Source organism: Actinia tenebrosa, unplaced genomic scaffold, assembly GCF_029948245.1.
Source record: "Actinia tenebrosa isolate PJP-AT-01 unplaced genomic scaffold, QUT_ActTen_1.0 PGA_scaffold3__52_contigs__length_22856419, whole genome shotgun sequence".
Taxonomy (NCBI): Eukaryota; Metazoa; Cnidaria; class Anthozoa; order Actiniaria; family Actiniidae; genus Actinia; species Actinia tenebrosa.
The window spans coordinates 428,063-566,059 of NW_028292580.1; the positions used below are offsets into that span (position 1 = coordinate 428,063).

A 137,997-nucleotide genomic window follows, 5' to 3' on the forward strand; every position below is an offset into this window, starting at 1 on the left:
TCGTCTTTGGATTGATCGAGCGACCGCCAACAGAGTAACTTTTGCATCGTATCTATCACCACCAGCAATATAAAGCCAGGCTCCCGTGTGGCTGCCCTCAATGCGCGCAAGGTGATGACATAAAACTTTCCAGGTATACGATTCTTAAAGCATTGTAAACTGGTCTTAAATGATGTCAGTTGCTCTCAAAATTATATTGCAAAGTATTTGTACACTCTTGTTTCGTTTTGGTACTGTTTCGGTTTTTCGGGGTTTAGCAACACCCGGCAAACTGTTGGGTGGATCTCTAGTGGAGGAATTTCCAGTCACCCTTGGCAATACCCTGTCTCTTGCTCTTTTAGTCAGAATTTAAAATCAATCAAACTCAATCAACCGCAATTGCAAGCATTATACACATGTAATATAACAGTGTCACGTGAGTTGAGTTTAATATCTTCAATAACTGATCATTTCCAAGTGCAATGGTCACCTCCGTTGTCATGAACGACCTCAGTCGTCACCCTTTCCAAAACAGTTTTATTTTTGTCAGAATCGACACTGAAAATTAAAGTATTGATTATAAATAAGGAAAACATCTTTAAGTAACTGAAATATAATAATTGTTACTCACCTCTCATCAATGTGAAAGCCAGGAACATTGTCTTTTTTCTGGAGTGCTTTGTACACTTTTCTTACTGCTTGCTACAAAGCCTATAGTAATCAAAATAACTTTTTAGTCGGTCACTGTTAATATTTGACTAAGTAGTTAATGATTATATATAGATTTGATAACAAATTTCCGTTCATTTGCGTGCCAAAGCCGCAGCAAAGCATCATATTTTCGCCTAGGAAAAGGATAAAACTAAAATAACTTAGAATTGAAGGATAAGATTCCAAAACACTAAACACAGATATGTTGGTGGTCCCACAATAGAGCCTTGAGGAACCCCGGAACCGACAAGCAGGGGATCTGACGTAGCTCTGGCCACAGTAACACGCTGGTGGCGGTCCATTAAGTACGAATTGAACGGGTCTGTCTAAGACCCCAGGCAATGACAGTTTAACTAAGGAATTTTATATGTTCATGTGGGCGGATTTGAGGGATGATTTGGTAAAGTATTTGAATTATAATTTTGAAGTGGGTTCCTTGTCAACATCACAAAAGCAAATTAATTCGCCTTTTCCATATCGAGCAGGGTACTGGGCTCGAGTTCGGACCGCAAAGCATGCATGGATTGTTTGGAAGGACAGAAATTTTAGTAATGGCGTCCATCGCGACTGAAAATTGCATGTGATTGTGTGGATTATGCCGCATAAATCCAACTGTTGTGTTCCTGGATGCCTAAACAGCTTCAGAAATGCTCCAGAATTACATTATTACAGGATTCCGAAGGATGAAGAGCAAAGAAAAGCTTACGAGCGTATTTTGAGAAACGAAACACTAAAGATCGAATCTCAAGCTACTAGGGTTTGTTCTGCACATTTCGAAGGAGGGGAAAAGTTGAGTCGCAATCATTTCCCAACCATCTTTCCGTGGACGAAACAAACACATAAAAGAAGAGAGATATCCCGACATCCTGTTGTAGACAAATCACAGAAAAAGAAAAAATAACGAGTTGAGTCAGAGACAAACGAACAAACCATCGAAAACCCAGATTTTCATCATGGCGTCGAAGTAAACAACCAAGATATTCAACAAGCAACTGAAACTTTGCTTTCTGGTCAAGACATTGATAGACTACTTGAAATTGAAAAGCAATATCTAGCTATCAAGGAAGAAAACGAAAAACTAAGGTCGGAAAACAAAGACATTGATAGACTACTTGAGATAGAAAAACAATTTTCAGCTGTAAAGGAAGAAAACAAAGATTTAAAGAAACAACTTGCTGAACTAAAGCTGGAATTGTAAAGCAACAGCATATTTGAGATAAACAAATACAAGGACAGCGACGAGGACATAACATTCTATACTGGTTTTCCAGATTATGATGCTATGATTTTAGTCTATAACCTTATTTAGTACTCTGCAAAAAATCTTAGTTATGAACATGAAAAGGTTTACGTCGACACAAGCAACACTAAACAGCTGGGAAGACCTCGTTCTCTCAATACCTTTCAGGAGTTTACCCTGGTTTTGATGCGTTTAAGACTTGGGTTGTTTGAGAAGGACCTTGCTCATCGATTTGGCATATCTTTGGCAACAGTTTGCAGAATCCTTAGAACTTGGCTGCGATTTCTGAGATGTGAATTTGAGCCACTGATTAATATCCCACCACCTGAGGTTACAAAACATTACATGCCTGAAGTGTTCCAAATCTTCTACCCAAACCTCACAACCATAGTTGATTGCACTGAAGTTGAAATGGGGAAGCCATCAGCATTAGATAATCAATCAATGTGTTTTTCTCACTACAAGTCAAGAAACACCATGAAATCACTAATAGGTATTAGTCCCAGTGGTGTAATCAATTTTGTCAGCGAATTCTTCCCTGGGAGTGCCTCCGATAAAGAAATTGTGGTACAGAGCAACTTTTTAGCTAAGTTAAAGCCAGGAGATCAAGTCTTGGCTGACAAGGGCTTTGACTGTAAGGAAGAACTGCTCTCAGTAGGTGCAGAAATTATCCTCCCTCATTTCAAGCTTAAGAACATGAAACAGTTTTCGAAAGAACAGACAGAGCACAACAAAAAAGTGGCTAGTTTAAGGATCCATGTAGAAAGAACAATGGAAAGGATAAAAAACTGGCATATTTTTGACCGTAGAATTCCAGTTGTTTCTGCACAGCTTGCATCTGATATGTTGATTATAGTATGTGCATTGAGTAATTTTCATCCTCCTTTGATTAACTAAATCTTTAGAGTGATAGTTTTTGTAATGTACAAAACAAAACAGGTTACTACTAAATAACTAGCAAAATAAACTTGATTCATTGATTGAAATATATAAGAAGTAAAATAGATATTCAATTATTATCTTTGAATAGAGTGAAGTTACAAAACCCATGAAATGCATATTAGGCTTAAAGCCACTTATTCCATTGTTTGCTTTTGTGTCTATTTCAGATTTTGTTTCATGAATTTTGTGTCTCCACTCTAAATGTATGGATTGTATAATGACAACTATAAACAATAAAAAGATATGTATTGTTAATGAATTGTTATTGTTATTAAAATAAATATCATAGTTATTAATAACTTGTTTGGTTTTTATAGTTTATGTGACTTCACTTGGACAATAAACATTTATAACGATCTTAAATCTAATTTAGGTAGTCCATGTTTAATTCTGGGATATGCAATTTCAGGTGCAACCCACCTCTGAAAAAATGAAAGAAGTTTAGGAAAAGTTGCATTCCAAAACTCATCAGAGTAAAACACTCGTTGACAAAAAAGAGAATCATCACATCTTGAACCACTAACTACAAAATCAGTCCATTTTCTTTGAGTAACATGCATTTGTTGTTGTACTTGGTAAAAGTACTGATGGCTGGTATTCAGTTCAATGTCATTGTTCTTTCTCAAACAGATTTTTTGAGTAGTGCATCATTTAAACTTTCGTCTTCATTCATTTGGACATATTTTATTACAAGTCCTTTTGCATCCTCGAATGACGGGTCATCAACTAGAGCATCTGGAGATGCACCAATAATTCCATGGTCTTTGCTGACAAAGAAACCACACTGAGTGACTTTCAGATCATTGTGTCCCTTTTCATGCATCAATGACATGTACTTTTCTAAGACAGTACTTTCTTGCTGAAGTCCTTCTTTCATACTTTGGGATTGATAAGAAACATTATAGTGCAAGATCTCTTGGACAGCTTTAGTTGGTGATGTTGACGCCTTCATGGCAGCAACTCTTTTACACTTTGATGCAGTAATTCTGACTCTTCTTTGACAATACCATGTATTGTTGTTTGACTGGCCCCTTGTCATTTTTTCAATATTGTTTATTTCTGACTCAGACAAATCCAGTTTCCTTTGAACCTGTTGACATCTTTCCTTGATAGTGGATGCAGAGACTGGGTGTTCCTTTATCGGTGATAGCAAATCATGATTTTGTTCCTCTGTAGACTCTGTAGTGCTTGATTGCTTGACAGGAACCTCTTGAGGAAGAATATGCAACCATCCTACTGCCTTCTTTGACTTTTCTTGGTATTCTTTAATAAGATTAAACATATTTTTCACCTTGTCCTCAGGCCATGTGCTCTGACTTAGAGCCCGTACATCATGTCTTGGAGTTGTAAAGGACATTCTCTTTTTCTTTGGCTTTGAATAGTCATGTTTTGCAAATTCAATATTTCCAATAGGCACAACAGTACCTTTTCGCTTACGTGGAACGTTCCATTTACATGGCTTTGATGTGCAGGACAAATCTGATGAATCTGGCTCAGCTTTTGCTCTCTCTTTACAGTATTCATCTAGAGCAAACATGGTAGCTGTGACATGATTACATCGGCCATCAACCCCTGCTGGACAGCCACATTGGGCTCTTAAGATATTTCCAAATGAGGTTATGACAATATAACATGTGTATACTTGTTTCTTTTTCATAGATGGCAGTACTTGGCTTTTAATGTAATGTTTTCCCTTTTCAGCTAAGTGACTAACGAAAAGAACATGGCCAGATTTATAGAAGTTATAGCCTTTGACCATTGGTTTGGCCGTGGATAGCTGCTTCTTGACCTCGACATAGTCAATCATATATCTCCATATTGTGCCAAAAGTTATCTTTGGCATTCCAGTCAAGTTACAGCTAAAACCTTCCTTCGGGAATGTCGGAGAAAGTTCTGGTTCTGCGTTGTCAAGAACGCCAAGTTGAGCTTTTTTCTTTAAAACGTTGATGCCTCCATCAGGATCGCGTAGATATTTGGTTGCCAATCCACTCTTTACATAATCGTGCACTCTAAAATAACAATAATGATTTAACATGATTTTTTAACATGAAAGCAATAATTAACGGATACAAAAAAAATTATAGAAAAGAGGGCAAAACATAAACAATCACAACATCGTCTTACCTACTAATCAAAGCAGCTTTATTTCCAGAGGTTTTTGCTCCCCTACACAAAAGCCATCTTCGTAGTTGAACTACGGTACATTGCTCTATCGAATCACGTGAAATTTTAGCGCCGGGAATATCTTCTTCAGTCAAAATAACCTTTTCTTTTGACATGCAATTTTCAGTCGCGATGGACGCCATTACTAAAATTTCTGTCCTTCCAAACAATCCATGCATGCTTTGCGGTCCGAACTCGAGCCCAGTATCCTGCTCGATATGGAAAAGGCGAATTACCTTACTAGAAAAACCTGGCAAAGATAACTTGGACGCTTGGCGACCTATCAGCCTTATCAATGTGGACGTTAAAATATGTAGTAGAGTGCTAAGTAATAGAATGGCTAAAGTTTTGCCTGCTCTTGTCAGTTGTGGCCAAGCAGCTTTTGTTAAAGGAAGGAATATAGATGAACCCATCAGAATAATTCGAGATATTATGGATTATTTAAAACATAAAGACGAATATTCGTTGCTATTCGCAGCGGACTTTGAAAAGGCATTCGACTCGATTGAGCATCATTTTATCTTTGCAGTCCTACATAAATTTGGCTTTGACGAGCATTTTATCAAATTGTTGACAATTCTTTTGCATGACAATCAAAGCTGTATCATTAATAATGGTAAAGTAACTGATTTTTTCAAGGTACATAGAGGAACGAAACAAGGACACTATCTCCCCTTATCTTTTTATCTTAATCTTATAAATAATGGCGATCATGATTCGGAGTTGTAATGACATAAAAGAGTCGGACTGCACTGTTTGCAACCCTGTGTGCGATTGGCCAAAAGGAACTTAATGCAATTAAATTGTCGAATTTACATATCAGTTTTTTATCAGCTGACTTCATTGCAAATATATTTTCCAAACACACTTTTTGCCCTCTTTTTCCGTAAAACATACATTTTCATATTTTGAATTGGCTAGTGTATCACAGTAGGTCTTAATCGAATATTTAATGGAGGTCTAATAGATTTATTTATTTATTTATAATAACTTTATTTGCAAACAAATTATAATATTTAAAAAATTGCAAAAAGGGTGGCGCCAGGTAAGAACTGAATCCTCATATACGGCAGCCCCCACTAAATAATAACAATGAAATCACTGGTAGAAAAGAAGAAAAAAATTACAAATTATAAAAAGGATTAAAAAACTATAAAATATAAATATATTATAAAATCGTTAAAAGTTATTGGAACTAAAAATATGGAAATAATGTAATACTAGTTACGAAGAAAGAAAATGAATAGGATAAAAATTTAGTAGCTCTGTTTGAACAAATAATCTCTAAGACCTTTCTTGAATTTAACAAGAGAATTACAATGAACTAAATGTTCTAGGGCAAGATCTAGTGCAAGCTGGCTCCCAGCATAAGTAGTCTCAGTGTAGACTGGGGTACTAGTAGTCTCGTGACACTGGGACACTAGCAGTCTCAGTGTAGACTGGGGTACTAGTAGTTTCAGTTGCCGAGTGGTCTCAGATGTCCAAGTGGTCTCGGTGGTCCCAATGGTTCCAGTGGTCTCGGTGGTCTCGGCGGTCCCAGTGGTTTCGGTGGTCGTAATCTTAGTATCGTAAAAAATCGAAATTCTTGCCGTAACCGTATCGCATCGAAACCGTGAAGTTTTCCCACTCATACGAAAACGACTATATGTGGCATTTCGTTGTCTGATCAGTCTTTCTGGCAGCTTTGGAAAAACCAACTTCCTTTGGGGGCTGCTTTCAGTTTCAAGCACAATCTGTGATGTGTAAAAAAACAAAATCATTTCTGGAAGCTAAATGCATTTAGGAACACATGCAACAATTGCGCTCAAATCTGTGATGTGTAAAAAAACAAAATCATTTCTGGAAGCTAAATGCATTTAGGAACACATGCAACAATTGCGCTCAAAGATGACATTTATGTGTCATCCTCTTGTTGATGATAAAAATTACCCAATCTCTGAGCGCGCAAGATAAATTCTCAATTTATAATTTTTTTCTCAGTAATTTAAAATACTTATAAGTGAGATCAAATCTTGATACGGCACCTGTTTAGCGAGCAGAAACGATAGGGAACAGTTTGTAAACTTGCATCCTTTTTTTAGTGAAAAATAGTTCGTCCAGTCAAGTTTATGGAAATATACACTCACTTTTCTTGCTTCGTGGCCGTAAGCCAATACTGCCATCTACAAAAAGCTTTCTCTTAGTTGTTCTATCTGCAATTACATCAAAAAGAGAATTAACGTATCATCTACAGTGGTAAATGAGATAATTATAGAATATATTGTTTCATGATATTTAAAATAGTATATATAGAGAAGTACACTTTATTCGTCATCGAATTTTGACTGCTCGGGCTAATACATAAGGGGAAGCCGAATTTAAAGTCTTGTCTCTCGTTGGTGTATCCTCTCGAAGCCCACATTCCACAAACACAAAAAAAATGTGGTTGCAATAGCAGTAAATTGGAAATAAGTGTTTAGTTACCATATTCAATAAGATGAAGTAGTGCGTCTCCCAAAAGGCTTTTGGGTATTTTATACCTCTTCGCTTTTTTGACCACACCGCTTGTCTTCTTCCTTACTTCGTGGATTGTTGCTGCTTCGCCAATGACAAAAGTCATGGTCGACGTGTTCGCGTTGTCGGTGGCGGCAGCTAAGTTATCTTTCGTTTCCTTCAAGCAAACATTTATCATAGGGCACTTACATGTAGTTTAGAAATTAAACAGGGGGAGGGGGTTAAAAATGGGGGAGGGTCATGACTTTTTGAAAAGGGTTATGAAAAACAGACAGTGAAAAGGGGGAAATTTGCTATTTTAGGGTCACATCATTTCAACGCTCAATTCAAAATCACCACCTCCCCTGCACCTGCTAATGTCTGACAAGTCCCTTCAGCAATAAATTACTTGATTGCTATTATTTTCTTGCAAAGGCCTGTCCTTTGTTGTAACCGAGTAAGAACACATTCTTAAACTCTTCACTTGTTTTCATGTGTTTTAACGGCAAAGTGATTTGCGTTGCACAAGCTGAGACAACAGGAAAACAGATTGTGTGCGTCGGATCGCGGATCAGACAATCATGGTTAAATTTTACCATGATCTTTGTTTCTTGACCATTAGCATCCCTGTGCCTCTTCCACGTAATCCAGCCCATGACTCCTGCTAGACTGATTTCAGGTGTCACAAACTACTTAGCAGCTGCTCCAAGGTCTTCATCATCTTCTCTTGAATCATTCCAATTGATAGCACATGGTTCTGGTGTCTGTTCCTCATCTTCTATGCTGATGAGCAGATCTTGAAAATGATCCATTGCCTGTTCTTCCAGAGCTCTTCTGGTGGAACATTCTTGTCGTGACAGATCACACACAATATTTTGTTGTTTTCTCGATTTATTTGAGACACAGTTTGATCACATACTCTCCTCTCTCCTCTCTCCGCGTTGCATCTGACTCTCTCACAACACTCACACACCCCTCAAATCTCCTCTCAAGTTTCAATACTCTCAGATTACATAATGATTACATAACTCGCTACTGACACTCACGACACTCTCCCCATATTTGATCCTGAAAGGAACAAATATAACGTTAATTAACAATATCTTGTAAAATTAATATAAATGGTCAAATGCCAAATGTTCAAGAGAATTATAAGTTCAATGTCCAAGTTCGATTATAAGTTTTGTTCTTCTGCTTGCACGATTTCCTTGACTCGTTGTCTTGCTGCTTGAGCTGCCGTTCTTGGGCGAAACTCTCTAGCTATACGGTTCAACCGCAATGGAGTGCTTGGTTGTCTATCACAAGACAACTCCATGGGGCACAGCTGCTGAGGCGCTCGCTCGAGGTACGATTTTCCCGCTCTCAGCCTCACCGCTCTTACTACTCCATCTCTACCCTTGATCAGCTTCTCAACGATACCTATGCTCCACCTGCCCCGATTCCGCTCGTCACCTTGGATTAACACCACGTCTCCTATCTTTAGTCGTAGCTCCTTGGAATTGTGCTTGAGATTATGTCGTTCCCTCAAACATCGTACGTACTCCTTGGTCCAGCGTGAGCACAGAACATCCTTGCATCGGCGTAGGTACTTTGCTCGTTTTCTTAAATCTATGCTTTCGACTGACTCAGCTTCCACCTCTGGGATGAAGTTGGGCTGCCCACATATCATCAAGTTTGGTGTTAATACAGGCAGCTGCACGTCATCTTCGACGTACGCAAGGGGCCGGTTGTTGATCGCTATCTCTACATTTAACATCACTTCTTCCAGCTCTTTCCACTTAAGGACTGCTCTTCCCACTGCCTTATACAATGCTTGTTTAACGATGCCCACTAACCTCTCAAACTGCCCACCCCACCATGGGGCTCTACTTAGGTTGAACTGCCACACTATGGATTGATGTGCTAGGTAGTTTTGGGCCTTCTCATCTTCCATGATCTTTCGCAGCCACCGCTCCGCTCCGACAAAACTCCTCCCATTATCTGAGTATATCTTGCAGGGTCTTCCTCGACGAGCTATGAACCGCTTCAAAGCTGTGATGAATCCCTCTGTACTCTGGTCGGACAGCAACTCGATATGTACGGCTCTTGTTAGACTGCAGGTGAAAAGAAGGATATACGCCCTACCCTCCCTCTTAGTTGTCATCTTGTACATTATGGGTCCAGCGTAGTCCACGCCCACCGTTTGGAATGGAACTGATCCCTCTGTTCGGTCTGTTGGTAGGTTTCCAGGTGGGGGCCTCTGGAATGCTGTTGTGTGGAACCTTTTACAACCATAGCACTTGTTTACTACTCCTTTTGTCAGGTACCTCAGCTGTGGAATCCAGTAAGTTTGTCTAACAAATGACATAGTTAGACCCACTCCCCCGTGCAGGGTCAGGAGATGGGCATCTTGGACCATCCTTTCTGCCAACAGTGTCCTTGGGGGAATGTAGGTTGGATAGCTTCCCTGGATTCTTCCTCGGCATTCGTAGACCCCGTCCGGGTTCTTTTGTAGGTTGAGCCGAAGTTGGTCTTCCTTGAACCTTTCCGTTTGGCTGTACCTTTCTTGTTCTCTCCTTATCCACCATTTGACTTGAAACTGTGTTTCTTTAGCTTTCAGAGGCCCAGACACTCGCTCGGTTCTTTTCAGACGACTGTTCTTCGCGAACCGCCGAATCCAAGTGGTTATACGGACGGCCTTCCAATAGGAATGTTTCTTTAACATTTCGTCCATCTCGTCCTCGGTGACGACAGCTGCTCCAAACACTTCTCTCGTCTGCTTTGACTCAGTCTCAGTCTCCTCGCTTGGTTCTAGAGTTTTGTCCTCAGGCCACTGATCTTTCTGAGTTAACCAGTCTGGTCCCTTCTTCCACGTTGGGTCAAGTCTTTCAGGACTGCATCCACGGCTTCCAATATCGGCTGGGTTGTCTTCGGTACCAACATGTCTCCAAGTGATGTAGCACTTAGCGTTTATCTTGTTGACTCTGTTAGTGACAAACTGCTTGTAGGAACCTTTGCCCTTGATCCAGTATAGAGCGACTGTACTGTCAAGCCATCCGTAGACTGACTTTACTGGAAGATCTTCTAGAGCTGTTCTCACATTGTCCACCAGGTTGGCTGCCATGTGTGCAGAAACAAGTTCCAACCTCGGGATTGTAAGACTCTTCTTTGCTAGACGGGCTTTCCCGCATACCAATCCACTGAAGGTACCAGAGTTCTGAGAAACAACTGCATACACCACCGCTGATGTACCTTGTCCACTTGTGTCTCCAAAAACGTGGAGGTCAATCGACTGGATAGGCTCTTGAAAGACTGCTAAGCTGCGAGGTGTCTCAGCTCTCTCTGGCAGGTTGCTAGCGAATTTGAGCCATCGCTTCACCATTTCACCGGATAGTTTCTCGTCCCATGCCTTCCGTTGATCACACACCTCTCGGTAGATAAGTTTGCCCACAAGGGTTACTGGTGCTACCACACCCAAGGGGTCATAGATCGAGGCAGGGAACCTCAACATCTCTCTTTTAGTCGTGTCTTGAGGTCTCTCTGGGAACGTCACTGCGATGGTGTCCTTTTCCTTGTTCCAAGTCAATCCTAAGACCTTGATCTCTCCTGGTTTTACTCCCAGCTGCTGCTTTGCAAAGCTCTGACTTTCGCCTTTCTGATGGCCATCTTCCTCTTCCAGCATTGGATCGTTAGAGTGCCACTTGTGCAGCTCAAAACCCGCTTCGCCAAAGATGGATTTCGTGGTCTCTTTCAACTCTGCGACTTCGTGCGAGGTTTCTCCCCCTGTAATTATGTCGTCTACATAAAGACTTCTCTTGATTTCTTGTACTTCCCTGGGATACTTGTCTTCGAGGCTATCAAGATGCCGCTGTAGTGTACCTGCAAGAAGAAAGGGAGACTGCACAAGACCAAACATTGCTCTCGTAAATCTCAGAACGGTGACGGCGTCAGGATTTCCGTCTTTGATCCAGTGGAATCGCAGAACGTCTCTGTCTTCGTGGCGTATGCGAACTTGCAGAAAGGCTTGCTTGATGTCCCCGGCTAATGCAACGGGCTTGAACCGACTTCTCACGAGGACGTTCCACAGTAGATTCTGGAGAGGGGGACTGGTCTCTAAGCACTCGTTTAACGAGGGACTGCTTTCGGTTTCTTTGGCTGATGCGTCATAGACTACCCTCACTTTCGTAGTCTCGGCTGTTTCTCTCACTACCGGCTTATGTGGAATATAGAACTCCTTTGCAGCTGGAGTTTCAGGAACCGCTTCTACAATTCCTTGACGTAGCTGATCTTGGATCACGTCATCATACTTCTCCATCAGATCTGGATTCTTCTGAAGTTTCTTTAGCAGGTTTTGAAGACGCTTTATGCTTCCTTTCTCGTTGCTTGGAAGGGTGTCGTGGTTCTGTTTCCATAGCAACCCTGTTTCATACCACCCTTCTTGGTTGCGGCTCAGTTGCTCCTTGAACTCTTCGTAAACTAAGCTCTGATCACCTTCTGGTCTGTCTTCAAGTCCCAAGACGTCGATATTACAAAGCTGCTCGTAGTCTGCTAGAGATGAACGTGCAAAAAGCATGTTTCCGAGGGCCATTTCTTTACCCGGTGACATAATTGTCCATCCTAGAGCAGTACGCTCAGCAACTGGCTCTCCGGAACGTCCCAGCCTTGGCTTTTCTTCGGTTTTAATGCGTGAGTACTCGCTTGCACCAAGAATCAGGTGTACAGGCAACTCGCTCTTTGTGTCGTCATCCTCCATGATGACCCCTTTCAGGTGGCTGTAGCTTTTGATAATCTCAGCGTACCTTGGGTTTGGTAGCATAAGAAGGGCTCCCTTGTCAACTTTACTCACAAGTGTTGACATCTCGAACTTTCCATTGATGCCTTGCACCTTCACGTTGTAAACATCTATAGGTTGAGTTGTTGAGTGCATCATCATATCAATTCTCTTGTATTCACTACGCAAAGGCCGTTTGTTAAGGCGCTCGAGCAGTGCAGCTGACGCGTACGAGCTGCCTGCCCCAGTGTCTAGTAGTGCTCTGCATTTTATGCCATCTACAAGGACCACGACTACAGGATAAGTCACGCTACCCTCCCCAGCCGCTATCATCATGTTCGATCCGGGCTGTTTGTCGCAGATAGACGTGTGATACTTGCCCTCACACCTTTGGCACTTGTGCTTGCTGCGACAATCTGCCGCTCTATGCTTTGCGCCAGTACAATTGAAGCACAGCTTCTTTGCAGCTAAGGATTTCTTTCTCTCTTGGACACCTTTCACCTGATCACAATCTACAGACTTGTGTTGACCCGACTCACAATAGACACATGTGATAATCTTGCTCGTTTCTTCCTTAGTTTGAAATACCCTTTCTCGCTTTTGAGGTGACTTCCGTAAACCGTGCTCAGGTGTAGGGATAGGCGCCTTACGGTCGAGGGTTATAGGGTTGCGCTCACACCACTTGTGCAAGGATTCTACTAGTTGAGGAAAACCCCACTCTTGCCAGTTATCATCTAATCTTACTAAATCTGCTCTAATGCCTGGAAGTTTACCCAGTGTAAGCCTCACATATCCGTTTATCTCCTTAAGTTTACCCATAGTCTCCAGTACTTGAACATGAGCAACCAAATTCTCATAGAACTCATGGATTTTGGAGGGCCCATTCCCTGGAATAACCGGCAATGAAATGATACACTGCATGTGCGCATTTGATACCTCACTTGGTTTCCCATATTTGGATTTCAGCACGCTCTTGGCCCGTTCATACCCCTCTGTTGTGTAAGGGAGACCGTCTATCAAGCCCCTGACCTTGGGAATAATTAACTCTTTGAGATATGAAAACTTAGTGACTTGGCTAACCTCTGACTTGTCGATTTCTGTTTCAAATTGACTCCAAAACCGCATCCAGTCGAGATGAGTTCCCTGGAAAGGCGTTATGACCAGCTTAGGTAGCTTGGCACGGCTAAAACTCCCTGGCTTAGACGAGGAATCTGTAACCTCTTTGTATTGTTTCTCCATCTCGAACTGACGCTGTAATTTGACCTCCTGTAGCTTCAATTCGTCTTCGAAAACACGCTGGCGTTTTTCTTGCTCAATTTTCTCCTTTTCTTTGCTCTCTACTTCGGTCACTTCGTTCTTGATAGTTTTAAATTCCTTCTCATACTTACTAAGCTTAGCTTCGAGCTCCTCCGACCACTTTCTAACCTCGTTTGGCTCCCAATCACCTTCGATCTTTATATCTTGTATTTGGAGTTTAATTTCGTGAATTTTGTCTATACTCCTCTCCAATGCTTTCGCCTGCCTATCCATCGCTTTCACATCCCCTTCTTGAACAATTCTTGCTGTATCTTCGGAGGTGAAAGCTAACAGCTTTAATTTGCCTTCTATGAATTTATCCAACTTCGCCAATGTCTCCATGTTTGTTTACTCCCGGGGTTTACTTGATTAATCCTTGGCTTGATTCGGCTCAAAACTCACGATCTCTGACATCCGTTGGCTTGATAAACTCGCAGTCACCTAAGTCCGTGTCCTGGCAGGGTCGCCACTTTGTGTCGTGACAGATCACACACAATATTTTGTTGTTTTCTCGATTTATTTGAGACACAGTTTGATCACATACTCTCCTCTCTCCGCGTTGCATCTGACCCCCTCACAACACTCACACACCCCTCAAATCTCCTCTCAAGTTTCAATACTCTCAGATTACATAATGATTACATAACTCGCTACTGACACTCACGACATTCTGGTGAGTAATCAGGATTCAAGTGTGCAAGGAAATAATTGGCATCAACTTCCTTCACTTTGCCTATCACGAACAGCTCTCTACATAGTTCTGGTTGGCTTGAAATAATATTTGATAGGCTAAACAATTTCAAGCCTTCCTTAAATTCTTTGAGGTAAAGAATTCTCTTGGATAACATGTTAACTGCAACAGAGCGTGTTATATCCTTAATGTTGGCCTGAGAGATATTCCCAGTATAACCATTATCTATAATAACTTCAGGGTTATTATTGACATCTTTCTTAATATTGTTCAAAATTTCCTTTTGATTGGCTGTTAGATGGCTTTCTGGAGACAGGAGATCAATTTCTGTATTGACTAATGAGTCAAAAACACAGTCCTGCAAAAATATTGGAGGTGGTCCACCATTGGCGATGCTGACAGCTGAGAGCTCTCCAGCAGCCATGTAAGTACCATTTTGCACAGTGTGTTGACTCTATAGGAATCCCATCTTTAAAGAATTTGGTGCCAATTTCTACTATTGCTGAAGCAAGAAATTCTTGTGCAAGGGCTCCACTATCATTGCCATCTTCACCAAGATAAGATACTTAAGAGCAGATTCTGGAGAGTGTCTGCCTGCTGCACGACACCGAAGGAAAATAAAGCGTTCAAATGAGATTCCTCTTCGTGCTACAACATGGAGATCACTAGACTGATCCATTCTCTTTAACTCCATCACTACTTCTTTGGTATCTTTAAACGTTTTCCTACTTCTCAGCATCACTCTTTTCATTTCCGTCTATCTCTTCTAGATTTACTTCATCATCAACTCTGGGTTTCTTAATTGGTATAACCTCTGGTTCTGATTCACTTTCATTAGATTTTTCTGAATCTGTTTCTTGTCCAGAACCTGTGTGGAGCTTGAAATCACTTTCAGTGCAAAGATACAACACTATTCGCGTAAAGTCTTTACCTACTTCTTCTTGATAATTTTTCAAATTGAAAAATACTTTACTTGACCCTGGCATAAAAAGAACTTCCTTGCAGTCATCCAACAATATCACAGACTCCTCATCTTCACTGTACAGGTTACTTTGGAAATTCTTCCACTTCTCTGTTGCCTTTTCTAATATCATGGTATAAGTAGCTGTTTTTGGGACTCTAAGTGCTAACCGCTTCCCATACTTGGGTTTTAATGATGAATCAATCTGAATCATTACATCAACATATTTGTCCTTTTCTTCTTTGTCACCAGAACCAGCTTTATTCTTGCCGCCTTTTTTTGGTACCCTCTCCTTCCATTCCTTTCCTTTCATCTTTTTATACTCCAAAAATGATTTGGCTCTACCTAAAAAGGCACTTCCAGGTTTTGATGCATTCTCCTTTGGATTCTCACTAGCTGTTCCAAATTCTGATTAAAGAAATACAATTATTTTGTCAAAATACAGCTTACACCTGTTCTTGTTTACCTACACTCTGGATTTTCTTATTTATCTTATTATTTAAGCTTATCTTATTTTGATAGGTGTATTAAGCTTATAGAAAGACAGGTAATAATAATTATAACAGTAATCATCGATAAAAAAACGAACAGTAGGAGAATTGATTTAACTTAATACACCGTATGGTTTATGATGTTTAGAAACTAACGTTTCGGACGTTAGTCCTTCGTCGGAGTAAATGGATTTCAACTCGTACGATAAAAAAACCATACTCGTTTTTTATTACTTTCGAGATGTTTGAAGTTACAGAGAACTGAGAAATAATCATAATTGTACATAAGGAATATATAGGTAATGTGGTCTTATGTTAATTCAGTTCACTGTAAATCTCCTGATACGAGTTGAAGTCCACGTGTTGTATCAACCAACACAACAAAACATGCATATTTACAATAAAACATATGAATATATTATGTACAGTTTTACTAGTACTAACCTTTACCACATTGAGAGCAGAATTTTGCACCTCCTGCGCCTTCTGTTCCACAGTTTGCGCAAAACATTTCCACACTATTAATGCCAAAACTGGACGTGGTTGAACAAGCGACAAGACAATATGTTCGCACGAGGTTCGCACCTAGTCCTTCTCTTCTCATTCGTTGCCACAGGGTTTCCTTTCAGCAATCTCGAGTTTGCTGTGAGAAGTTAGAGTTTGCCGTGACAAGTTTGAGTCTGCCGTGACACCTGTGGCCACCGTAAAACCATGTATTGTCTCAGTTAACTGTAGTTTTATGACCAAAAATACCATGAAATGAGTTTAACTAATGTGCACTGTAGGTTTGAGAGGTTTCAGTGGTAGTGAGTAAAAAAATGGTATAGAAGCTAAATCATGTGACCACTCACTGGTTTCCAAAGAAATCTTACTCTTTTAGTAGTAAATAACTATGCTTGGTATTTATTAGACTTATTTATGATATATTAATGGCACATATATTAATACTATTTGCACCTGGAAATTTTTTTTGTTTTTGCTGTGAAACTTCGTTGCGTTATATATTCCAAAGGTCATTGCGTCACACTACTCAAAGGTCAAATCTCATATTATACCCCTCGTAAGACATATCAGCACTTTCATTATGAAATGATGAATGAATATTAATGAATGACCCAGAAGTTAGGCCCTTAATTATTAAGGGCTCATTTAGTTTTATCTGCCAACTGGTTACAGGCGGCTTTGCTTATAGTAAGCTTAGAGAGCTTCCCAGAGTAGTGCAGACTGCACAGATTATACGTGTCATAAACTATAGGATGCACCAGTTGCACTTCCCTCAAAATTAATTGGCGTGTCTTCTCATATTCCTGCTGATCCTCAACTGCCACAAGGCCAGCTTCGATGACAGCATTCGGCTCTTCAACTCCTCCACGTCGGATCTTTCCGGAATGTCGAGAAAAGAAGGACTTGATTTGCTTTGCCGTTAGAAACTCACTCATTTCAAACAGTCTGTTCCCCTCGCAATCACGGGCATAACGCATATCTTTGGCAACGATTTCAGGATCCACCTTGTGTCCACTTTCTTGGCCGATTCTGAATTTATCTTCCAAGTACTCCTTTTGCTTTTCATTAAAACGCGAAGACTTTTTTCCTACTTTCAAAGCCCAGCCAGCAGGAAGAGGGTCACATTCACTGGAATCCGTCACTGACGTAGAGCCTTGAATACTGGGGTAGACACCTGCAACTCCGGTTAGCTTGGTATTGTAGGCCACTTTGGCTTTATCCATAAGGGTTAGCTTCTCTGGAGTTAAATCACATTTTCCGTAAAAAATATGGTTTTCCAAGTTGGTATACCGCTGGTACACTTTCGTACACCCTCAATGGGACAGCAGAAAAGGGAACCATGGCTCTCGCTGCTGGAATTGGGACTTTCTTTTTCATCCTTTTTTATTGGATTCTTCTGCTTTTCTTTCTGGTCAGCCTTCGTTACGACTGTAAAATCTCCGTTAGAAAAAGGGCTCTCAAACTCGTAGGTCTTTAGGCTTGGTACTGAAAACAACAATTATGATGCCATGAATACTAACTAACTTAATAAGCATATCTGTAGCTTTATATTCACGAGAATTTCTTTCAGCTGGAATATTTCATTAGCTGTCATTAAAAGGCAATATATAACGGCAAAACAGGGTGAGAAAAGGGATGAGAAAATAAAATGAATTATATACAACATGATTATAAAATATGACAGAACTATGGATCTAGTTCTGCAAAAGTATTTGTTCGCTTGATGAAATAAAAATTCTTTTATTGTGACATTATTTACCTTTCAAGTATTTTTCTTCTATCACCTTTCCTTTACCAATACCGTAGGCTCGCCAAGCAGTTATTGAACCTTTGGCGTACTGGAAATTATTAAGCAAACTGATACCGGCCCACTTTTCAAACAGACTTTCGACATCTTGTGTAACATTTGAATCTACGATAGCGACACGTACGCCTTTAATACCACCATTAGAAAGGATTGCGTCCTTGAGCTGATGAGCTGTTTTAACATCATTGCCTTCATTGACGTATCTCCTTACGTGCGCTTTGATGCTTGCTGCTTTCCTATCGCAGGGACCTTTCCCGCCTTGTGGGTCACTGAAGTCAACCCTTTCTACACTAATACCGGTCTCAGACTTCATTCCAAGGCAGCCTGTTACCATCATATGATAACAGCCAGCATTATCTTGTCGCAGGAAGGCTTTCGTTAACTCGGGGTGTTCTTGTTTCAGTGTGCAGAGGATATGCTGGATGATTCGTAGAATGTCAAAGCTTTCTTGGGAGCAGTTTTGAGCAATGTGTACAAAGGCCTGTTGTTCAAATGTGTCTTGTACCTTTCTAACGACCACACTGATGTGCCAAGATATGCCTCTTTTTCCAAACCAGTCGGACTGAGATTCTCTGTAAGCAAGGGGCAAGAATTTCATAGCCCAGTCCTGTGTAATCAAGATGGTATGGTCATCCAGGCTTTCAATGACATTTGTTCGACCCACGTCTTGCCTAATGCACCTCAGCTGATGAGACTTCCACGCTTCAATAGCTTGAATAGCCTGGCTACAAGAATATACTAAATCATCATGCTGATCTTCAGGAAAACTAGCAAGCTTTACAGCATTTTGTATGGACTGTAATGTCTTTTTTAATGCTTCACATTCCTGACAATACATATCGTGGTTGTGTGGGCAAGGCAATGCAAAGGCTTCATCTTTACTGTCTTTCAAAGCGTAGACAGGACAATGATCTCCGATGCTCGAAGATTCTGAAACATGGACCTAAAGAGCGACGTGTCTGTTAGTATGATTAATGTTCAGAGTAAGAATAAACTAATATAACATTTTTCGCAGGTAGCGCAAATCTAGTCCCATGTAAATGTGCATAAGTATCTGAAGGAGAGGGAGTGACTTTTTCATTTATTTAGTGAGACAGCTCTCCTTATGAGCTTACTAAATAATTAAGAGCACTAAATTTGTTTTTTGATATTACCTTGTAATCTGTTTTCAAATATTGTTTTCCTTCCTTTAGCGCTTTCTTATAATCTCTGATCATGAGGACGCCATTTTCAATTGGAACATCCGAAGTTTCGAGTCGATCCAATATGCTGGCAAGATCGTCGAATGCTTTTGCACCTTCAGCCGCAATGTAGTCAAGTCCCTGGAGAGATTTTCTGACAGTAGCGCTACAGCAAGACAGGATGCGAAGCATCGTTGAATTTCCAAATGGAGTAAATCCAGACTCTGAGCAAAACTGCTGGTACTGTTGTACTATCCGTTGAGGAATAATTGCTCGGATAACATTTGGGGTCTCAAGGATATCACCAGATGATAATTTTAGGTATTTCTGTCCAAATGGAAGATCTTGCACGACGTGCGGGCTGGTAATGAATGACAAGAAATGATCCAGCTGGTTCTCCTCGACACGCATCCGTGGACTTTTACGCAAAGGCAGAGGTACCCCACGACCATACTGTAACTTATGGACACGCGCAATCTTAAACCTGTACTGAGTTAGACCTGGTATGTAAGACTGAATCTCTTCAAATGTTGTTAGATCAGCCATTATCGAAAGCACTTGCCTTCGAGTGTCCCAGCTTGCAGCATTATTGTAGGTCTCCGCCAGAGCTTTCAGGTACTTGCTGTCTGTGTTTTGTATATTGAGAGATTTTTCTACTTGTTGGGAAGCCTTCAACGCATTCCAAAGGGGAGCGGCGTCCTCTGCTGCAATTACCTTTAAAGCTGCTACCACTGTGTCCTTTGCTTTAGATATTCGATTGGTCTTGGTTTTGATACTGGCATTTACCCATCGTTTCTTAGGCTCAGAAACTGTTGACACGCTGCATGCTGAAAGAAATTCATTTAGCTTTAATCTTCGAATAGACAGTGTACTGAGGCTGGAGATTTCGCATGAAGAACCAGTGGAAGAAGAATCTTGATCGCTAGGCGGCACGTACTCAGCGTCCTCTATGGAAAGATTCATCATTGCGCTACATAGATCATCTTCGAAGCTGCTACCACTTTGTTTTTCTTCCTATATTAGAAATTAAATTCAATTTGTCAGATTATTGAATAGCAGTGTGGTAAGCAATGATAGCGTTGCTAAAAGATCTTCAGTGAATAAGTTTCAACTTTCCGCAAAGCAAGACCTTTCGTCGATTCTGAAGATATAGAAAACGTGCGCCCAGATTTTGCAGTTATGAGCGTTGGGCAAACGCAGCGGGAAAGTTTAGAAAAGTTTTTCTTGACTCGGTTAGGCATCATTTTATTTTCCATCCGCCTTTTTTTTTCGCGAAGCCTTTTTTCCTTTTTTTTTTTTTTTTTTTTTTTTTTTGGGGGGGGGGTGGTTCGGCCGTACAGTACGAAGAGTTTTCCCAAGGGTTCGCCTTGGATCACTTGCAGACAGAGCGCATTCCGCTTTCTTCTTCCCCTTTTTTTTTTCTTTCTTTTTTTTGTCCTATCACCTACCTCCTGTTGGGGATTCGCAAAACAGTAGAGAAGTAATGTGTACTTTTATAAAACAACAACAACGCGGTTCTTTATTTTATATACCTGTGACTCTGGTTCTTTCTTGCTGGGTAACTCTTTCAGGTGTTCTTTATCAGGTGTCTCCTGTTGACATTCGAGGTCAAAGCTAGGCTCATCATGAGGTTTGCAAGATTCTTGCACTTCCAACTACGAAAGCTTCGATCTGCACCTTCTGCATATTGCTGAATCAGTAAATAAACAGCGTATAAACAAAACTAAATCAAGTCACAAACAAACTTTAACTTGGTGACTGAAATGAAAATTTATTTTATCCCTATAATGCTATTTCATGTTATTCTATTTCCAATTCATTCAATTTTCTGATACACCTTTTCGTTCTACTTACGAGAGCCAACAGGAACAACAATGTTGGTTTCACTGAATATTTGTATGGAGTGTAACAATGTCACCCCACGATCTCCACTAGGTCGTTTAGAGCTATGGCAAGCCCATTCAGGTGGACACGAGCAAGTCTTCTTGTTGGAACGCCACCTAACACCACACTGTTCTCGATGTCTTGGACATATGGTTATCTCACCATACAGCTGATCATTACCTTTAAAAAGCCCTTGAAGAAAGAGAATGATTTGAAGATCAATAATAAAACACTAGTGGCCTTGCAGCTTTAACAAAGAAATGATTTTACTTACCAGCTCGTGCAAGAAGGAGATTTGACTCTGTTTCCAGGTTCGCGTCATACACGTTACACAATCGCAGGTGATTCTTAGTGTTTCGATTACATTTATTAATGAGAACACACTCTGTGTTTGCTGGATTAACTGAACTAGCGCCACAAATCCCTCCTACATACTTAGAATATCCACAAACGACGGCCATGGCAAGGAACTTTGGACTGTATAGCTGCTTAGAATTAGAATTCCTGTGTTGTTGCGTCAATAATTACACGAGTACGATTGACTAATTGTGTACTTGAGTGGCAGTCGGCGGTACAGCACAAAAAAGAAAAAAAGAAAAAAGAAAAGAAAAGAAAAAAAGAAAAAAAAAGAATAAAGAAAAATGCACAGGACTATTCAGAACCAAGATTGCTTGGCCTGCTGTGTGAGGTTTTTTAAAGTATGCAAGCTGACATTTTTTTACCACTTCAACATTATTTTTTCAAGAAGTGCTTGTCGCGGTTTCGGCCTTATATAATGATATGCATACTTTATGTTTATTATCAGTCGATCTTGTAAGCCGTAAAAATGTAACCGTATGTTTCTCTACCACAAAGCTTTCGTTTTCTTTCTTCCTTTTTATTCCAAAAGGGATTCTTTTCTATATAATTTGTTTCAGTTTATCTTATCAGGTATCTTAAGTGTGTACATAATTTTTTTTTCTGAAGTAATGTAATTTCCTGGTATAGCTTGTCAGGTCAAAAGGTCACTATTGTTGTGAAAGTACTATGTACATAAAAAGCTCTCAAAAGTTCCCATTTAAAGTGCCCGAGATTTGGATTTCGGTAATAAACTCTTGAAACGATCGTTTATCCACAGCATATAATATCATGAGGCTAATCGATGTACCAGTTGACTTTTAATGCTTTCGAAAATGGTCAATATTTGACTTTGTCAAAACTGAATAAATTAGGCCCTTCTTCAAAAATCAAAAAAAAAATTTCGTTGCATGCCAATTTTAAATAATCAAGCGAAGAAGGTTAGGCGAACTTCAAATCACCTGTAGAAAACAAAATGTTAAAAATTTTGAAGAAATTTGGGGCAAGGTACATCGTTAAAACTCGGCCTTATTCGCCACTCAAAATCGCCGTTTTAGGCGTGAATTACAAAACATTTAAAAAATCGCTATTTAAAAAGCGGAATATCCTAAAAGTATTTTTCTGGTAATAAGAACCACAAAGGCTTTCTTCTGGAATATTTTAGGAATTTTCGAATTTTTTCGATTTTCCCGCGGTAGTTGGCATTTAGGGACATCCGCTCTTAAAATCTTCGAATGTTACATAAATGATTGTATACAAATGTTCAATCCAGGATTTTTCGGGATTTTCGTAAGTCGGGATTTTTGTTAGTCGGATTTTTGTAACTCGAGATTTTCACACTAGTAACTCGGGATTTTTCAAAAATAGTTTATGAGTGGCTCTTAACGGGCTCCGTAGGTTTATGCTTTTGAGATATTATTTGTTCAGCAGGTGGAGCAGTTGTCTTGATTGACGTTGAATACTCTGAGGCAGCGACCTCACTTGGGTTTTTAATTCGAAGTCCCCCCATCCACACTGGCAATGCCAGGATATCTTGCTCGATCGGTGTGCAATTGTGTTCTGTAATTATAATAATAATGACGACGACGACGACGAGGGGTCCCCACTAAAAAGTCAGTTAATATGTAACATGTCACTCTCTACCGTTAACAAATGACGTTCTACCAGGATATACATACATATATGGACGACGACGATGCTTACGCTGACATTCTGACATTTTTGCTGACATCTATGCAAGTTTGCTGTCGTTTTGACATGGAGTGAGAAAAAGGTGCTAGCTTGGTCCTTTCTCACTATAAATTTGCACGATGGCAGGTCTATGTCATAGGTGTTAGTGTGCCCTGTTTCATTCCAGGGTAATGAATTTCAAGGTAACTAGGAATGAAGACATTTCGCTCTTTTTAAAAAAAAAGATGATGATGATGGTGATATAATAATAGATCTAATATCATAATTACATCTTCGGCAAAACTGATTATTTTCAATATTTGAGCGCGTTCTTCTCAAAAGTGCGGCAGTTTATTTTTTACTTTAAGCCATATTTTGATAGTTCATTGGTATGTGAATCAAAATAAAAAGAGAATTGATTGGGGGGAAAAATAACATGATCTGTGGCTACATACAAAGTTCGGTTTGTCATCGTCTGGCAAAATTTCCTGCCAAAACTTTGTTTTCGTATTCTTGCTTATAACTTAACCAAAACTTCACAATACAAACCAAACAAGATCGGGAAACGCAAGAATGTTATATTTAGTAACTGTATGAATTTTTGAAGTAAAATTCTAAGTATTGATCATGTTACCGCGATATCAAAACATTTACTATTAAATTTACAAAGCGATGCCTAATTACCATATTCCCATACTGTTTTAATTGTAACCAATAACCAAAATAAAGATAAATTTCATTAATTCCACAATCCAAAATGGTTTTCAAACGTGACAATCATATTTACTAGCTTATAGCCATAGAATATGGAAAAAAGTTTTGTAGATAGTTTGATCTCACGGCGGTGACTTCCCAGTCTTGCATATTTATCAGTACAAAGTATTGAAATTTAATTGGAACACTGAATACTTTCAGGAGCGTGTTGCGTTTTACTTTGCATAACTACAATATTGATAAAAGACGTGAAAATGGTTAGGTTGATAGAGCAAGATTTAATAAAAAAAGTTGGAAAAAGTGATTTTGAAAAATTGGTATTTGAAAAACTATATGTTTTTCATGACAATCGTGAACAACATGAACATCGCACTCGCTTTAATATTATAATGATCGTTATGCATTTATTCACAGCAAGAGCATTTCTTCGCGTATTCCAATAAAGGATTAATGAATGTGTTTTTCCTCTTCTGCGAACCGGGTGTTGCTATCTGTAATTCTATGCTAATATCACGCAACTGAGAAACTTTGAGTGTGTTCAGCTTGCCAGCGCGGGATAACTCGCAAACTTTATAGTTGGTTACCATGATAGGATGAATTGGACTTTCCATGTCTACAAAAACAGCTTCATTTAACGATCGTATTGTTTCCTCGCTCTCTAACGCGAGCAGTTCTTCTTCATCGAGTTGCTCGTCAACAATTGCACCCTCTCCTTCAGTTTGTCGTTGAAGCGCAGAAAAACGCGAGAAGAAACTGCTGATTTGTGTAGCACTCCTCCACTCCTCAGGTTGAAAAATTAAGTTGTCATCACTATTTCGAAGAACCTTCATTTCCCTTGCTACCTGATTGGCATCTGCCTTTTGTCCTTCTGATGCTCCTTCGTTGAACTTTTTAATGAGAAAAGCTTTGGCTTCTTCTCCCATCCTGACTCCTCTTTTGTTGGTTTTGAGTGCCCATCCTTTAGGTGCAGTCCTCTTGTAACACGTGGAAGGGCCTTGGTCTACTGTTATAGCTACTCCTTTACCTGTGACCGCCACATTCATCTCAGTGACTCTCTCTGCCCACATCTTCCTTACAGTGTCGTAAACTGACTCGCAATCTTCAGCCTGAAGATGCTTCCCTGTATCCATATGCGCCTCTGCCTCCTCCATTGTCTTGAACGTACACAGGTGCTTTCATTACAGGAAAATAGCTCTGGTCTTTCCGCTTGTGAAATGCTGACGGACCCATGTCGTTCTAAAGGACCAAAACCATGAAGTACCGCTAGCCTGGTATCTTGTGGTACTACATTTAGATCACGGTAGAGAAGCAATTCTCCAAGGCTAACATTGTACGCACGCCAGACGCGGATGCCATATTTAGTGAAGGCAAGTTTATTCAGCAAACTAATTCCTGGAAAATCTGGAGATTTTTTTCTACTATGGTGTCAATCTTGACGACAGCAGCACGACAACCTTTTAAACCACCGTGGGATTCTAAGGCATTCTTCATGTCAAAAGCTGTAAGAACATCATACCTTTCATTGACCCACCGCCTGATATGAGATTTCATGGGTGCAGTTTTTCTGTCGCATATTCTTGGCTTTCACCCACGTGACACCAGTCTTGACAACGGTTGCTATCTGCCATCTTTTTGCCCCTCAATAGTAAACAAACAGACGCTAACAGAGAGATATGTGTGAACTTTTCACTGAACATGGTGCATTGTATCGTAATTGGTTGCGGTTCAAAGAGCGGTAAAAAAAAAGTTTCCTTTTCTTTGATACCTAAAGTGATATCAAATCAAGGCGAATAGCACGAAGAGTTTGTGAAGAGGTTGTGTCTTGCTCAACCGCTTTTATTTCCTCGTCTGAAATGTTCAGCTTGACATCTAAGCACTTTCGCAACAGTTCTAGATAATCTAGATCTAAATTACAAGGCTTGTAAAGATCACATAAAACTGGAACATTCCAACTTTTCGAAATGAAATGGTCAGCGAAGGGGTCGATTAAACTTAACAAAGCAGCTTTTGTTTAGCAGTTGTAGGGTTTTGTGTAAAATTCCTCCTTTTCCGCTGCTTAAACTTGGGCTGAAGGGTTCGGGTCTCGTCCAGATCCAGCTTGATTTTTACGAGACTGTCCTAAATTTTCATCATTCAATTTATCAATGGTACTGTCTAGAATTTCTGAGTTTTTTCGCAGAAGAGAAATCTATGTCCTTGGCCCTTGCGTTGACATACGTGGGAAGAAGCCGCGTGCACTTAACTGGGGTACAGGCTAATTTCCTGTTGATTCTTGTCCAACATTCGATGTAAAATAAGACGCTGGCAACATGCGAACAAGATTCAGCTAGGCCTGCTTTACAACCCAAACAATGAGCAGAAAAAACCGTACCATCCTTGCCGGCAATGATCCAAATATCGGCCAGAGGGTCATTCATGCGTTGGGAATGGCGAACTTTTGCCACGACCAAATGCTTGCTTGAGATAATTTGTCCTCTTACTGAAGCCACAAATCCAGACACCACTTGATTACGTGCTTCCAAACTCTTGTAATTTTTAAACTGATAGTTCGTATAATAGCTCGTCTGCAAAACCAAGTAACTAAACAAATCTGACTGCTCTATTGGAGTCAAACATTCAGGATCAAACTGCTCACTTGGTATGGCGACTGGATCAACGCCTACTGCCTCGATCTTCTTCAAATAACGTTCCTTTACATGACTTTCAAGACTTGATCCATATTTCGAGAGCACTGGCACAGCCATTTTCCAAAGTTTTGAGACATCATTTGGCTCTGAAGCGAGCTAAAACTCTAAACACTATAAAAATGGCCTACTATTATCATAACATTTCACACTCGGAGGGGCACATAAATGGCGGACGCCCATATTTGGATAGGTCACGTGAAAGCCAAGAATATCCTTTCCTGACTGTGGGTGGAGCTATACCAGTGCGCTTGCCAATATGTGGGAGACTGAGCAGCAAGGAGCCACTGTGATAGCAACCAGCGTTGTCTGATAGAAAGAAGGCGCTGGTAATGTGAGGATACTCTTCTTTGATGGTGCTCAGCAAATTCTCTATTACAGAAGCTACTGCAAAACTGTTCTGTGTGCACGAGTCGAAGATATGTACAAAACACTCCACTTCTAGCTTTTCGCCCTTCCTTGTAATCAGTGCACTAACGTGTCAGCTCCTCCCTCTTTTACCAAAGAACTCGCTCATTCGTTCTCGGTAACGAAGAGGCAAGAATTTCATTACCCAGTCCATTACTATAAGTCCTTCCAAAGCGTCCTGCTTAACTTCCTCTGGGTTTATTGTACGTAGTAAATGTGCTTTCCAGGCATTTATTGCTTCTATATACTGTTTGCATTCATGTCTCATTCTTGATTCTTGATCTTCATCCATGACGACATTATTTATCTCAGCTGTAACATCTTCCATAACTTTTACAAGAGACGTACAGGAATTGCAGTTGACGTCGTGTTTCTGTTTGCATGATCTTTGAAGCCTTTTCTGACTTGGGTCACTTAGGGCATGGGTCGTACAATTGTCAGCACAGCTTTTCTCTCGGCCAACATGGCTCTTGAATTCTGTCTTGAGATACCTCTTGGCCTCTTTAATTTGACCCACTGATCGTTTGAGCCATGTTGTATTATCGAGACCTTGTAATGACTTCTGTAGTGAAGCAGCACACACTTCTATCATTCTATAAAGTGAGCGCTTGCCTGCAGGCTCAAAGTTATCATACGTACAGTAGCTTTGGTATTGCTCTATTATTCTGGACGGGGTCACGGTTCGTACTACGGCTGGTATGATAATGGAAACACCTGAGTCAAGTTTTAGGGTTTTCGTTCCAAAGGCAACATCTTGTAGCATTTCTGATCTGGAAATAAAATCGACAAAATGCTGTACTTGGGATGCTAAGATACGGGTGAGGTATATTGGTTCTGATGGTACTGTCTGTCCCTTACCGATGTCGTTAGCATGCTGGCGAGCTTGGTCTATTCGCAATTTGGACTACGGTGGTATCAAAGTCGTTAACTCTGAACGGCTAAAGTCATTAGCAAAAATGGAAAGAATTTGACGCTTTGTTTGCCAAGGTCCAGCTTGTTCATAGGCCTTGACAAGAGAATCTATAATAGCAGATGATGGATCAAAGCTTTTGCGTGTACTCGTAGTTATGGCTCCTGAATCCACGCTAGATCCCTTTCGGAGAGCATCCCAAAGCTCTTGTTCTTGACCAGGACTTATGACACTCAATGTTGCCAAAATACTTTCCTTGGCCTTTCGCTGATAATATTTTTGTTGCGTAGACGAGATATCTTTCGAAGATGTGTTCAGAGTTGACAAGATGGGGCTAGTACGGCCGTCAGTAAGATTACTTATAGTGGTATTCAATGCTTATAGTGGTATTCAATGTTTTTCATGTTATGCATGTACTTCGTCAGACCTGATGCTTATCTCTTGTTCTGGGATGCTCTGTGAAGACACCTGCGATGAAACTGTTGAAGTCTCGTCTGTATCGCTTGACAGTATCTGCTCCCCTATATCTAAGGGCCCAACATCATCTTCTAAAGGTGGTACATCCTCGGTGATGTCTTCATCAATAATCTAATATTAATATAGCGTAGGTGAGGTCATATATTTCTACTAAGTAAGCGTATTAGCATGAATAACATAAATCATGGGCGTGGAAGAAGTTGGGGAGCCAAGGGGGCCAGCCTTCCTTTTATTTTTGAGAGGAGAAAAAGTAATCCCGGTTCTTTAATGGCTTTCTTTTTTTCTCTTTGGTTTTGCGTTTCGGGGCCTCAACCGAAATGGCGGAATACTGGCTACGCCCATGTCAATAAATTATAACAGTAATACTTGTGTCGGGTAGAGTCATGGACTGTTGAGCTCGCGCTTGATGCGTTTTTGTGTGATTCTTCCGATAGTCGTCGCAAAATGCTGCAAAAATAATTAAAATAACATGAGCATAATATTCATTATATTTGAAAAAAATGAAAAAGCTTAAATTTAAAGCCGGATTTAATTTATAGCGATAATATATCTTCGTATTGCTTTGCAATCGAGCTACCTTATTCATTCTCAATTTTGCGACTTCGACAAATCAGTATCAAAGTATCGCAAAAAGTACTGAAGAAGGGCGGCCAAAAATACGATGTATAAAGTATTTCTAAATTTAAAAAATAATTAAATCAATTATAGCTACTGACCACTCAAAGGTGAATCCGTAAGTGGTGAGGGGTTGTTCTAAACGTGTTTCATTGAAAAATATATTGTTCCCAGATAAAATTTCATTCGATTTGAAGCTCTCATCATACCCTACAAAAGTCGACCCTCCCTGGAGTGTTTTTTGTTAAATAAATAAAGTAAATAAATGTCTTTATTTGAGAGTCTAGCCGCGCACTTCCATTCCATTCAATATTCTGTGCACACAACGCTCAACTCACATGTTGAATTTCACGGGAGGCTAGGAAACTGGAGAACCCAGAGAAAACCCTCGTAGCATAGGCGAGAACAACACGTCAAACACACTCAATTCAACATGTGACGACCGCAGGGCTCGAACCAGCGACCGATATAACCGATATTGAGTTGGAAAAAGTTTTGAAGGTGGTCTCATAAGAATGATACCACTAAGCTAAAGTATCTTTGGCTCTTGAGAACACATTCATGTCTCATTTTGTGCCGATTGTTCTTTTGCGTAAATATGGATATTGACTCACCAGTTACTGCTGGAACCACGACGCCGTGTTGGTTGAATATCTCTTTAGATACTGCCATATTGACTCTCCGAGGGTTTCGGATTTGCTTGTTCTCCCCTTTGTGAGTAGGATAACCACAAGTCATTCGTTTTCTGCCTGGCCAATTTACTGTCATTTCTCGCCTATGTTTAGGGCAGATAGTCATAGCAGCAACCTTTTCCTCGGGCAAGTGGAAGTACCCAGCTTCAGTATCAGGTCTTTCTCACTAGTAGTGTAGAGTACAGTTTTACCGCACCGCCATCCTCGCTTACTGCTTATCCCCAAGGAAACCAAATGCGATGTAAGATCGAGCTTACAGGCATTTATAGGAAGGATGGAGTCTTCTTCAACTGCTTCACAACGGGAGTTTTGTTGAGCGAAAGAGCATTCCATATTACTCGTCCTTTATGTTGTTTATACTCGTGTTTTAACTGAGAAGTCTGATTCATTGATCATTAGTTTGTCTTCAATCATCCAACATCTCAGGTCCTTTATGCAGGCTTCCATGGTGCTGATAGCCAGATATTGAGGTGTGTTATTATCTGGTTTAAATGCAAGGTAGATTTGAGTGTCGTCTGCATAGCAATGCACTTGCAGTAAGTGATGGATAACAATCTCGAAGAGATGACTGGTATAAATACAGAAAAATAGTAGACCCAGGCAAGAGCCTGCTGCACACCATACTTGAGGTCGAATCTGTTTGAACGCACATCCTCAACCATAACTTGTTGGAAACGATCAGAAAGGTATGAACGAAACCAAGTTAATGCATTACCAGAGAGACCAAGGGAGAACTGAAGGCGTTGAAGAAGCGATGGTGTCGAAAGCAGCGCTTAGATCTAAAAGCACTAACATGGTGACATGTTTGTTCATATTCATTAGTATATCATTACGAACTTTTAAAAGAACAGTTTCGGTGCTATGACCATGTCTGTATGCAGATTGGAACTCGGGGATGAGGGAATGACTTGGCATGTGATTTGTCATCTGCTGTGCGGCAGCCTTCTCAGTCAATTTAGACAGGAAGGGAAGATAACATAATCTATACGACCCACCTTGGATTTAAAAACAAAAGTTGATTAACCTAAAGACTTAATAATGAACACTCCGTTAGAGCTGGGAAATGGGATTTTACACATTGGAACTGGGATTCAAAAGCAAGAGAGCAATGGGAATGGATTTAGACTTGTTCTTTTGGAGTGGGCTGTGATTAGGACGCCCTTCAGGATCGTCGCTTAATGAGGCAAGACATATCTCTAGAAACAGCATTTATTTCGGCTTGTAATATTTGTGTTTTATTTTGGCAAAACACTCAACAGTTACAACATGGCTTTAATCGTAAAGCTATTATGATCAATAATACAAACTTTTGATGAACCGAACTTCGCTAAATACTTCACTTAATATTTGTAAATAAGTACTTCTGTAAATATAACGTTTGAGACTATTCAAATAACTGGTAATGACGGTTATTTAAAGAGACTGTGTTTGTAATGGTAGGGTTGTAGTGATTTTTCACTGTGAAATGAGGATGCTTTTTGGGTTCCCTATGTAAGCTTAATGAGTTTGACTTACATGCATTCATAGTCATTTGTTTACTGATTGTTAAATAGTTTTGATTGTGTAATAGTCTTGCTTTTGTGTTGCATGCAATTTTTTGACTCTAGCATGCTAGAAAATGTATTTTCCAATACTAGTAACACCCTTCCATCATCAAAAGATAAATAGTTTTCCCTACAGCTCTGTATATTTTTGATTCAATTTTGAGGAAAAAAGATATACTCTCTAGAATAAAGTGATTGTATATTGACAGTTTGAAATGCGTACTGATCTTTCATTATATTAAACGAACGATTTGCTACGATATACAAATAACAAGAAAATAAGTCAATAAAGTTAAACTAAGAAAGCAAGAAATGGTACGGAAAAACTAAAGGAAAAGATGAAAACGATAAACTTACAATATCTGTGTTCACAACTTAACTTAAATGGAGGTGAAAAAATAAACTTGAATACTAACGTACGGACTATATATACTGACGCTTATGCAAAGAAAGAAAAAAAAAATTAATTTTATCATTTTAATTTTAATTTATGTCTTATTTTATTTTTGTATATATTTTTAACAATTATTTCTGTTGCAGGACCCTACTGAAAATCGCTTTTGCGAGTAGGTCTCCTGGATAAATTTATTATTATTATTATTATTATTATTATTATTATTATTATAGCAGTTAGAAAACAAAAAACAAAAACCAATAACTTGCTTATTCATGACTACAGTGATGAATAATACTATAGTAATTAATTTATGAATTAATACTATATAATACTAATTTATATAATAACTTTGAACTGAATTTCCTCATTTTAATCTTTCTTTACCTTATCTACGGTTGCAGTAATATCTGCAACCATAGATGTCGAGGTGCCATATTCAGTTTGATCTTCTTGGCTAGTCAGCTTAGGTTGTTTTGGGCCTTTATTGATGTCGTGTTCATCAACAACTTCTACAAATCTGTATAATTGTCTGCGTCTGTGTCTAAAACGGCTAGAGACACACCTATATATCTTTAAGTCGCCTATTCGATGTTGTGTTCTCACTCTGTGAACAGACAACAAGCTATTAAAGAATTGCATGTTGGCTGTTGGACGTCTTCTGCCGCGACGTGAGAATGGTGCAAATAGCAGATATCCTGTTGGCTATCCACTGTCTGCCAATATATAGCTGCCTACTGGAAGTGGAAGAGCACAGTTATGACCAATTCTTGGAATCATGGCATAGCTTGCTGCTGTGGAGAACGGAAAATTGGCCCTGTAAAAGTTCCCTGTGACACTGAAGTACTCGCAGTGTTGTCTTCTAGCAATCTTTATTCACCGCTTGAATTGAAAAACATCTGAAGATTCACCGGTTACAACTTCTCTTATATATACTCTTTTCAAGGCTATTTTTAGAACGTTACATCATCTTCTAGAAAGTACTAACATGCATATTCGCACGAACGGTCTACATAGAACGTTCTAGAACTCGCTATTACGTGCTAGGTTACGATAAAGAATGATCTAGAACAACCGATAGGTATTAAAGGAACCTTCTAGAATATAAGCTAGTGTGATCAGGAAATATAACAAACAATCCTATAATTAACTCAAAGTTTCTAGTATTTTCTGGCACATTTTCTGAGGGTTTTCCACACTGCGTTAGGTTGGTGACCTAGATATCCTGCCTGGCTATAGACAAAGAAGCCATCACAGTCAACTATTACTTGACAGTTTAGGAAATGATAGCCCCGATCGCCGCGATAATACAGCCTTTGCACGTTGCCTTGGGGTCTGTTGATGCGGATTGGCGTGGCGTCAATGATGCCAACTACATCAGGGAAATCCGCAATACTTCCTCGTAAGCTGTTCCAAACCCGTAAACTAGGCCATCTAATGTAGAGGGGCTCATAATGAAAAAGTGTTATTAAAAGAATATGGATATTTTCTGCTGCAGTTGTAGCACCCACTCCAAACATACTTCCAAGTTCTGAAAAGGTCGGATACGTGCGTAACCAAACAAAAAGCATCAATATCCGGTCACGAGTTGTCAAAGCAAACGGCCTTGTTTGAATCTCTCTGTATCTTGGGTTTCGGGAATTGCGGATAAATCTTTCAGCATCAACTGAGATTCTCTGAACAACTCTTGTAAGGCTTAATGGTGTTTCGCCTGTCAACTCCCACATCTGAACTGGGTTTCGGGTCAAACGAGGCCTTAATTAATCTCTTTGTCCGGGTAAGGTTGGAAACAGTAGTCTAATGGTAGCTCGAAGAGAAACACCCTGAACAGCTGAGAAAACTTGCAGTAACATAAATATAGAAATGGGCAGACATCCTCTTCATCTTCGTGTAATTCTATAATTACTGAAAGGAGATTTAAAGTAGCCATGCTAACTGTACCAATAAATGCCGGGAAATGACATAAGACGGCTCATTTTTGCAATATAAGTTTCTAACAAAGATGTTTTGAGTTTCATGGGTCAGCCATAGAATCTGAGTTATGATTCCTTTGCAATTTTGCAAAGAAAAAGAAAAGAGATAGCAAAATAGACAAGTTAATGAAAGAAGCATCTAAAATGATGGACATTGCTGCGAAGGCTGCTAAAACTCATCATCAATACAAAAAGGCAATTGCAGCCAATAAAGATATTAATGTCAGCAGTTCTGATGACAGCAGCTAATGTAGGTGTAACCAAATAAATCATTTGAGTTTATGTTTTATTGCCATTGCGAGATGTATTAAATTACGTGTATCGTCTGCAAATACAAGATATAAAGATAATCACACAATGTTCCCGCTTTGAAAACATTTTGTTTATTACTTGAGTAAGTGTCATTTATATTGTAATAAGTTGAAATAACAAAACTAAACATAATTTTGAATAACATTCTTTCACACATTTGCTGTGAGACAAAAATGTTTCTTGTCCCCAATGTAAATCTGAAAACATTAATACGAGCCACTGGAGTAAGTAAGGGAGTCTGATGAGAATGGTGAACGCTATTCAAGGGTGAATGGCCTAGTGTCATAAAGATTTTCAGATTAGTCATCATCGGTGAGATATTTATAGACGGCCACATTTTTAGAGATTTTGACATGAGAGTGAGGGTGAAATTTGCAGAAAGATAAAAAGTATGAGAAAATTCTAATAATGTTTAAACGCAGAAATCTGCTGTGCATTGTTAATCTAAGGGGTTAATCATTATTAGAATATTCAACTACGTCCAAAAACAAAAAACAGAATATGCTCAGTTTTTGGTAAAAGCGAATAAATGTGCTTGCCTAATTTGCATGAAAAATTTCACCCTTTGAAATTCACCCTTGAAATTCAAGGGATACGGAAAAACTCTATTATAATTTAATTGATGGAGGGCAAATATGGAGACCAAATTTATTGCGTTGTAGAAAAAGAAAGCGTCGAAACTGTCGTCGGCAGACTTTGGAAAATGATCAACCCATTCTTTTGGGTCACAATAGCCTCAATTAAATGAGAATCTAGTGCGCCATTGAAAAGAGACTCCCAAGATTCCAACATATGATCAATGTCGTCAAGCATTAACGAAGTATCCAATGGGACTTGGTTCAAGGTGGTGATGAAATTATAAGCATTAAATTTTTTTATATCGCAATATTTGATAGATGGCGCATTCTCGTTTTTGTTTCGTCGAACATTGGCACTCTAGTACATAAACATCGAGTACAATGGCATCTTTGCGTCTATTATTTGAACTAATTATAAAGAACAAAGCTTATTTTTGTTTTGTTTTGTTTGACGCAAAAGAAAATTAATTAGTTACGAGACAAAAGCTGCGTTTTTCCTCAATTTAGTATACTTAATATATTAAACATACATAATTTAACATGAATAACATGTAATTTTTTTAAGTTCCAATATTCTGAAGTAGGAAAAAAAGGCAAATATCATGTGTTATCTGAAATTATCTACCATTGTTTCCAATAGTAGCACAAAAATAATGTTGAAGGAGAATTTTTTACCAGAATTAATATTCTTCTTTATTTAATAACCAGATGAAATGGTAAGAATTCAGCTGACTGGGTCACTAGAAATCCAAAGAAATTTCCAAGGACATTCTACCTATGTCCATGGTAAGAATTCACATGAACAACTGACTGGGTCTGAAAGCGTCCACATTTGATGGTCACACGCTAACCATATTGCATTACATGCATTCCCTGCATACCTTCCCTTCCTGGATATGATCAATTCTTCTTGAATACGGCAGTATAAACACTACTTTGTAAGCCATAAAGCAAGCTTCACAAACCACTCCAGCCCACTCCAAGTAAGTCCTTAACCTTTCTCAATTTGATATCGCCCGTCCTATCATCACTAACGTTAGTTTAATTTCTGACACACGCTACTTATGTTTATTCTTTCTACACATAATACACACACACAGGCCAACGTGCTGTGTCCCAGTCGTCTCGTTTCACGTAGGGTTAAACTTCTAGCGCTAGAAGTTTTGAAACGTGTAGGTCGAATACTGACCTCTACCTTTTGTCTTAACCCCTGATGATAAATACTTGGTAGATCGAACAACTATCCCAGAGCTTCCGTAGTTTTATATTGTATTCCCTACCACACTGCCGCGACGCATGAACTCATGTTTTGTAACGTTGCCTTCACTCGAAACACTTTTATTCTTAACTCAATATACATTGTACGATGTACTTTATCGTTTACTGTATCATTGCTACCTATCTACGATACATATCCATAATACTCTCATTTACGTCTCGTATGCTCATCTGTTGCAATCACCCACTGCCTTAATATTTATTTATTTTATGCTATTTATTTATATCTTTTTCATCATTTTTCTTCAATCATTTTTCACATACGTACCCCCCCCTCCCCACCATTTCTACTTTTGCTTGAGTCCGAATACCTTTGTCAAACATAGTGTTTGTCGGGTTTTTAATACCTCATGAATCTATGTTTTTAAATTTATAAAGCCTGAAACCATTTGGTTATATGCCTCAAGGCTCATGAAAGCTTTAAATTGCTTCTGAGTATAGAAACTAGTTTCTAAAACTAGATAGCAAAGTAAATCAGTTGATTCGACTGGTGGTTGGCAGTCCGGCTCGACACGTTTCCCCTCCATCAAGTTAGGATCGATTCCAATCTTCGCAATTTTCTCCATGTAGTGCTGTTTTACCTTTCCTTCTAATTTTTTAGCGTATTGTGAAAGAGGAACAAATAATTCTTCATCATTATTAGCCGAAGAAATTGAGGAATCTCGAAAAGAAGTCATTTTAAATTTAGCTGTCAGAGTTTTGTTTACATAATTTGCATATGATACACGTGGGTAGATGTGCTCCAAAATGGCGGCCGATTATGCCGTGACGTCACATGAATACGATCTAATACCATAACCTACTTCCAGGTGTATTTCTCATTTTGGTCTCAGCTTCTTCCTTGTTTTTTTTTTTTTTTGTTTTTTTTTTTTGTTGTTGTCTGTGTTGATGTTTGTGTTTTTTAATAAATAAATGAATTAAAAAAGGGTCCAACTATTAATGTAAAATCGATTAGCTTTCATCCTCTTCACGAATGATACTAATTTCTGCTCCATCATTTCTATTCTTGGAATTTTCGGCCATTAATCTCCTTGTCTCTGCCATAAATACATTTCTCTGGGCTTCCTCTGTGTATATGCTGGCATCACACTTGAATGCTGCTCTCAACAGGTCCACAGATCCAAGCAAAATAAAGACCACTTTTTTTATTTAGTGATTTTGAGGATAACAATATTCTACATCGTGCCAAAAATTACACTTCAGTTGTTTCTCTTCATCCATTGTTTAACTCCAATAATAATAACAAAGGTTCAGTCCTAAACTTCAGTAGAGTTCTATATTGGCACAACAAGACTGACCTTGGTTAATGTTAAATTACACTTCAGTTGTTTCGCTTCATCCATTGTTTAACTCCAATAATAATAACAAAGGTTCAGTCCTAAACTTCAGTAGAGTTCTATATTGGCACAACAAGACTGACCTTGGTTAATGTTAGTCTTTGACCATTTTAGTAGCTGTGTCAGACAGTGCATTTACCTTTATTGCATCCAATTTCCAGCACAGTACCATTGGCTGGGAGAAAATTCTCTAGAAGCTTTTCCATCAGCATTTCTTCACTCTCAGTAATTAAAAAAAATTCTGCAATTCACTTCGACATTGCCAACAAAGAGGATCTTCAAACTTTCAGTTGCACTACAATGATAACAGAATAATACATCATTACTTTTCCTTTATGCATGCAGATCACCAGATAGAGACTGAAAGAAACTGCTGCACAATTAGTACTGTTCTAAGGTTTTCTTATTCTAGGTAAACTACCTCTAAGACAGACTCCTTCAGGACTGGCTGCAGCTGTCCATCTTAGAAAGGTGTCCATCTTATAGGGAGGAGAGGTAAAATAACAATAATGATTATGCCACTCCAAAATATCAGGAACTTGACTTCACAACACAGGGGGCCTTATGCATTTACCTCTTTGAAGCGTCTTGTTAGGACTAACTGCACTTAACTATCTTCTTTACCATCAGGAGTGCAATCCTCCATATTTTCTAGGCCAGCTTTCCTCATGACTATAATGTAATGGTTACATATTTGCCTAGTGGTTATACAAACACTACGGATGATTCCTTTGACCACATTATTATTCCAATCCTGTAGAAAAAATCACTTTATGAAAATTTTGTTCATTTTCAGTGTATCAGTGAGCCTGACTTGTGTAATATATAGGATAACCACAATCACCTTTTCCTCCTGCATAAATATGAAATTTGCTCCACCAAATTGCAGATTTTGAAAGACAGAAGATGTTATCTTCCATTCAGCTGAAATTTTTGGGTCAGCAAACCAGAGAGAATCTTCTCTAGTTAAAACAGCGTCTTCTGTTGCTGCAGTACCTACAAAGATATTTGTAATAATTCTAGTAACTTCAATTATAATCTACTTTTAATGTGCATGATTGGTTGATTGGCCAATAATTGGTTTATTGTATGACATGTTATAAAGACAATTATTTTTATAATCACACATGCCTTTTTAATTACTTCACAATAATACTTTAGACAATAGATACGAATGCCACAAACTATATTTTTCTCTTTTGCTATCATAGAGTGATTTCCTGTCGACCGTGGAAAAAAATGACTAACTCACGAGTCTACTACTAACTGTTAGACTGACTATTCTTTCAGGGTCGACGGAAAATCACTATAGTGATTATGAAGTATGGTAACTAATATCAACACCCTCCGCCAGTAGAAACAACTACTCAAGTTCCAATTACTTACCATTAAAATTCTCAGAGGTTAGACATTGTTGCACAAATGCTTTAAAACTCTCAGGTGTCTTTCCATGTTTAACGTCCTTGGTGAATTGCTTTAGTCTTTCCATTCAACTCCATAAGGGGAACCTATTAAATATAGGAATCATATCAGTTTTATTTCCTCACTAGGTTTTACTATTATTCACACATTACTAAATGTAGACAGGAAAGTAATGTTTTGTTGTAGGTGAAAAAATTGCCAGAAGATAACACATTTTACCAGGGCTGACCATAGATGTGTAAGTGGTTTTGTGAGAGCAGAATTTTCTCCATTATTCATATTTTGAGACTGAAGCAAGATTTATTTCCAAAGAAAGATTTATTTTGCCAATACACGCATGCCTAATACAAAGTGAATACAAACTATTATGAGTATCAATACCTTTTCTTAAGATATTCTCATGGAGACTTTGAGGGATAAATTTCTCGTCCGCCATAGTCACTTCTTCGTTTAATGTTGTCTGGGCTAAACGTCACAGAAAGTCACAAACTGGAAAAACAGAATAATCTTATTAGCCAATCAAAACCCTCTATCACACGTTAACCAATCAGAAGGCTAGGGTCAGATTTTGACTCGGAAACACAATATAGGTCTCTGATTGGATTTATTTCTCCTCGCAACTACTCAACATAGTAAATCCCGGAGCGAGAATGCAGAATCAAATAACCTCTGAGCCTCAGGGTAGAAGAGCGTTTGTTATTGCATTAATTGTAATTCACATCATGTCAGACTACCGCGACTGAAAAATCAAAGCCATGTGTTTTACTAGACTTTTAGGCGAAATTACTGTTGTTTTTGCAAAATATGCATGTCTTTGCTTCCTTTATCAACAGTCTTTTTTTGTGTGTTAGATCAGAGGTTGTTGTCTATAAAAGCACGCGACCTCAGTTTGCCAGCTTTAAACAATTATTACTTCTGCACAGTCAGGTGTTTATTAGAAATACTCGATACTTATTAGGATGATCATAATTTCTAATAATAGCTATAAATGCATGGCAAAAGTATTCTAGGTAAAAAAATTAAAAAAATGAGTGATCATTAACAATAAACTCGATCACTGACAATATCTGCCGTGGCTTCATGACTTTCTTCGTATTCCCAGATTGATGGAATCCTGCAGCAACCTGCACTAACCGTCTTTGCTGTCCTTTAATATAAATAGCTCGAGTAAAGCAGTCTTCTTTAAAGTGTTTTGAGCAAATTCCAAACTTTCCTTTCGGATCGAAATTTGCTCGACGTAACCGAGCAAATCGCTTCCATTTGTCTGATTCCGATTTTTTTAAAGGTGAAATGTGTACTGAAATACCAGCGTCAGTGTTAGCGATATTATTGAAGCCTCAAACGACGCACCGCCAAGACATTTTGTCGATCCGCTAGCTTTTCTCTCTAGTTTTACACGTATATTAGAAAAGAGTGTTTGTTTTGTTTTGAGTGTATGACGTCACACACCAAACTCGACCCATACAGCTGAACTTATTAAGGCGGAGAGGCGAGACAAGTAAATAATGACGTTCAAATGCCAAATTGCTCATTTTTCATATTTCCTTTTGGACTATCTAAACCAAACTTTGGAGAGTCATTTATTTATTCGACTTTATTTCTGGAAATTTTTAGCTTCTTAAACCCAATATTATAGATTTTTTTAAAATCCTCTAATATACGTCCAAGTAAAACTTTAATATCTTCTTGATTGTTGTAAGCTAGCCTTGGAACACATCAGAGTTTTCACAAATATAATAGGCTAGCAATTCAAAATCAATACCTATTTAAACCGATTTAATTTAATAGAGTTGTTCTGCACAAGAATGTTACGTATGCAAATCTACAACTACTTGCGTTGAACAAGCAGAATAGACCCAAGAGCTGTGAAATCTACACGCCGCCTCATTAGCAACTTCTCGTACTTAATTTTTTCTAATTTATTGACGACAAATGCGAATCTTCGTAGCTTCATATGAGCGGGCTATTTCTAGACATTTTTTCGAGGTTAGGCCTTTCTCTGATAAAAGCTTTTGCCAGATGTTAACATCTTGCATTCCAACTGATCCTGTCCTTTATTAGTGATGATGTTAGCTCCCCATACGAGCAGTTCTTTGATAACGCTAGTAAAGCTGCATAAAATTCATCGATGATTTCGTTGCCCCCTTGTGTGCGAGTATTGAATAAGTATCGTTCGTATGTTTCATTAGCTACACCTCTGCAAATCTATGTCATCTTTTCAAGCACGATATCAATGTCATGCCTCTCTTCCTCGCTGTTGAACGACAAGCTGTTGTATACTTTTAAACAAGTCAGAAGAGTGGCTGTCCTTCTTTTTGGATGATCGATGAGTTGAGACGATATTTCGTAATTTCCCCAGACTTGCTTGAACATTTCCCAGTCTTTCTTTCGACTAGCGTCATCCTTCAGGGTTAGCTTTTCAGGGAACGGAACGTGTTGAAGAATTTTTGGCGGTTCTTCTTCTGTATCTGACATTTTATACTCCTTGATGGAAAATCTAAGGTTCTGAAACCAATTCTGACACCATGCTCTGTTACGATGTAAAACACAAGGGAATGATGGAGACGGATTGTAAACACCACGAGTATTTTTATTCTCTGGACGGCATGTTGGCCATCTCCCAGTACACAGGAAACCCATATCCCTAAGAATCTAAATACAGGAAACCCATCCAATATTATATGCTAATACTACATTTTGTACTGGTAACTGTACTTCATTTTCATCAACTTCATTGATCTATAAAAATTATAATGATAAACAAGATTCAATAAAAATACCTTGACGAGATTTCATCAATTTCCTTCTCTCTTTCACTAACTTTCTCCATTACCCCTCTCACTTCTTCATGTAGTTTCGTTAGAGTAGATTGAAAGCTAAATGATAGCGCTATCGAAGGTATATGCTTACCTTTTCGAAATGAGTATTATCGTTGAACCAGTTCGGTTTTTGTACCAGTTGTCGGTAGTCCATAAGCTTCCAATTTAATTCTAATATGTGTGGCTGTCATCGATGAAATAACTTCTTTGTTCGCAGCCATGACCTCTTCTGAACTTATTATTATGCTTCGCTGAATTTCATGAACAAAACCCAATATATCTTGGAATTACTTGAAACTTGTAAAAATTCTTGTACTTGATAAGTCTTGCTTTAATTCTGGTTAGACTTCACCAGTTAACCTTGGTCTGATACTAAATGATCGGGCCCATAAGGAGATAACTTCAAGCTTAATCTTCGAGTCAGGTACTGGTGAAGTAAACAAGTGAAAGCAATAAAAATATAACTGACTCGAAGATTAAGCTTGAAGTGTCTCCTTGTGGGCCCTAACATAGGTGGTGTGGATGCTTGGCTACCAGCATCATTGCCACTTTCATCAGGCAAAACAGTATCATCAGTATCATACGAGCAGTCATCTGCTTGATTTGGATCTTGCGATTGAACTTTTTTCACAGCCTATTGAACACATATTGAACACATATTAGTATACTGGTGTTATAAACGAAAATAAAAGAGACAAAATGAGCCTAGATTTTTTTTTGAATTTTGAAGTTCATGCTCATAGGTATTTGTTTGGCACTCACTTCAAAATTATATAAAAAATGAATAAAAAATGCCAAAACACTTTGACATTAAAACTTTTTCATGTTAACATCCTGAGTCAAGAAGCCATGCTTTTATTTTGAATAAAAGATATTTGTTGTATATATGAGCTGTCAGAATATACATATACTTTACTTGGGGTTTAAATTGAACTCAATCATGAAAGAAACCTGTCCAATTTTCCTCAGTACGTGTATCATTAAACTTTGCACATCATACGATACACTTCTGTTTCAAAGTTTGTCATTCAGTCATCACCTTAGGTGTATGATCTTCACCAAAATAATCAGCGTAATGATAATAACACACAAAACAGTTATGAATGACAACCGACCTTTATGGGGCGACGATCCAGTCAATGTTTTCATCATTTATTTTATGGCTTGTTGTATTTTTATTGTGGTCTTTGAATTTGCTTTTATAATGATTATATTAATTTTTGGTGGGACGGAAATTGCTTTTGAAGCACTCAAATTTACTTTTATGGTCATTTGTTTAATCTTTGGCAATCGAATTAATATATTCTAATGCAGGATTTGTTTATTCTAATCTGAATTTTTTTATGGTTTTTGGATTTTTAACATGCTAATTATTATGCATATCACTTAATAAAGACAATAATTCTTCACTTAATTCATTGTAAGATTGGAATGTTGATAGTAACTCTAGGGTTGGTCCACAGGTTCTGGCTATGGGTCTGCGACAGCTTCCATTTAAAGTACTTAAATAGATAGTTATTTTAATGGAAGTGATATGATGGAAAAGCATAGCAAAATTTGGCTGATCAACTCCAGCTATCCAACATGTTCAACTATCTGACGTCATCACAACCCAGCCATCCCAAGCCATCAAATCCGTGATATTCCACAAGGAGTCCAGCTTAAGTCATTTTGCAACTTTCACGGACAATATCACCCCAAAAAACGCATTTCATGGAATTTTCATTTCGATTTTCAAAATAAAATCAACAAGGTTTGATGTACATTTTAAGCTATGATGTGTCTGGCACCTCAGAGTCCCTTTAACGAATCGTGAAGGTCTCCATCATTGGGATCAAATTGAGACAGAGCTCTATCAATTATCTCCTTGTCATCTCCTGAAATATATACTTTAAATGAATCCATTAAAGACTCCTCAGAAACACTTTCTTCACCAAACAAAACACAGCAACATTGCTGCTTGTGCTTCAAGAGACGCTTTTCTTGCTGCCGCGGACGATCTAGAGCTTGACCTTGACGAACTACTTTTTGTAGAGCTAACTAATTGTAATCCACGATTACGTGGGATAGATAGTCGAGAATGAAGATCATAAGACAGGCACGGTTCGAACGCACGTATTTTAATGATAGTTGAATAGGTTGTGTAATTGTAGCGTGGTTCGAACTAGAATAGATACAAAAAAATTCTAGGTTACAATATAATTTGTCTAAGTTACAATACGTGGCGTTACAACGCTATTATCGGAAGTCAAGATTACAAACACGAATAAATAATCAAAAATTATTACACGATAGTGTCGAATAATCTATAGAAATTTGAATTGAATATTAAATTGCATAAATTTCTTTTGTTTTGCCTGATTCTGTTGGAAGCCTAGCTCTGACTTCCGCCCAGCCGATGAATGGAAGATTTGTTCTGTTAACTGCAGTCAAGTCTAGTTCTCTGCTTATCAATTCTGATACACTCCTTACTTTAAATTGTTATTTACTCCTTTAAACCTTATTTACTCTGAAATGCTTTTTCAGAGTACTTTTTGTTAAAATAGACACCTGAGCGCCAGTGTCCCATAACACCATAAACTCAGTATTATTAAGAAAACACTTACATTCCTTACCTATAACGCCAATTATTTGATCATGGTGTTCGGGATGTAGGTGGCTAGCAAACACAGTCTCCTTAATGGTTTCTGGTGTTGACAACTGTTTTATTGCCTTACAGACATCTTTATGCTGACTCCAATCTCTTTTCTGACAATCCTTAGAACAACATCCAACAGTTCTGCATTGTGTACATAGGTTTTATTACAGTACTACTGGTTACTGACTTGCCACAGAAATTACATCAGTGGGACACAGTTGTAGGCCCGACTTCTCCCGGTCCGGAGGAAGCAGCCGCTGGTTGTTTAACGGTCTCTGGGTACCTTGTGACTGGCGACATCCTACTGCATAATGGCCATCACTCCCACGTTTAAAACAATGTTTGCACCATACTTGATTACTCTCTTTACATGCTGAGCATTTTGAAACCCGGGTACTGGTACCTACCCCTCTCCCACTGCTATTGTTGGTAGGTGTGGCTGGGGTTTCCTGGCTTTGGGAGGGGGTGGCCAGTGCACGTGACTTGACTTCCGTCCGCAGCGCTGCTAACTCTGCCTTGAGACCCTCTATCCCAATGGGCATGTCTGGACTGGTGGGTGGGGCTTGGTCCCCCCCCCCCTGGGTTTATTAGACCCCTGACTTCCCCTCTCAGTTCCGAGGGTAGAAACTTGGGCAGGTTTACTTTTAGGTTGGGACTTGAACTTTCTATTTCTCTCTCCCTCAGCTGTGACAGCTATATTGAATTGATGAATCAGGTCTTCATCTTGTATATTATGGTCACATAGGAAGGACCTTATCCTTACACGAATATTCTCATCAAGCAAACCCGTTTCAACAGTTCTTAAAAAGAGCTGTTGAATATGCTCTGTCTCATACTTTAGGGCATCCTCACTCTCATCACTTGCAAATAGGATTTTCTGCCTGATATCGAGGGCACGCATCAAAATTGCATGGGGTGTTTCCTTAGGGTTTTGACAAAGGAATACTAAACTCTGGTAGAGCTCTGAACTGCTCTTTACCCCATGACTGCGTAGAATTTTCTTTAGTCGGTGAAGGGGAAGATCTTCAAATTACTCTAAATAACTTCTCAAGACTAACCCTGGCACAATGGCACGAACTACAGCATCTACTATTTCAACATCTTTGTAGCCCTGTCCCATCCCCGTTTTTATCTGTCTTACTAGTGAATTCTAAGTCAACTTATCCTTTTGTTAGGCTTTTTCCAATTTGACCAAGAATCTTGAACTGTCTGCTGAGAACACTCGTTGTATCTACCAGTTTCTGAAAGGAATCCTCCTCCACGTCTTCCTGCTTCGACTTACCTTCGACCCTACTTATTTTTAGCTTTTCGCTGACTTTCTTTACGGTGTGTATGTCCGCCTTGTACAATTCGGTCATCAGTTGTATGTGTGATTCTTCAGCCATTTTTTTCGCTTTAAACTCGATTAAACAGTCACAAGACGATCCATAAATCCTCTAATAATTTTTCCCGTCTGAGCCCCCAAGTTTGTTGCGCCACGTTAGGCGATTTAAGTGATAAAATAAAATAAATACACACATTCAGAGCCATGAACACGTTTAATCATCGAAGCACATGGATTACAACAGCCGCAAAGGCTCTTGGGACTTTTCCGTAGGGGCTTGGGTGCGTCCATCACAGAACTCTTTGATTCTATATCGTGCAGCAGAGGAGAAACTTCTTTCAAAAGATAACTGCCTATGCATTTTTGATAAGATTTGTAACACAATCGAGTATGTTCACCACAAAGGTTTTTTGCATAACGACATTAAATCGAACAATGTTGTTTTATTTTAAGATAAAATTCAACGATAAAACTTTACTAACAAACATAATATTACACGACGTTTCGACGTTAACTGAACGTCATTATCAAGTGATAAAAAATTAAAAAACGTTAATTTATATACATGAATAATAAAAAACGAAAAACTATGTAATTTAAATATTGTACAATAAAATGATGAACAAAGAAAGAAAAATTTTATTTTTTATTTTTCTTTCCTTGTTCGTCATTTTATTATAATATTATGATATATACATGTTAATACATGTTATTATACATTTTACTAAGTACCTCAATTCTGTTTGGTCGAGAGCCCTCAGCCAATCCCTGATATCGTGTGAACTCGACATGATAAATGTATTAACATTTATCATGTCAAGTTCATTCAAGGTCACGCTGTGGTAGCTTTGCCAAGGGCATTGAGATCTATCCATCGAGATGGCATCCTCACGCTTTTGCTTCGCTTTCCGAAGAAGAAATAAATAATCTCTTAGAAGAAAAAGATTCAAAAAATACGAAAAGGTCGACAAAAGGGAGCGTAAAAGTCTTCAGCGAATACCTAAAGGAGAAAAAACTTCAAGAACCAAAGGAGAAGAAATCGTTAGCCGAAATGTTGAAGTCATTTTACGCAGAAGCAAGAAAAAGCAATGGCGATTTATATTCCAAAAGCTCTCTCCACAGCTTAAGGTTTGGACTCAATAGACACTTCAAAAATACCCAAGGAACTGACATCATAAACGATCCAGAATTTGGTGAGGCAAATAAAGTTTTTCTAGCACAGTGTGTTGATCTTAAAAAACAAGGACTCGGCAAAATTCAACACAAACCTCCAATCCTCGAAAATGATCTTAAAAAACTCTATGAGTGTGGAGTTTTTGGCTTACAAGACCCAAGAACACTGCAAAACAAAGTATTTTTTGAGATAATGCTGTTTTTCTGCCGCCGTGGTCGTCAAAACCTCAGAGAGTTAAAAATTTCAGACTTCTCATTCAGCGTAGACGACAAAGGATCTCGATATGTGTATAAAGCTGGCGACGAGCTGACAAAAAACAGGAGAGAGGACGACGACGGTTTAGAAGGAGGAATTATGTATGAAAAACCCGGACCGAACTGTCCTGTTGCCTCGTTAGAACTTTATATTAAACACTTAAATCCAAAGAACCAGTTTTTGTTCCAAAGACCGAAGAAAAACGCAAGAATTGGTGTTGACGAGATTTGTTATGACAACATGGTAGTTGGTGAACGGATGCTTGGAGAGAAAATGAAGGTTATCTCTCAAGAAGCAAAACTTTCAAAGCTGTATACCAATCACTCTATTAGAGCTACATCTCTAACCATCCTGGATAGGGCTGGTTTTGAAGCACGCCACATCATGTCGGTAAGTGGTCATAAAAGCGAGAGCAGCCTGAGGAGCTACTGTCAAACAGACATAAACACAAAAAGAAGAATGTCAGAAACCATCACTGCTGCATCACTTGGAACTGACTCTACGAGTGTAGATACTAGCATAGCTGTAAGTAGCGAAACTCTTAACTTATCGCCTACATTTACTCTTTCACAAGAAGAATTTTTGATGGGAGAATTTAGTGTTAGCAACTCCCACTCAGAAATTTCAAAAAACTATAATTTTGTGAATTGTAACGTCACTTTCAATAGCTAGAGCTAAAGTTGTTTTTTCCTTAGCTTCCTTTTTACGAGAATGTCATTTCTTGTTTACTTCTGATACTTTAATAAGATTTTTAAGGCCATTCACTTTGGCATCTGAATTATTATAGGTTTCATTCACTCCGGCGACATTTTTGTTGTTGTTGTCGTATCCTTTAGGCTTACATAACTTATAAATTTCTCAGTTTACATAACGTTTTTATTCAGAATTTGTATTTATCTTCAGTATTATGTACAAAAACAATTATTTAAGAAATCTTTATTAACTTATTTTCATATATTTTGTGAAGAATTATTGAAATATTTTCAAATAAAAATTTTGCGTTTTTCACGCGACATCATGGCGTTCATATTTCATGTCTCTATAATTTAATGTTTATGTTAATGTTTTTCCAGTATACAAAATGTATAACAAAGCAATTATTGAATTCGGTTATCGCATGATATCGTAAATTATCAAAACCTCGGCTGTGTTATCTGCCTCAGCCTTCGGCTTCGGCAGATAACACAGACTCGGTCTTGATAATTTACGATATCATGCTCAACCTCATCCAATAATTGCTTATTATGCCTCTTGGGAATATGGGGTAACACACTCAAGAAGGCCATTGCACAGATTCTTGAATTCCGAGTCTTCGTCATTTAGCCTCCTTGCCATTCTGTTCCGGTGTTCTTTAAAGTGGAACTCACATGATTTTATACTCCTTTGTGCCCCTTCGCCAAAAACTTTCGTGATACCAGCCAAATTGGCACCAGCCATGTCAGTAGAAAAACCAATCGGATTGAACAAGACTTTTTCATTAGACGAAACTTTGGCTAGCACTTAGTTAAATAGAGTCCAGAAGAGCGCTACACTTTTTGTGTTTTCTGATTCAGTTTCCATTATTGCTAATGGTATTTGTTTTCGCAAAAGTGGGTGATATACACTGGCTTTTAGTGTTACAAGTCCTTTACATCTTTTCCGTTTTCCATCAAAATAGCAAAATTCCTCGTTTAAGGAGGCTCTGGTTAGTTTTGGTCTGGCACACCTAGCCGCATTGAAACGGCTACAACTTCGTCATGAATAACTCGATCTTCAAGCACTTTTCACACAATGTCAAGAAAGGATTAAGAGCGACTGTCTGTAAGGATCGACCAAAATCGAATTTTCATGGCACAAGTCAAAAAATCGATTTCGTTCATATTTTGTTTTTAGATAGCCCTTAGTGTAAAATAAATCGAGGTGTTGTTAGTTTTGAAAAAAAAAAAAATTTCCCCACGAAATTTACGAAAATAGATTTCGCCCAAATGCAGGTGGAAAATGACCGACGAGGTCAAGGAATTTAGTACAAAAATAAGCGTATCCTACAACTAAACTACTTAACAATTTTTTCGGTTGGTACTTTTTACCGAAGGAATAGGTATTCCTCTTGCTTTTCGTTGTATTTATTCTAGAATATTTGGCGATTTAAAATTCGAAAAATTTTTTCTACCGTGTACACTTTTTCCAAAGTTTAAAAATGCAAATTAAGGCCTTAAAATACTACTTATAAAAACTATGTGCGGAGATACCAAATTATTCAAAACCTACACCCAGAGGATTATCTAATGTATTTCTATCAGATTCAAAAGAAAAATCTCTGGACAAATCATTTTTAGCTTTCCGTTGAAGTCTTTTTACGATCTCTATTTCGCGATATTTCAACCGTAAACAGCTTGTTGCGTTACCTCCACCGACGTGACTATAATTTTAATTGCAATCATTCCATCGCTAAATTTTGCTAAAACTAGGGGATCAAACCAAGAAAAAGACATCATAGTAATATCCAACACATTTCAATTGCGATATATTGGCATATTTTATCACATACTTTTCTAACTCATTCTATTGCGTGACACAAAGCATGCTTTGTCAGTAAAATGAACACGCAGATGAAAATCGAACAACAATAACTTTCAAACTAAATATATCAGTGAACTAACTTTATTTTATTTAGCTGCTCTTTCATTGGATTTTCAAAATACGGTTTTACTAATCCAGTAGCATTTAATAATAGCAATTTCCTTCAATAAACATTGTTTTGATAATGCATGAAACTAACACTGAGTTGACTGCCGCAATGATTAAAATCACGTGCCATCTTTCCATGGGAAAGTTCAGCAAGCACTGTATAAACATGGAAGTGGTTTGTTCTTTTTAATAGTTCTATAGTTGGAGGTCCGTGTAGCTATGATCGAAGAGACAGAAATAAGTCAGTCGAGTCGTTACCCGTCAAACGCAAGAAGGTATATCAGACAAGCTCAAACAACTAGGCAAGTCCTGTTCCTGCTCTTGAGAAAGCTGGTATAGATGAAATTGCTTCTCGGCTTCTAGTGAAGAAGATATATGAAAATTGCATTCTGACGAAAATACGCACATTGTGGTAGTTAGTCCTCCTTCGTACTACTTTTGACATTTGGTAAATAACGCTAACTTGATAAAAGTATCCTATATTCTATAGGAAAATTCATTGGCTGACGAGGGAATTCCAAGTTGAGTTCACGAGAAAAGGCGATATCGCCTTTTCGAGTGAATTCAACTTGGAATTCCCGAGTCAAGCCAATGAATTTTCCTTGAATCCCATGACACTATTCAATCTAAGCGAATATAAAGAAGAAAAAAGAAAAAAATCGTGCGAGTTCAAGAAAACCTTGGCCCACGAAGGAAACCATTCTGATGCCATCCTCCCAACCAATAGGAATTCCGCTCAAAGGTGAGCGTTTGATCTTTTGGTTTGAACCTCGTGGCGAGCAGAATAATATTTACTACTGTGGGAAAAACTAACTGTTTATTCTCAAAAATCTCCTTCGCTGAAATACTTCCTTTAATCTGTTACAACAATAATGACTTTTTCTCGTCTTGATCGAAATCTAAGGCAGTTCAGCAGTCTAAATGTGCGAAAATGTCATGCAAAACAAAGAAGCTAACTGGTGAGTACACAAAACTTTTAAGACTTTTCTCTGAATTACACAATCAATTACTAAATAGACTAAATAGACTAAATGAAATCAAAATAAGCAAATTCCTTTTTCTTCTTCTTTTTCTTTTTTTACTGTTGTGTAGCTCAGTTAGTGTTGGATGAAGAAAGAGCTAGCGATGGACACCAGCCTGTAGATTGATGGAAATATTCACCGGTGAGTTGTTAAATGTGACTCCGGTAAACAGTCCACTTACGGCTCCACTCAACTCAAGACCATTATAAGGGGCTTCGGCAGCTTTACTTGTTTGGTTCGCCTGACGACCTTCTACATTGGCAGATATTTCATTCAAAGTATTTCTTGCTGGTGATCTTGAACTTTCAACTACTGACGTACTGACCGTACTACTACTTTGACTGCAAGGAGAAAATCCAGCCAGCTTGTGGGACATTTTGCGTTGTTTTTCCAATGGGTTATGGCTGTAACTCGATATCGATTCTGGATTAGCATGGCCAGTCAATTCTGAAATTTCAAGCGGGTCGAAATCTTCTCGCAAGGCTTGGATTGCTGTTTTACGGCCACACGAATTCGTACATTTGCCTTCTAGGGAAGCTATGTCGGCAATCTTCTTCATCATCTTAGACAAGGTGTTTATTCCAACCGGTGACATTTTATACCACACTTCAGATGTTGGCTTGTCAATTGGACTTAAGAACAGATTTTTTGGGACTTGTTCACCTTTTGGTCGATGCTCGAAGTACTCAACGAAAGCACGGTATGGATCGCGTTCGCCGCCATTGGTCCTCCATATTTTATTGTTGTACTTTCTTGTTCTTTTCCTGCTATTCTCGTCTCCTTGGCGGTTCTTGGTTTGGCGCTCTTTGTACTCTATGAAGTACTCTGTGATGGTAAAATCATCAATCGTACAGTCGTACTGCTCTTGGAAAGCCCTCATTCCCAGATGAGTGACATTATTCCACCAAACAAGATGGAGGAGAGATCTTGAAGTGTGCAAGCCTAAAGCACCTGAAGACCACATTTTCTCGACTTCATTCTCTTCTAACGACCTGGCAGCATTTGGCTTTGTCCCTAAGCCTTTCTTCTTGAGATCTTTTTTCTTCATTGACAGCATTGTTGCGACCTCTTCAAACTCTACATCTGCTTCTTTATCGATGTCGAAGTTGTCGGGGGAAGGAGGACATGGCCGCTCAAGGAAAAACCTTCGCAGACCGTTGCGATACGTCTGAAGAGAACCTGGCTCATATTCTTTGCCCTTGTTATCTTTGGTTGTCTGGCGTATTTCTAGAAAGAAATGCTTCAAAAGGTAAGGTGCTTCTTTCTTTGATATCTGGTTTAAGTCGACTTCTTTCTTATATTTTTCTCTGTACCATGACTGAAAACGGCGTACAGATGTAGTTGTGCTTTTCTTCGTGTTTGCCGCGACCAAATTCTCTTTAAACTCCAGGATTTCTTCATCTGTGTACTCGACAATAGTAGAATTTTCATCGGTTGACTTGGGGCAGACAGACTTTTCGGTACTTTTCTCGGTATCCCTGACAATTTTTTCGCTTATTGTCTTTTCTTTCCAGGATGAAGTTGATGCTGCCTCCATATTAGCAACTTTTCTCTTTTTTCTTGTTGTTGCAAGCGTTAATGGTTTTCTCAACTTTTGTATCTCAGCGTCTAGCTGAATACTAAAATTTGGGAACTCAATTTTTGCAACTGTCAAACTAAACAAAACAAAGATAGTGTGACAGACGAAAATCTTTGTATTTTGAGGTGAATGCGAGAACAACAACAACAACTCGCGGGATCCCTATATATCGTGGTATTCAGCTTTTCAAACCATGGTATTCCACGCTAAATACCCACTCTCGGTAGCCAATCAGCGCGCGAGATTGAATAGTGTCATGGGATTCAATAACAAATACCAATACCCCAAAGGAGGGTTTGACATTGGTTATCTTTTAAAATCTTTTTCCTTGTTGTGTTATCGTGTTGTAATCTTTCACACCAACCCAGGCATCTATCTCTCTCGCTGGAGTACTTCCCGGCCACTTCGACCAAGAAGTACTGCAGCAAGTCTAAGATCTATATTAATTATCGTTTCAGAGATAAATGTATACACTTATTTCAATAAAGTTAGTCACCAAAAACCTAGAAAGCTGAGATCACTGATATGAGAATCATGGGAAACTTTTCATATCAAGGAAGCATATACATACAAAGCTTTTTTAATACAAACTGCAGCTCGATGATGCTCAGAAGAGGTGAGACCATAACCGGTAAAAGATTCGCAAGTCCATGAACAGTTATCAAGCGGTTGAACGTGTAAAATGAATCTACCCATAATCCTTGTCGGCCTCAGCTTTATAGCTTTTCGGGTGACTAACTTTTTTGAAATAAGTGTATTAACTTTTTATAGACAGACAAACATATTTATTTGGCGTTTCGTGCATAGTTGCACATCAACTTAGTTCCAAATAAGTTAGAGTGCTCACACTAAATACGTGAAACAGATACTAATTTTTAGCACTAAATAGTGATAATTAAACAATAGAAAACAAAGGATTCTGTATGAAATAGTACTAATTAGTACTATTTAATGTTCAGGGTTTTAGTGCGTGCACTCTACGAGTATATACGTGTGTTTATGTATGCGCATAATATCTATATTCACATATTCCACACATACACGTCATACGTACATATATATTCTGTATATATAAATGTTCATATAATGAATTCGATAAAATGCGTTACTAATCCTAATCATCTTTATGCAATATTATAAAAGTATTGATTTTTATTTGTTTTGTTGTTGTTGTTATATAAGGCTGCGTTCATAATGTATGGCAGAGGGGGGGGGGGGGGCAGGTAGAAGTTTGAAATATCCAGAATAATTCTCAACATCCCCTTTAAAGTCATGCAAAAAAATGCAATCCCCCCTAAGCAAGGCTTGTAGCTTCTTTCAAAAATTGTGCATCCCCCCTTTTTCCTACCAAAATTTTCCCGATCCCCCCTCAATTTCACCTGCCCCCCCCTCCCCCCTTTCATACATTATGAACGCAGCCTAATTTAAGTTATTTACACGAGTGAATTTCGCTGGTTGGCAACACGCACCATTTTTATGATGTTGATATATGTTGAATGTTTGGAAATGTTCTGCATCTAAATGAGGACAGTTCAGCTGTTTCAAAGTCACGCTGAAGATCTTGCGAAAGCATATATCAATCACAATAATGTGAGATTGGAGCCGGTTAGTTCACATATACTTTTTACCGACAAAGCATGCTTTGTGTCACGCAATAGAATGAGTTAGAAAAGTATGTGATAAAATATGCCAATATATCGCAATTGAAATGTATTGGATATTACTATGATGTCTTTTTCTTGGTTTGATCCCCTAGTTTTAGCAAAATTTAGCGATGGAATGATTGCAATTAAAATTATAGTCACGTCGGTGGAGGTAACGCAACAAGCTGTTTACGGTTGAAATATCGCGAAATAGAGATCGTAAAAAGACCTCAACGGAAAGCTAAAAATGATTTGCCCAGAGATTTTTCTTTTGAATCTGATAGAAATACATTAGATAATCCTCTGGGTGTAGGTTTTGAATAATTTGGTATCTCCGCACATAGTTTTTATAAGTAGTATTTTAAGGCCTTAATTTGCATTTTTAAACTTTGGAAAAAGTGTACACGGTAGAAAATTTTTTTCGAATCTTAAATCGCCAAATATTCTAGAATAAATACAACGAAAAGCAAGAGGAATACCTATTCCTTCGGTAAAAAGTACCAACCGAAAAAATTGTTAAGTAGTTTAGCTGTAGGATGCGCTTATTTTCGTACTAAATTCCTTGACCTCGTCGGTCATTTTCCACCTGCATTTGGGCGAAATCTATTTTCGTAAATTTCGTGGGAAAAAAATTTTTTTTTTTTTAAACTAACACCTCGATTTATTTTACACTAAGGGCTATCTTAAAACAAAATATGAACGAAATCGATTTTTTGACTTGTGCCGATGTTTGGTCGACTCTTACAGAAAGTCGCTCTTAAAGGTTTCAAAAATTATAAATGAATATTTTCATGGAGTTTTACTATTATTCCCAGCGTGTCAACTTTATACCCTCAAAATCGGGACTTTAATTTAGTGGATTCAATATTTTTAGTACCCAGAATATAGGTACGGATCACAGGGTCACAGCAGTTGTTTGCAAAGATGTTTTGATTATGATAGTGGTTTTTCAAATGATATGTTGTTAAATTTCTTTGTTTTATAACAAGATAATAAATTTACAAAGTACGGGATTCCTGTGGTATTTACATTTGCTTTTATTGAAAAATCTGTCCAGTTATTCTTTTGTTTCTTTGAATATATTCAAGACTATACTTAATTTTGATATAAGTGCATCAGCTGTAGCGAAGAACAGCATCAGACAGATGGTCCTCGTGCGAATACAAGACTTCAGATGGACCTCCAGGCTGTAGGACCTCTGCAATCTTCAAGTAATACTGCGCGGTGGGCTTGTTCGTCCATCCTACGTGACTCATAATGTCAGCTAGAGGGGAACCACACAAAGCTAACGTAATCGCTGCGAAAACTATGTAAAGTCTCGCCCTCATAGATATCAGCTTCTTCTAAGTAGAGGCACAGGCGTGATTTGGCGCTGTTAATTCTAAGGAGGGAGTTAAGCACTTCTCCTCGAGCATTTGTTGGTCGAAAAAGATATCCAGCATGGAGGATCGTTGCCCAATTTCTTTAACAGCTTTGTCACAGAAGGCCAGGTTTTATAAGGAATGTTTTCATCCTTGGTTAATTCATAAAGACTCTGTAATTGTTCAAGTGTTTCTTCCTGGGACCAACCATACTTAACTTTAGAGGCAACTATTCTCAACATACACTTCTCCAGCTCCTTATCAATTCTATCTTCATTGTCAGTTTCTTCCTCACTTTCACTTGAAGAAGCATGTGACACAGTTGGTGACTATTGGACAGAGGCATCATCACTTAGATCATTTTCATCATCTGACAGACAAGCATGTGACGCTGTTGGTGACAATTGGACAGAGGCATCATCACCAAATGAATCATCACTTAGATCAATTTTATCATCTGACAGACTAACTTGGTTATCTGCAGCCATAAGAGAATACACAGGAGGAGGATTGTACACATCAGCTCCTGTAGCATTAATTGTGATATGATTAACGCCCTAGTTGATGTTTTCATCCACAACAAAGGTCCATCCTTGTCATTGTTGGAGTCGTAAGGATGGAACTGGAAATGTTTTCGAGCAGTTCTTTTATCTCGAATCTTTCCACAGCATAATTTACAGTTACATGGGATTTTGTTGTCATTGGAACCTAGTTGAAGAAAAAAGGATGTTAGCATCAAAACATAAAAAGGAATATTCTATTTGGAAGAAGAAAAAAAAAAATGAACTTAAAATGCCCACAAAAAATTATTTCGAACCACAGAAGTCATAATTTTGTGGACATAAATGTTATAAAAAGTAAAGCATTGAAAAGATAATTTTAAATGAGCAGTAAATGGGTTGATACACATTTCTGCAATTGAACTACCCTGTGAGCAGAGGTTTTTTTCTGACCCTCCGACATATATTGATAATGATTATAGGATATTTCTTATTTATCATATATTTATAAATAAAATAGATATTGAATTGCCAGATTTTTATTTTTATTAATTTCGTTGTGATTACATTGTATTATATAGCATGACATTTCTGAAAAACAGTTGTACTGAGTATTTTAACTGTGGATACATAAAGTTAATTGATTGATATTTTAAAAATATTAAAAAAATATGTAATGAAATATTTTCTATTGCTTTATCTTTTTTTTTTTTTAATGGCTTATCTGCCCGATTTAATAAGATATTGTAAACAGATAAAAATAATAAGAATTTATGAAAATGACAATTAAATCCCAAGACCTCCGTGGCGAGTACAAAAATCCGCAATGCATTGTGGACCATTTTAAATATTGTGTTAATACTTTATCGCGCGTGAGCGGGCTTACGAGTAATTGAGGAGATTTCGGGAATAATTTTACGGACAGCACTTGACGACGAATTGAAGTTTATTACAATCCAAGAACTTGTCGTAAACTAGAGTTAAATGATACAAAGGGCGAAACTTAATTACTACTGGAAACCTGCATAACATTCCAGTCATACCATTACGGAAATACATGCTTAACAAAGAATGATATAGTGAATCACAAAAAACATAGAAAACTAACATAATATTGTGGCATAGATGAATTACATTGAGATTAAAATACTATAACATGTAGCATAAACTTATAGGCCTTTAGGCGTAAAGTGATAACATATAATACACACCCATAGGTATAGTGGGCTTCCAATCATGCATTCTAGACTATAAACTATTATAATAAGAAACAAAGCGTACTTACATAACAGTCCCGCTTGCCGAGGTTAAGATATAGTTTGCTCCAACAAAGATAACTAAAAAACTACTATAAACTCTTTGATCACAAATAGATGTGTTCTCGTCGACTTCATACACTAATCTAACGCTAAGTGGAATTGAGACGTGTTGTAACTAAGTGAAACGTTAAAGATATGACGTAACTAATAATAGATACAAAAATAAAGTGTTCGTGGGCGAGGCTGATAAGCCTTCCTTTACATATTGCGCTCGCTCATCACTGAAGTTTTATAATAACAACACAGTGAATCAACACACTTGCTTTTTATGCTCCTTTATTCATAAAAGTGAGCGTTTCAGGTAGTTATGAAAATTCTAAATGTTTTTGTTATACAAAAATGCTCGAGGCTATAAATTATTTTTATTGTTATTTTTATTTTTATAATTTTTTCAGGCACTATCAGCTTACATGTGCTTTATCGAAAGGGCTTTTGGTCGTCATTTTTTATTTATTTAAATCCACCTTGAAAGCATATTACATGTCAAACCTATTTTCTGTTTTATGATTTTTTATCCACTTGCATTTTAAAACACTTGAAGTCGACCGTAGTCGTTGGTAGGGGTGACTTTCTTCGTCGAAATGTAGAGATTTTCTTTCAGTTTCCTAGCGACCGGATAAAGTCAAGCAGTGATGTTTTCACGCAAAAACCGAATGAGACGCGTGTGCGCATAGCTTTGGGTGCCAAAACTTTGAAAATGTTTCATCTTCGGTAAGTACGAGTGTTTTCTCTGTTTTTTGTTTTCTTTTTTTTTTAATACTCAAATACTTTCTGTGGTGAAAAACTACATCCGAATACCTTGCTAAGGTGTTCAAGTGTTGACTAGTCAAGTTTGGTGATTGAAGATAACATTTTAGGGCATCTTTTAGTGATAATTTTCCACAAAACTTGTTCTAAGCACAAGAGTGCTTAAAATATATTTTGCATTTTTTGAAAAGCAATCCATTTTTCTCTTGCTACAATAGAGCAACAATTAACATAGTTATCACAAAGGTCTTTCAAGTTTTTTAATCTGCTAATCAGTGGGAAGATACAAGTTAGAAGAAAAGTAAGTTATAAAATAATATCTGTAATTTTATTGAAATTTTTTTAAATATTATATTTTGTAACTTTTTTCATCAGTTAAGTCTTCTTTTTTACAAAAAAACCACCTTGGTAACAAACTGTTTGTTTTAACTTCATGGCGTCTCAAAAGGTATGTAAATTATTATATCTTATTTTAAATGCAATGTGCAAAATAATCATTTTTGAGTCGAGAACAATGACTTTTTGCTGTGCATTGAAAGTGATCAGGGTGAACAATTGATTCATCTGTACCTTTATAAGTATTTGCTATCAGGTTTTTGAAATTTCAGCTTGAGGCAATATGCATTTCATCTGTCTTGTACATTGACTTTACCTAAATTATTAAATGCTGTATCAATTTAAAATTAACTGCATTATGAAAAAAGAGCAATTTATGCCTTACTAGTATCTGTACAGGTGATATTTGTGACAATAGGAAATGTATAAATATTAATCATGGTTTTTATTTTTTGAGTTTCAAAAGATTTCAGACCTTCAGCTGCTGTTGAATCTTGAAGATAATTCTTGGGTGTTGCAAAAAATGAACTTGCCTTTATATGTCTTACTCAAATTGAGGGAAGCATTAAAAAACTACTCAAAAAATTCAATGTTATTAACATTACTTTTGCACAAAAGATGTTTCATACATACACTACATGTACTTACAATAATTTTCATCTATTGCACAGACAATTCAGATGGTGACAAGAAATCTACACATACTACATGTCTTAAAGAGCTGTCAAAATCAAAATTACTTTAGCTGCAGAAAACAAGTATGGATGCCCAGTTTGCCAATATTCAGTTGAATGCTGTCTGAAAAGGTCAGAGAAACCAAGGTAAATGCTAAAAATTATGTATAATAAGTAAGATACGCTAACTGTTCTAACGTTAAAGTCTAACAGATTGCACTATATGGTGTTCTATTATTGTCCTTGAACCATAATAGAATGAAATGCATGATATTGTTCAAAAAAGCTAGTCTAGATAAGCACTAGAAGATTCAGACTGGCACTCTGCATTCATAAGTCTTTTCCTATGTATATTTCAAATGATTATCACTGTATCTAGTACTAATCATTTAAATTTTAAGATCTTCTTCAGTATTTTCTTCATGAAATAGATGTTAAAGAAGCACTCAATCTCTTCACTATAGTATTCAGTCTTTTGTATAACATTCCATGAATGTGAATGTCTACAGTTTTCACCTATGTCACAATTATTTTCACTTAATAAACCATTATAATTGTTATTATTATTAGATCAGCCTGTTGTTCAATATGTTAACAAGAGTTTCTTTGTTATTGATATTCATGATTTTACTACTTTATTTGTTTCATCCAATGTGTATTTTTAATTTCATAATTTTTTTATACAAGGATGAAACAGAAGTAGCACAATATTATTCAGATTTTGGACCTGAACAAGTTTATGTTTTATTTTGTTCCAATGAATGTCATGTTTTAATAGTTATCATACCATGCTTCTATGCTTATCATTCATTGACCTTGACATAAGTAATAGGAACTTGAATAATGTTTTTTTTATAGTGTTATGGAGGAGGAGCACTCAGGTTGTCTTCTAAGACAACTACAGAAGAGGCCCAAGCTAACAACATGTTGGTCAGCCAAATATTAAATGACAAAGAAATTAACTATGGAGCCTATATTGTCAAAGACACTTCATGGCAAGCCTTGTTCTGGAGAAATGTCGATACTCAGACCAACCTGATATAATTAAGTCACTAATTATTATGTGTTTCCTCTCGACTTTTTTTAGGTAGAACTTTTTGTAAGGTTGAATAAGAAGACTTGTGTCAAATAAGACCAAAAACGTTATTTCTTTTTATTATTATTATTATTATATGTATTTTTTTACCTCTTTAATCAGTTTTTGTCTTTCTTCTATATTACACCGTCTAAACTCTGCCGTTTTCTGAATCTTATAGTCATTATAAGAACCACTACTTATTGTTTTCCTTGTTTCTTCTATAAATGATGCGCGGCGCTGGATAGTCTTCAAGCTTGCTTCAGTGCTTGAAACCCGAGGCGAATGTACAATTGACAGTTTCAAAGGCACGAAGCAATGTGGAGAAGAAAATGAAATACATGGGAACCCCGCTAATCTGCCCATCAAAGGGACATACAAAAATGGCCGTATTAACGGGGTGGCCGTAAGTCGGGGTTCCACTGTAGTAGAAACATGATAAACTGATCAAGATGTTCTAGAGTACAAACACAAAAAGTGTTCAACATTAAAACTACTAAATACTGCTCATATTGTTTGTACATTTATAATCAGTAAATATCTTTGCATATTGTTTCTACATTTATAATCTAAATATCATTGCATATTTGTTTTTGTTTTTTTTATTGCATACTCTGTTTTGGTTTGCCTTTTAGAATACTTACCGTCCCCCCAGTTTTCATGATAATATACGAGTCTTTGTTGATAATTTCCTTTTAATAAATTTCGTAGCTGTAATCTCCTCGCTTTTCTCCAATGGCTTTGTCAGTGGCTTATCCATTATTTGTGGCAGTGTCAATGTGAAAGGCTGGGCGAGATTGTCGCACGTAGCTTCGTGATCGTGAACCTGATCTAGGGGGAAGGGTTTTTGCAAATGGAGCAAAGCACGGAAAGAGAACGAAGAATGTTTAGAACTATTCGTGGTGGTTTCTGAAGAGTGAGCGCTAATGTCGGAGAATTGCACACAGGACATTTTGAATTTTCTTGAGTATGATTTAGCCAGCTCCGGATACATTCAAGAAAGAAATGATGTTCACATAAAGACTGTAAAGGCTGTTGAAGAACTTCTTTGCAGATTGGGCATATCACATCATGAGGAGGATTCAAAAAACGGGAAATTTCAGGAGCAGGTTCAATAATTTTGGCTGGAATGATATGGTCTGGTATTGCGATTTCGGAGAGAGTGTGGTCATTTCTGAGAGCCTTTATTTTCTTGGGACGTCCTTTACCTTCAGAACTTTTTCGTTTTCTACCACCACGTTGTTTTGATTTAAAATATGTACAAATTTGGCAATTATCGACGTGTGGAGTCCATGCAAAAGGCACGACACTACATGTTGCATCTTCAGAGGTTATGGTTCTGCAACATTTTGCGTAGCAGTTGTTACAAAGTTTATTCGGATGAATGTTATCATCATCATTTTCGATGTTTATGTTAAAAATAACCATTAACTTTTTTATTTCAGGTTTTTTGCAACTGTGTACGTAAGTAGTTTGCTTCTCGCCCATATATAGTCCCCAAATCCTGCAGGTTTTTGCCAAGCAGTCGCTATAAAACTGAGTTGACATGTCTAAAAAGTAACGTTTTTGTAAAAATATACATTTTTTATTACTTTATAATTCGAGTAAAAAAAATGTTAGGAGCTTGAATTCTTCATTTTGTTAAATTTCAGTCTCTTAGCTTAATCGTAATGGCTTACCTTTTCAACGAAAAACTTCCAGTGATCCAAGAAATTAAATTTCGTAAAGATACTTTTCATGCTCACGGTAAAGTTGCGAAAAATCACTTCGTCGCATGATTTACAATAATTTTCAAATAAATCAAGTTCTCATCTTATTGAAACGCTCAAATTAATCTTCGTATCCGTAGGGAGCTTTCTCAAGTATTTTTCTTTCGTTTAAAGCGTTCACTATGCAATGTTCAAAGGAAAATTGCCGGGAAAATATTTCGAAATTGCCGCCATTTTGGTTGCCAGGGGAGGATCAACTTGGCAACACAGTTTGGTCGCGCGCGTATCCTGGAACCTAATGTCCGGATCGAAACATCCGTAACCTCTAGAGTTGCAAGATTTCATTCGTCCAAAGTGTTGAAGGTGGAGATTTACTTTTTGCAACTTGTAAGCATTAGCCTCTGGTATCAGGAGCTGTAACTCGGAAAGTGAATATATATCAGCAAAGATAGACAAAATCTGTGTCTTAGTTTCCTTGTAAACAGCTGCCTCGTAAGCAGAAACTAGGGCTTGAACTGATTGATTATTTCCAAGGGGGTTTGAAATGTCATCATCTTCTAATTGTTGCTCAACTGATTTAGAGTCCTTTATGGCTTTCCACAATAAGCTTTCTTACCCAGGAGCAATTATCTCAAGTACGGAAATTATCCCTTTGCGAATTTTACGAAGATGTTGCCGTTTTGTTCTGTCTGAGTTTTCATCCCACGGATCTCTAAGAGTATACCTGACTGGACTGTGAGCCCTGGTCTTTAATACTGTATTTACTGCAGATAATGCTTCACTTTTTGCTAATGGTGTGGGTATGTATTCTGAACCAGAAGTAAAAAGCCCTGGTGAGATGTTTTCAGGCGTATCATAACAATATCGCGCACACCTTTCCCTTTTAGGCGGTAGACAAAGTGAATAACCTTCCGTATTCTTGTCATAGTTATTTGTTTCTTTAACCAAATTACTCTTTACTTCTGTTTTGATCTTACTCATTTTCTTCTGACATGACGGACAAATGCCTAAAACAGTGAATATTTGATAAATCATGAAATCATACACCTCATCATTATACGAAAGAGTAATCATAAGAATTATGTGAAGCCACTACCTAAATTCATATTAGACTTGACTGAGGGTAAAATTAATAATAACTCTTTATGTTGTTGTTTGGTTGATATTCACGCACTTTCCATGATTTAGGAGAGTTTTCAGTATGTTTCCTAGTCCACCCGTCTGCCATTCCAGTCGTCCGCATTTCTTCCCGTCCGTGCGTCCATTCGTCATTCTTAGGTTACTTCCGTCCTTCTTTTATTCTCCAATTGTATTAATTATCCTCTATACTCAAGTTATATATACAGCAGTATCAGGCCACTCTTGTTTCGATTTATACTTTAATTCCCTTATTTATTAATTCAAAATTACAATTCTCTTACTTTGTTCCAATAGGAACAATTTTTCCAAATTTTTTCTAAATAATTTCTGAATGACACTTGTTTATTGATCGATCTGGCTTGGAATTGCCTTGGGTTTTCTGCACACTGTTCTCTTGTCAGCTTGAGCCCAACCACTATCAAGATTGTAGCGGTGTTTCCCACAAATAGTGTATGTCGACAAAATTTCCTCATAGTCAGAGAAAATTCCTGTTGCTAGAATCAACTCATATTCACTTTTAATATCGTGTACTCGAATGTTGGAGAGATGTCTTGAAATATCTCTTGTACACGTCACAAGTGGTACAATATGATATGTTCACATTTTCTCTTACATCGCCGCAATCAACATCTAATTCGTGAAGAGAACATTTCATGTTGACTTTAAAAGATGGAAAACGGAGCCGATCTACAGGTTCTTTAATAATTCGCCTGTACAATTTTTTTATTGATTTATATTTGATAAAAAAAGATCCGAAGAGATGAATTCGTATCGTAAAATAGAAAGCTGTTCACAGAGCATATAAGATAATGTTCGGGCTGCACAACGTGTTGGCGAGACGCCAAACAAGTAATGTTCAGTTAGTTATTTAGCCATAGATAAAAAAAGTTCATAAATTCTTTATAAAATTGGCTGTGCTTATACAAGCCAGCCTCTTAATGGCTGCTTTATTTTCTGTAATGGTGCCTTTGTAATGCTCTTGTACAGATGGTATGGGATTACAGTGGCTTCTGCACCATTATCTGCTTTGACTCTGACTTCTTTTTCTGCGATTGTCAGCTTGATCATACTCTTGCTACCTTCACTGCTGGACATCCCTCCAATCTCCACAGATCCATTAAAGAAATATGAATGAACGTCGGTTTTCATATGGGTCTTCTTTGGCTAGAACACTCTCGTGTTTCTCTCCTTCAGCTTGGGGCTTTCGTTATACCTTATCTAGCCAAACTTTGCAAACTGTCCTTCTTTGTGATACTTGTTATACTTCTTTTTGAATGCAGGGCAGCGACTCGGTTGGGCAAATGGGTGTTGGTATCCACAAAACTTACAAAGGCGAGCACTGTTTCTTTCCTTTCCTTTCACATAATGAACACTCAATGGCTGGCCTGTTCTAGTAATCGTAATTTTGTGCAATTTCCTGGTATTTTCCTCTTGGTATCTTTCTGATAAATCATCAGCTACTGATTTCTTAACCTGTTTTCATAATGCTGTATCCTTCTCTTTTTCTTTCATGGTGACATTCAGCAACTGATGTTGAAGTGGAAGGATCATTGAAATTGTTGGAATTTGTTCTTCACACAATGCAGTTGTTGCTATTTTAAGAGGGGTCAAGAAAACAACCAAATCCTCGTCATGTTGACTGATAGGGATATCACCTGTGCTAAGACCTTTATCTTTCCCCCTGAGTTCTTTTGATGTAAGTGCTGCATAAATGGCAGGTTGTTCAAGGTACCTAGTGTACAAACGTGCAATTGATTGTCCATTGATGCCCATGAATGTACACTCATATTTAAATATCGGTATCGAAACTTGATCCGCGCTAATGATGTTACTTGTGTTGTTGACGAAAGTACATTACACGTTATTGATACAACTATTGATACAAATGAATGTACATTTTCTGTCAATGAACAGCAAGATTTGTAAGGCATAACAATAAAACTATACGATAAATGAAACACCATGAATGCAGTTGTTTTAAAGCTGATATTTATTTACCAAAGTAAATATTTCCTCAAAAATTACACAATGAAAAGCATAACAACTTCTCCACTTCTATCCCAATTTTTAAGACAATTTCAGCATACTGTAGCAGCTTGTTTTCGGCAACATGTATTGCTACAGTGTTTGGTACGGTATTGGTACAATGTTTCACTCCACTCACCTCCAAAAACTCGGACAATACCCGAAATAACAAATCTTTCAATACACTACATATTTACCAAAGTAAGTATTTTCTTCAAAAATTACAAAAGTATAACAGGAATGTAAAGTCGATCGCCTTCCTATTGTCAAGATTACTTCGGATTCTAACTCATAAGAACACGCACATGTACTTCAAACGTCCGCCGCCATCTTTAGTCTCCCCTTTTATAACCGCTGACCATACATACCAGTGTATTGTATTAATACACTACATCCCTCCCTTTCTCGGAATAAACAACATGCTACAACTGACTAAAAGGATAAATAGCAAGTTCATACAACAAAGTCATAAATGTTACTTCGTGAAGAAGTCTTACAATTTCGTAGGCATCCGCCTTGTAAATCTTTCCTGTCCCGCGTTTCACTTATCATCTCTTCTGTTAGCCCTTCGTCGTCTTCCCCATCTTGTGAATGCTCGCTTGCTGTTTGGTACTTCTCTAGATGTGTGACGTTTCGTTGATACTGTACACCCTCAGGAGATTCAATGACAACGCTATTTCCTTCTTTGCTCACCACTTAATACGGTTGATTTCCAAACGTTGTGGATAGCTTGTTCTCCTTGTTCTGTTTGATTAGTACTTTGTCCCCTGCACTCAGATCTGAGTATCATGCATGCCTCCTCTCGTTTGCGCACAGCTTTGCTTTCATCTTCATCTCAGCATCTCTGTCTTCAAACTCTTCTGCTCTTCTGGCTTCTTGTATGTCTGGCATTTTGGTCCTCATTTTCCTACCAAAGAGTAGTTCTGCTGGCTCATTCCCGTGGTTGTGTGTGGTGTCGCCCTGTATGCTGTCAGATATGTCGGCACCTCCTTCTTCCAGTCCTTCCCTTCGGCTTGGGCTATCTTCATCCTCTTGAGTAGTGATCTATTCCGCCTCTCGATTTCAACGTTTGCCTGTGGCCACGAGGGTGTGAATCTTCGGTGCTCGATGCCATGATCCAATAAATACTGCTCGAATGCCTCTAATATGAATTGTGGCCCATTGTCGCTTGATATTGATTGGGGTAGGCCATGCCTGGAGAAGATCTCCTCTAATCTGTCATTAATTGTGATCTGTGCCTCCCTGAAAGATATCAACTCCTCGTAGTCGGTGTCAGTTGCTTGGTTGTTTTCATCATCATAGCTGGCCTGTTCGACAACTACTGGATCATCTTTACATTCTCCTGTAGTTGTCTCTTCATCATTTCCTTATTTTTCTTGTTCTGTCGATTGCAGTTGCTTTTTACTAATAAATACATGTCCACACGACAAGCGTACGTCTCTTTATTTGCAATTCATTAGCTTATTGTAAATATAATGACAATCCATTAGAGTTTTTCCGTATCCCTTAAATTTCATGTGTGAATTTCAAGGAGTGAAATTTTTCATGCAAATTAAGGAAGGATATTTATTATATTCTTAATTAGCTTTATGAAACAAGGTACTTTCGTAATGTCACCATAGCGCAACGAACACCGTTAAGAATAAATGTTCGCATACGTTAATAACTATAAGAAAGGGAAGGAATAAATAAGAGAGACTAGCTTGTGTGGCTACAATAATTGGGTCCCAACCGGTTATAAGCCAAGTGATGGAAACCCACACCAACCATCTCCTTTCCTTTTTAAAAGGAAACAGAAGCTTGCCATAATTCATTAATAATAAATGGTTTTCTGTGGTTTTGAAGTAAAAATGTTAAAGTGCTTATAAGCCTTTGCACAATATTTTCAGAATTGATACTTTAGATAGTGAATAGTTGATTGTGAAAATATTTCGTCATTTGAATGTCGGGTCTTTAAGATACGAAGGTTTTTATTCTCAATATGTTAATGACTATGACGTAACATAAGGGATCATTTAATATACAACACTGCACTCGTTCCGGAATACAGTATTTTAAAAGCATCACCCTTTTACTCGTGACTCACATAAAGGTTCTTACAAATTTGTTTTCAAAAAATGTCCAGCTTTCAATATTAAAAATTGCCACAAAATAACTCAAATCCCTTATGTTACGTCATAGTTATCAACATATTGGAAATATAAACCTTCGTATCTCAAAGACCCGACATTCAAATGGCGAATTATTTTCACAATCAACTATTCACTATTTAAAGAATCAATTCTGAAAATACTGTGTAAAGGCTTGTAAGCACTTTAATTGGTGCTACGTTCTAGTCATACTTTAAGTCTTTTACCAAATAAATTCAATGCAATTTACCGTATCAGTATTATAGAGTTATATTTATGTGCAAAATTGAAGACAAAAGAACTTCATAATTATGTAGCAGACAGCTTGTTTGCATGGAACATTTTACCCCTTGAAATTCACACATGAAATTCAAGGGATACGGAAAAACTATATTGATTTAAATTTCTCAATGACTGAAATCTAAGCTTGATAAAGCTGCAATTAATCTAATACTGGTTATATATAAAACAATATGCAAGGAATTATATATATATATTAATTTTATATAATGCTGATATCGCCTAAGGCAGCTACAGGCAGTTAAATTGCAACTATTTGATAGACATTGAATATGAGGGAGAACAGCTAGAACCCTTATAGAAATTGGTAATTTATGTGAATTTAACCTTGCACATTGGGGATTTAATTTTCCCCCGCAAAGACGTTGGACGCGAATCATATTTCTCAACTTCTGTGTTTTATATATGAGCGTCCCTCCGTGAACTCCCTAGAGAACTTCACATTCTTACAAACCCTGTGCGCTAGTTGCTTAACTCATAATAATTTAATTTATATTCTTATTCACTACCCCGCTAAACCAAATATAAATCATTTATTAATTAATACTAGACAGACTTACAGGAGTGTGTCCACACGACAAGCGTGCGAACCTCAAGAACGGGATTGGAATGGGAAAAAATTAAATACCGAAAGATCTGGAAACTGACAACAGAGATTCTGTTATCTTTCACTTTGGCTTTCTCCGATTTCCAACGCCCATGTCTCTTAAACAACCGGTCGGGAACATGGGCATTAGCAGCTGCAGAAGCCCCTCACGCTCGAAAACTATGTAACCCATAATCTTGTTTTGGCAGGCCGATACTCTCAATGGCAATTTCTCGAGCTCTAGTATAGGACAGTGGAGAAAGATTACGAAAACTATAAGTACCCGTTTTGCTCAAAAATGTCAGTGGACGAAACAAAAACTCCTCAGAATCTTGTGAAAATTGCCCTAATTCAAAATATCTTAACGTCAGCTTCACTGGGCATGTAGGTTTGAATGTTCTCGCAATAACCAACCAAGCGGTAAAGTAAAGAATGCACAACTTCAACAATACAAACATTTTGAAACTCGACGGACCTTGACTGGAACACGTGAATATTCTGCACAAACCCGAGGCAAACCCTGTGCAAATGAGTCTGTAATCAAGGAACACAGCGGTAATTTGGAATTCGAAACTGCTCTATTTATCAGACATGTTTGAAAGTCAAATTTACATATGTTTTGACTAATTTGCATACGGATTCAGAGCATGCGCAGACGTTTTTCACTCGTTTCCAGCCAAACTAGAAATGTTAATTTTTGTGGTTAGTCAGTCGATAGACGTCTAACCATTATGCTATCGCATAGCGTGAACCACTTCCCCTCCCCTGGTAGGGCGAATCATTTTTCGCATTTTATGCAGTAAGTTTTTAATTTACTGAATTTATCAGTTCATTTAACCGTTAAAGCTTTCATAATAAATCTCTAAACAGGGGAATAACAGTTTTCATGGCCGATCTTGACAGCGAAATTGCAAAAGCAAAATCAGTTTTACTATTCTCATAGGGGAATACAAATTTGAATAAGAAAGAAATTCGCGAAGCATTATGGTAGTGGGAGTCAAATGACGACATCATGCAAACGTCCTATTGGAGGATAAATGAGGCCGTAATTTACAGGATTTATTCAGCCCTTCAGGGAATTTAATATAAACAAACCAACAAAACAAAAAACAAAAAAACAAAAAAAAACAGAAAACAAAAACGCATTGTCGGTTGTGAATTAAATCAGACCTTGAATGTCTTCCGATGAATTTTGCCTTTTGCTCATGGGATTTTCAAATTCATTCTTAGAACAATCGAAAAAACCATATCTTTGAGTAATAATCTAATATGAGTTTATTGTGATTGATAATGATCAACAAGGCAACATTGTCTTAAAACTATTTCTATTTCTTTGCAATCATGTGATAAATAGGTTCTTGCTATATATACAGCAGATTTGAAACTGAACAACAAAGATTAATGAAAACAGTCGTTCAACGAGCAGCAGTGTTTATTCAAATGTAAAAGTTTTTAATAAAACACATGGTTCGAATTTTTTATATGGCATTAAAAACCTCCAGCCTAACAAGACCCAGAATTTGAAATAAAATAATCGAAAATGTAAAAAAATTAAAAGTTCAAAACTGCCTTAGGCCATTCTGATCATCATGCGCATAATTTCCCATGTATGCACACTGAGGATTTACGTTTCACTTTTGACAAATTTTTTAAAGTTCATGGGAAATACCGTTTCTTGATTTTATATACAAGTTCATTTCCTTGGTCCGTTCTGACCACATGGTTGAACTCATGAATTATTAATGACTTTGGATGACTTTAGTATGATCTTTCATGTCCTCACACTCATTCTACTTCTTTGGACTAACCACATGCGCTTCTTGAGCGCCTTTAATTCAATTTCGTAAACAAGGATTTCAAGCCGAGAAGATAGCGATAATTTCAAAGTGATTATTTCTAAGAATCTTGGAGGAGCTTCATGGGCAATAGCTACCCTGCGAACAGAAGAGTTTTTTAAACCCTCTCCCAAATCACTAAAAGACCTTTTGGTCAGAGCCAAAATACCTTCCATTTAAATAGGCAACCAGTTTTTTTGAAAACGGCGAGTGTAGAAGGTGAAGGCAGTGCCATTTTATCATAAATGTTCTACTAAAATCACTTCGGTGACTTTAGCATTTGCCCCCGTAAGTACTCTTTCTCTACATTCCGTCCGTGACAAAGGATTATTTTCACAAGTCCGCCAGGCCATTATTCTGCTGGTTTTAGACTATTTTTAAAATTGTCAAAATAATAATCGCTCAACTACTACCGTGTAGTATAAATGTTATATATATATAAATATATTAAATACTTTGTAACATATTTTTGCAAAACAAAAATGCTCTCATTCATTGAATTAGGGATGAATCATTGAATGAATGAAGGAATGGCACTAATCTTTAACCAAGAGAAGTAATGTACATATACTGTGATTTCGTAAAATAAAACAATGATTATAAAAGTAATCATAATTCTTACCGCTTATCATTAGCACATGCGAAATTCGCACTTATAACAGGTGGACTCCTTGGCACACCTGATGAAATGTATGTATCTTTTCCAGCCTTTAAAAATATGAAATTGCAACTCTTTAAATTAAATATTAGCACACCCACACACACTTACAATGCCGTGTTTATTGCTGAAATAGCTTTTTTCATGTACTTCATGTTATATAATAATAATCGATAAAATAATAACTTATTCAATAATTCTAAGGCACAAATTTTGCATATGAATATGGTTAAATGAGCAATTAAATAAATGGATGACCATTAACTAAAGGTGGTCTGGGACCCATAGATCCCATCGACATAATTCCTTAACTTTTGAATTTTTGTGAATATCCATTTTGTTTGCAAAACGACACAAACAAGGAATCCACAAACAGAGAAGATAACTGGCATAAGATTTTGAATGCTTTAGGGAAAAATCTTTGGTTCATCTGCACATGTAATAAGTGTACAAAAAATCTTGGTATGTTAATCTTAAATCTGTCTGTAATGGGGGCTAAAGCCATTTCAAATCGTCAAGTACCTGCACACTACTGCTCTAGAAACTTAAGGTTGAGCCCGGCCCTTAAATCAAGTACACAAATACAGTCATGTTTGTTATTGTAAATAGATGATGCTAAAAAGTTTACCGGGTTGAAGAGGGCTTGGACCTATAAACTTAACGTCATCTGGTGATGATGGGTCATCCCAGGCAAAGGGCAAATCACATAACTTCGATCTCTCAAGGGCCATTTTACAGGTGTAGTCTATATGCGTAATGAAAAAAAGGATCTCTTAGTTTAACAACATTTTATCACAAGTATATGTTTTATTTACTATCTTGCTGCTGACTGGCTGGCATCCTACAGCCAATCCCTGATAGTGTGTAATTCCAGAAATTATCCATACCCCTACCCCCACATCTGTTGGGTCTTTGTAATAGTCCATGTATTGATTCTAAAGAATAAAAATATTACCTTTAATGTCTGCATTTCCTGTTATGGACATGCATGCCCTTAAAACAGTGATTTTAGATGTTTCTGTGTCCCCTGTAAGTAAGACTACAGGACATGAGCCTACTACTTGGACGATTCTTTGGTATCCAAGGCTCATGACCGTGCCCCCCCAAGGCAAGACATGCTGCAGGGAAGTTACTTGTCAGCAGGTCCTTCATACATTGGAGCAGCTCTTTTAGACCATGTGCACCTAATGGCATTACTATGTTGGAAACAATTTCATCACAACCTGAAATTAAAAAAATAGCCCATCACATCCTAAAAGATATCAAATTCACATATTAATAACATTCCGAAATAATATTCCACTCCATTGTAATTGCTGAAAACCATACCCTGTTTGGTTGCACGTACCCGTGTGGTGAATACAGGGGAGTACTTCAGAAGCAGATGTGTTAAATTATGCAAGAAATAGCTTTCTGACAAGCCTTTTTAATTTATTGCATTTGATGATCATTAAATTTCACAATTTAGAAAGTTGGATACATGCAGAATAACACACAACATCCAAAACATGTACTGCATTACATAATTAAAAAAAAAAACAAAGAGAGAAGTAAACTCAAACTTAGAATTACCTCTTCCTTTAGAACGGCCTGCACTTCGATGAAGGACATAACGTTCGTTCTCTGGAAGGCTTGTCTTTGTAGCTGGACTGAATTGCAGTTCTTTGTTTATTATGAAAGTACTGCAGCTTTGCCATGCAGGGTACTTTATGTTCAAGACAAAATAACAAGAAACATGAAAATTTTAGATGCCTATACATTATTGTCCAGTATTAAAAAATATTACAAAGTCTGTAAATTATTTGACAATTAAAGTCATATGATAAATGCTGATCTTATTCAATAACTCTGTCATTTATTTATTTATTATAACCCCCCCTCCCCCCATATATGTGCGTAAAATATACAACACAACATACGTACACTGGAACAAAAAAATAAATTTTAAGAGCAAGCAAATGCCCTCCCAGCCTGTCATAGGATTATTAATGTTCGTATTATTATAGATTCATAAATAACTCACCAAAGTTGCGACTTTTCTAGTTATTCGTTCCTTTGTAATTATCTGCCTGGTGGAACATGTATGTCCCTAAGTCAATGCTTGCTGGGGCATCTTTTGGTACCCTGTACCACAAAGATGAACAACATACACCTTGCAAAATTGACAAAGTCGTTCTTGAGTCACAGTTGTGCCATTGTCAATGCACAAGTCCTTTAATAGACAAAAGAAAAATCGAAAATTTATTTTGTTGATTATTAAAATCATAAAAAATCACATGATCTCTAGTACAATTCATGATATTTAAACCCTCTCCCGGACCACAGGTGGAGGGGGCACAATCCAAAGTAAGCATATAAATTGGAATGCTCAAAAAATATCTTGAAAGAATACTGAATTATAGGGTATAGTGTAAGAGCTATAATTAAAAATCTAAAAAGATCCCATTTATAAATAATAAATGATAAATAATAGGGTTTTTTTTTTGTAATATCAAACAGCTGAGTCGACAATAAAACTTAATCCTTACACCAATCTAGATTAGCAACAACTGTCATAAAAAACTGGAATACATTGGCATTGCACATATGGATTTTCTTTTCCTCGTTTCCCTAAAATTAGGGCATTATCAGGTCTATATTCGAAATTCAATACCCTAAATCATAGCAAGGGGAAACAGGGTAACCCATTGGAACGCAGGAGAGTGCAGGAGATCACAGGGGATCACAGGGGAATGCAGGGGAATACAGGGGAACACAGGGGAACATAAGGGAATACAGGAGATTACAGGGGAACACACGGGATCACATGAAAAAACAGGGGATCACAGGGGAATACAGGAGAATACAGGGGAACACATGGGAATACAGGGGAACGCAGGGGATCACATGGGAATGCAGGGGAATACGGGAATACAGGAGAATACAGGGGAATACAGGGGATCACATGGGAACACAGGGGATCGCATGAAAAAACAGGGGAATACAGGGGAGCACATGGGAATACAGGGGAATACAGGGGAACACATGGGAATACAGGAGAATACAGGTGATCACAGGGGAAAGCAGGGGAATACAGGGGAACACAGGGGATCACATGAAAAAACAGGGGGATCACATGAAAAAACAGGGGATCACATGGGAGTACAAGGGAATACAGGGGAACACATGGGAATACAGGGGAATACAGGTGATCACAGGGGAACACTAGGGAACACAGGGAAACACAGGGGATCACATGAAAAAACAGGGGATCACATGGGAATACAGGGGAACACAGGGGAACACAGGGGAATACAGGGGAACACAGGGGATCTCATGAAAAAGCGGGAACACAGGGGATCACATGAAAAACAGGGGAATACAGGGAATTACAGGGGAATACAGGGGAACACATGGGAACGCAGGGGAATGCAGGGGATCACATGGGAATACAGGGGAACACAGGGGAATACAGGGGAACACAGGGGGAAAGCAGAGGATCACAGGGGAATACAGGGGATCACAGGGGAACGCAGGGGATCACAGGGGAACACAGGGGATCACAGGGGATCACAGGGGAACACAGGGGAATACAGGGAACACAGGGGAATACAGGGAAACACATGGGAATACAGGGGAACACAGGGGATTACTGGAGAACATAGGGAAACACAGGGGATCACAGACGAATTTAGGGAAACTTTAGAATAGTGGTGTATAAAGTCGGGACAACTCATGTAGTCTTACACGAAGTACTGACCTTATCAGCCTTGTTCAGAGAGAGTCGACGAGTGTGAATATTTTTTGACTAAAAATCCTTCTTTTATCTCTCAATTATGGATTTTTATGGGCGCATACAGCATTCTCAAGGTAAATTAACTATTGTTTTAGCTTCGTATTATTTAGTTTTTTAATCTAAAGCGATATTTTAGAGTTAAATTGACCGTACCGAGTTCGGTTGCTCGTCGCCATGTTTTGGCGGGATTCATTCTCAACAATTTAGCTTCAAGTTGAACGATTTATTGCTTGAAAAAACTGAAATATCCCAAATAAAATATTCTTTTATGCTTTTTTGGGGATTTAGCAATTTGTTATGGTAAATTATCTATATTTTGTGTGATTATATTTGATTTTACGGCCTCGTCAAACAGACGTTTGAAGTCAGTTGGGAAACGTTTCCCTCTAAAGTTTGTTTTCCGTGATTTTCTTGAGATGAGATGTTTTCTTGAAAATCCATCCTGAGAGAAGCACTTTATTTCCATTTAGTAAGTTTGAGAATATCTTAAAGTAAGAATTTTACGCTTTCCTTATTTAAATCAAGAATCATAATCTTATAGTTGGCACACAAGAAATAATTTCTTGAATCAAGATTTCACTATTTAACAAATTAGACTACGAGGTCGAGTCTTTTATCAGTCAATTTGACTCATAAAAAAAGAAAACGAGTAGTCTAATTGTTTTAGCATAAACCTACTAGCTAATATTATAGTACTGAACGACGGTCAACCAGCGGCTTTGTTTTCATTCATCTTTGCGATCTCGACTTGATGTCTTAACTTTTTCTATTTTTATAGCTTTCTGTTTCTATTATTACAGTCAAAACTCTGTTTCCAATATTTTCCACCTTTTTATTAGTTCTTGGGATAGTTTGCTTTTTATAAAACTTCTGTTTTTTTCCAGTACTTTTTTTCTATGGCTTTTGTAGTACTGTAATGTATCTCAGTAGACTGAAAACTACGAATACCACAGCTTTAGCCCCATGGAGGTTTAAGCCCCAAAAGCTCTAGCCCTATCTGGCACCCATCCCACCTGGATGGAAATCTAAAGCAGGTATTTAGAAGCTTTTAAAGTTAATTACAAGACTGATAGGGCTTGTAGTTCTAATGAATTTCTAAGTGGAACGCATGCGGGTTCGCAGCCATTTTGGACTTTTTTTTAGTTTATAGTTCTGGTGAAAAAATATATACCTTCAACAGAGTTAACTCTATTATTTAACTGAAATAAGCTTTATAGCCATTTTTTCTTTAAAGATAGCTCAATAAAACTTTTCAACGAGTGCTTTTAGAATAATTATAACAGATATTCTATGGCGGCCATGTTGTTTTAACATCCGACCACAGGAAGCCCAAGCTTAAATTTTCTTTACATTATTAATTCTTTAATTTTTACTGTAGTCATTGTTCAAAATCTCACAGAAGCATAATCTCTTTTCAAGGATGACCTACAGATAACGTAAATGATCTATATCAATTTTATTGTAAATATGCAAAGAAAAAGTATTTATAGATGAACATTAATATACTTGTAAAGTGCTTTTGGACTTTAGGAAAAGGAGCTACATAAATTCATCATCATCATTATTCATATTATAGATAAAGTATATTTATTAATTGTCATATAAGCTAAGAATAGTGCAAATCTTTGGGTTTGCTAACAGATGGGAACAACCGGTCAGTAGCTCCATTTTCCCCACCATAATGAACTCAGACAATCAGAGGACTGTACTACAGATATGTCATGGCTTGGATCGTGTAGGCTGGAAGTTAAAATTGGATGGATTAGCTGTGGTGTTATTGGGTCGCTAGGACTTCACTGTTGTGGTGTTGAGGGATGGTCATCAGCAATGACTGTGTTGTCCTTTCTGGGACTAAATAGTGTTATAACTGTCGCCTAAAAAAACATGAACAGAGAGCAAGATTAACATATTTTAACAGCTGTAGTAAGATAAAACTCTAACACTCATGATTCAAATGATTTTTAAAACTAGTAAAAAATATGATTCTAACTCAAATGCTTCATTTTATGGCTTACGTGTTGCCAAAAAACTATCAACAATCAAAATAACACTCATGATTCAAATGATTTTTAAAGCCAGTAAAAATGATCCTAACTTGAATGCTTCATTTTACGGTACTAATTATGAACCTTAGAGGTGATCATTATGATGACATGCCAACAGAAAAATTGTATATAGTGTATATGGTTCAACTTCTTTAAAATCAATTTAGAACTGTTAACATTAGTAAGGTTCTACTGCAGTTTTTTCCCTCTTTATTAGTCATTCATATTATAGATTATCATGTAATTCAGTAAGTTTTACTGGAATAGTTGTGAAATTTTTATTGTGTGTATTTGCATCATCATTAAAACAAATTAAAACGATTTTTTAATCAATCTGGGTTTCCTGTGTTTTGCACCACAACAAGAAAGGTTGGGCTCCCTGTGGCACTCCGCCGTTGACAGCTCGAGTCGGTAATGAAAGAAACCAGATCGATGTTGTGTCTAAAAATATTCATAAAAATCCAGGTTTCAGAGTTTGCCAGGTAAGAATTCTTAAACAGCTACATTATTTAAGGCTATAAAAGTGTTTTTGGCTTGTTTTCGAGTATATATTTTACTTATAAACACTAGTATCTTGTCTGTTATAGAAAGCGGCCAGAGGTCAGAAATGAGTAATTTGACCAAAGTTTGAAGACGTACTGCGTGACACACAATCATTTGCCCAAAGATTTCTTTACATCACTAGAAAGACCAACATCTGACTAATCAACCATCGAAGTTTCACGCGACTGAGAGGTTAAGCACTTTCAGAATGAATATTTTTGTAAGACCTACTTTTTGATACTCTAAACACACGTCTAGCAAATAAAATTATTTTGTTATCTTAAAATTGTACAATAAATTTTATTAATATTTTTACGAAGAATAAGAAATTTAATAACAATAATGTAATAATAATAATAAGTTTGTAAATCATTAAAAAAAAAAATAAAAAAATAAAAGAATATTTACATTATGTACTTTGTGAAAATTTAAAGACAAAAAGTTACTATTTACAAAAAACTAGAAAAAAAGAAAATGAAAAACAAGCATTATAAAAAAGTCTAAAATTATCTAATATCGGCAAGGTTAGTATTAATGCTAAAGTCCAATAGAAAGTCACTTTCGTTGTTCTTATAAAAAGGAGTGCGGGAGCCTCTAATGCATGTAATTACAGCTTTCAAAATCTCAAACGACAACTTTGTTCTAATATATGTTATTGTGTCAGGATAGCTTTGTCCAGTTTTGTTCGCCAGTTTATCCGCTAGAGTTTTTAGGAAAATTTGGCTTTCCTTGCCCATACCACCATTGGTCCCAAAGATAAGCGGTGTAAATGAACCCATTTCCACTTCCAGAACTCTCTGTTGATATTTTCTTTTCTTTTCTTGCTCTTGTTCGTTGAATATTGATGAGGTGGTTTTCTTCTGGTTGCACTTGGAGTTGACATGCGACACTCGTACGTCAAAAAATGCTGTCACTCCTCGTTGCCAGAATGCCCCCGCTTTGATATCCAGGCGTGCATCTTCGCTTGTAGTCGTGGATTTTAGGTTAAACCGTTCTCCATTCAGTGGAATCAGCCGAGGCTCGGCTTGGACGTTATGGCAGACTTTGCTCAAGAGAGTGGTTAAAAAGTCGCGAACATTGTCATGTCTTTGGGCAATGAAGCCTCCTTTCTTGCAGGATAACGCGTGATTGACGTCGAAAGACGAGCCACATGGACAAGTCAAAGGTAGATCACTTAGGGGCATGTTATATCGTAAGCGCAAGGCATCTCTAAATTCTTGCTTGTTGAGGGTTAGGCCTTGGTTGTCATAAGGAATAGTGTTTAACCAGGAACGTGCACCTTTATCTAAAATTGTACAATTGATCCCAAAGTCACGCATATCGTACTCAATAGATTGTTCTTCAAGAATATGGGTTGTTTTAATTCCCAGTGTTGCTTATTTTTTGTCCAGCTGCCGCGAAAGTTGAGTCAAAATTTACCGTCGCGAACGGCGTTTTCGGGAGTGTTTGAAAAATTCCATTTTTCTCCATAACAAAGCGTTATTTGATCAAACCAACTATACAGCGATTCTTAGGATACATTACCCTATCTAACTTGAAAGTATGAGCGAAATCGATTTTTCGAAGTTTGCCACGGATTTTAAATTTTGCTTGATCGTTACAGACAGTCCCTCTTAATTTCTCGTTTATCAGTTGTGTTTATAGTGACGAACCGACACGAAAATTGCAAACAGGATCGAAATAACAATAGAGAGAGAGAATGGTAGACGCAACAAAAACGAAAACAGATTCTTATTGGATTACTTGTGTGGAACCAAAAGATAGAGGACAGGGAAATTGAAAAATGCAAATAAACTGATCCACTATTGGCTGTTTTAAAGGCCGTTTTGTGTTTATAGATTTGATTGAAAAACAAATATTCAACAACTATGAGCAATAAGCAATCTCACCTAGACCAAACCAGGGAAAGCAAGATTTTCGAACTTGAAACTTTAAAAGAAATTGAAGGAAAGTTTTTACAATCAGTTTTGTTTGTCTCAAACCGAAATCTAACCACAGAAGCCTTACACCAGTTGCATGAAATTGCGGCAAATTTTCTTAAGATAAAGAGAGAAATCATACAAGCACTTAAGGCGATGGACTCATTAGAAAAAGAACTGGAAAAATAGTTTCAATTCTCTATAAACATGAAACGGGTCTTTGAGAGCCACAACTTGCATTAAAGGCTAGACCATATGCTTGGTTTTTGTTGTGATATTTTATTATAATTGTTTTTTCACTGTTGTCAGTCATGACTAATCCCTCGGTATGGCTTTTATATTTTTGATTGGTGGCAAAACAGAAGCATGTTTTCTATCATACGCTTTCTACATTGTAGTAAACGTCAAAAAACAATAAGACTTTCAATCACTTTCTTTCTATATGTTTTGGTTTAAATTTTCAGTGCCCTGATGCTCTTTCTTCACGACGGATGATGTCTGGAATTACTTTCTGCAAATGGCCGATATACTTCTTGCAGGTGACTTGATTATGACTTCGACCATTTGGCTCAATATTTGACTTGACATTTTAAATTTATATTGATATTGATACAAAACACATATTCACAAGACCCGACTGGCGTCTAGGTCAAGTTTTTCTCTGCCAAAAATTCGCACAAACTACGGCAATTTTAACAAAATTTTCAGGTGTCCAAATATGGAACAATATAAGTGAGTCGATTAAAAAAATTTAAAAACAAAAATTTAAAGATCATTTATGTACCCCAAATTTTAAACTCATATTCGGACTAAACAAGTTAGCCCAAATAAGAAAAAATACGTTCAATACTTTCATTACTTCATTAATTCTTTCTTTTATCTCTTTCTTCTTATTCTTTGATCATATTTTCTATAAAATCTTTAAATTATTAATTACACGTTTATAAATGAATTATCCTTATGTATCTACACATACCATGTAAATAGAAAAATGTATCATCTACCTAATTGCTTTTACAATTTAAATCTATGTACTAAGTAGCTACCTATCTAGTCTAACTTTTAAGTTATCATAGGTACCTTGTATGTCATATTTCTCACAAATGTAAATATTTAAATATTGTGTTACATTAATAAGTACTGAATAAAATATTGATTGATTGATTGATTGATTGATTGATTGAGACACAGAAGCACATCGATACTACATATCAAATTTCATGGAGAAATATATAAGACCCCTTCTTCAAGTTGCGATATCAGTTTGTGCTGTACAGTATACGACGTATCAATTTCTATTTGGCTCCTTCTGTTTCTAAGCTTGCTTCTGACGCTAATTCTGATTTAATTTCTATCAAAAAGCAGTCTGGTTATAATCTTAGGTCCAATAATGAGCTTTTATTAGCACCTCCACCGACTAAACTTTCACCTACTCTTGGTGGTAGGACTTTTTCATACGCTGCGCCAGTAGAATGGAACACTTTACCATCTAGTATTAGGCATATTACATCATTACCTTCTTTTAAAGAACACTTAAAGACATATTTTTATAGAAAAGCCTTTATTTAGTTGTTTTTGCAATTCCCATTGATTAACTTAGCTTTTATGTTTCTAGTTATTGTGTATTGTTTCTGTATTCAGCACAGATGAACATCTTGTGCTAATCTGCGCTTTATAAATGTAATTTATTATTTTATTATTTAACGATATGGCGAGTCAAGCATCTAGTTCTGACGAGGTAAGCGACATGTTCTCTTCATTCTAATTTGAAGTCAAGTATATTTTCGCTACAAATTTCTGTCCGACCTCATTTTCTTATTTCTATTGCTTTATCGTTTTTTACTAGGCAACCTCTCCAAAGTTCTACGCGAAGAATGGCATTACGATGATGTCGGCGTTTTCTGATGTACCAAATTTCGAATTTGGGGACCTCTCTTTAAACAATTACACTGTCATTTATTGATATTGCACTGTACATTATTTATTCCTCTTTATCGGCATCAGGTATCAGAATATTGTGTAATTCTCTTGTTAGGTTTTCTACTGTTACTAGACTGTGGGATGCGTGATTGTGAATTAGACAATGAATGTGTTAAAATAATGTGACATGTTCCCTTGTACCAATATAACACACCTAGAACTACAAGGTAATAAGATAACAGATGTTGGTGTTGAAATAATGTGACATATTGCCTTGTACTAATATAACTCATCTAGACCTAAGTGGTAATAATATGACAGATATTTATGTTCAGTGTCAGATAGTTGCAGATCGTTCTCAATTTATTGCTATAAATGATTGCTCTTCAAAAATCTTTGATTTAGACTGTGGAGTACCCCAGGGCTCGACACTAACGGTAGTCTGCTAGTCCCAGACTAGTGATATCTTGCTTCGCACTAGTAAAAATAAAATTTACTTGCCTGGTGGACTAGTAGAAGAGGTAAAACTAATGTCCCTTTTGCCGACTTCTTATGTTTACCGAATTTTTCATTGCTGATAAAATGAAAAAAAAAAAAAGTTACCAGAATCGTAGAATCGTTTGCTGCTATCTTGAAAGTTAAGTGGGAGTCTGGAACCAAGTCTCACTTTAATGTTATTCACGTTGCGGCCACCATCTTTAAAAGAAAAGTTTCAATTTTATTTCAAATGGATATAAGCAAGTATTTTTCTATAACAAGAAAAAGAGAAAAGTCTCCAGAAACAACTGAATCAGAGCCTGGTAGCAGTCAGCAAAGTGGTCAGCAAAGCAAAAAGGGGAAAGGTGAAGTGCAACATGTTAGAACATTACAAAGCAGTTGGAAAAACGATTATTCGTGGATGACCTTTGAAAATGGAAAAATGTATTTCTCTTTCTGTGTAGAAATGTGCAGACAGGAAAAGGCAAAGTCAACAAGAACTTCTGCATCAGCTTTTGTTAGTGCAACGACCAATGTCAGGCTGGAATCATTAAAAAGCGTGATGTTTCAGTCAGCCATAAAAACGCTACAAAAGCTCATTTAATCCTGAATCCTCAACGAGCTCCCCTTCCCCGAGCGCACTTGCTAATGTTTCAGAAGAAATAAGATTTAAAATTACGTACATGCAATTTCGCGTGGGAACCTGGTGCCTAGTTAAGTCTTGGGGGGACAGAGAACGAGCATAGTGCTCGCGATCTGGTCACAATTTGTTTGCACCTTTCTTTATTGTTGCTCGCGATTTGATAAAAGTTCCATTGTTTGTGAATTGATCGTTTAGCTTGGCGACGCTACTGAGAAACTCCATCCGAAAAACATTCTTTCCAGTAACATTTCTCAGTAAAATTGACTACTTTCAGCCAACAAGATGCCCACCAAGATACCATCATAATCTTTATTTCTCTTTCATTTTCGTTAAATGTGGGGAAAAAATTCAATCTGCCTTCTCAAGCAACCTCTTGGATTTGTTTACACGATATATTAAATGTTTCGCATATCAGAATATGTGAAACTGTGAATTTTAATTTGTTCAAGAAACGGATACGAGTGGCTGATACAGTGTGTCAGTTCCATGAAGAGGAAGACATTAGGATACATAGGAAAACAGTAAGCAAACTTTAAAAGAAATTTCGCACTGGCCAGTATAGCCAAACAGAGGTTGACCATCTTCACTGACCCAAGTACATTTCGATTTTATCGATCGAAAATTAGAAGGAAATGATGAACTAACTTCCGCTGGTACATAAATATTTTCTTAAATTTCATTTCATGCACATATTTCTATATGAACAAATCGTTTTACCTTTTATTAGGACTGCAGCATCTGTTCAATGAAGAGTTCCACTTCACCCCATCCAAAGCTACCAAGAGGATTCGTTTCAAGCTTGCCTGGCGTAAGACAGGGCCTAGATACTGTCAGGTTGTCTGGGAAACGGAACTGTGCGCACCAAATAAGGAAAACTATGACAACGTCATCTTTACCGATGAGAGCAGCATCTGTCTTGAGCGCCACAGGCAAATATGCTTTAGCAAGAGAGGAATGCCGCCTAAGTTAAAGCCCAAGGCCAAACACCCTTATTAAGTTCATGTTTGGGCTGGGATATCAAAGGAAGGGGATACCAAGATGGTTATCTTCACCGGGATCATGAAGTCAGATTTTTACGGCGATTCTTAAAGACACACTGGTACCTTTCGGCACACACAGATTCCCTAATAGCTACAGATTTCAGCAGGATAATGACCCAAAACACAAAAGTAGGTAATAATGATCATTATATTTTCCTGGTGAGGTTTGTTCTAGAAACAAAAACTTAGTTTTTAAACCATTGTCTTCTTTCTGTTAAAGGTTGCCTTACTATGCAGTTTATAAAGGCCAACTATATTAATTACTGGCTGACACCCACTGAAAGTCCTGACCTCAATCCCATTGAAATGCTTTGGCATGAGCTAAAATGTCACCTAAGACGCCTGGTCAGGCCAAAAGTAAAGGACGAGCTGTTCGACGCCATTAAGCAGTTCTTGAAAACTATTCAAATGTTCAATTTGATTGCTTCTTTTTGATCTGTAATAAGTTTTCCATAAAGACATGTTTTAAATCTAGACAGTGACCCGCTCTCTCTGATTTGGATATTAAGTGAGTTCCATTCAATGATCGTTATTATAGTGTAAGTTCTCCTTTTCCTTTTATGCGACATATAAAGTTTAGATTAGAAAATCTTGTAACTCGATCATGGTAGCAGCTCATCCATGTATTCCGGAGTTTTATGCTCATTACTAATACGCTTATATGCTTTCTTTGCTTAATTAAGACACTTACAAACTTTAGTACAGTACATTTCTACATCTATTTGTATGTGGGGCCTTCATATCCTGTCTCGTACCAGGTGAAGCACTGGATTAGTACCAAGATGACCCTTATCATCATGTAGCTGTTGGAGGACTGTTTTATGATACTTCTTTGGTAGTACAATTTGTAATGTCTCACCTCGTTTACGTTTCAATATGTTATTACTATCAAATGTGAGTTTACTCCAATGACGCATTAACTGTCTGGTGGTAGCTGTTTCTCCTCTCCTTTCCTGTTTAGCAGGGTATCTGCCCCTCATCTTGCATTCAATGATTCTATTAAAGTGCACCTACACCCTATTTTTTTAATATTCTTAACTGTTTGTACGGAACTTTTTAAAATGTTTTGTGGTATTTCGGTCACATTTGAAAAAAAAATTGAATGCGAAAAATTGTTTTAAAAATACGAAATGCGTGGTCCATTACCGCAGAATCAAAGCGGGAGTCTGGGTCCGAGTGTGACGTCACCCCAGGCCATGACTTGTTGCTTGGTGCACGAAAGTTAGTAAACAGATCGAGTACTTTTGAAACACAAGAGATTTTTGAAGACAAATTCGTGAAGATGGACTCTGATAACTCTGATCTAGAGACATCTTTTGACTTACAAGATGAATACGATGTTGAGGACGAATGTTTTGACTGTTCTGAGCAGTCCGATTCAGGAGAATATTTGTCAGTCGAAGGAAATGATGATACCTCTGAGTGGTACGAAGGGCATCATTCAGGAGAACCTCTGGCAGACGAAGAATGGACGAGACAGTATGAAAATACTGAACGAGAAAATGCCAAGATTGAGGAAATGCTTCACAAACGATTGACTGCCGTTAGCGTAGTAAGCGAATGGTGAGTTTTCTGTGCTATTGAAACATAAAAGCGCCCCGTGAATTTATAATGCGAGAGCGGTTTCGCCAAACCGTAAACAATGTTTTTGAATGAGCTCGAGGATGACACTAACCAAGATTGCGACTTTTGTAAGCTTTACAGTTTCTTGTTACGTGTACATTGAACATTCGTGTTTTTACTGTTTGTTTTGAAGGTGCAAGTGTGGCAATTGCTCTACTGAGATGCTAGTAAATATAAGCGAATGCTATTGCTGCAAAGAACTCGACGGATGCGACGAAGCTCTCCATTCTCAAGAAGTCCTTCAAGACCTTGATGAAAATGCCGAGCTGAACTGCATAACCGAACATCCTGGCTTCTCAGCAGTATGTCTCCAAAAATGGAGTCTTAAGCTAGCAGCTGATAAGTACAAAACCAGAGATCGGAAAAGATATCAACAATCAGGATCAGAGGAAAGGTAAGCTGAATTTGTGGCTTCTTTATGTACACATTATACTTTAACCAAAGAAATTATGAAAAAACCTTATCAATAAAAAGTTAAATATGCCAAAAATATTTTTATAAAGCAGTTTGTCCTTCTCGACATTAATTCCAAGGATTGCATGGGATATGATAATTTTTGCAGTGAACCAACCCCCAAACTCATGAAATTACCTTAATAAATCAAACTATTTTATATTCATTAGTTATTGATCATAATTTTGTTGTAATCACACACTAAACTGATTCATTATTGACATTCCAGCTTCCTTCGTAGCATTGCATATAGGGAGTTCACAAGACTAGTGCATGGGTATTTGGGATACAAGAGACGAATTCCACTACCAGCCTGTGCTTACACACGCATCAGAGAATGTTTCAGAATTTCTGAAGATGAACTACACAGTGGGTTTGAAATGGATCTTGAGCCTTTAGTTTGACTGCACAATGACAAGATATAAAAATAAAAAGTATTTAATACAAATTTTGTAGATGAAACAATTTAGTGTTTTAATAGTCGATGTTTTTTTAAATTTCTTTGGTTTTTTGGACAGTCAATGACATTCTTGTGTCCTTTCATAGGATTTTTGCATAGGCTGCAATGTGGGGCTCTCTTGGCATGTTCTCTACTTGTTAGTTGGTTTTGTTCAGGGACATCTAAAGAAAAAATATTAAAAATGTATAAGTAATATAAAATTTATAAATTTAGCTAAGATGTAAAAAGTACCTGCACAAGTAGGAGGAACATCCTCAACCACAATGCTTTTCCTGTGCAAGTGCTTTTGAAGAGCCTCCTCTCTTGGCTGCTTCTCCAGCATTGAATTCATTGGTGCTGGGGTCATCTGTCTTAATTCATCTTGTGCAGCAGTCAAGTCTTCTTTTGATGAATTCATGAACGTCTGGAAAATTTCTTCCACGTAACCTATAATAAAAATTGAGTTTAAAATTATGAGTGACAAAAATGTAACCCTTGAAGCACAACACATAGCCTACCATAGTCTGGTTTTACTCTGACATCCCTTATCGTGGCTTCTCCATTTTTGAACTTGGGATAAACCACCTTTTGTCTGTTGTTGCCTCCCGTTGTTTCTACCTCTCTCCGAAGATTAAGGTTGAAATGCATAGCAGCAAGAATGTGTCTGAAAAGAAAATATCCAAATTTTAAACATATGCAGTTGGATTTGACAGGGTTTTACCTTTGGGGTTCATTGGACTCCCAAGTTATCTAAAATTGAATCCTATGGCATATATGTTTTTCAAACTCTCTTTATTTCAAAGATATTTTCGTGTCTCTAGAAAGCAATCTATTTTTGTTTGGGCGTCCTATTCATATTTTTTTTACATATATAACCCAAATTTGGTGATCTTATTTATCAATCAGGTTTCTCGCTAAAATTCTAAATACAAACCGGCAATACATTCCAACATATGAATATGCAATCATTTTGGGAGCAAACTGATTGATGAGGGAATGGAATCCTTCCAAGCAACTGGTCTGCGCCCAAGGGGAAGCTTGCTGGATACCCTTTTTCAGAGAATCTTTTGTCAAGGCTTTACAAATTTTTTCATACACCTCTGACCCTAAAGAAAAAAAGGTAGCTTAGAAAGTGTTTTAAATTTTGAGATTAATAATCTTACACTCCTGCTTACTTCTTGGGTGAGAACTTTACACAAGATGACAATAGTTTAGTTTGGACTTTATGAAACTTAAAGCCAAATAGAATACATTATGCAAAATGTACCTTTAGATAACCAACGTCTGGGTTGAAGTATCCCATGATTGCACTTGTTAAAAATTGGATCATCTAGGCTATTGTGAACATTCACTATGTGACTGAGAAAAGATTTAAACTTTGCCCAGATCACAGTACCAGAACCATTTGAAGTAGATGTGGCACTCCAGTACAGATGCCTCTCACAGGGCTTTATCCACTCCTTTACTTCTTCATAATGCTTTTCTTTAGAAATTTTTGTGAGGACTTTCCTGATTTCTGAAATGCATAAAATTAATCTCATGGGGCTCTCTTGGCATGTTCTCTACTTGTTAGTTGGTTTTGTTCAGGGACATCTAAAGAAAAAATATTAAAAATGTATAAGTAATATAAAATTTATAAATTTAGCTAAGATGTAAAAAGTACCTGCACAAGTAGGAGGAACATCCTCAACCACAATGCTTTTCCTGTGCAAGTGCTTTTGAAGAGCCTCCTCTCTTGGCTGCTTCTCCAGCATTGAATTCATTGGTGCTGGGGTCATCTGTCTTAATTCATCTTGTGCAGCAGTCAAGTCTTCTTTTGATGAATTCATGAACGTCTGGAAAATTTCTTCCACGTAACCTATAATAAAAATTGAGTTTAAAATTATGAGTGACAAAAATGTAACCCTTGAAGCACAACACATAGCCTACCATAGTCTGGTTTTACTCTGACATCCCTTATCGTGGCTTCTCCATTTTTGAACTTGGGATAAACCACCTTTTGTCTGTTGTTGCCTCCCGTTGTTTCTACCTCTCTCCGAAGATTAAGGTTGAAATGCATAGCAGCAAGAATGTGTCTGAAAAGAAAATATCCAAATTTTAAACATATGCAGTTGGATTTGACAGGGTTTTACCTTTGGGGTTCATTGGACTCCCAAGTTATCTAAAATTGAATCCTATGGCATATATGTTTTTCAAACTCTCTTTATTTCAAAGATATTTTCGTGTCTCTAGAAAGCAATCTATTTTTGTTTGGGCGTCCTATTCATATTTTTTTACATATATAACCCAAATTTGGTGATCTTATTTATCAATCAGGTTTCTCGCTAAAATTCTAAATACAAACCGGCAATACATTCCAACATATGAATATGCAATCATTTTGGGAGCAAACTGATTGATGAGGGAATGGAATCCTTCCAAGCAACTGGTCTGCGCCCAAGGGGAAGCTTGCTGGATACCCTTTTTCAGAGAATCTTTTGTCAAGGCTTTACAAATTTTTTCATACACCTCTGACCCTAAAGAAAAAAAGGTAGCTTAGAAAGTGTTTTAAATTTTGAGATTAATAATCTTACACTCCTGCTTACTTCTTGGGTGAGAACTTTACACAAGATGACAATAGTTTAGTTTGGACTTTATGAAACTTAAAGCCAAATAGAATACATTATGCAAAATGTACCTTTAGATAACCAACGTCTGGGTTGAAGTATCCCATGATTGCACTTGTTAAAAATTGGATCATCTAGGCTATTGTGAACATTCACTATGTGACTGAGAAAAGATTTAAACTTTGCCCAGATCACAGTACCAGAACCATTTGAAGTAGATGTGGCACTCCAGTACAGATGCCTCTCACAGGGCTTTATCCACTCCTTTACTTCTTCATAATGCTTTTCTTTAGAAATTTTTGTGAGGATTTCCTGATTTCTGAAATGCATAAAATTAATCTACATGTAGTGGTAGTGCACATGTATTCAAATCTAATAAGCCTAAAGCGAGATGATATTTTACCCCCGACTCTATGCCATAATAGTTTTTAAAATTCTTTCACATCAAAACTTTTGATTCCTTAGAGAATACAGGAACAATAGTCATAGTTAGTGAACATAAACAAAGTGAAAAGGACTATAGTCTAGTAACGGGTGGTAAAAAATCATCTTGCTTCAGGATTATATATAAACTTTTCATGCGTCAGGGCAAGTATGCTCTATATCTACTCATTGCAATAACGGTTTCATAATAATAAATCACTGACAGGTTTAATATTACAGTGCGGCTAATGAAACCGTGGCCAATTGTATAAAATTGACCGGTAAGAATTTCGAACTTAATGCTACCATATGATTGGCTAATAATTCTAGTTTATCAAGTTACCCTGGATATAGTAATCACACTAACTATTCTGCATATACTGTATATTGGTCATTTGCATACAAATCAAAGCAATAATGAAGTCACTCATAACTCACTTTTCTTAAGGTGCCATAAATCAAAGTAGTGGACAATGTTTGTCAACACCTTCTTCATGTGACAAGCAATACCAGTGTGTCGGTCAGATATAAATGTTAAGATCACAATCCCATATCCTATTAGGTAATCCATGCATTGTTTGAAGCCTTCAAACTCCATTGCAGGACTATTTCCCACTTGGTTCCTCTGCGGGCAATGAAATAAAAAATATTTGTTTGCTGAAACAAAATTTGTGGTTCATGAAAAATAAAGATGGCAGTAATTGATATTAACTGCTATTTTTATTATAGATGGTTCAAAAGAGAGTCCTACTGATAAAGTTCATGTCTCACCTGAATTAATGCAAAATGTATAATCATGGGGACAGTGCAACAAAACATGGTATATGCACCATATTTTGCACTGTGCCCCATGCTGTCATGCCGTCCATCACCTGCTAGTACAACACCACTGCCCATGGACTTTATGTTGTCAAGCATCTTCTTCTGGTAGCTTTTCCAGTACATATGTATTGCAGGGAACAGCTTGGTCTGCAAATAAAATACAAAATCCATATAATGCTATTTCTTCTCCATCTTCGATCAGAAGATGCATTTGTTTGTTTATCTTAACTGATTGTACCATTATCATTATAAACTACCTATGACAAACATAGTACAATATATAATACCAACACTCACTCTTTGATGTTTAAAGAACGTAGTCATCGACACACAACCAAGACCCATGTGTGCAAAGATTTTTGATATTTTGGAGATTGATCCCCCAGCCAAAAGGATTGCCATGCAAAGGAGAAAGTTCCCTGCTGGTACACCCCAACCTGGTATCACTGGTTGACTGTGCCAGACATTTTCCCTCTTTAGACACTTTGGGTTGCTGCAGGCAGTTTTTATTACAACTTCTGTCCCAACTTGGCTCACTTCTACCAGGGGGTTATCACTTTTGCAACAGTGACAAAACTTGAACAGCAATAACAGCTGGGACAGAAAAACAATGAACTTTGGCTCTGATCGCAGATTGGTGTCATTCAATTGAACCCTGAAATAAGTATATGTGATATGTGTTAAAAATATTAAATGGGTATATTAGCAGTATCATGAAGTGCAGCTACATTATGTTGTACATGGCATTAGTAAACATGAACATTATAAAGTAGAGAGGGGAAAAACACACCTGTGAGCTGAATTTTCTATATCATCCTCAGATTCATTTGCTGACTCCTCTGACTGTGTTTCATAGCTGTCATCTGGTTCTTCTTCTGTTACTTCCTCCTCGCTTTGGTCATCACTGTCGTAATCCCACTCTGAATCAGTTACACTTTCTTCTTGAGGAACTGAGTCACCCACTGTCTGAGTTGCCTTGTTTTTCGTTTTGTTATTCTTAAGGCCTGATAATAATAATATTTATAAAGATTTCAAGTATTAGGTTCACAAATACATATTAGTATAATATATCCTTCTAGGAACCCTAAGAATGTTTGTCACTTATAAAATCACACATACTTATAAGGACTAGCTACATTACTTACGTCTTGTAAGCCTTCTGCATTCAAGCTTCCTTTTCCTCAGGTGTGATCTCAGGGATATTACTTGGTTTCTCAGCAGTCTCCTTTCTTTTTGCCATTTGGCTTCACCAGTCGTAGGGTCTCTAGTACTCGATGTCTCCTCCGTTTCCATGAAATCGACATTTTCGTCCTCCCTGTTCTCGGCACTCTGGTGAAAGAAAATCGATAGTCGATTGAGCTACACTGTATTATGTAAACAATCATCCTTACTCTACCATAAACAATGACTCGTGTTCAAAACATATGAGTAATAAAGCCCATAAGACTAAGTTGTAATAATAATCACCGTAATATCTTCAGTATTAGAGACAGGAGCAACTTCTAAAACCTCTTCTCTTTGTGCCACAGGCAAGAGCATAGGCTCAGGCTCGCTGACTGGTTCAGTTGTACCAGGGTCTTCGACAGTGGCGTCATCATGATGATCTTGATGTGCAGTACTACTGGGGACGCTTTTAGAAGCAGCAGTCGACACGGTGGCATTTTTTAATGATTCTCTTAAAGTCTATCACGAAAAATACACTTTATTAGTTTCATAAGAAGGTTGCAGTAAATGTTTTAGCTGAGTTTTTTACCTTTCTTCGATTGCGATATGTTTGCTGTTTCTTTGGCGAGTCTAGTTGACCAGCATGTAGCGTGGGGTAAACATTCACTCCAAAACTGTCTCGTTTCAGTCGAGGGATGGCCGGTTTTCCCAAGGTAGCAAGAGTTGTAAATCTTCGCTCAAATGATTCTACTCTAAAATGCACAGAACATATGCACGAGTTCCTTGTAGGCTCCCACTTTGCACGCTTCACCTTTACAAACTTTATCCATCTAGTCCTTCGCTTCTTGGCCTCGGGTCTTTCATCATTAAAATACGGAATACTATGAAGGGCAATCCCTTCAGGAATATTTGGAACGTTGCTACATCCCCAAACTACACATTTGTTGGGCATTTTAGCGTTTGGAAATAAAACGTATTTAAGAAATTTGATAAAAGCAAGCGAATAGTCTAGAAAAATCTGTATAGAATCTGTGGTAATCTTTGGTTGTGTTGGCCTGTGGTGACGTCACACACCGCTCGCCCCAATCTCCTCTGTAATTACGGCCATGGTTCACTTACTTCGGCTAAAATGGTCAATTTTTCAATCTTTGACAGAGCACCAAAAATTCCCGTTTTGATGGATCTAAAAAATTTTTCCACAAATCTGCTTTTTGTGCCTTAAAGTTTTACTCCAGATCAGAAAAAAATAGGGTGTAGGTGCACTTTAATGTCTCTATCAGCTCTTTGATCTTCTCTTAGTTGCTAGGTTGGTTACCTTCAACACTCTGTAAGTGAGAGGCAATGCTATCAACTTTAGCAGTAACTTCACACCATAAGATTGTAATAGCTGCAACACAGTACTCAAATGTTCAAGGGATGCAAATTTGGTCACGCAATCCCTCCAAACATTGTTCCATGAATCTTTGAAAGCATGCTGGTACATTTGTTAACCCGAAGGGGATCCGGAGCCACTCGTACAGTCCCCATGGAGTAATAAATGCGGTAAGGTGGCAACAGTTTGGATGAAGTGTTCCCTGATGGTATGTGTTCCAGAACGTTCCTTGGATTTAATTTTCAACTTTACTCGCTGATGTTATGATTCAACTGAACTTTTTTTAACGTAATTTGCATACATTCTCGTGCAAATCATTAATTCATAGTTCTTTGTGCATTGTTCTTGACTGTCAATTCTGAACGGTGTGCTTTACCCTGGTCCAAAAGAGAAAACCAAGAGTTTCCTCCGAGATTGCCAAGAGACTCTTGTACACGTGGTAGTGGATGTCTGTCAGGCACAGTTTTGCTATTCAACTGACGAAAGTCTACATAGAGTCTAAGATTACCATCTTTTTTCCTGACGCAGACCATTGGTGACCAGACTATGTGCTTTCACTTCAGGGTAAAGTGGGCGAGGAATGGAGGTATAAATTTTTTGTACAGGTGTAGTGTCTGATAGATTACCACTGTATGCATTGCCACGCCCGCCAACTTCAGTGTTGCGTTTGGCGATTGGCGATTTTCAGCCGTCAATCAAATCAAGTCTTTGTGGAGTACGTGGGGTGCAATTTTGTTTACCACGGCAAAATGGTCGCGAATTACCCTACGGCTCCACGATGTTGGCATTCCTTGTGGTACCATTTTGCACAGCTTACACACTCAACCATATCGTCTTTGCTTGAGTATGGAAGTCGGCAAGTACAGTAATATTTTAATTTTCTCACAGTTTTCATTGGTTCAGTTGGATAATTTATTGAACTTGAAGAAACCGTGGGAAGCATTTCCTTGCTCTCAATGCCACAGATGACTCCTGATATCTCCTTCTGAAGTTTAAGGTTGACGAATCAACACCATTACATAAAGCAACTGCAACTGCAATTGAAAATGCTCCACAGTCAAAACCATTGTTTTGCTTGGTTACTGGCTGCACTTGCAATATGATTTCATCAGAGGGAGTGTGTAGCAAGGAGGCAATCTGCTTTTTTGTGGACATTTTTATTCCATTGTAATTTACACATAAATGTTTACAACATTTGGTTTTTCCAGGTTGATATACTGGCACACAGCCAGGTATGAATCAGTGTGAAGAATTTGTACGAATTCACCACGTACCACATCAAATTGCCCAACAATGCCTAGTGTTGTTGATTGCAGGCCCTGGATATGGGGATGTTTTTCTTTCAACAAATTTTTTGCTTTCCCAATGTGTATATGTGTCGAACATCCATTCTTTAAAATTGTTTTTCGATCACTGTCATATGATATTCAGGATTTTTCATTTTGTGCTGTGACTCTTTGCTCATCTTTGTTACCCCTGTGATGATACATTCCTCTTCCTCTGAAGTTTTAGTTCTCTTTGGCTTTGGGAACATTGGTGGTGGTCTTGAGATCTAGTGGCAGTTGACGCTTCTTTGATTTTATTCTTTTTTTGTCCAAACTTTAGATACTTTACAGCTTCACTAAGTGGGATACCTAAAACCTCTCTCATACGTATGAAAACCTCTGGAAAGACAACTTTCAGTATGCACTCATTATTTGCAGCTGGAAAACTCAGACGCAGTTGCTAAAGCACAATATCATGGTGTTCATCAGTGTTCTTTCCAAATTTAAACATGAAATGGAAGGTCTTTATGTCGAAGCTCTGGTTTATTCTCACTTTTACCTGTCTGGTATAAGTCAAAACGCCAGTTGTTTCCATTGCCAGCCTTGATATCCTCAAGTTCCTTTTTTACTTTCGTAAAAAGCTGGCTATATCACTTTCTTCTAGTGATCCAATTTTGTCATCCCATGAAGTGACATCTGTTAGGGTGGAAATTTGACTGAACTTGGTGTCTGATGGACTTGGGACTTGACTGGACTTCGTGGCTGGACTTGGGACTTTACTGGGCTTAGTGGCTGGATTAGAGACTTTACTGGACCTAGTGGCTGGACTGGGGTTTGACTGGGTGTGGTTGTTTGTGAAGAGTGGACTTGACTGGACTTGGTTGCTGGACTGAAGGCTTGACTGGGTGTGGTTGTTTGTGAACAGTGGTCCTGACTGGACTTGGTTTGATTTGATTTATTTTATTTTATTAAGGCACAAGGAAAGCGTGGCTGATCAAAACGATATCAATATCTATTTTATCCATCAAATGGAAATAGGCGTTGAATTCCCAACCACCATTTTAAAAATGCTGAAAAATTTCACATTATTGCTCAGGGCCGGAAATTTGTAAAAGGAGTATGAATTTTCAAATTTAAAGCTATTGAATTGAGTCAAAACCTTAAAAACAAGTGAACTTCAAAATTTGAAATTTCGAAAATAGCTGAATTTTTGGTAGAAATCTCAATTGCCACTTTCTTTCACGGATTGGAAGATTATTCCATATTTTTGGTGCGTTATACAAGACTAGAATATTTTCTATTTGTTCGACACAAGTGTGATCTATAGTTTTTAGATATTCTGGTATTGTAATGATGAATTTGTGAACTGGTGGCAAATAAGTTATTGAAACAAGAAGGGAGAAGATTGTTGTGATACAAATACATAAAAATGGCAATGGAAAGGTATTCAAATCAAAGATATCTAAAATTTATAACGATGAAATAAAGGTTTAGTATGACTACAATATTCTGCATTATACGAACTACTCGTTTTTGGAGTAACAGAACCCTATTCAGAGTTGATGGGTAGGTGCTAGACCAGATTATATTGAAATATTATATGTGTGGACAAATATGAGAATAATATAAAGATAACTTGGCTTTAGAAGTTAAGATAAACCGAGATTTATGAATGACACCAATAGACTGTTGGTTGCCGCACTGGAGACTTGACTGGGTATGGTAGTTGGCGGACAGGGGACTTGACTGACCATGGTAGTTGTTGGACTGGGGACTTGACTGGCCGTGGTAGTTTGGGGACTGGGGAGTTGACTGCCCATGGTAGTTGGTTGGCATGGGGTTATGTATGGCTTAAGCTGTTTAATGTTGATTTGAATTGCTATTTGCTTTCCATTACTATTAACGAGCCTACACACCCCCTTTTCAGTATTGAATTGCAAAACTATATATGGCCCAAGCCATTGATCCTCCATCTTATGTCCCTATATATTTTTTTTGTATCATATTCCTCCTAAGCACCATATCCCCTGTTTTAAATGGCCATTTTACTTGCCCTACTCTTGTCTGGTACTGTGCTTTTTGCTTTTCCTGGGCCACCTTTATATTGGTTTCTACCACAGGAAAAAGCTCTTCTTGCAGCTTGCACATGGCTTCAATGTGTGAGGAAACTGCATCATTGCTATTTAACTTTTCAAGTATCTTATTGAGATCAGACTCTTGAAGATCCTTGTCTTGCTTTTCCTCTTCCAATGGAAGCCTAGGATGTCTACCCAACATCATGTAAAAGGGACTATATTTAGTGGTAGTAGATACATTGGTATATATAGTAAATAGAGCACCTTCTACATACTCATCCCACATATCCTCATTGTCATCCATTACTTTTCTCAATGTCCTGGAAAAAACGAGTTGAGAAGAGTCTGTTGCTGATTTATCAGTCTAATTCGATCATATATTTGGATGTATTAGAATACATGTTTGTTAAATATTGCACAGTTTATTTCATATTTTTTAGTACCTTTTAATCGACTGGTTTGTTCTTTCATTTAAACCATTTGATTGTGGATGATAAGGGGATGTTATTCTTTGTTTCACATCGAACTTGGAGAACAAGGATTCTGATACTTGAACAGAATAAAAACATTTAAAATAAATTGTGAAATACAGGTGATATTTGTCGGGAATCAGAAATTTTTTAAATGAGTTTTGGGGGGAATTCTGATTATTTTTTGGAGACTGACATCCTTAGTTTAGGATGAATGTGACAATTTTTAGGCCTATTCTAGGAGGTTGCACATTTCCCCCTTTATTACAAGGGGGATCATATAATTTTCTTACTGTAAAAAAATCCTCTGCACTCTCTGCCATACATTATGAACGCAGAATACAGTAGCAGTGAAATAAAGATCCTGCTCAATAGTTTCACCACGACGAAGTATTAACGAACTGAGAACAGAGGGAGCCCAACAGAGGAGATGTCTAAAAGTGAGATTTACACATACCTTGCAGGCTTCATCAATTCGCCAAGTGGTTATTTCTGATATCATTGCCTTCAACTGCCGAGTGTCGAGTAATCTTGAAGAAATAACGAAAGCATTTCTAGACGACTAGATAGAGAGTTATTAACTTTTGAATAAGTTCATCTTGAGGTGATTCAAAAACATGTTCATCTTTATCATCTTTATCTTGTTTACAAATGAGTTCAAACAGAGCCTGTGACGGACCAGGTGCAATGCACTCTAAAGTTGTCATACACGATTGAAGCGATTTTCTTTTGTAACACCGTAATGTACTCTGTGACACGTCCTCTATCTGAGAATATCACATACAGTGGGTTTTACTGTATTAGAACATACATGGACATTTTACCCGAATAAACGTCCTAGCCATCATCCTTTCCCCTCCCCCTTAATAAAAAAGTTCCTCTTCAAATTATCATAATTTGAAAAGGCGGGAAAAGGCATTTTTTCAACTTGACTTGACAAGAGTCAATAAAACGACTGATTACAAACCAAAGAAAAAGAAATAGGAAAATAATAAAGTTCCAAGTTGATTCTATTAGATTTACTGCCGAGAAATGAACTTGAACTAAAACTGTTGATCAACTCTTGCATCCCCGTAGTCCCTTGTCTAGTCGGTTCTTTTACAGTTTGTAGAATATCTTCAACTATATTGGGTCTGAATAATTGTAATAGATAAATATTCTATAATAATTAATAATAATTACAGTAAATACTGTAGTTGATAAATGTATCATGGCTTCACTGAAGCGGCTTGGTCATTATTATTGTTATGAACTTATATTAATTAACTAAAAAGTGATTCACAAATCTCGATGTTGTTCTTGACGGGCATTGACGCAATAGCCAATAATTGACTACTGTATCAATCTACTGCTAGGACGCTTGTGCAACCATACATTACTAGCTTTTCGTTTTGGTCTAAATGCAATTTATGGCCTAATAATATACATTAAAAAAATTCTAAATTCTTGACAGGCTGACAGCAGGTGCAGTTCAAATGAAATACCAGTGCAAAAAATTAAATACCAGTGCAAAAAACTGAAATACTAATGCAGATTTAATATTTTCAGGATTCTGATTGGCTAAAAAGCAATAGAAATTGAATTAGCCAATCAGATTATAGCAGTTGCCATAGCAACAGAACAGCCTTCCCTCTCTGGAAGTTCTCAGAAAATTCAAGGTGGCGGATTTTCATCTTAAAAATGAATTAAAAAATGCTAAAAATTCAAGCTTCAGCTGAAAACCAGCAAAAAGGTTGAGAATGGCAAAAGGAGAACTCGCTGCTTGTTATTTGAGAATTAAGAAGGAAAGAAAACATCAGTCAGGCCATTTTATAGCTGTTCAAGGTCACTTGAAGTGAAAGTTGAAGCGAGAGACTTTGAAACTCGATGTTGAAACTTCAAGAGCTTTAGCCTACTTATCTGTAAAGAGGTAAATAATACTTCTGTACAAAAAAAAGCAGCTTATTCAACTTTCGTTTGAGTGTTTAGGAGTTGAAAAAAGAGGATATTTGATGATTTATGTAAGTTTTACAAAATTTCTTTGCAATGTGCTTGTTTTCTCAAAAAATGTCAGAATATTTAAAGTCATAAAGATGAAAAAAATGATTTCTAAACATGTTTTTACTTTTTAAAGATCAAAAGTAATCTTTGTTATTCATATTTTTTTCCTGTTTTGTAAATAAAACTTTATTTCGTAAACCAATTTTTGACAAAAATAAACGCAAAACAAACAAGTTCTTCGCTTCGTGCATTTTTTCCAACACGTCTTTTTTCTATCTAATTTGGTTGAATTTGTTAGCGTTACGTACCTTTTGAAAAACAAACTCGTGCAAATTAATTCCAAATTGAAATCGAAATCATCTTGTTACCTATACAAAGTAATCTGCTTTGTATGGTTTTGGGTTTGTTAACCTTGCTGTGTTTTGTCGGCCTTGATTGTGATATTTCAGAGCAACTCTTTCAAGAGACTGAGCTATCATTTTTTGAAATAGTATCTGAATGCACTGGAGCCACAATCATGCAAATGCTGTCAAAAACCAGTCACCTTCTGTAGTTGCACTAAAAGCAGTTTTTAAAAACTAGCGGCAAATCACACATATAGAGATTACTTAATGGAAAATGCACGAGCTGAGAAGTATCAGAAAACGAACGAGTAAGTATTCTGATGCGCATTAACAAGTGCATAAAAACCGTACAAGCATTTTCCATTCTGTAATTTTTTTATCTCATCAATATAAATATTTTTCCCTGCATGCCATCCACACTTCAAATATTTGGTATTTACTTCGAGAAATGATTGAATTTTTAAAGAAAGAAGCAATGATCCCTTAAGAAATTAAGGACAGAACTCGGTAGTGCGTAAGCATACGCACGCTTTAAATTAAAGCATATTTTGATTACAGTACCAACCTCGACGATCTGGTTTCTTCGTCGTCAGGCGTAACAGATGACGTTTGTGACCAAGAATCTCTTGTTCTTAAAATTCCAATTTCTGTGGGCAGTTCAGATGAAATTGGAACAAGAGCACTCTTATTAGAGCGTGTTGATTCTTCAGCACCATCACGACACAGCCTCTTTGGTGAATGGAAGTTTTCATAACCGCTCTAACATCTTTAATCTTGTTTCCCAGGGTTTCATTCTTGTCTGCGCACTTTCTACAAATTATATCTGTGGGGATAGTGTCGCTTCCAAATGTTGTCCCCACCAGAGGTTCCTGATTTAGACAGTGTTTGGATTTTCTCTGGCCATTAAACAATTTCCGTCTATAATCATTGTTCGGAAATTCATTGGCGCAAAGAAAGCATGTTTTTTTGTTTCGACGCTGGAGATATCGCTATCCTTTCAACAGTCTTGGAATTATAGCATCAACAATTATATAAACCATGTTTTGCTGCTCCACATATAACATGAAGAAACAAATAAACGAAAACTGCAATCATTTAGCTCCGCCCCTGAAAGCCGATACTCCTGTACTTCGGAAATGGAGGGAAACGCAAATCAATATCCTGCAAGTTCGACAAGTCGATCTCTCGCGACTTAGTCGCTCGCTCGCTTCGCTCGAATCTAAAAACACACCGGGAAGCAAGAGAAGTCGACTTGGGGCAAGTCTACGCCCCAGTACGTACATAATATTATGTTGTGGGCAGTTGAAGCCAGTTACCCATTGCTCCTTTATGGGGTGCCAGTTTAAGAGAAAGTAATCGATAACACTTTTAATGTTAGTGGTCTTCAGAAAAGCAAGGTTTCTTTCGTATTCGCCGGTAGTCTTGGAGTGTGCTAAAGAGGAAATAATCTCCAGTACTCTCAGCCGTTCGGCGGATGTAATACCCATCTTTTCACATGTAATTTCCCTTCTAAATGACCTCAAAGTATGATAGAGGCAGATATTCAAGGTGGCGGTCGGGAAGCAGGCTGCGAAGGTATCGCGTTCATTAAAATCTTTATCAGACATTACAACAGCAGTTCTGCTCCAATTCGTGTTGTGCTTTTTGAAGAGCTCAACGGATGCCTGTATTACTGCCTTTGTTTCTTCTGCTGAAATGAACATCGCAGCTACTTCACTCAATCCATCGCCGTCTATGCACATGAGCAAATAAACAGGCATCCGTAACTCTAACAACTTGTACGTTGCATCTACCAGGAGAATTTCAGGGAAATGATTAAACATATTTTGCATGTAAGCATCCTGATAAAATAGAGCCTTGAAATTGTTTTCCTCATCAACCACAACATCTGTGAGAGAGCCCGGTTGGTGCTTCAGATAAGCTATAACTCCTTCAAGATTATTTTTGTTCATATCTTTTTTTGAATTTTGCTTTATATTCGAAATATCTTTCAGCGTTACCTTTTGACCAGTAGTAGATTCAATTTTTTGTTTAATAAGTTTTGGATTTGCTTGCAGCTTGATCGCATCCTCGATATCCTTTGCGTGGGCTTTATTGTGCGCAGCTCGTTGGCGGGGTAGGTGCTCATAGATTGCTTGCTTGAGGATATGGTTATGATCTGTGACCACACGGTTTACCTGAAGGTGCTGGCCATCTGCCGACAAAACAATGTATACGTCAAATGGACATCCTTGTCGGAATGACTTTGTTTTCCGTTTCCTTTGCTCTCTAGCTCCCACCCCTCTACCACCAAATTTGCAGCTCAGTCTTAAAGAATAGTATGTAAGTTCTTGATTAGCAACGGCTACTCTTTTAGGTACATGCTTCGCTGCAGTTGACAAAGTTCTGACGTCTCTTTTCCACAGTTCACAAAAATTAGTCTCTTCGTAAGTACTCTTTATCTCATTAAGTTCCTTCAAACTGCCAAATTTTTGACCCACAAAGAACACTTTACTTGCTTTATTAACCTTTCCTTTGTCACTTTCCTTTCCTTTTTTGCCGTCAGCTCCTTCGGCGTCAGAACCGTTCCAGTCTTCCTCTCCAGTCGCTCCTCCATCAACTGCATCTTCTATTTCTTCTGCATTCTCTTCCTGTGCCTCATCCTGTTCACTCACCTCCGTTGTCTCATCTTCTTCGTTTGCTTCAGTTGTCTCGTTCTCTGCGCTCTCGTCTTCTTCACTTGCTTCCGCTGTCTTTTCTTCACTCGCTTTCGCTGTCTTCGCTGTCGACACTTCCTTCCATGCTACATCATCAATTCCCATCCTTTTTCTCTTAGGTCTGGTTTTGGCCGCTGCTGCTACATTCTTACGTCCTCTTTTTACTGTTTGCCATCCCTGCGTCTCTTCCTGTATTTCACGTTCATCAACATCATCTTCAGGCAAATCATCGTCTGGAATTATCACGACATCTGGGGCCTTGAATTTAGTACGCGCACTCAGACTGCTAACAACAGGGGATGCAGATGGAGGCGGCACTTTCTCTTGCACTATTCCCATGACTGACAAAGAGATCGAATTTGTCAAGAGCCATGAGATGATGATGTGCCTTAAAAAATCTGAATGGCTAGACGGAGACATCAACCAGGTCAGACCAGATGAAAGGGTGCCATGCCGATTTAGGAAAACATCTTTCCATAGTGTAGGAGCGTTACATGCAATACCTCCCATGACGGCCACTGCAACTCCACATATATTCGCACACGTTTGCAAAGGCATGTTTTTTAGGCAACTTCTCGTGTATTTGTATGGGGCTTTTTCGCTGTGCACGTGAGCCTGTTGAATACCTTTGAAAGGCTTTCTTCTGGTATGGACTTTCCCATAAACTGCTTGCACAATGGGTAATAAGACACCCTTGATCTTGGCCGGCATGTTCCAGGAAGCTGGGTCGCAGTAAAACCACTTGTTTACTGTGAGGTCAATATAAATCAAAGTCCAGTGATTGCCTTTTTGCCCTGGATTGCTGAAAAAAAAATCCCCGTTGCCAGTTTTCCCGACATTTGCAAAGAGAATCAAATATTTGACGGTAGGACTGATATGGGTATCGACGTAGTCGTTCAGATTATCTTCATTCATCATAACCAAATCATTGACCATCAGTGCACTTGTTTAACAGCTTTGACGATTGAGGATTTCAGCTATGCCCAGCATAATGCTGAAGTGAACCCATCCATTTCCAGCAACTGTTGCCAAATCGGATGCAAGGATATAGCTGTTATTATCCAGAACGCTACTTCCATCTGGTGTATGAAAGATCTTATCGGTAAAAACTTTAGCAAGCTCTTTTGAAATGGAACAGGCTTCATTTGGAACATTGATCTGTTTAGAGAGCCACTTTTGCTCACTAATTACTTTGCTCTTGACGTCACGGAGATCGTGTATTCTAATCAACTGGGAAAGCGAATGGACTGTGAATGTTCCTAATTCACAGGAAATAGCTGGGAATTTCCCCTTGCAGCAAAGGTCTTTCATTTGCTCGCAAGCCGACCAGGAGGGCATGTTGACCATGGAACACACCTCTGTTAGAAAATTTGGAAGCTTTTTACAAAGACGTTGCTTATGGCTGTAAAGTATCTGAGGATACTCTAGACTAGCTGTTTCCAACCGAGTTATTGCTTCAAATTTATCGTTCTTAAGTATGTCCTACAATGAGAGAAATCATAAAACAAGTGAGGAAGGGAAAAGGATGGGGGAAGGAGGGAGGGCGAGGCGATAAGAGAAGGAAGAAATATTTCGGACCTTTTAAATTACTCCATCGAAGGATTTAACATTTATTTCCGTTCGAATTTACGCTTCCTATGAATTCATTCCATATATATAGGTTAGTGTCCGATTATATTAATAAACAGGATTAATTAGTAACTTTTAAGTTGATATTTAATAGGTCTCCATGTTATCCAATACAGAAATACTTAGGAAAAAATAATTTCTTGATTAGCATGGAAACCCGAAACGGGAGAATAGACTTCTGAAATGAGTAGTAATGAACACATGCCATTTGCCATCGCGTTATTCCCTGTAGCCCCCAAAAATTCATGTACTACTAACCTGAAGCTTTGTATCCATGGACAAACCTGAAATTATTTCAAATCATTTCAATCCAAAATATTTGTAAATTCGCCGCATGCCGAACAAAATGATTTTCTTATCGAAAACTAGCTATATGTATATCAAAACATACAAGATCTACTTGTTCATATATTAGAAATGTCTATTACTCACCTCTTTTTGCTGACATCCTTGTTTGAAGAAGAAAGTCGCTTTGCTCTCTTAGTTATGAATTCAACCACACGTGCGGATCTTTCGCGCGAATACATCAATGACAAGGTCGTCAAAAGCTGTCAATATAGTCACGCTTTCCTGCGCTGTCACGCTGCACTGACATTGCATTGCATTTTGGGCCTTTATTACAACAATAGGAACAACAACAACAACAAAACTAGTGTGTTCCTTCCTTGAAATTATTATTGTTATTAACCTGCCGCCCAATCAAATCTTTCTTTCCTTCCATCCCTCCGAACTGTGCAAAAAGTTTAGTTAACTTTTAACTAAATCGGCTTCGTATTCTAATAGCTCAGGGTTGTGAAAAAATGCCTGGTAATTCTTAAAATAAGGTTTTGTTAATCTAAAAGTTGTTTTGAATAAATATAAAAAATTCTAGACTACCGGCCATTTAGTAATTTGATGACCCTGGCCGGCAGTCAAGAGTTCCGCCTTACTCCAAAAAGACGCGTTTGTGATTTTTGATTTGATTTTTTGATTTTTTTGAATATTTTTTTTATTCAAACGTTTTTCGGGTTTGCCTGGGCTAAAAGAATAAAGTTGGAGTAGTTTGGAAGCGATTGGTTTAGGAAAATGTGCATTTTTTGACTGCCGGTCATTTAGGAATTCGTGTTTTATTTAGCCGGCAGTCGTGTATTGATTTCACTAAGTCTGCCCACTGAATTCATGGCTTCGTATTCTATGCCGGGCATCGACGAAAAGTAAAATATGAGATCTCAAACGTTTTTCGGGTTCGCCTGGGCTAAAAGAATAAAGTTGGAGTAGTTTGGAAGCGATTGGTTTAGGAAAATGTGCATTTTTTGACTGCCGGTCATTTAGGAATTCGTGTTTTATTTAGCTGGCAGTCGTGTATTGATTTCACTAAGTCAGCCCACTGAATTCATGGCTTCGTATTCTATGCCGGGCATCGACGAAAAGTAAAATATGAAATCTCAAACGTTTTTCGGGTTCGCCTGGGCTAAAAGAATAAAGTTGGAGTAGTTTGGAAGCGATTGGTTTAGGAAAATGTGCATTTTTTGACTGCCGGTCATTTAGGAATTCGTGTTTTATTTAGCCGGCAGTCGTGTATTGATTTCACTAAGTCTGCCCACTGAATTCATGGCTTCGTATTCTATGCCGGGCATCGGCGAAAAGTAAAATATGAGATCTAAAACGTTTTTCGGGTTCGCCTGGGCTAAAAGAATAAAGTTGGAGTAGTTTGGAAGCGATTGGTTTAGGAAAATGTGCATTTTTTGACTGCCGGTCATTTAGGAATTCGTGTTTTATTTAGCCGGCAGTCGTGTATTGATTTCACTAAGTCAGCCCACTGAATTCATGGCTTCGTATTCTATGCCGGGCATCGACGAAAAGTAAAATATGAGATCTCAAACGTTTTTCGGGTTCGCCTGGGCTAAAAGAATAAAGTTGGAGTAGTTTGGAAGCGATTGGTTTAGGAAAATGTGCATTTTTTGACTGCCGGTCATTTAGGAATTCGTGTTTTATTTAGCTGGCAGTCGTGTATTGATTTCACTAAGTCAGCCCACTGAATTCATGGCTTCGTATTCTATGCCGGGTATCGGCGAAAAGTAAAATATGAGATCTAAAACGTTTTTCGGGTTCGCTTGGGCTAAAGAAATAAAGTTGGAGTAGTTTGGAAGCAATTGGTTATATTTCTAGCTAGATATAAATAAAAATTATCGACTGCCGGCCATTTAGTAATTTGAAGACCCTGACCGGCTGCCGGTCATATAGACACAGCGTTATTTATATATAGCATATATAATTATATTCACAAAAGCATAGCCAGCTAAACTGTTATTACAGCTTAGCCTGCAATGAGACTTTTTTAGGGGGGACCACTTATCCAGGCTATTAAGAGCCAATGCCCAGAAAAATCGAGCAAAATCAAAAATTCGCGGCCACAGTCAAAAAATCAAATACCTTCGTTTTTGGTTTGTAGAAAGGTTTTAGTGAGTTTAGAAACGTGTTGGGGTTTATTTGTCAATTTATGAAAATATTCGCGAAAAAATCGAGAAAAACGATTTCAGCTTGTTGCTGGTGTAAAAATAGTAGCCGTACCAGCGATAACGCTAGGGCCACAAAAACGTTTTCTCAGTAATAAAGCAGCTAATTTATAGGCAATCTCTCACCCAATTGTGATAGATTGCATATTTAACGCTCTATCCATATCGGTTTAGCGCTAAAATTCAATAAATTTTAAAGAGTAGAAACACTTTTTTGTGAGGGAACTTTTCGCCGTACTGATGGACTTGGTTTTAGCTCAGATTTTAAAATAGCTTTTCTATATGTGGCCATTCTCCAATAACCATATAAATCTGGTTATAGAATATTTATAACACCTACTAACACTATCAGGAAAAATTTTTTTGGGTTTTTTTACAAGCGCTTAAAAATTAGGCAATATATTCTGAGAAATTTTCCACTAAATGCGACCTAATTATGCAAATTACGGACTTGTTTACATTCGCCGTATATCACTTTACGTGCCCTATTAGTACCAAAACTATAAAACTTTGTACCTAAATCATCTATCTACACCAATTAAATGAGAAATATATCTTAAAGAGAGAGGAATAGATCGTCTTTTTATTTCTACGCTGTTTTCCCGTGACGACAAGCAAACGCAATATTTTCACGGTGTCTAAACCTTGTGTCCAGCTCAGTAACATTTTTTTACTGGAAATCTGCATACTGCAATCAGTTCCGTTTTATTTATAAATAAACTATATAATGCATATATGGTGTCGAGAGCCATTAAGGAAAAATATTATTTTTCTGATCAGGTTTATTTTTATTTCATTTATTAAACTCTATGTTAAGTGAAAGTAACACCCGTTCACGCGTTGACACTGGTTTAGTAGTGCGGCTTTATTTGACATGCCAATCTCTTTTATGCCGATATATGATTATGCATTTTTCATTTTTCGGCCTGATAAACGCTAAATACCAACTTTAATTTTCGCAGCTGCTAGCATAAATATAGCCGAGATTTTACGGTAGTAATGACATAAATAAAATCAGGCTTGGCAGCTACACATCTTCAAAAGGCCCTCAAGTTTTGTTACATACGGAGCTTTTCTTTTTAGCTTAATGTCTTCGGTTGGTAGGTTGAAATGGTCACAGATTTCTCGTAGCATTGCTATTCCAAAGGTGGACAGCTTTGATTTTTCTCCCAGCTCGCACAAATTATAATTGTCATAACATATGGGGTGTTTTGGCACAATTTCATTTACCACTTCATCTCTTAATTGACTGAGTCTCTTTTCGGCTTCTCGGCTTTCGCTTTCATCTTCAGAATCATCCTCTACATGGTCTTGTAATGATCGTTTAGATGCTAGTCGGGAAAAGAAGCTGGAGATCTGTTGGCTCGTAAGGAATTCTGCACTTGTGAATAAGCGGTTTCCATCGTCTCTTGCAGTCATCATGGCTTTGGCAACTGATGCTGCGCTTACTTTTTGCCCTGTGGTCTCTCCAATGTTGAATTTACTCGTTAAGTATTGTTTCTGCTTATCAGAAAATCTTGATCTTTTTGTGTGTGCTTTAAGCGCCCATCCCATTGGCAATGCGGCTGATTTTCTTATGGTCGTGTTCCCCTCGGGTAGTTGTTGCACTTGTACGCTAGTAAATTGCTCTTCCAGTCTTACTGCATATCCATGAACAGCTTTGTCGAGGACAGTTTCGCGCTCTAGGGAGCGTTCGTGTTTCCCCCAATCCAGGTGCTGCTGTAAGGAAGACATTCTTTGATATGATTTAATACAGCCCTCCTCTGGACATGAAAACAGTTGGGCACAAACTGTATCCTGCGAAGCATCCTCCTCCGTAACACTGGTAGTGCTCGATGTTGACTTGGGAATGGCTTTGATTCTTGATTTGGCACTTGAAAATTTGTCAGAAACTTCGTCATCTAAGCTAGTTGACAAGCTAGGGATATGAGCCTCTTTTGCAACATCCAAACTACTTATTACAATCTTTTTGCCTGATCCAATGCCATATGCCTTCCAAACTCGTAAAAACTTCTTTTCGTACTCAATATCCGACAAGGAGCTTACTCCATCAAGCTTGACTTCTAAGAGGGGACTTGGGGCTACCAAAGAATCACACAACGTTACACTTAGCCCATGTACGCCATTTGATGACTTCATAGCGTCGACCATTTGAGGAGCGTTTTCAATGTCATTTCCTTGGTTCAAATGGATTTTCATGTGGGTCTTGATGTTGGCTGTCTTTCGGTCGCAAGCCCCTTTTCCACCTTGTGGGTCAGAGAAGTCCATGCGCTTAATCGAAAGACCATGGATTTGACTAATGTGAGTTGCTCCTACCATGGTTACGCCACTGTAGTACACGGTCTTAAGGAGTGGCATAATCGTCTTGAGTTTCTTAATGACGTCTGACATAACAGCCAACACGGCATAGCTGTCTTGGCTACATGTCTGAAACACATGGACGAAGGTCATCATTTCAAGTTGCTGGGATTTTCTACGAGTAGCAACAGTGACATGCCAAGACATTCCACGTTTCCCATACCAGTCTCTCTGACTCTCTCTGTATTTTTGTGGGATGAATTTCATTGCCCAATCCTGGACAAGCAACACGGATGTGTCATCTAAACCTTGGATGAGGTCGAGTCGTGCTTCATCCTGGTTGATACTTCGCAGGAGGTGAGCTTTCCATGCAAAAACGTTTCGTTTTCCTTGATCCACAGTAAAGGTAAGCTCTTCTTTCGTGTCAACTGTTATATTTGTATCTGAAATCTTAGCCAGTGCCCGATCTATTTCTCCCAAGACAGAAGAGAGCGCATCACAGCGGTCGCAGGTATCCAGGTGGTCGTGAGTAGTACATAACGATTGGTAATCCTTGTCTTTAGGGTCACTTAATGCATACTTTCTACAATGATCAGGAATGCTCGATTCCTTTGCCACATGAACCTATTGGAAACAGCACAAAACTATTTTATACTTCGTTTAATTGAATCAATTGATTGTACACAATGTCATCCCACTAAGGCAAAATATTATCTTGATGTTCCCTGATCCACTCGGTTCAATTTTATTTAAAGTATACAATTAATTACCTTGTAGTCGCTTTTAAGGTAGCGTTTTGCATTCTTCAGTTTCTCTTTCTGCTCTTTGGCCCATGACATTCCCATAAACTCGTCTCCAAGCCTTTCCGTAACGCTGCAGAGATCGTCGAAAGCTTGAGCACCGGCGGAACTGATGTAATCCAGGCACTGCAAAGATTTTCTTTCTGAAGCTGAACAAACTGACAGGATCCTTAGAAGTGTTCTTCGGCTAAGTGGTTTGAAGCCGCATTCTTCAGCATAAGATAAATACTGCTTAACGATTGACTCCGGAATCAACATACGTATCACATTGGGTACTTTCACAACGTCTTTTGTTGAAAGCTTGATGGATTTTTCCCCAAATGGCAAATCTTGAACGACATACGGACTGGTTATAAAGTCCAGGAAGTGATCGAGTTGACTTTGGGAGACAAGCATTCTGGTCTGCGATGACGGTGGTGGTGGAACACCTCTACCATGGAGCAGTGCATGTTTTCTGGCAACACTAAAACGATACCTAGTTAGCTCTGGGATCCACGTCTTCAGTGCACCAAATGTCGCCTTATCAGCCATTATTGAGAGGATTTGTCGCCTAGTTGTCCACGTACTTGCATGCTGGTAGCATTCTGCTAAAGCCGCCATAAGCGCTGAATCAATGTCGTCTCCTTCTTTCTCTTTTTCACATGGCAAGGGTTGTGATTCCACTAAAGACTGCCACAATTGAGCGGATTGATTTGGTGCCACTTCTTCGAGTACAGCTACTATTGCCTTCTGGGTCTTACGTAAGTGGCAACGCCGCGTCCTTTCACTTGCTTCATCCCATGGTATCTTGAGAGGGTATCTAACTGGACTGATTTCTTTGCTGTCTAGAAAATCATTCATTTTTTCCAGTGGAGCTACCCGCATACGAGTCCTGCTTTGGCGATAAGCTGAGATAGTCGAGCTTTCGATCACTTCTGGAGGAGAGAAGAGGCTTCCCCCTGGTGTCTCGAAGACATAGGAAGAGTCTGCGGGCGAAAGAAATTGTTCTGGCACACCCTTATCAAGTGGAAGGTTTTTAGATGAGAGGTCGTCCTAAATGGGAAAAATTAGCACCAAGTTCTCAACAAATCGAATACATTATAATACAGGATTTCGCGCTAAAATCATCAGCAAAATAATGAAATGATACCAGCTGCTTTTGATTTATTTTGGAATGACACGCAACTGGGGAGGGGGCCGGGATATTCCCAAATACAGCCTATAAGGGAATGCTACACTTGAAAGATCATTACTAACCAAACGCATATCCTTCATTTGCAGAGTGACTTCCCGTTCAAGTACTACGTCCCCCAGTAGCTTCCGGCATTTCGAACATACACCTAAAAACAAAGAGACATAACGGTTAACAACTATTCAATTACCTATGTTTTTTCACTCATCTCTTCGTCTTAGTTAGTAAGTTTATTTCAATATAATTTTGGGCATAGTGAGACTACTAGAGTTGAAGGGGAATGCACTTGCGTTTTGGCGCGAAAATTCCAGCCAAATCCACAGGTAGCCCAACAAAATAGGGAAAAATGAAAATTTACGATTTTGTGTTTTACCCACTCCCAAGTCTTAAAATTAACTTGCCATGGCCAAAACACCGCTAGTAAGATTAAAGACGAACTCACCTGAACCAACAGCAAGGAAAATGCCTGTTTCCTTGAGAACAGTCTGAGAATCACACTTGCTCAAACCTCTATCTGCCTTCGGCTTTTTGTTCACGTTTGCACTGTGCTGAGATAGACTGACTGGAATACAACATTTAGAAGAACGATGCTTCCAGCTGACACCAAGCGATGCACGATGAAAAGGACAGATGAGAAGTTTCTCTACGTTTTCGGGGTTGTTCGAATAGAGACGCTCTTGCTAGTATTAGTTCAACTTCGGTCTCGACGTCATTTACAGAAAAATACCTCTTGTGAGAATCAATATTTCGTTTGCAATTTAGTAAAGGGAGAACTTCCACCGATCTACTTCTATCCTTTGAGTCAAACCCACATTGACCACCTACAATAGCTTGAAAAGAACAAGCATTCACGTCCATGACTTGATCTAACGCCAACATTTATGTTTTGTTTAAGATAAATTTATTAAATTAATTCCTGTTCTAGCACGTGCGGAGACACCCAAAGATTACTGCAATTTGCCGCAAAAGCGTTCCGACCTACCTTCAATATACCTTGTAAAAAAACCCAAAAAAATTTTTCCTGATATTGTTAGTAGGTGTTATAAATATTCTATAACCAGATTTATATGGTTATTGGAGAATGGCCACATATAGAAAAGCTATTTTAAAATCTGAGCTAAAACCAAGTCCATCAGTACGGCGAAAAGTTCCCTCACAAAAAAGTGTTTCTACTCTTTAAAATTTATTGAATTTTAGCGCTAAACCGATATGGATAGAGCGTTAAATATGCAATCTATCACAATTGGGTGAGAGATTGCCTATAAATTAGCTGCTTTATTACTGAGAAAACGTTTTTGTGGCCCTAGCGTTATCGCTGGTACGGCTACTATTTTTACACCAGCAACAAGCTGAAATCGTTTTTCTCGATTTTTTCGCGAATATTTTCATAAATTGAAAAATAAACCCCAACACGTTTCTAAACTCACTAAAACCTTTCTACAAACCAAAAATGAAGGTATTTGATTTTTTGACTGTGGCCGCGAATTTTTGATTTTGCTCGATTTTTCTGGGCATTGGCTCTTAATTGGTCTAGTGAATACAATGCACAATTGCTAATTTTCACTTCATCAGTATGCATCTGTAATAGCAGCTTTTGGAGTTTTGCTTACTTTTGATGAGATTTGTAAATAAACATTTTTGATATTTGATACATGTTGCAATTGAATTTTTTGTTATTATTATTTGCTAGTCAAGAGGAGGGGTGGAAGGAACTGTTTGGGAGGTCAGGTTTGTCAAGAGCATAATAAGAACTTAGGATCAGGCAGGGCACTTGCAAATTTGGGGTTGGGTGGGGGCATACATAGTAAAAAGCTTGAAAAATCTTATATTTTAATTTTTGCCCTTACACATAATCGTAATAAATTGCCCAGAAAATTAGGGGGAAGGGCATGTGCCCCTCCTTGCTATGCTACTGAAGTATGGCAATTAGATCATAATTATAAGCAGAGATAAGCATTGCTCAATTGTATGTTTACAAATTCAAAATGATCTGTTGCTCTACATATAGGATCGAAAGTTACGTGCAGTTTAATCCACTCATGCACAGTGGATTGACTGGCAATTTTTGGGTCAGTTGATACATGTGGGCAAAAACTTTTGAGCATGAATGCAATCAAAGATGCCAAACGAAGCCATTTTATTTATGTCAATGTCAATACGCCTGGTCAATATAATTACAAAAAACTACAATAATATGTATAAGAGCAAAGAGGAGCAATTCCAGTGTCTGAAAAGGCAAGCTGCTAATCTTAATGCACATTGATTTGTGGTTGTCATGTCACAAAATAGGGCTAGATCACAATAATTCTTTATTGTGTTAATTTACCTTGAACACATTTTGATAACTGAAATTACAACAGTCCCAAATCCGTTCGCTGCTATGAATCCAATAAGAACCATTAGTTGTGCTGAGGTGCACCTCAAATGTTCCACTCTCCAAAGTGATAACTTATAGTAAGCTCTCCTTTCATGTATTTGTAGATAAAGGCAAAGTCCTTCATTTCATCCACAAGAACTGATACTTGATGTCCAGTTGCCACTTATTCATTTAAAAGGTCGATAAAGGGTTTCTTTTTCTTTGAGGTCTTTATTGCAGAAGTTTAAAGTTCAAAATAGCCGCATATGTCATGTAGCATTTGTACATTTGTACAGAGAATTTGGACAATTTCTTAGATGCAGTTGATCGCAGATGTTGTGTGTTTCGAAACAAATGGGAAATAGAAATTTTGTTTATAATTTCTTCTGTAAGTTCTTGGAAGTTTTCTTCATCAAACTTTTCCATTAACTCGTCCTCATTTTCCTCATTTTCGTTGTCGTTGTCATCAACAATTCTTCGTTTTCTAGCCAAGCGAAAGAAAAAGCTTGAAATTTGCTGGGTTGTGAGAACATCGGACGTTTCAAACGTACGTGAGCCATCTTCATTTCTTGCCTTTATCATGGAGGTGGACACAGTCCTGCGGTTTACTTTATGCCCAGTCTGCTCACCTATGTCAAAATGGCCTGTAAGGAATGTCTTCTGACTAGGGCTTAAGCGTTTTCTCTTTGAGGTGACTTTAACGCCCATCCCATTGGTAAAGGTTCAATGTAGTCCAATTTTTGAGAAACGCCTTGGACTTCGATTGGTTTTGTACTGCGTTAGTGCCATGATCTAACTTGTTGGCGTATAGCATCATTGCCTTAACAAGAAAAGTTTCGTACTCTAAAGCATACTTGTGCTTTCCGATTTCAAGGTTATGTTGCAGGGATAGATATCTTTGGTAGCTCTTTACGCAACCCTCATATGGACAAGAACATAATAAAACAATTATTTTTCCGCAGTTAATTTTTTTGGAAATATTCACCTCGTAACACGGAAACTCGCGTCTCTGTAAATATTCCCCGATATTAACCATTGCCATATTACACAATTGGGGTCCACATTTGTGAAAAAGCCGTGAATAAAAACCATATCAGTGAAGTGATACGATATCTGAAGTGATACGATATCACTTCACGGTGAACTAGAAACTGCCAATATTGTCTTTTTATCGACCCTAAAGGTGTAATTAACAAATTATTGAATGCTACGAGCCTGGTATCCTTTTTATTGACTCGTTTTCCATATCATATCAGTCACTCGCTCGCGGACTCGATATGGAAACTTGTGAGTACAAACGATATCAAGCCTTTTATATTTGATAATCTCTATATATTATTAAATCATTATTACTGAGGTCTGCAATAAAATTAATCTGGGTATATACTATTCTAGGCCTCTTGCTTTGGCAATCATTGCCTTTTCTTTTTCTTTTAGCTGTATCAATTTGCCTTTTATTTGTAAATACTTTTTAAGTCGCACCGGGAGCCTTCTGATTTCACTAAAATTTGACTTTACGACGTGATTATAAACTGTGGTCACATTGTTCACGGACAACGGCAGATTTAGAGAAATAAGGATGTTAACTGTGCTGGAAAAAACGTTTCATAGGTCGACCATACAAAAGAAGTGAAATCGCAATTCTGCTGCAAAAGGAATTCTTTTTTTTTTTTGTATGGCGATGGATTTGATCTCCTCCTCTTCGCGGCAGGGTTTGACGGTAAACCAATGATTTTCTTATTCTCACCCAAAACATTTTTGCAGTTACTGCAAAGGCAGTTTTCCCCACATGCTTGTTTGTTTTTAGAACAAGGGCATTTAGACTTCCTGTTTTCTGTGTTCTGACAAGAATCTCCAGTGGCACATCGACTTTGCCCACATCTGCATGATAGTGGCAACTGTCTTTCATTTGTTGCCTCGGTTTTCAACATTTTTGCAGCCTTTGCATCTGCATTGACTACTACAGGATGCCTCTAGAGTGGCACAAGGACATTTGCGACCCCTGTTTTTGCTTACCATTCCTGCCACAAGAACAACTTGATTTGTCATTCTCTTGCAATATGTTCGAATTCTCATCTGTCAAGAAAATGGAAGCAGTGGAGTTTATCTACATAAATTGTACCAAATAAATGTTTTCTATTTTTTTCCCTGCCAGGAGGAGTTTCGTATTCCGATTGCAAAAGGCGCCGATGCCCGTTGTAACTTTAAGGGTTTTAAATCTATGTATTTTTACCCCTAACAAGTATGTCAGAAGCACCTCAGAAATTATGGTATATCATGTTTAATATTTTTTTCGAGTTGTCTAACACTCGGACTTTCTTAAAAAAATATCTGGGACAATATACTTTGGATATATGTCTCTATATATATATTAAGGGTGGAAGTTTATGCAAACTGCAGTTATATATACTTATTTTTGAACTGAACATTGGAGAATCGCGATACAAACCTCGTCTGCGATTTTGAGCCGTTAATACGGGTTTTTAATATATACTCTCATTGTTTTGAAGTATTCTTTATTTTTGATAACCTAAGTTTCTTAAAGCCAGGGAGGGTTTTGAATTCAGCAGGGAAGAGTGGGGCTGATGAATTAATTAAATGAAAACTGCGGACAGGTCATTATTGTGTGCACCGAGATGGGACAGTAGGTCATTATTTGTTGAAATAATGACCTCCTGTTCCATCTCGGTGGGCATAATAATGACCTGTCTGCAATTTAATTTTAAAATGTAGTTTACAAACAACAACAACAACAAAAAATAATAATAATAAACTTTATTTCAACTGATAAGACCAATCAAGTATCTAAAAAGATTAGCTGGTATTAACTGGTGATCAGCATAATAAATATATAATAATAAAATCTAAAGTCTAAACTACAACACAATATCTAAAAAATCTATATAAAAAAAAAAAAATATATATATATATATATATATATATATATCTAAGACACATATATATAAAACTAGACTAAATAACATACACCAACAACAAAAAAACGTCTTTTAATGACCTTTCATTGTTTAGGATATTTCATTATAGTTGGCCATCATTATGCGCATGAACAGTACTTACTTAATTGTTATAAATTGTAATATTACAATTGCCACCACTTACATTCAGACACATTTTCCCCGTATTACTTTCAATCTCCGAAAAGTTGGACTGCACGGCTGGAACTGCCGTTCTTTCACTACATTTGGTCCCTTGGCTAGCTTGCACAATACTGGAAACCTTAGCTAATTGATTGTCTGATACCCTTTTGTAGCTTTGCAAAGACTCTGATCTATGGCCAGTTACCCCCTTAATTAATTTGTCATCAACATTTTCTTGGAACAATCTAGTCGCAGCTGTTGCTCGCAAAGAATGATTTGTGAAAAAACCATCTACCCCAGTTTCCTTCATCATTGACTGAACTACATTCTTAAGTCTATTATGACCCAAAGGAACACTACAGTACCATAATTCTCCTTTCTTGTAATTTTGCAAAGGCTTTAAATAAAAAGCCTTTTCTAATGCATCTTTAGGACAACGCCTTATGTAGGTCTTAACAATTTGCACCACACATTGCTCTGGACATTGGACATTAGCATATGTCCTACTAACTTTCAAACCACCTCGCATAGTTTTAGACACACCCTCCGAATAAAGCAAATATTCCCTCCCCTCGGAATCAGTATCGATTGAAAAATTACTTATGGGCAATTTCCTATGTTCATCCCCAGCCCTCATGCCAAAATTTAGACCTATTAAATAAAGGGCTGTTCTCAACAGAACTTTGGGACAACTATCGCCCAGAAATTCGTTTTCCCAAAGATAATTTTCTATTTCTTCAGAAATTACTTGTGCCTGCTTGGGATGCAAGCCTAGATTGTTATTGGTTGAAGTTTTCATTTCGATATCTAGTGATTTTCTTAGCTTTTCAAATGCCCCTCCAGAAAAAAACTTAACTACTCTCCCCTTCATTTAAAAATACTTCTGCAAACTACTCAATATCTCGTGCAATGTTTTGGCGGGATATCGTTCGCCTCCTTCCTTTCTAACTTCAGCGATGAATTGGCTAACAACGTCACTCAGGTTTTCGTCTTGCGTAATATCCAACAATTCTGTCGTCTTCTCCACTATTTAAGAAACCATAGACTTCTCATCTTTAGAAAAGTCACCGCTCTTTCGCCACATTGCCCAATTTTGGTATAAACGGAAAGCCCACATGGCTTTACTCTTTGTATTAGTTGGAATCGACTCCTCTGCTAGTTCTACTAAATTCCTCTCTTGCATTTTCTTGAAACGACTTTGCTGAGGTTCTTCGACTTGCTCCTCTTCAATAGCTAAAAATAAAGAAGTAATTCATTTAGTTGAAAACATATTTACAAGCAGTTAATAGTCAAGACAATAGCATCACATGAAATAATCAACAGAATCATCATACTTTTAAACAAACTCACTTTTTACAGTTAAAGACGAGTTCTCGTTTTCAAAACTGTCCACCAATTGCGATAGGATTGCATCGTCGTCCTTGTCGACCGCTAACATTTCGCAACAGCACTCTTCATACGTCTCCATCTCAGCAAAGTGAACCGTGAAGTGAACTCAATCAAATGCACATGTGAAAAGCCAAAGTTCGATTTTATAGTCAATTAATAGGAACGTGAATATGCAAAAGCTCAAAGCGTTTCATTGGTGTTTTGCGATATAGTGGAATTCCAACATATAATTTGAAGCTTTACACCGTGAACTAAGCGAATATTTTATACAAATTCGTTTACAAATGCTATTTATTTTGTCTTCATCCAAGTCTGTAAATTAATGATTATTTATTGGAGCGAATTCTCGTTAGACCTTTGCACTTTTCAACATTATATTGAAAATTAAAAAAAAGAAAAAATTAAGTTGTGCTTTCAGTGCACTTATATAAACTTAAAATTTATTTTCATCTTCCTTTAAAAGATGAAATTGGGAAATGAATAATCTGAATCTATCAATCAATCAATCACATATTAAGCTTAAATAGTTTAAACAAAAACGACTAACCGTCACTGGATGGTAATGTTTTTTTGGATCCAGGGAACTCATATAAAACTTTATTAAGCTCTGGAATAATAACGGCAGCGCAGGATCAAGCCGGTTGTCTTTTGGAATCCATAGACCTCTTTGCTGGAAGCACTTGTTCAGACATTTTAGGATCTGCGAGGATGATGCGCAATCCGTATTTGTGAGAAAAGCACGTCTAAAAAAGAGAATAAGAGTTTAATGCTGCAATGAAAATGAAAACTCGAAATGACTTGTCAAAACTTGAAATGGGCAAAAATGTCTTTGGTGAAGTGGAAAAAATGTATATTTGAGAACCAAACATCAAGACAAAACTTCAAGACATCGTAATCAAGACCTGAAACCAAAAAAAGGTTTATTTTAAAGTGCATTTGACAAGAAAAAAATTTAGTGTTAACAATATGTAGTTTATTGGCATTACTGACGGTTGAATTTGCTTCAAAAATTTAATGTTAGAAATGTGTAGTTTATTGGTATTGATCAAGGTTAAATTTGTTCAAAAACTTATTTCTCTAGAAATTCCAAAAAATTCAGCTGAAGTTGTGACGTCATTTTGTTGACAAGTCTCCAGACTTAGTTGAAATTACATGAAATATAATGGAATATAGAATCTCAGTTTCAGGGAGGACACTTTTAAGCTTCCCAACTTTTTAATAGCACCATGGAAGCTCTCAAATGAAGCTGAATAGAATATGCTTTTTCTCGTTATTTTATACCAACCACATTTGTTATTTAGTGCAAAAACTACTATTTAAAAAAAAATGTAGTCACAACTACCAAAAAACTACACAACTTTTAAACATTAAAACTCTTATCGTGTCATGTGAATTTTAAACAAAAGTGTGTATTTATGATTTCATGGCCATTTGAGAGCCCGCATTCTTCCTGGCAACCGCTGTCAAAGTAAATGCCGCTCACTATTGTCCCGCGCCACGTGCACATGCAAGGCGGTGAGTTAGAATATTTTTGGGGTTGAACTGAACCGCGGTGAAAAAACTGATAACATAGGCCCCGTCCACTTTTTAATGGTTTAAAATTTAAAATGCGCTTACCCCTTCCACCTGACAAAGTATGCTTTTACAGTGAGCGTATTGATATTTTAAGCTTAGACGGGTCCGGCCGGGTCCTAACTTCAAAGCGTTCTGGATTTCTGTTTTGCGCGTACTCTCCGAATTTAAAAAGAATACAAGGCTAAAATATACCGTCTTCTAACATTAACTACTTGCCATGTGGCATAGTTTACTAACGGTTGATCGGTCAAAACTTTCTTTCGGCATTCGCGAAATATAAATATTTTTTCATTGAAACATGCAATGAAAACATGTTTTATAATTTTAGCTAGTTCAGAATGATATTTTTAGTAGTACTTTACCCCGCGGAGGTATCGTAATAATCTCTGGAAACCAAAGTTAAAACTACGAGGTCACGCCTTGCTATGCGAGTAAACAAGAACAAAGAAAACCACAATAAAACAGATCATGATTGCCTTGCAGTCCCCTCATCGATTCTCGTTATAGCAAACAAATAACCCACGACGTGTCCTCCAAGTTTTAAGTATCACGTAACTTCTGCTTTAAAAATCGTCCTGGGATGATACTTGGATTCTTTGTCAAGGTAACCAATTGTACCTCCTCTTTGCACAAGGGAACCTTCCAAATAGTGGCTCTCTGCCTGGCTTTGGTTTTGAACGCCGTTTTCTTCGCCGCTCGCAACGCTGTTGTCTAAATTATTTTCGGTAATCTGACGTTCTTCATCTGCCATCGCTTCTTGTATTCAAGACAATTTTCAAATTTATTTAGTCAAAGTGAAGTTGTCACGTCGGAGGACAAGAAAAAATGAAGTATTTTGAGGTTCTTCCCCAGTATGCTTTGTAAACGCGTCAATCACCCCCTGGACGGGTGAGAACATGGACCAAGCAGTGCTAGAGCCGACGAAAGTGTCCAATTGCGATGATCCTCAGATCTCTCCCCGCCGCACACTTCTCTCCTCAAACGGAAAGGAATATGGAATATGATACAATGTCCAATAGACGATGATTACGTATCGTGATACACCGAATTGCCCAATCCCGAAAAAAAACTACCTCGCTACATTTGCTGTTTCTACTTTGCAAAAGTTAAAATGCGTTTTTGATATACAAGACGATTATTGCTGAAATCATACATGTATACTAGATACCTCCCAAAACATTCTGCTGGTACTGTATCCTGGGGGAATGTCAGAGAGACATCCATTCTTAATGTGTTCTTTTACGTTTATGATGCGATCGTCAAATTCATCACGGAGTAATTTCTCAACACCTCCATCTTTGTTGCTGATGTGTTTCCATTTTTTAGCGAAATGTTCAAGGTTTGACAAGAGCTCGTACTTTTGAGGTGTAGCCATCGTACGTTTAGGGCCGGTGTCCTCCTTGCGCCGAAAACCCATCCTGAGTTCAGGTACACAGTTGTTGTATAAGGTATGGCGTTTGTTCATAGATGTCGTAATTCTTTGCACGGCATGAAAAAGGTCGAGTTTCACGGATAAACTATTTCCAAATACGTGAGACCTTGGTAAGATCTTGTGAGACCTTGGTAAGATCTTGTGAGACCTTGGTAAGATCTTGTGAGTCCTTGGTAGATGAGAGGTTTCTCCGGATCAACACAGTTGTTTGGGTGAACTCATGGGTAGAATTAATCATCCAAAATGCCCACAAAGTCATACTGCAGATCTGTCCTGACAGATCATTACATTACATTATTACAGGTTGCAGGACGCAAAGAACAGGTGGAACGTAAGAAGGAGGACAGGAAGGTTACCAGCAGGGGAAAGAGGAAAGAAGAGAAGGAGGAAAAGGGGGAGGAAGAGGTGAGTCCATTACACATTATGGTTTAAGTTTACAGTTCACATTTTTTAAAGCATTGGGACACTGTGTAATGCTAATAAATTATTATTATTATTATTATAAATTATTTTTATTATTATATTAGTATTTGACACTGTCATTTAAAGATTCAAGACGGTTTTTAACCTTCCATAAGACCTAAGAAGCTTGCAGCTATTGCAAAATCAGTAGCAGTTAATCCGCATGCACAGGCTTTCACTGGCAATACCAACAAAGGCAATAAGGAAACATTTGGTATTGGTGTTACAAAACCTGTTATTTCCAATGATGATCAATCGAATCCATGCGTTGGAAAAGTCTTCTCGGCCAATTTTATATCTGGAATTATTGACAATGTGAAGAAAAAAATCAATTTTTTAAAAAGTTTACCTTCTACAATAAAGAAAAAAATTCCTTTCTATGTGATATCTTCCTGATTTCATCACTTAGGCATGGCATTATGAAAGCTGCATTGAATCATGGAACTCTTGTGAAAACAAAGGAAAACGATACAATAGCACCAATACATCAACATGGAATGAAGGTGGTCGAAATCAAACGTGATGGAAACTGTCTATTTAATTCTGTTGCATTTGGAATATGTCAAGCATTATCCACTCCAAATATTGAGAGTCGCGAGTCTTTGTTTGTTTCACACATGAGATTTCTGGGGTTGAACATTTCTCAAAGTACAGTAGATATGTCACTTCAGCTAAGACATTTGATGGTCGAGGAATGGAAAAGAAATTCTGAAATATACTCAGAAAAGTTGTCCACAAAAGTCCGTGAAAAATTTCCAAAGGAAATGGACAAATATCGTCTACCAAATAAATTTGCAGGAGATATTGGAGACTTGATGGCATTTAGTCTGGCCAATGTTCTAAAGATTCCTTTGGTTTTATTTACATCACTTCCTAATTTTCCAGTTTTGACAATTCACCCACTTGATGGTCTGGAAGATTCAAAAGTAATTTACATGGCATTTGACTATTCAAACTGTGGGATTTATGATGCTATTATGGAGGACAACGAATCCAACCAGCCGGTATCTGTCAATAAAACGAAGTCCTGTTGTTCTTGTGGGAAGAATTCAAAAGAAGTTGATAGAATCTATTGTGACCCAACATCAAAGTATGGATCACGTTGCCCATGTCTAAAATCAAGTAAAGGCTGGCAAGAATACTGTAAGTGCAGAAATTGTAGAAATCCATTTGGTGCCAACGATGACAAGGTACCTAGAGAGAAACAAAGGTTCAACAGGAAAAGAAAAACTACAGACATGGGTGGAGAAAGGCTTAGTGGGATAGACTATCTAAAGAAAGATGGAGAAGAGATTGCAGTAGGACGATGGGCAAACATAGAGACTTTAATACTCGTTGAAACCATAAAAAGGGGGGAAGAAAACACATGCAAGAATGACGATTTAAATAACATGTGTTACATAATTAAGAGTGACTGTCTGTAACGATCAAGCAAAATTCAAAATCCGTGGCAAACTTCAAAAAATCGATTTCGCTCATACTTTCAAGTTAGATAGGGTAATGTATCCTAAGAATCGCTGTATAGTTGGTTTGATCAAATAACGCTTTATTATGGAGAAAAATGGAATTTTTCAAACACTCCCGAAAACGCCGTTCGTGACAGTAAATTTTGACTCAACTTTCGCGGCTGCTGGACAAAAAATAAGCAACACTGGGAATTAAAACAACCCATATTCTTGAAGAACAATCTATTGAGTACGATATGCGTGACTTTGGGATCAATTGTACAATTTTAAGATAACAAAATAATTTTATTCGCTAGACGTGTGTTTAGAGTATCAAAAAGTAGGTCTTACAAAAATATTCATTCTGAATGTGCTTAACCTCTTAGTCGCGTGAAACTTCGCTGGTTGATTAGTCAGATGTTGGTCTTTCTAGTGATGTAAAGAAATCTTTGGGCAAATGATTGTGTGTCACGCAGCATGTCTTCAAACTTTGGTCAAATTACTCATTTCTGACCTTTGGCCGCTTTCTATAACAGACAAGATACTAGTGTTTATAAGTAAAATGTAAACTCTAAAACAAGCCTAAAACATTTTTATAGCCTTAAATAATGTAGCTGTTTAAGAATTCTTACCTAGCAAACTCTGAAACCTGGATTTTTATGAATGTTTTTAGACACAACATCGATCTGGTTTCTTTCACTACCGACTCGAACTTGTCAACGGCCGAGTGCCACAGGGAGCCCAACCTTTCTGGTTGTGGTGCAAAACACAGGAAACCCAGATTGATTAAAAAATCGTTTTAATTTGTTTTAATGATGATGTAGTGGTGCGTGGGAGACTAATGATGATGCAAACACACACAATAAAAAATGTCACAACTATTCCAGTAAAACTTACTGAATTACATGATAATCTATAATATGAATGACTAATAAAGAGGGGAAAAACTGCAGTAGAACCTTACTAATGGTAACAGTCCTAAATTGATTTAAAAAAAGTTGAACCGTATACACTACATGCAATTTTTCTGCTCGGCAAGTCATCATAAATGATCACCAGCCTCTAGGGTTCATAATTAGTACCGAACAAATGTATGTGACAGAGGGACCCACGATTTTATTGGAGTAGATGCAGAACATGAAAATCTTTGGAAAGTTTTTACGCATCCTTCTTCGGAACAGATGAACAGCGTGTCATCATCGGTATCGCTGTTATCCTTGCGGGAATCTGTAGTGGTCTTTGGTTTATATTTCCTACTTTGTCTAGGTATGACATCGCAGGAATCTGGAACCTGGTCATCGGAATACTCCATCTTCCTAAGGGTGGAAGAGGCTAGAGCTGACGATGTCTTCGTTGTTTCAAATTTCGTGTTGGGTATCTTTTTTCCTTTTCCAACGTTGTATGCTCTCCAAACCACAATGTTACGCTTTTTGAAGATAACATCATTGTCAAGGCTTACGCCTTCCCATTTCTCTGTGAGATATGTCTCGGGAATCTGTAAACCACACAGTGCTACACTTAGACCACGTACGCCACCATGTGATTCCATAGCGGTTTTCATCTGTACTGCGCTCGTGATGTCATTTCCAGAGTTTAGATAAGTGTGCATGTGATTTTTCAGTACAGCAGCTTTGCGATTGCAAGGACCTTTACCTCCTTGAGGATCTGAAAAATCCATGCGCACGTTCACTTTGTGCTTCCTGGCAAGGTTTTGAACTCCAAGTATGGTTGCGGAGCTGTGATAACAGTCAGCGTTATCTTGTCTAAAGCTGACGGATTTCAGGTCTGGCATTGAACGTCTCAACTGGAGAATGACGTCAACTATAACTGCTATCACAAACAAGCTATGCTGGTTGCTTTTGTGAACACGTGCACGAGGGTTAGGTTTTGACATTCCTCTTTTGCCGAACCAGTCGTGGGTGCCTCTGTCACATACATTTGTTCGGTACTAATTATGAACCCTAGAGGCCGGTGATCATTTATGATGACATGCCGAGCAGAAAAATTGCATGTAGTGTATACGGTTCAACTTCTTTAAAATCAATTTAGAACTATTAACACTATTAGTAAGGTATTACTGCAGTTTTTTCCCCACTTTATTAGTCATTCATATTATAGATTATCATGTAATTCAGTAAGTTTTACTGGAATAGTTGTGACATTTTTTATTGTGTGTATTTGCATCATCATTAGTCTCCCACGCACCACTACATCATCATTAAAACAAATTAAAACGATCTTTTAAGGTGGCTCGACCCCCTCACGCTTGACCGCTACCCTACACGTTTGGAACGCTGGTGCATAAACGTGTTTTATCCGATTGCAAATCTTTTTTGCACATAAGTCACATAAAGATTGAATTAGTGTTTGATGCAGTTTTTAATGAGATCGGACGTCATAACACGTAATTATGATGAAATATTTGTTTTCGTTTAGAAAATAATTTTAGCCTTTCAGAGCGTTCAACACTAAAATGCTTCGTACCACATAATTATATACTAGATGCCTCCATTTGTAGGGATTTTTGAAAAAATCTATCAAGCTAATTATGAGATATTTGAGATTCTTTAAATATAGTGCATAATCTACTTCAAAACTAAACAATGGATTTCATACGGCCGAAATTAATATTTCAGAGCTATATATTCACAAAAGTCATTGTTCATTTAGTTTTACTCTGTATCTAGTTTTAAAAGGAACATTTTGAAGGTAATCGACCTATGCGATTTTGTGAAAACGTATAGTACAGAAGACGGGGTAAACATTTGATGCGCACTTTTCATCGCAGTGTTCTAGTCAATCTTACTAGATCTTCCATTATTCTAAAATTCGCTGATCATTTCTCTCAAAACTACGTCAGGATACAAATTAGAACTTAAACTAATATTACACAAATTTGCAAGACTATTTAACTCATTTAAAGCGGTCTAAAGCGAGTAATACAGAGTTGTGACAAACGCCCCACGTTTGAATAAAAAAAACTGTGTATTACTATTCTTTGGGAGTAAATCGGAAAGCGGCCAAGCGAGATCAGACCGTGCATGATGCGAAAGAAATTGGTGTTATGGTCATTAGCAAACAATAGAATTCCCAGAGCACCAAAACGTTGGGAAACGATCAATGTTTTCTGTATTTCTCGTTCGCTTTAGACCGCTTTAAATGAGTTAAATAGTCTTGCAATTTTGTGTAATATTAGTTTAAGTTCTAATTTGTATACTGACGTAGTTTTGAGAGAAATGATCAGCGGATTTTAGAATAATGGAAGATCTAGTAAGATTGACTAGAACACTGCGATGAAAAGTGCGCATCAAATGTTTACCCCGTCTTCTGTACTATACGTTTTCACAAAATCGCATAGGTCGATTACCTTCAAAATGTTCCTTTTAAAACTAGATACAGAGTAAAACTAAATGAACAATGACTTTTGTGAATATATAGCTCTGAAATATTAATTTCGGCCGTATGAAATCCATTGTTTAGTTTTGAAGTAGATTATGCACTATATTTAAAGAATCTCAAATATCTCATAATTAGCTTGATAGATTTTTTCAAAAATCCCTACAAATGGAGGCATCTAGTATATAATTATGTGGTACGAAGCATTTTAGTGTTGAACGCTCTGAAAGGCTAAAATTATTTTCTAAACGAAAACAAATATTTCATCATAATTACGTGTTATGACGTCCGATCTCATTAAAAACTGCATCAAACACTAATTCAATCTTTATGTGACTTATGTGCAAAAAAGATTTGCAATCGGATAAAACACGTTTATGCACCAGCGTTCCAAACGTGTAGGGTAGCGGTCAAGCGTGAGGGGGTCGAGCCACCTTAATCAATCTGGGTTTCCTGTGTTTTGCACCACAACCAGAAAGGTTGGGCTCCCTGTGGCACTCGGCCGTTGACAAGTTCGAGTCGGTAGTGAAAGAAACCAGATCGATGTTGTGTCTAAAAACATTCATAAAAATCCAGGTTTCAGAGTTTGCTAGGTAAGAATTCTTAAACAGCTACATTATTTAAGGCTATAAAAGTGTTTTAGGCTCGTTTTTGAGTTTATATTTTACTTATAAACACTAGTATCTTGTCTGTTATAGAAAGCGGCCAAAGGTCAGAAATGAGTAATTTGACCAAAGTTTGAAGACATGCTGCGTGACACACAATCATTTGCCCAAAGATTTCTTTACATCACTAGAAAGTAGTATAGGGGATGGGGGTTCCAGCGCAACGACCACCGGAGGATTACCCGTCTAAAGTGAATTCCTCGATTCGTACCGCGATTACCCGCATCCCGTGTTTACGTAGTTAAATATGTTAGTCTATATATGGAGTGCGAAGATTGTAAAGAGTTTGTTTATGATTTCTGTGTAAAGTGCTTGAAACCCAAGTTTGTACCTACTAAGCCAAATAAGTATATTTGTTGTGGTAAGAAAATGCAAATAGAAGATGACACGTCAGCACAGTGTTACGAGTGTGGTAAGAATATTCGTAATGCCGTACCAAATGCTACCAAAGAGCAATATTACGCCAACGGAGGTCGTAAGAAAACACCTTATAAGAGAATAAAATACTTTAGGGACTGGATGAGTCATATCCAAGGTTATCGACCGGTATATTTAGACAACAAAGTAAAGAAGAAAATCATAGACCACTTAGAAGAGCCAACCCCACAAAGTCTACGGAAGACATTGAAAAAATTAAAACTAGGGAAATATTACAAAGGTATTCCCTATCTTTTGTCTGAAATTACCGGTAAGTCTATTCCCGAGGTTTCTGATATGACAAGAGCCGAGTGGATGTTTTGTCGGTTGCATAAGGATATTCCTTATTACCCTGACGTAATTTACGAAATATTCCACGAAATCGACCCCAACCACCCCCTGTTAGAATGGATTCCGAGACGACTGACGCAGTAAGAAACTACTTTATTTGGAAAGTTGTTCGGTTACATGCTTAATGAAAGTCTTTCCTAGGTCCTAAAAATATGTCCTTCAAGTTGGAAGACCCTGGCTTCGGCGTCTGCGATGATGTGTTCTTCGGTCTTGGCTTTCCCCAGCCAATACTTTATTTTCTGTTGGGCTGCATGTAGTCTTTTTTTAGCATCATCTCTTTCTTTATTGTACTTTACCCAAAGTTGACGAAGCTTGTGTTGGTCTAGCTTTGGTTCTTTCAGATATTTTTGGACGAATGCATCCGTATTTTCTGACGTTTTTGGAGTTGGAAGCTCGGCGTCGTCGTATTCAAAGTCGTTGCATTCAAAGTCGTTGCTCATAATGAAAGACGTGGTTACGTTGCGACATTAAATAGGATTGATGTCGTCATGTTGTATAAATAGGGTTGACATCACGTAGCAACGCCAACATTTCTTTTCCTCATAACAACCAGCGTTTTCCGAGCACACGATCAAAACCCGAGCACACGACCAAAACCCGAACCAAATATAAAAAGCCGAAGTAAGTTGGAAATGTAAACAACCTCGGCGAGAAACTAATCTGCATATGAACCAGACAGCCGGCGTTCGATATGTAAATAGAATCCCGTCACGCTTTTTTCGAAGCAGATGTTTACTGAGCAAGCTTTCTTTGAAGCTCTTCTTTTGCCTCCTGGTAGATCTTTTTGCGAGATTCCTCGGAAAGATCTTTTATGACTGTTTTTTTATTCCTTATATCCGTCTTTAGTTTCTCGTACTTTTCCTCTTCAGCTAAGATAAGCGAGAATTCTACGTCGTCTATTTTTCTGTCACGCAAAGCCTTTGAAACGAGGTCGGTAATAGTATTTGCTTTAGCCCTTGACAGAGCTATTGTAGTATCATGCTTGGATATTTTACCGGATAATTGCTTCATAATGCCCGTAGCAACAGCAGAAATAATACCACAGGCTGCCCCAACGCCGGCCAAAGGAACTCCAACGATTACTCCAGGTCCAGTAAGCGAAGTAGCAACGCCGGAGCCCGTTAACACAACGGATATGGACCCCAAAGTTATCGAAATCTTATGTAGAGTACTTCGGGCTCTGACGTACTTTTTTCGGACTTTTTCGTAGTGTTTTGCCTGCCCTTCCAAGTAAGCCAAGATTAAGTTCGCTTTATTCAGACGAAAGTTTTTGGCGTTTAGTTCGTTAGGTGTAGTATAGGGAACATCTGGGTACAACTGAGGTGCTGAAGGTATAACATCCATTATATATACTAATGTACGACGCTTTTGGGAATGATATCGAGGAGCAGCCACATCATGACAACCGGGATTATGCCAACTGGAGAGCCTTTAGGAAGATGTTTCCGCATGCAGACCCCAGTAAGTTTGAGCGCAGACCTGATGGGATTTACTTCAACGGCGAAAGAATGTACAGCAATGCGGACTTGGAGCCAAAGGCGGCCGTTAAGCATAAAGAAAGGCAGCCTAATTTCCCGGAGAATTTATTACCTACAACAGAGGGTTACCCATTTTACGACAACAAAGGTGGAGCGGATGACTTTGCTAAGATGGTTACCTCCTTAGAAATCCCCGTGGGTCCTACGACTTTCAAGACAAAGGTCAGAGACATCTTTAGAGAAACTGCCATGAAACATAACTTAGGGAAAGAATCCAGAGAATGGTTATCAGGTCCCAACATGCGGTATTGGCCGCAGCAGTTAAACTTTGCTGTCTGGGCTGCTACTAAAGGATGTGGTATAGCCGCGGATATGTTCCATATTCCTTTCCTAAGATTCCACGTTGCCTTTACTATTCGCAGGATATTGTTCGAGTTAGGAGCGCCGCTTCCTAGTGACGCTATCTTTAACCCAAAGGATAACAAGTATGACAAAGTTGCATGGGAGCGATTAAGGAATGAGTTTAAGCTTACCAACCCCGATTTTCGTAACAAAGAGGGTACCGCCCATGGTTTAGGAGAGACTTACACCTATGCTTCGTATGTTGGTGCCAGTATAGAAACGCCGGGCATGGGGTATCCTAGCTCTTACGAATTCTCGGACTTAGGAGGCAGCGGAACGAAGGGTAATTTAATTTACTACATAGAAAGCAAAGAAAAGTATCCTTGGGCGCCTTTCTTTGCCGCAAAGGGCATTGGACTGAAAAACCTAGCAAGGATTAATCGAAGCATCGAAGCCTTTGTTTACTGCATTCTAGGGGCCCAGGTTAGCACTCGCAGCCCCATCGTAGATGCCTCCGGTGCGTCGCAGGAAACGCAACAAGTATTCCTTGTCCTCTTCGAAAGCGCTGTTATCGAGAATGAGATCTCTAAGTCGGTGCAGAGATATCAACTTGCAGTGCAGCAGTCTAAAGTGCGACTGGATTACGCTTTGTCGCCTGGTTGTTGGTTGATACCAAGTAATTTGGTTATCAACGTCAATTCCGTCGTGGGTTACAACAATAAGCTGCAGCGAGCTACCAAGGACATGAAGTTTGGGGTGAACGACGTGAACTCTGACACTCTTAGAAGCATCCCCCATTTCGTGGAGAAGCCTAAGAAGGAGCACGTAGAAAAGCCCGCACCAAAGAACGTAAAGAAGAAGGTTTTGCCTGCGATACCTGAGGAATATGACCATAACTTATTAAAAGCAGGCCTAGCAGCTGCAAGCATTGGTCTGAGTTATTATATATGGCGATGAACAACCCCTACGTAGCTGGAGTAGATTGTGTTTATACGACTTACACAGGCGAGAAAAAATACACCCAGGCATCTTGGGTTGATGTCACGGGCATGTCCGTGAATTTGAACTACTCGGGGAAGAAGCTGATAATATGCAGCATTTGCATTGGCACGAGCAGCCACGCCAACGTGGGCTTCAGGTTTCTAGATGACAACGGCATACTGCTGCCTATGCGTGCGAAGACAAACAACAGGGAGCCTGCGCATTTCTCCGTAGAGCCCAACCCAGCCAGCGCCGAGAATCTTTCCGTTTGGACTTTCCACATGGTTGCTGATTGCCACGGGAAAGTGAAGCTACAAATGCGAATAGACGATACCGGAAAGGTTACGGTAAATAGCATAGAAAATCAAAGAGATACAGCCTATAATCACGCAACCATCAGCACTCTTACGGTGCTTAGTTTTTAGTATATATGAATCCGCATGTGAAGGAAGATCGGTTCCTTCATTACTTAGAGGAGGAGCACTACGTAAATGATGAATGGTTTGACACTGATCTTTGGGTGAAGGTTGGAGGTTTGGGATTAATAATGTGTACCATTCAAATTCATACGTGGAATAGCTGCAATGCCGGGTTTAGGATCGTCGATGAGACCAACACCCCATTATTACCCTACAGGAAAAAGACGAATAACAGGGCTCCAACTCATTTTACGTTTGAGCCCCCAACTACTACTCTTGAAAACCAACAACCGGTAACTTTTCACATGGTAGTCAATTGTCAATATGCGAAGCTTCAGGTTCGCCCTAGTGATTCCGCATCCGGGGACCTAGCTAGAATTGTAATAAATACTACCCTAGATGGTCATATCAGAAAGCCGGACACCACTTGGAATCATAAACCCATTAGCACCATGAGCGTGCTGCCGCTAGTTCCGCATTATCAAGGCGGCGCGAATACTATCTTTACTTATCCCCAGTCGAGAACACCTCGGGCGCCCGACGACGATAAGCCCCCAGTAATACACAAAGATAAGATCAACCCTGAATCTTCTTCAGGAGTACCACTCCAATAGCGACGACCAAGATCCAAATGTTGTTACCCACGAACTTCAACAGTTCGCCGCCGACCCTAAGTGCCAAGGAAACAACCGAACCCAGCAGCCCAGGAAGACCGGCTGCCATCTTTTTTCCCAAGTCCGTTAGTCCATTGCCTAATTTCTTTATGCCCGCGCCTGTAGCCTTAAGCGCGGATAGGATAACTCCTACTACGGTGCTAATAGCGACCGCAAATGCCAGCGGAACGCCATACTTCAAAAGGGCTCTTTTTACCTTTTCCTTGGTAGTAAGCCCCAGCTCCTTTTCCAGGTTACCTTTTGCGCCTGTAATTCCGCAAGGCGCACCTGAAGGGTTTCTGATTCCCTTTGGGCTGCCTCCCTTTCCTCTTCGGTACGAGTCTGGTCCGCAATTATTTCCTGCTGCCGCTCTATTTGCCCCTCCAGGTCTTCAATAGCCTAATCTCTTTGCCGGATTTGTTCTTCCTTAGTGTTAATTTCGGCAACCAACTGCCGCCGTTCCTCCAAAGAGCCGACTATGGTGGTACGTAAGTTCTTAGCTTCTTCCTTGCTCATATCCAGGTTTTGCAGGGCAAGTTCGAAGGCCTTTTGGGCTTGGTCCCTATCGCGCAGGGCATTGTCTCTTTGTTCTCTCATTTCTATTATTCTTTGGTTTTTATCGTTAAGTTCTCTCTTTTGAGCATCGAGGAGTAGTCGGTTTTGTCGCATGTATTCTGCCTCCCTTTCCTCCATTGTCTCCTTTAGTCCTTCGACTTCCCTTATAGCTTCGAGGCCTTTTTGTTGCCGCTGCATTAGGGTCTTGAACTTTTCAAAGGCTTCGCTGGTGTTTTCATCGTTTTCTCTTAGTCTTTCCACCAAATTAGGTCTTCCTAATGCGTTTTTGATTTCTTTTGGGAGATTACTGGTGAGCCTGTCGGAGTCTCTCCTTTGGTAGAGATTATACCACTTATCCCTTCCTTGATACTGGATTTGAATTTGCCCCTTATCTCCGGTTTGGAAATTAAGGCAGGTCAAGTCCACATTTGGAAATTTCTCCCTTACATCGTCTAAAAGCCCCCTTAGCATTTCAGTTTTTAGGTCCGTGGAATCCAAGTTTTGCAATTCCAAGTACTCCGGAATAGATCTCCCCGGGTTCCTCGATTGCCACTTGTCCTTTAAGGAACGCCAGGCCTCGCGGGCCCTACTTCCGAACCTATTTCGAAGCCTATCCCAAATATACTCGCGGGACACGTCGTCATTTGGGATTAACGTATCATATTCTTCATCGTTAATGTCTACTTGACCTTCTTCGGTGGTGGGGTCAAAATCCGTTCCTTCTACTTCCATTATATATGATAAGCTCAAAGTTAAACCCCAACGTATTACCTAAGCAGGTTGGCGGACTGAAAGCAGAACGCACCTTTCACCGGGTCACATTCACGCCTTCTAGCGCAAAGCCGGGGGAGACGCTGTATGTGGGCGTACCCCGCCTAACGGACAACCTAGTATTGGTTCCTGGTACCTTGGCTTTAAGGTTTGACCTAGCAATACAACCAAGCACCAAGGACAAGCGCTATACCGTCAATAATGTGGGTAGGAACCTCGTTTCTAAGATGAGAATCAAGTTCGCAGGGGAATCCCTTTTGGACTTGAACAGGTACGATTTGTACACCACGTATAAGGATCTGTGGCTAACAGCCTTCGACCGTGCACAAAAGATAGAGCAGGGAATTGGAAGCGTTATCCTTCGTAAGCTTCGCAGTGAAACCAACCCAGCGCCTACGGACTCCAGTGGAGCAACCGCAGTAGCAGACGCAACAAGGGTAAAGACCGCCTATGGTAGCAAGTACGTTATCCCTTTGGACTTTGAAGTGATTACGAATCATGGCGTGTATTACCCCAGACAGTTATCCGAGTTGCAGTTTGAAGTAACCTTGGCGGACACTACGAACGTCATTGGAGGCATGGACAGCGCAATCAGTGGAGCCGTGGATCCCTATTCTATCACCAACTTAGAGCTTCAGTACGAAACGGTATACAGCGAAGAGCTGGCCCGTAGCGCCGGCATGGAATACAGTGCCGGAAAGGCATTCCTTTACGACCACGTAGTGATGTATAAGACGTTCAGCTTCCTGGATAAGACGGATGAGGTTATCAACCAAAGCATTAACCTCCCCCGAAGAAGTCTCACGGGGTTAATGCTGGTGTTTGCCAAACCCTACGAAGCCTGCAAGCGCGACAGCGAGGCCTTTCATAACCCCAACATTACTAACGTCGGCGTGAATATCAACGGAGTCCCAAACAAGGTTTACTCCCAGGGGATAAAGCCCGCAGACGTGTACAGGGAGGCAATGCGCAAGTTTGGCGACCAAATTAGCCCCGAGGAATTCTTTAAGGATAAGTATGCGCTGTGGATTGACATGCGCACCATTAACGACGAAGACCTACATGGTCAGGGTTTACGTCTAGTAAATACGCAGGATGGCATAACATTGGAAATCAAGCGCACCAAGAATGCCTCCGCCGGCGACGGCGACAAGATAAACTGCTACGTCTTCGTCGTGTCTGACGCGCAACTAAGCGTAGAAATGAATCAGCTAAAGAGCGTTGCCTATTGATAAAAAAATATCGTTGGTATATAATGCTTCGCGTATTCGAAAACAACGAAACCAAACTGCAATGCATAGTGCAAGGCGATAAACTTTATTTCAAAGCAAAGGAGGTTGCGCTGGCGTTAGAATATGAAAACACCAGGAAGGCGATTAGAGATCACGTTTCTGAAAAGTACCAGAAAAGGTGGGAAGATCTAAAAGGGGGAACGAATCGTTCCTCACAACCAAATGCCGTGTTTATCTCCGAACCTGGTTTGTACGAACTGATATTTAGCTCTAAGCTACCCAAAGCCGTGGAGTTTCGTGATTGGGTGTTTGAAGAGGTGCTGCCTACGCTAAGGAAAACGGGTAAGTATGACAGGCGGTTCGATAGTCCTAACAAATTAGTCTTTAAGATCGAGAATGAATTTGACCTGCATAAGAAGGTCGTAGACTACATACGTCGGTTCCACCCTATCCTACTGCTCGCACCAGGTCTTGGAGAATTACAGGACTCGGCCTCCAAAAGAATAGTATGTTGGCAGAAGGGTTACCAGGCAGGTCAGCCCGACATCTTAGTTCTTAATGCACATAAAAAATATAATGGGTTATGCTTGGAGTTGAAGACACCTAAGGGTAACGGCGTATTATCCCCCAAACAAGAGGCGTTAATTACACAATACGAGGCAAATGGTTACCTAACTATGGTGTGCAACGATTACGACCTTATATGCAGGGAGATTGACTATTACGCGGAAGGCATTCGTGTGCCTTGTCCTTGGTGTGTTAAGGCTTTTACGACGCAGGAGACGTTAAGGACTCACCAAAGAATATTTCATAGGTATAATGATCATTGAACAGACGCACTGGCGTGAATTGGCCCAAGGCATCACATACAAAATAAAAAATTACGTCGTCTTCGAAGACATCAGCCGTTTAAGGTTGGTCCTCGAATACGAAGGTAGGGAGTGCTCCTTATGGGCACCCGACTGTGTGCGGTACGTAATCCAAGGCGAGGAATTTACACACATACGCAGCTTTGGTAAGGTCAACGGTCGATGGAAGTTCGACGTCGAACGTAGGACGGATGCTAATCCTCTGTGTGATTAGATAAGTATTGGTCTGCTTCGGCGGACCTCATTTTTTCGGTAATTTCAAATGCTGACACGGCGATTAAGGCGCCACCTATAAAAGCTGCTGCTGCTGCAAACATATATTAATGCGATGTTGCATGGTTTCTTTTTTAGCCTCATGAACTACCTGCATGTATTGCTCAAAGCCGCGGTGCTCGTTGGGGTCGTAAAGGCATTCCCAGATATGTCGGCCGCTTCGTTGACAGCCGCAGTGGTCGCAGACGGCCTCCCAGTGTTCCTGGTTTTCCCAAGGAGTGCCCTCGTAATGGTCGAAGTTTACGAATCCGACGTCGATTTCCTTCTTACGCTCTGTGAGGCGCCTGGCGGTTTCGACGGGGCAACACCGTGCGGCTACGTCGCCATGCTCCATGCAGGCAACTCCCTGGAGGTGGTAGGGCCGGCAACGATGTACGTGCCAGTCGCTCCTTAAGTCTCCGTCACAGCGTATGCATATGTTGCGGAGGCAGACACGATGTTGGAGGTGGTAATCCAGCGCCTGAGGGCTGCTTAGGTCCTTATCGCAGCGGCTGCAAAGAGTGGTGGGTGCCTTGCTGCACACCTTCCTGGAAACATGGTATTGGAGTCTTTGCTTGCTGCTAAACGTCTTCTCACATTGCACACAGTTCATTATATATACCTTATTTTTTCTTGTTAAATTGTTAAAGTAGGATAGGAGTCTCCCAAAGAGTCTTAATAATTATTGTTATTTTGTTAAACCCCTTCATTGGTATTGCCTAGAGGCATCTTAACAATTTAACAAGAAACACGAAGACCATCTTTGAGACCAACTTGCAGGTTAACAATTTAACAAGAAACACGAAGACCATCTTTCGGAGCTACTTCTCTTCATGGGTGTCAGCTAAAGTCCGCTGCGCTTTAGGATCCGCGGAGCACCAATGCCCCACAAAGGATCCTTCGGGGAATACCTTGCCACAGTGAAGGCAGGTATATTTTTTACGTGGTTTGGGTATTGGTGCTTTACGAGGGGTAATGCAGTCGGCAGGTAGTTCGCAAGTAATACAGTCCATATATCTTAACGTCCCATGGGGGATATTGCATGAAGTCCTTAATGGAATCCTTAGCCCACCATACCATCGTCAAAAGCGCATCAAATCTTTCCGCACGCTTCATGTTGTCCACTTTATCATGCAATTCATGCACGCACTCTCTTAACTGATCGATCTCCTCCCTTTGCATTTCTATGGTGTCTCTTTTATCTTTTGCGTCGCCGGCAATTTTTCTTACTGCGTCCACTGGGTCCATATATATATATAATGGATCCGAACCATATTCCCTGCAATACTCTGATAGTAGGACCCACCGGCTGCGGAAAGACCCAGTTCGTGGTAGAGCAGCTATTAGGACCCTTTAGATACCGTTTCGACTATATTGCGCTATTATGTCCCACCTACGTGAATAACCGCACCTGGACGGGCATAGGAGTGAAAGATGACGACTTCTTCGTAGATATCTTAGACCCTAACGAGTTATCCAGCCATTTGAAGTTCTGGCACAAGCAATTCCCCAAGAATACACAGACACTCCTCATATTGGATGACATCGCCTGCGGGGACGACGTAAAAAGACGCACCTCCGAGCTCGTTAAGCTCGCTTTCAGCGGCAGACATGACAATATCAGCGTTTGGTTGCTCTCGCAGCAGCTTACCAGTGTCTCTAAACCCTTCAGGGAAAACATAGGCTCTCTCGTAGTATTTTATACGCCCAGTAAGTCTGACCTGGAAACCATCTTAAGCGACTACGGTGGTGAGATATCCAAGGAACAGTTACACGAATACATGCGGCACCTAAAAACGCACCAACATTCCAAGATGATCTTCTCTTTGAGGTTTCCTTATGACGTTAATGTATATGGACATTGAGCAGCTCTTAGATGAAGTCCCCACACAGTTAGACGAAAGTAACCTCAAGGAACAACTTAACATCCTTGTGTCTTCGGGGAAGTGTAAAGAAATGATAGGCAAGGAACTTACCCATGAGCAGGTTAATAAGTTGTCAGAAGAGGAAGTTAAAAAGTTCCATAAGAGGTATGAGGCTGCCCTTGCAAGTAAGACCACGGACGCCGTAGCAGACTCAGTCATTAAGCTGGCCACCAAGCTTCTCGGACTTGCGCTGCCCATAGACGACGTGGAGCAACTGCGGAAGGACATAAGCGATGACTATGTCATCGCCCAAGAACTTAAGATAACCTGCGGGTGGTTGTCGTTGAAGTGTGGTAAGTTAATGGCAGTCGCCTCTGCGGCTTTGCACGTAGCTCAGCACGTCGACTTGAAGGAGGTACTGGCGTCTTGGAAGGACTTCAAGAAGGATAGAGAAGTCGAAAAGGTCTTCCAGGCGGCACTTACTGATGATCAAGTCGCCTCAAGTACCTAGTTAAGTCATTCGTAAGTACTTAGTCAGGTCATTCGTAAGTACTTAGTCAAGTCATTCGTAAGTACTTAGTCAGGTCATTATTAAGTCGTTCTCAAGTCGTAACCAAGTTACTTGTCAAGTCCTTCAAGTCCCTTAATATAAGATGAGTGGCACCGAAGAACAACCAGAAAAGGCTCCCGTAGAAGATACCAAGATTACCAAGGCTAAATCTCCAGGCAGAGTCGCTGCAGGGAAGAAGCTCGAGGAGATGAACAGGAAGAACAAAGCCAAAAAAGAAGAAAAGGTGGAAGAGAAAGAAGAAGAATCCTTTATTAATCCTGGGTACGTCATTGGCGCGTTGGGAGTCATCATAGCAGCAGGCAGCCTCTACTTACAAAGGAAGGCAGCAAAGCCAAAGGTAGAATTAGAACCCGTGCATGTGATGCAGGAGCCCCGAAGCAAAATACCCGTGATGGAATAACCTTCTTGCTTTGTAATATAATGTCAACCGCGTTATTGAAAACTGTTGAAGAAGCAGCTATCATTACTTCCATTGTTGCGGGTATTGGTTGGGTAGGTAAGAAAGTGCTTAAAGAAGACTTTACTGAAAACCCAAGCAAGAGCTTCGCTAATTTTGCTAAGATGACCGCTGCCGTAGGCGGGGCTATCATGGTAAAGGATTACCTACGAAAGGAAAAGTACCTCCCTACGGTGTAATATATATGGCTAGTTTAATCGCAGGTGGAGTCATTGCAGCTTTAGCATTCACTGGAGCTAATTATGGTGGTCAGTATTTGGATAGATTAGTCAGAGGCGACAAAAGCGGAGAATTAGCCGCAGAAAGGAAAAGGCATAATTTAGCGCTGGAGAAATATCAGCGGGACGTGGCAGCTTGGAATGAAAAAAGACAAGCTTACAGGGATTGGTTGGACAAGAACTACCAAGACAAAATGCAGGCAGACAAGAACTTTGAAAACACAGACTACGCCTTCAAACTTTATGCGCAAGCACACCCCGCGGCATTAACGGGGTTAAGAAAGCCTCAGTTCAAGAATTACTACCAGCCTTCTAAGAAACAAAAAGATAGTGAGTTGGTCTTCGTAGGAGTTGCAGGGCTGGCGGGAGGCGTAGCTTTGGCGCATCTGCTCTGAGCTGCGCTCAGATCACTAGAAGGGGACTTGTCCCCTGTAATATATGATCGTCTTTTTGGAAAGCGACAAGAATAACTTTACTACTTATCTGAATCCTCCCATCAAAGCCTGTAAGGTTCGGTTGGTTAGTTGCTCTTTGTACAATTCTTGGTATAATTTGATTGGCGGCTTTGTCATCGGAACTTCCGGCACCAAACCAAAAATACCAGATTCCCATTACACCCCCATAACACTGGCTAAGGAGCTAGCAAAGCATGGATATACTCTTACCACAGGATTACCCCATGAAATGAAATTCAAGAAAAATAGTGGAAGCGCTAATCTAAAGGACAGTTCATTGGTAGAACTCCTGGGCCTTACTAGTACCACGATAAATAGCGGTAGTACATATGATGTGAAATGGAAAGTCGCATCCTCTTACGAAGTCTATTGCGATTTAGTCCATAGTTACAACAATGGAGAAAAGTCTTCTCTTATGTCCAAGTTTCCACCTAAGGGTAATCCATTTGACCTAGTAGAATACACTCCCATTTCTTTGAGCTATGACTTGTCTAATTTGGTAGAAAACATAAACATCACCATTAAAGTGGACGGAAAGACGGTGGATTTTAACGGACGTAAGATCAATCTTGTTTTGGAATTTATATAATGGGCCGCGTAGAGGACAAACTCAAAAGGATTTACTATGGGCCTGAAGGCTATTGGAAAGGAGCGTCGGCCATCAAGAAACTCGCGACCGCGGCCAGGGTATCAGACGAAACGGCTAAGAACTGGTTGAAAAAACAAACCCTCTGGCAGGTTTATCTTCCCGTGCCCAAGTACATTCCCAGGCCCAGCTTCACCGTAAATGCCCCCAACGAGGTTCATCAGGCGGATTTGCTTTTCTTACCGCACGACAAGGTGAGAAAAAAGACCTATAGGTACGCTTTGACCGTAGTTGATATCGCAAGCAGATACAAGGACGCCGAACCCATAATCAGCAAGGATTCTGGAGAAGTCGCAGAAGCCCTAGGTAGGATTTATAAACGCGTCTTGAAATGGCCTAAGCTGCTGCAAGTGGATGCGGGGACGGAGTTCATGGGCGTGGTTACTAAGACCCTGAAAGACCACAGCACTAAGATTAGGAGAGCCGAGGCAGAGTACCACAGGGTCAGAGCATCGTCGAAAGATTCAATAAGACCCTGGCCGAGCGTCTCTTTGGGTACCAGTATTGGAAAGAGCTGGAAGATCCCTCCAAACGCAACAGGGAATGGACCCAGAGGCTCCCCCAGGTCGTCACGGCTTTGAACAACGAGGCGGCCAGGGCTACGGGAATGAAACCCAAGGATGCCATAAAAAAGAAACACGTGGAACACAAGTCCTTCGTCAGAAGTTCGAGGGCGGTCGTCCCCCAGGAAAAGAGATTAGGTGATGTCACGGTTCGATATCTCTATGAGCCGGGTGAATTAGAAGGAGGATCCAAAAGAGCTACGGATCCTAATTGGTCTTTGGAAACTTACCAGATCCGAAGTGCGATAGCTAAGAAGGGTCAGCCCATCTTGTATTATCTTCATGATGGTCCCACGCGTGGGTTCGTCAAAGAAGAACTGCTTATCGTATGATGTCCGAATGCTATCGTATGGATACCATCATCACACATCCACCTCTTACCGTCAAATGCAGACAGTGACACCTTCTCCTGTGTAACGTTGTGTATTTGATGTCCGTAGCTGCGCAGGCTGTTCATTTTATGTCGCTGTTCCTTACGCGTACGCAGGACCTTTAAGTAGGAATCGTGGGTTATGTCCTTCTTAACCACGTATTTTTTTACGCCTTTAGCTTTCTTTTCTACAACGTCCAGCTTTAGCACGCTGTACATCTTGGGTTTCAGGCCTACGTATTCCACGATGGGTTTTCCTTTCATCTCATCTTTCATTTTACCGATTACCTTCTTG

General features: G+C 38.4%; 12 protein-coding genes, 1 long non-coding RNA gene and 1 pseudogene across 14 annotated transcripts; 4 read left to right on the forward strand and 10 right to left on the reverse strand.

Annotated features, from left to right (window-relative positions):
• Positions 1–1,677: 1,677 nt before the first annotated feature.
• Positions 1,678–3,171, forward strand: LOC148907515 (uncharacterized). Its single transcript, XM_089035048.1, has one exon. It carries the CDS (start codon positions 2,117–2,119, stop codon positions 2,825–2,827), a length of 711 nt encoding a protein of 236 aa, XP_088891174.1. The 5' UTR covers positions 1,678–2,116; the 3' UTR covers positions 2,828–3,171.
• A 323-nt stretch (positions 3,172–3,494) lies between these two features.
• On the reverse strand, positions 3,495–5,231 carry LOC148907516 (uncharacterized). Its single transcript, XM_089035279.1, has 2 exons — positions 4,997–5,231; positions 3,495–4,881 (listed from the first exon to the last, which is right to left on the reverse strand). Exons 1-2 carry the CDS (start codon positions 5,212–5,214, stop codon positions 3,495–3,497), a joined length of 1,605 nt encoding a protein of 534 aa, XP_088891405.1. The 5' UTR covers positions 5,215–5,231.
• A 3,450-nt stretch (positions 5,232–8,681) lies between these two features.
• LOC116301073 (uncharacterized) lies at positions 8,682–13,895 on the reverse strand. The gene has a single exon (XM_031710072.2). The coding sequence runs from the start codon at positions 13,893–13,895 to the stop codon at positions 8,682–8,684; it is 5,214 nt and encodes a 1,737-aa protein (XP_031565932.2).
• A 2,946-nt stretch (positions 13,896–16,841) lies between these two features.
• Positions 16,842–21,533, reverse strand: LOC148907517 (uncharacterized). Its single transcript, XM_089035281.1, has 8 exons — positions 21,347–21,533; positions 21,107–21,264; positions 20,721–20,780; positions 20,637–20,639; positions 19,162–20,202; positions 17,960–18,950; positions 17,491–17,685; positions 16,842–17,437 (listed from the first exon to the last, which is right to left on the reverse strand). The coding sequence occupies exons 1-8, from the start codon at positions 21,531–21,533 to the stop codon at positions 16,842–16,844; spliced, it is 3,231 nt and encodes a 1,076-aa protein (XP_088891407.1).
• Positions 21,534–24,197: 2,664 nt separating this feature from the next.
• LOC148907518 (uncharacterized) lies at positions 24,198–33,244 on the reverse strand (annotated as a pseudogene).
• Positions 25,935–26,537, reverse strand: LOC148907519 (uncharacterized). Its single transcript, XM_089035145.1, has one exon. It carries the CDS (start codon positions 26,535–26,537, stop codon positions 25,935–25,937), a length of 603 nt encoding a protein of 200 aa, XP_088891271.1.
• A 12,184-nt stretch (positions 33,245–45,428) lies between the features above and the next one.
• LOC148907520 (uncharacterized) lies at positions 45,429–47,656 on the forward strand. The gene is made up of 2 exons (XM_089035286.1): positions 45,429–45,586; positions 46,030–47,656. Exons 1-2 carry the CDS (start codon positions 45,429–45,431, stop codon positions 47,297–47,299), a joined length of 1,428 nt encoding a protein of 475 aa, XP_088891412.1. The 3' UTR covers positions 47,300–47,656.
• Positions 47,657–56,928: 9,272 nt separating this feature from the next.
• Positions 56,929–60,055, forward strand: LOC116288147 (uncharacterized). Of its 2 annotated transcripts, XR_016120801.1 has the most exons (5): positions 56,929–57,019; positions 57,320–57,429; positions 57,841–57,913; positions 58,473–58,622; positions 59,334–60,055. It is a non-coding gene; the product is annotated as an uncharacterized LOC116288147 (long non-coding RNA). The 2 variants fall into 2 exon arrangements; XR_016120802.1 differs by lacking the exon at positions 56,929–57,019 and having other exon boundaries at positions 57,128–57,429.
• A 15,445-nt stretch (positions 60,056–75,500) lies between these two features.
• LOC148907521 (uncharacterized) lies at positions 75,501–77,614 on the reverse strand. Its single transcript, XM_089035146.1, has 2 exons — positions 76,907–77,614; positions 75,501–75,581 (listed from the first exon to the last, which is right to left on the reverse strand). Exons 1-2 carry the CDS (start codon positions 77,612–77,614, stop codon positions 75,501–75,503), a joined length of 789 nt encoding a protein of 262 aa, XP_088891272.1.
• A 5,702-nt stretch (positions 77,615–83,316) lies between these two features.
• LOC148907522 (uncharacterized) lies at positions 83,317–85,283 on the forward strand. The gene is made up of 3 exons (XM_089034762.1): positions 83,317–83,857; positions 84,051–84,311; positions 84,600–85,283. The coding sequence occupies exons 1-3, from the start codon at positions 83,397–83,399 to the stop codon at positions 84,772–84,774; spliced, it is 897 nt and encodes a 298-aa protein (XP_088890888.1). The 5' UTR covers positions 83,317–83,396; the 3' UTR covers positions 84,775–85,283.
• On the reverse strand, positions 84,793–91,077 carry LOC148907523 (uncharacterized). The gene is made up of 12 exons (XM_089034763.1): positions 90,414–91,077; positions 90,128–90,343; positions 89,806–89,989; positions 89,451–89,664; positions 88,958–89,315; positions 88,610–88,807; positions 88,277–88,463; positions 86,077–86,325; positions 85,744–85,915; positions 85,328–85,473; positions 85,062–85,256; positions 84,793–84,991 (listed from the first exon to the last, which is right to left on the reverse strand). The coding sequence occupies exons 1-12, from the start codon at positions 90,774–90,776 to the stop codon at positions 84,837–84,839; spliced, it is 2,637 nt and encodes an 878-aa protein (XP_088890889.1). The 5' UTR covers positions 90,777–91,077; the 3' UTR covers positions 84,793–84,836.
• LOC148907524 (uncharacterized) lies at positions 86,347–87,728 on the reverse strand. The gene is made up of 5 exons (XM_089035147.1): positions 87,487–87,728; positions 87,154–87,325; positions 86,739–86,884; positions 86,473–86,667; positions 86,347–86,402 (listed from the first exon to the last, which is right to left on the reverse strand). The coding sequence occupies exons 2-5, from the start codon at positions 87,186–87,188 to the stop codon at positions 86,347–86,349; spliced, it is 432 nt and encodes a 143-aa protein (XP_088891273.1). The 5' UTR covers positions 87,189–87,325; positions 87,487–87,728.
• Positions 91,078–105,105: 14,028 nt separating the features above from the next.
• Positions 105,106–109,298, reverse strand: LOC148907525 (uncharacterized). The gene is made up of 5 exons (XM_089035288.1): positions 109,208–109,298; positions 108,862–108,981; positions 108,485–108,567; positions 107,219–108,280; positions 105,106–107,072 (listed from the first exon to the last, which is right to left on the reverse strand). Exons 1-5 carry the CDS (start codon positions 109,296–109,298, stop codon positions 105,165–105,167), a joined length of 3,264 nt encoding a protein of 1,087 aa, XP_088891414.1. The 3' UTR covers positions 105,106–105,164.
• A 5,328-nt stretch (positions 109,299–114,626) lies between these two features.
• On the reverse strand, positions 114,627–115,489 carry LOC116291132 (uncharacterized). The gene is made up of 2 exons (XM_031698251.2): positions 115,224–115,489; positions 114,627–115,106 (listed from the first exon to the last, which is right to left on the reverse strand). Exons 1-2 carry the CDS (start codon positions 115,339–115,341, stop codon positions 114,904–114,906), a joined length of 321 nt encoding a protein of 106 aa, XP_031554111.1. The 5' UTR covers positions 115,342–115,489; the 3' UTR covers positions 114,627–114,903.
• Between the last annotated feature and the right edge of the window lie 22,508 nt (positions 115,490–137,997).

What these genes read in the sequence shown, in the direction of transcription:
- LOC148907520 (XM_089035286.1), top strand. Translation starts at nt 45,429, where the DNA reads ATGGATTACAACAGCCGCAAAGGCTCTTGGGACTTTTCCGTAGGGGCT. An exon ending in AAGATTTGTAACACAATCGA is followed by an intron (nt 45,587 to 46,029) that starts GTATGTTCACCA and finishes AGTTCATTCAAG; the next exon opens with GTCACGCTGTGGTAGCTTTG.
- LOC148907515 (XM_089035048.1), top strand. Translation starts at nt 2,117, where the DNA reads ATGCGTTTAAGACTTGGGTTGTTTGAGAAGGACCTTGCTCATCGATTT.
- LOC148907517 (XM_089035281.1), bottom strand. Translation starts at nt 21,533, where the DNA reads ATGGCCGTCGTTTGTGGATATTCTAAGTATGTAGGAGGGATTTGTGGC. An exon ending in ATTTGAAAACAGATTACAAG is followed by an intron (nt 18,951 to 19,161) that starts GTAATATCAAAA and finishes GTCGCTCTTTAG; the next exon opens with GTCCATGTTTCAGAATCTTC. An exon ending in TGTACGAAAGTGTACCAGCG is followed by an intron (nt 17,438 to 17,490) that starts GTATACCAACTT and finishes ATTTAACTCCAG; the next exon opens with AGAAGCTAACCCTTATGGAT.
- LOC148907525 (XM_089035288.1), bottom strand. Translation starts at nt 109,298, where the DNA reads ATGTTGGCGTTAGATCAAGTCATGGACGTGAATGCTTGTTCTTTTCAA. An exon ending in GTTTGACTCAAAGGATAGAA is followed by an intron (nt 108,982 to 109,207) that starts GTAGATCGGTGG and finishes GTTGTATTCCAG; the next exon opens with TCAGTCTATCTCAGCACAGT. An exon ending in AAATGAAGGATATGCGTTTG is followed by an intron (nt 108,281 to 108,484) that starts GTTAGTAATGAT and finishes TTTCCCATTTAG; the next exon opens with GACGACCTCTCATCTAAAAA.
- LOC148907519 (XM_089035145.1), bottom strand. Translation starts at nt 26,537, where the DNA reads ATGGCTGTGCCAGTGCTCTCGAAATATGGATCAAGTCTTGAAAGTCAT.
- LOC148907516 (XM_089035279.1), bottom strand. Translation starts at nt 5,214, where the DNA reads ATGCATGGATTGTTTGGAAGGACAGAAATTTTAGTAATGGCGTCCATC. An exon ending in AAAGCTGCTTTGATTAGTAG is followed by an intron (nt 4,882 to 4,996) that starts GTAAGACGATGT and finishes TTGTTATTTTAG; the next exon opens with AGTGCACGATTATGTAAAGA.
- LOC116291132 (XM_031698251.2), bottom strand. Translation starts at nt 115,341, where the DNA reads ATGGAGACGTATGAAGAGTGCTGTTGCGAAATGTTAGCGGTCGACAAG. An exon ending in CTCGTCTTTAACTGTAAAAA is followed by an intron (nt 115,107 to 115,223) that starts GTGAGTTTGTTT and finishes CTTTATTTTTAG; the next exon opens with CTATTGAAGAGGAGCAAGTC.
- LOC148907524 (XM_089035147.1), bottom strand. Translation starts at nt 87,188, where the DNA reads ATGATTGCATATTCATATGTTGGAATGTATTGCCG. An exon ending in TATGTTGGAATGTATTGCCG is followed by an intron (nt 86,885 to 87,153) that starts GTTTGTATTTAG and finishes TTTTCTTTTCAG; the next exon opens with ACACATTCTTGCTGCTATGC. An exon ending in CAGAGTAAAACCAGACTATG is followed by an intron (nt 86,668 to 86,738) that starts GTAGGCTATGTG and finishes TTTTTATTATAG; the next exon opens with GTTACGTGGAAGAAATTTTC.
- LOC148907521 (XM_089035146.1), bottom strand. Translation starts at nt 77,614, where the DNA reads ATGCGTGACTTTGGGATCAATTGTACAATTTTAGATAAAGGTGCACGT. An exon ending in CGTTTGAGATTTTGAAAGCT is followed by an intron (nt 75,582 to 76,906) that starts GTAATTACATGC and finishes ATGTTTTTTTAG; the next exon opens with GCGACAGTTATAACACTATT.
- LOC148907522 (XM_089034762.1), top strand. Translation starts at nt 83,397, where the DNA reads ATGCGAAAAATTGTTTTAAAAATACGAAATGCGTGGTCCATTACCGCA. An exon ending in GTTAGCGTAGTAAGCGAATG is followed by an intron (nt 83,858 to 84,050) that starts GTGAGTTTTCTG and finishes TTTGTTTTGAAG; the next exon opens with GTGCAAGTGTGGCAATTGCT. An exon ending in CAATCAGGATCAGAGGAAAG is followed by an intron (nt 84,312 to 84,599) that starts GTAAGCTGAATT and finishes TTGACATTCCAG; the next exon opens with CTTCCTTCGTAGCATTGCAT.
- LOC148907523 (XM_089034763.1), bottom strand. Translation starts at nt 90,776, where the DNA reads ATGCCCAACAAATGTGTAGTTTGGGGATGTAGCAACGTTCCAAATATT. An exon ending in ATGCAGAAGGCTTACAAGAC is followed by an intron (nt 89,665 to 89,805) that starts GTAAGTAATGTA and finishes TATTATTATCAG; the next exon opens with GCCTTAAGAATAACAAAACG. An exon ending in TACATTTTGCATTAATTCAG is followed by an intron (nt 88,464 to 88,609) that starts GTGAGACATGAA and finishes CATTGCCCGCAG; the next exon opens with AGGAACCAAGTGGGAAATAG.
- LOC116301073 (XM_031710072.2), bottom strand. Translation starts at nt 13,895, where the DNA reads ATGGAGACATTGGCGAAGTTGGATAAATTCATAGAAGGCAAATTAAAG.